Source organism: Solea solea, chromosome 19, assembly GCF_958295425.1.
Source record: "Solea solea chromosome 19, fSolSol10.1, whole genome shotgun sequence".
NCBI classification, from domain to species: domain Eukaryota; kingdom Metazoa; phylum Chordata; class Actinopteri; order Pleuronectiformes; family Soleidae; genus Solea; species Solea solea.
This window is the reverse complement of record NC_081152.1, coordinates 4016170-4138065: the sequence shown is the minus strand read 5'-3', so window position 1 is coordinate 4138065 and position 121896 is coordinate 4016170. Positions and strand designations below refer to the sequence as shown.

Here is a 121896-nt window from a genome sequence, read left to right as displayed (position 1 = left end):
TCTACTGGTTAATTATTCATCGCTGTGTTTAAGAGACTGACAGTGTAGGGATTTTAGCAAACTGACATATCAAAAACTTGAGTATCTACCGTGAGGATATTATTCCAATAGTCATTTTTGACCATTTATGAACTATGAAGCTGTTAACAACACATTGTGCTGAGTCATTTCCAAGATACACTTCTCCAAATGTGTAACAAATATTGTTCTACCAAAAAGAATAAATAAGCAGCCCAAACTTGACTCAGCTAATATATATATAATATAATAATATATATTATAATATTATATATATATATATATACGCATATATATATATATATTATTTTTTACAGTCATAGTAAATATGCATAGTGAAGCATGCGATATATAGGATTTTTGGATTGAATCGAATTTTACATTTTTATCTGTCCAATATCCGACCCAGTGATTTTGAACAGTATCGGACTGATACCGATTCCCATCTCTAAAGGAAATCATAACATATGGACAACTGTAATAAAAAAAAAAAAACTCAAACCATACATACATAAATACCTCAGGTAATATGAATCACACCTTTAAATGTATTTAATGTAAAATTATTAAGTACATATTTAACAATGTGATTCATATTACATTTTTAAATATGTATAGTATATATAATATATACTATATAGTATTATTATTGTAAAAATATAATCATGACAATAGTTAACAACCATATTAACCATATATAGTATTATATTCTGTCTATAATCTACAGGTGGGCCGGTTCTCATTAAAACTTGATATTAACGGGTGGATAGGACAGAATTGATTGGGCGGTCGCACGTGACCTCTGCTTTAGGGGTCGCCACAGCAGATCATCTGCCTCCATCTTGTCCTAACCCAGGCACTGGGGGTCACATCCAGTGTACTCCTATAGTGCTGAACCCAAGTCCGTTTAAATAAGGAGGTTTGGGTCAGGAAGAGCATCCTTTGCCAAATCAAATATGTGGATCAACAAAAGCATTACCAATTTAATTTTTAAAAAAAAATATTCTAAAATATTTGAGTTCTGATTTAATCTGATTTAATGCTGTGAAATATTTTTACTGCATTTTTACGAAGTGTCCCAACTTTTCTGGAAACAGGGTTCGTACATTTGAAACATTTATAAATCTCTGTAACATGAATTTTCCTCAGGTTTCTTTCCCTCAACACTCATCCTCTATTCCATACCAAGAGTTGGACAGACATAAAGAAGCGGTGCACATGTATCAGTGGACCTCATGCTTTTGCCTCAGCTCCTCACTGTTGGACTGCTTGTTGTGTGTGTGTGTGTGTGTGTGGCGCGGTGCCTCTCAGCTGTGTATATGTATATTGGGGGAGCCATTCTCACTCAAGCGGATGACGACTGTAATTCAACTAGAAGGAGAAACCGCTGAGTCGGCAAAGCCTGCCTGTCTTGGGAAGGTCAGAGCATTCCCATGTCACTGACAAATGAGCTGTATTTCAGACTGCCGCTCGCTGCCGTTACGCTCTGTTGTCTTTAAAACAGGGATGGAAGGAGGAGAGGACGGACACATGCTGTAGTGTGCTCTATTTTCACTCACTCTCTGCGCCCACTGTTTCACCCAGACACACCGTGTACTGAATACAGTATGCAGAGGCCTAAAAATACACTTTAAACTCATGATATGCAGAAATGTGCACTGTTCGAAGACTGTACTATCAGTTCCCTTCATTCATTAAAAATTATATAAATATCTGCCGTCATTAGTCAAACTCCTATTACATGAATGATAATAAGTTTTTGTATAATTTTTTCTTTGTTTTTATTTTGCTCCTTTCATAAAAGTGTAGAGTACAATACAGTACAATGTTAGACACATCCGTAATTACTGTTGAGACACATTTCATGGTTGGAAAGGAAAAGTGAGAAGAATATAATTCTTATTTATGTCTAACTCAATCTCAAATAAACTAAAAAAGTGTTCATTTTCAAGAGCAAAACAACTCAAGGTCAAATTTCCAATGCATACTTTATCATTTGTTTATCTTTATACATTTTTTTAAATGAAAAATCTCTGTACAACCCTTCAAATTGATTTTACTCCAACAGAAATACACATTTGTTTTAAGGTGGTCCGAGCAACCTGATGCTAGAAATCCCCTCCTAAGATTTCAGTCTTCTGACGTGAACACAAACAATGTTTGAATGCTCTGAGGCAATACTTTGTTTTTAGCTTTAAATATAATTGTAAATAAATAAAGTGTTTACAATTCTATTATCTCTTTAAGTTTCAATAATCCTGATTTAAAAAAGAAAATATTGGTATGTTCTCTAAATTCAGCTTAACTGATGATTGTAAGTGCTCATTTCTGCACTCATTAAACCGGAAAGTCCCCCAATTCGGGGACCCTGACAGAGTTTATGCAAACAATTTGTGAAGAAGGATTGTGACGAAAGTGAACCCGGAAAAAATAGACTTACGCATCAAATTAAACAGCATAATCTGGGCTACAAGGCTGTGTAAAGCTATTTTAAATGTGACAAACACAGCTCAAATAACAACTAAATGAATAACTACATATCAAACTTCGTAAGGAACCGCTGCGTCAACCCACTCACCGCATTTCGCCGCATTTCGCCGCATTTCTGGATCTAATGATCCAACACCAAAGAATTAAGACAACAAATCTAATGACAACTGTAAAATTGCTGTTACCTTTGATGTTTATCCATGAAAAGTAGATTTTTCCGCGCAAACAAAGCTCTGTCTGGTCAGACGGACTTCCTGTGTTACACTAAAAACATTCCCGGAGTCTCTAGCTGAGTAAGGACCCTAGCATCGCAGCCGGGTGTTCTGTTGCTTCTCATTGGCTAACAAAGCTGTCAATCAAATTGTCGAGACAATAGCGTCTTTCTATTGGCTGTAAGGAAGCTAATGATTCATATAGACCCTGCTGAGATACAGGCCAACAAAGAGCCATCTAGTGTTCGTTTTTGGAATGGAAAATATATATTATATATAATAATATAATATAAGTCTGCAGGAACTTTGATACAAGGCCATAGACTGTTGTATTGAACATTAATAGTGATATAAAAGAGAAAAAAGTAGTTTAATACATGAGAAAATAAAAATGGCACAGATGTTTCTAAAATGTGCCAAATGAGTCCTCGTCTGTACTCTCTGTACTAAAACCTCTCTAATTTTGTTCTGCTTCACTTGATCAAAGTCACCTGAAACCTGAAGTCTTTTCATTTTTTTTGTGTGCCATCTTCAACTAACAAATGATGGTTAAGGCGAAGCCAGCCCACATAAATTACATTACATTACATGTCATTTAGCAGACGCTTTTATCCAAAGCGACTTACAATGGAATACAAAGAGTGATCCTGGACAATTCTGCCTAGATGTTACCATTTTACTATTTTATTATGTTAATATTTTACTGTTTTGAGTGAATGAAAATGTATAATTTATTACACATCGTACAAATGAAAATGTGATTACAAAGTCTTTATAGGGTTGAAACAGGGATATATTGACATAGTAGGAATGTGGCCTGAGCTGCAACTCTAGGTAAATCCCCTCTCGGAGTCCAAATGCTGCTGGTGGTTAATGATTTGGATGATAAAAAAAATAATGGATTTGATAATTCTGTGAAGACGAGGAGGTAGAATGAGTGGACTAAAGCAGGAAGAAGCAAGAAGATGTTTTAAAAAAAAAAGAGTCAGAGGCAAGTCAAGATGATGCCATATGCCCATGGATAGACGAGACCATCTGATGAACAGCTGATCCCTCAACTGACGGCTTCAGGCAACAACAACAATAACTCAAGAGCGTGAACTCATGTGTGAGAGGAGATGAAGAAGATTAAAGATTAATTTAACCTTAAGCTTATTTTAGCATGTAATGTAATACGAAAAATATCTGGAAATAAGATGTTTATATTCATTAAATTGTTGTTTTTGAAATGTACATCAGGAGCTGGGTCAGCTCCATGTTTTTACAGTAGCCCACGATGGACAAACTTAACATCTTTCCAGTTTTAATGTGAAGTGAAGGCCACAGGTTCTCCGACACACTTGGTAGGAAAGAGTGAGGTGAGATATTCTCACTCACTCACTCACTCACTCACTACTGTACCTTTACAATTGTATTAATTATTTGGTTAGATTTGGTAGCTTGCTGGTAGCTTAAAAGTTAAATAAATACATCTGCATCAAACCATGGTGTAGCAGGTGTACAGGGACCTTTGTTGTCATGGTAACAAGAATAAATAGGCTGTTAAGGGCAATGGCTTGTGATAGGCTTCTTGCACAGATGACTGTGGGGTCATTTTGGACAGGAGAACAGTCTCAGTGTTGTATTTCATGTTTTTTTGACTTGAGCTTTGAAATTGAGTCGTGTGAGCTGTGTCAAGACTGGGATACTCCTAGATGTATTAGTCCAGCTGAAAATATATATATTTTTATTTTATCTTTTTTTACTGCTGATGTATAACTCCCTCCTTCACTGCACGACTTAAAGTTACTAAAGCGCATCCTCATCCATTTCCACTACAGTTCACAGATTATGTTGTCTATCCCAGCCATTCAGTGGAAGAGATTGCAAGAATGCTGCAGTCCATTTAAACATACAGTCTATACAGAGGATATAAGAATGTGCAGTACAGAGTGTCTTAGATCCTTTTTTTCTTCACAACCTATAGACAATCTGATGAGAGTTTATCAAAAAGAAAATCATATTGAATTTGTGATCCACTAAAATCCCAAATTACATATTATTTTATTAAACAGGCAAAAATACAACATGAAATCTGAATCAGACTTGTGCTTGTGTGTGATAAATTCATTTTACATTTTCATTTCATTTTACAGTCTTCTGTTTAACATTTAGATTTAAATTTAAAGTTCTCACAATATGATTCCCTGTTTCACTGGTCACTTATTAAGCCCCGCCCCCTCACTCTGTGTAGATGTGATGTTGCGTCACTTTTGTTCACGACATGGGAAATTTTTGAACACACACAACATTCTAAGGGTATTGAACAACACTGTTGCTAGGCAACAGCAACAACACTTCGAGAGAAATGAAGACAGAGCAAAAAAGTAGCTCACGGAAATAAAATAAAAACAAGTCTGATCTCTGCACGACGGAAACTGTGATAAACAAAGTTTACAGCCACTGACAGAATAAAGAAAGCGTGAGAGTCATGGGAAGCAGTGACGATGCTGTTGTTAGCATCTTCCTGAGTCAATGAGATGTTACGTAACAAACCTATTTCAGCAGAAAGAGGGAAAACACCTTTAACCAGTTTTTTTATATTTACAGAGTAATTGTGTGTCGTAAATAAAAAAAAACGATTTATAATTTTTTTTTATTATTATTATTTACTATTTTCTCCTTCCATTTCAAAACAAACACTTTTATTTTGAAATTCTATGAAATATTGTGACAAATATCGTTATTGCGATTTATGGTGATGCAAAAGGTTATATCTCCCCATCTTCCCACCTCAACAGCCCCTCCTGACCAGACTAGACTCCCAATGGCTTCCAGGTCATTTTAGTTTTGAAACCACTGTCCTTACACTTCTTATTTTTCTTCTTTTCCTTTCGGCTGCTCCCTTCAGGGGTCGCCACGGCGAATCAACCTCCTCCATCTCACCCTGTTCTCTGTATCCCCCTCTCTCACACCAACTAACTTCATGTCCTCTTTCACTACATCCATAAACCTTCTCTTTGGTCTTCCTCTAGACCTCCTACCTGGCAGTTCCAACCCCAGCATCCTTCTGCCAATATACTCACTATCCCTCCTCTGTACATGACCAAACCATCTCATTCTGGCCTCTCTGACCTTATCTCCAAAACATCTAACATGTGCTGTTCCTCTGATTGACTCATTCCTGATCCTATCCATCTTCGTCACTCCCAAAGAGAACCTCAACATCTTCATCTCTGCTACCTCCAGCTCTGCTTCCTGTCTTTTCCTCAGTGCCACTGTCTCTAGACCATACAGCATCACTGGTCTCACCACTGTCTTGTATATCTTTCCTTTCATTCTGGCTGATACTCTTTTATCACACATTACCCCTCACACTTTTCTCCACCCATTCCAACCAGCTTGAACACGTTTCTTCACCTCTACTCTGGACTGTTGACCCTAAATACTTAAAATCCTCCACCTTCTTTATCTCCACTCCCTGTAGCCTCGTGGTTCCACTTGGGTTCCTCTCATTCACACACATATATTCTGTCTTGCTGCGACTAACCTTCATTCCTCTCCTTTCTAGAGCATATCTAGATCTATATCATATTCTTCGTCTTTTATTTTGTTCACTTTCTTCTGTTTTTTGTAATATTTAAGTCTTGAAAAAACATGTTCAGTCTCTGGATTGATTATGGGCTTAAGTTCCTCACAGAAACTTCATTTTACATTTCCCACTTTTCTATTACAATGATATCAAAGATGAGTCATGTTAAGATTAATAGTGACGGATACATTTGATTTTCCCAAATAAACTCCTTTTGTGCTTGATGGACTCAAGCAAAGTGTTTGGTGGACTGTGGTGCCCCCTGGTGTCCATGATGTGTGACAATCCAATAATATACTGTGTGAATTACAGGAGGTAAAAGTCCTGAGTTTGCGGCATGATTACATTTTTACACTTTTCCTGTGTTACGTTCAGTTCAGTGGATCATGTTTACAGGTTTTATTCTGTGTAATAGAGTTTTCCAAACCTTTACTGGAGACACATAGGTATTTTTTAATCACATGAATTATTTAATTGAACCGTAAATGTGTAAATTGGTTAAAGACGGTGCAGGGACACAGCAGTTTGTGCGAATTTCATTGTCAGAAACAAATAAAGTTCATAGGACAATTGTATTTTATGCTAGAAACCTGAATGTTTGTCAAACAGCAGTCACATTTGCTATATTTTTGAATATGATGGACAGTTAGACACTGTTGTAATTGTTTTCTAATCTTCCTATATACAGAAAGGCTTCATATAAATGCATACATTCCTCCTGATGATCTCACCTCTCACACAAAGCTGTCAGACAGCAGCTACACCAGGAGAGGGCGCAGCAAGCTTGTGGGACAGGTTGCTGGGCTCAGGCTCCAGTCATCCTCAGGTTTCTTATGCATGACTTCTCCTGAGGCTGAAGCTGCTGCTGGGCAGTCACGTCCACACACAGCTGCCGAAAACAACAGCCCACTGCTAATAAATATCAACAAAAATACTGCAATAATAAAAGATGAACTGCTGTGATCAGAGAAAACTGTTGCAGCCAACTTGAAAAAACAGACTCTCAGTGTTTATTTATGTCAAAAGGAAATTGAGAAATAGTTTTCCTGTCTCTATAACTGTAAAGTAAAATAAAGTAAAATGATCCATCCCGGTGGATCAGCTGCTTCCTTCCCCTTTTGCCAACTTGGAGCTGCTGACCCACGAGGAAGGGATTTAATCACGTAACTGCATGTTCAGCCCCAGCAGACTGACTCATGCTCCTTGACTCCTGGCCTCTAAATGAATCACAGAGTCAGGGAACACTAAGTCAGGGACAATTTCTGTGTCACTGTGATTAAATCAGCTGCTCAAAACCTGTCAAACAACAGGTTATCACAAGGCCCCCCCCAGGGCATTACCACCATGTTGCCAAGTGACTGTCTGTGTTTTCAGGACATTATTGTGTCATGGAAGGATCGGCAGTGCAGCTAATAATAAGAGTTGATTTCACTGGGAAAGTCAGAGAGATACAAGCCTTGTATTGTTTTTCTTTAAACCCACTTTTACATGCTGAAATAAACTTTTTTTTTTTACTACAAAATAATTTTGCATTACAGTACAGCAACATGGTCATATGTATTGTTGTAGTACCATTATTACCTTATTTCTAATGCAGCTTGGTAATAACAATGATAATGGTGTGGTCATTTCCAGGTAATCGTTTGGTAATGAGATAATGTAAATAATAATTACCATATAAAGTTGACATATTCCCTTATATCCAACAAACGCCATTGTTATTACCAAGCTATTACTTGATAATAACTATAGAAATAGAATAGTAATATGTTTCCAAATAAGTGACGTTTCAGGCTCACAGTAGGTCACTTTATGACAAATAATATATGATTTCAGAGATTCACTAAAATGGAATATACAGAAATAAAAGAAATGTATGAAAAACAGGATTGTATTTCTATTCTTGGATTTACATTACGGAATAGTGCAAATATGAATTTGAGTATGTACAAAAATTAGTATGTTTATTTCCCCCCAAAAAACAACAAAACTTAATAATAGTGGGATATAAGTTAATTTAAAGTATGTGCATATGCACATGCATTTAGTATGTAAGTGTGTATATTGAAATGCCTATTATAAATTTGCATGCTTTGTAGAGGCACTTTGTTTCTTCTGTTTGTGTCTTTGCCTACTCAGTCCCTGCTCTATGAATTGGTTTGATTTTGTCAAAGTACAGACCTTATTTTTACTAGGTACAACTTGGTTGAGTGAGTTCACTGTAATCTGGTGGCTACAGCTTTAAAAAAACAACAAAAAAAACTGTTAAATGAGGTGCATTTGAAATCTCAACATCCTTCCACTCTGAGTTTTCCTTCTAATGGAAGAGAATCACTGGATTGTGCAGCTAATAGAAGTCTTGTGGTTTCTCTGTTTCCAGGTCTCATGATTTCAAGGAACTGCATCACACTCATAAAACCCATGACTTGGCCAAAGCTCTCCCCATCTCCCCTCTCCTCTGCTCTGTTTAAGTTTTGTTTGTGTGTGTGTACCTGTTATTCCTCAAGTTGTGGGGATCTACATCTCTGTACACAATCACATTATGGGGACTTGTCTTCCTTATGGGGGACAAAAAATCAAGTCCCCATAATGTAAATTACTACATTTTAGGGTGAAGACACATTTTAAAGGCTGAGTTTAGGGTTAGGTTAAGGTTAGGGTCAGGGTTAGGTCAGTATGGTAAAGGTTAGAGAAAGTCTCCAGGAAATGAATGTAAGTCAATGCAATGTCCTCTGACATCATGGAAACCTGTGTGTGTGTGTGTGTGTGCATTAGAGTTATATATCTCTGTGTATGTGGTAAATTGCAAAAGGGTTATCACATGACTCATGGTTAACATAAGCGCAGGCCTGGTACAGACTAATTTCATTAAGTTAGAGTAAGCTGAACTGAACTAATAATAATAATAATAGTGTACAGCCTGCTGGAAATTATTATTATGAGAAGCATTTCATGGTGTATTTTGTAGTATCCTTCTGCCTGCAATGTAGTACTCTGGTTGTGACTTTAGTCCACCTCTACCACCTGAGAAAATCTTGAGCTCCTGAAGTAACGCCATTATCACCAACATTAAAATACAGTGGTGTAAAAAGGCCAAACAAAGTCAGCTCCGGCCTTTTCACAGGAGGCAGATTTATTCCCAATTAGATCATTTGTTCTGTCATCATCCTCCTCTTCCTCACATACTTCACACACTGGTATAATGAAATTAGATTAAGATGGAGCGAGAGATAAGGTGACTCTAATTACGCTCTCTGGACAAAATTCCTCCACGCTGATCACATACCCTGGTATATACAGTAGAACAGTACCACCAGAAAAAGCTTGTGTACCACTGGTGGTACACATACCACAGTTTGAGAACCAAGACTTTAGTCTATTTGATTGCATCCCTCTCTGCCTATATATTGTAGTATTCCTCATACAAATACTAATTCAATACTAATACTAATAGTGCTAATAATACTTATTTGGTCCATAAAACGTCAGAAAAGGTTGAAAAATGTTGATCAGTGTTTTCCACACCTCGACAGGATGACATACTCGCATGTCTTGTTTTGTCCACAAAACAAAATTCATCAGTTATAAGGAAATATTTGTCATATGGAACAAAGAAACCAGAAAATATCCACATTCAAGAAGCTGAAAAACTAGAAAGCTTGTTTTAAATATTTAAAAAAAAACAACCAAATCGAACAATCGTTGCAGCCCTAATTACTAGTAATTACTCTGTTTTAGTACTCTCTAGTTCATTTTGGTGTATTTATATATTTAGTCTATATATTTATTTATTTATTTGTCTATGTTGTAGCAGTCCTCTCTATTTTATTGAATTTGTAGTATTCTTCAGCCTATGTATATTGATGCATTGTTTATGATTGTTTGTATTTTTCATAAATTATTTTAAAATAAAATCTGTACATATTATGTACTTGTAATAAAACCAAACGGCTTTAAGTGTCAATATAGTTGTATTGTATTGTATTTCCCTTTGTAGTATTACTGTATTATTGTGTTGTAGTACTCACCCTGTTTTTAGCACCCTCTCGGGCTATTTTGAGTGCTATAAAGAGGGGGCGGGGTCTTTTCCGAATTAGGAGTGGATTTGGTGACGTCACTGGAGCCAGCGCCCAGGCTACTCGCTGACACACAAGTTGAAGCACGCGCCTATCCTTCGACAGGAAGCTCCAGAGCGTCAGATGAACATGGCGTTGAGAGGAGGGAGGACTGTCATCACTCCACGGAGGTAAACAACCGCTGCATAGCTGCCGCGGCCACAGCTTTTACCCTGAAAGCCAGTGAAGGATTACATGGGACTGCTGACGCCTCCCTGACAACATTTGTCTGCGTTTCGTCCTTTTATGACACTTTCTGGGACTCCGCGTAAGCCGTAGATAGAAAAAGGGGGCGGTAGAGCAGAGTTGACAGCTAACGTGTACCTGAATGACTTGACCACAGAATGTGTGCCAACCGTTTTAGCTAACCAGCATTAACTTGCGCACTGGGAGCTGTTATCGACCCTGCTCGAGCCTCATGCTGTTTCAGTGAACTCCTCTTGCACTAAGAGCCATTAGTTAGTCGATAACGACAGAACATGGTTCGGTAAACTGTTGCTCTGTATTTGCATACAACACACACACACACAGACACACAGTTTAGCTAGTAGTGTATTTACAGGGAATTCACTCACCTCAGCGTCATATGCCAGGTTTGTTTTTACTCTCAGCTTGTAAAGTGTAAGACGTATAGCGTTGAGGAAATGTCCGATAACCAGAGCTGGAACTCATCCGGTTCCGAGGAGGATTTGGAGCCCAGAGAGGAGCACGGACATCCCGTAGGTGTGGGCGATTTGAGCGGAGTCCTCAGTAAGGTATGTCCGGTTTTATTTTTACTCATCTCGGTCATTGTCACTGTCACAAATCAGGATGAAATGAGGCAGTTTGACAATATTATGACAAACAACGGCATGTCTGTTTAAGGGAGTAGTCAGCCAGGATCCTTTACCTTCTGTCAACATTTCCACACACACCCATAATCCCAAAGCCCCCTAATGTAAAAAGTGTAATGTATGTGTACGCACACTAGCCCAAAAAAGGCATCACAGACAGTTACCGATTAATTTGCTATGTTTATGGCTGTAAATTAATATCTAATTTCAGTTTATCATCTACTGTATCTGTACAATACTGTGTAGCCATTTGGTGATCTCATTTAACTATACATTGTTCTTACCAAAATAATAAATAAGTAGGGTAGGTGTGTGCTTTGCCTGGGGTACACAAGAGAGGTATCGGTGTTTATTATTATCGTTGTTTGGAAGAAGAAAAACATTAAGTCTGACACTATCAAGAGGCTTTAAATGTCACATAAATGCCACATGAAATGCAGGCTATAACAGTTAAACCAACAGCAGCAACAGTGTTTTTACTGAGTTGGCTTGTTTTTTCGCTGGGAGGACAGTATTTGTTAAATAGGTGGAGGAGGTTCTCATGTGTAATCTGTGTGTCAGGTCAATACTGTGTAGCCATCTGGTGATCTTATTTGGCTGCACATTGCTGTTACTAAGATACTAAATAATTAGGACAGCTGCTTGTTTTGTTACTGGACAATTTTCTGGGTTTTTCCTGAAGCCAAATAGAAAATGAAAGTATATCAAATTGTCACTCTGCTGGATGCAAAATTAAGTCTGTTTCAATGGAAATGTATTGATAGAAATTTTTAATGGTCACTCGATAGTTGCAGGTGACGCCTCTGATTAACTGCTTGCAAAATGTGGCACAGGCCAAATTGCGATTCTGGAGGCTTCTAAACTGGATTTCAGATTCTTATGGGTGACGTCACGACCGGTTGCCACTTGGTTTTGCTTGGGGAACATTGGTATTTCGGGGATGAGCCCATATGATAGGTATTGATCCGATAATGGCTAATTATGGCTAAGCGGTAATGCATCAGCCCGAACATGTTGTAGGTTTAGTAGTTTAGGTAATAATAGTATGTGTTAAATGACTTCATTACTATAATTAGATACTCAAGATTGTAATATTGATATGGGACATAAAAAAATGGTATTTGAAGCCTTAGGGTTTTTTTTCAAAAGGGTAATCTTCTGGTTTACTATGATGAAGATGAATTGAAAACATTTAATGGGAATGAGTGAAAACCAGAGAAGGCATTCAAAGAGTGCAAACCTCCATCAATAAGGCTGTTCAGTTAACCAGCTTTCCCACTGTGTCAAATATGCAAAACTGTCCAGATTACCACCAAAATCAAAGTTTTTTTTCCAGTAATACTGTTCACAGTCAGACAGACATAATTCCCTTCTTGGAAGTAAAAAAAACAAGTCAACAACAGACACTTAAGCCTACTGCTAGACAAAGTCTTGGTAACCTATTTTGCCATATCCCTTGTGCAATATTTTATTTTGGGCGAATTGACCACAGTTTTAATTGGTTAAGCTGCTCTGCAAGCTGATGTGCTGTTAATCTCACTGTACACTGTGTAACCAGATTGCACACTGACCTGCTAAACAAGCATAATGTCAGATTAAGGAACTCAGCATCCAGTAAGGCTTACCTGTTCAATCACACTAAGCCCTTTACACGTCACCCGTCTTGCGACAGGGAAATTCCACATGTCCTAAATCAGTTATTTTTGAAAAGCAGGTGGGGAATCTTAAGGTTGTAGTTCAGTTGTTGTTTTGCTGTATTAAGTTAATTGCTGTATAATGTGTTTACATGTGTGTAAATTAAGTAAATTGGACACCTTTCAAAAACAGCACCACCACAAAATGCAGCTTGTAAACATACAATTTTGAACCAACATACCAGGATCCAAAGTAGTAGTACCTGTGACGTAACAGTTCACATAAGGTGGTATTTATTTTCGAAACGTCATGTTCCATAACATTGTAGAGGTGTGTGTATTTTTCATATCCCTCATTTCACTACGATGTTAATAAAGTTCATTCTATTTTTCAGTGGACAAACTACATCCATGGCTGGCAGGACCGTTGGGTGGTGCTGAAAAACAACACGCTGAGCTATTACAAGTCTCAGGATGAAACGGAGTACGGCTGCCGAGGTTCCCTCTGCCTCAGTAAAGCTGTTATTACTGTGAGTAACACTAACACTCTTTCCTGAAAGTGGCAATCTTTTGTTCTTCTTTCATGTTCACAACTTTGCCTCTTTCAAAACACTGTCGTTTTTGTAAGACTTCCACATTTTTGGAAACAACACTATTGCTATGAAAGCCACCAAAGTACTGTCATACACACATTCACTGCAAATAAAGAAAAGGCTGCTCTGTAGAATATGTAATAAAATGCAAAAGTACAGTTACAGACTTTTTTTGTGAGTGTCACTTCACCTACAGCTTGTGGTGTTTTCTTTTTTTTATAATTCAATTTAAAAGTGAAAAAGCCAGGGAGAGTAACGCTCAGCTGTTTTGGCTTCATGTCCATAATAACCACAATAGTTTTATTTCCACTACAACAAACAATGCGCTGTTTGTTGGGAAGCTTGATACCTGTGATAAGATGGATTTCATTAGTTTGTTAATCCCGTCAGAAATTAAATGATTAAAAAGCTTTAATGGTTAACTAACAGTTAACTAACAGCATCAGCTGCATTCACTGATATTTATAGCCAGTGACCGATGTATGTGCCCAAATAAATGATTCAGCATCAGCTGTGATGATGTTATGAGCAGTTATCAGAAAGTAGAAAAGGGCTGGTAGAAGAATTGATTGTAAAGCCATATTTTTATTGATTTGTCTAGAGGTAGACCAATCTGTTCTGGTTGATTAATCTGGCCCATATTTGCTGTTTTTAGCAATCGGCATTGGTCGATTATCATTTATCAAAGCCTCCACATCTTCCGCCGCCAACTAAAATCACATTTCTTCCGACTCTACCTTGACTAAGACGACGGCGACAAAAAAAACAACAAAAAACCCTAACCTTTATTATTTTAGGCTTTGATGAAATTTGCTAAGAGGATCATCTTTGGCCTCCGTTTAGAAAATACATCATAGCTGTGTGTTGTAGTTTGCAGTTGGTTGGTTTTGCCTTTGGAAAGCCAAGTGAACCCCCAGAAAAACTGAGTAGAATCTTCTGTAGGTACAAAAATACTTTAAAAAGTTTCCTTGTTATCAACATGGTTATTTAAAATGCTCATATACTGTTTATTTATTACCTGAGGAATTTGAGAAGAAAACTAAATGGCAGCAATATAGTCCTTTTAATCATTTTATCCCCCTTTTCTACCTGAGGCCCTTGCATAGTTTTGAATTTTTTGGCATGAGATCCATAAGATGTGATTCAGATGTTGAGCGTCCACCATATGTTTCTCCTAAATACATGGAGGAAATACTCCGCTATTTCCTGGATCCATGTGTGTGCCTGAGGCTTGACTCAATCTTGACGACCCTAATCAGAAACTTGACTGTGGATCTTCATCTGCAAATGATAAGCGCTAACAAACTCCTGATCATATCACAAGTTGTGCTTTAGGGTGAACTGTCAGCTGACTTGTTCTAGTGCCAAAGTATCATGCTGCCTTGCGCAACAATCTACTGGAGATGTCATCGTGTGACTAGTAATGCTGTTTCGCTGCACTGGACCGTCCAGCTCTTGACGACTGTGACCTCTGTTAGCATTAGCACACAATTGTAGCAGCAGACACTCATAGCAGAAGCTTATTGGACTTTTGTTAATAGCTTGTCTCTGAGATTCATAGGAGCTGTCACACTTATGTTAGCACGGACAATATAAATCCACACTGACACTGCTGTGTCAACACAACAGTGTGAGGCACCGTTTGCCATTAGATGTATTTGTTCAGCTTTATCCATTCCCAGCATACGTAAATATTTGCTTCCATGTGGTGCTCGGCCGCAGTCATTTCTCATTCCAAGGGAAATATGCCTCAGACATATGAGGCGTAAATAATACAGAGTTATAGCTTGTGATGGTAATCAGCTGTGAGTTACTGCCTTTTTAGAAAAAAAAATTCTCTTTTTCTTTCCTTGATTCTTTCATCTCATAAATTCACATCATAGATCAGACACACTGTACATGGACCATTATGCAGTGAATTATTTGGCTCAAATCTAGTAAGAAATGTGACACTAACATCATGTTTTAATGATGACAACTGATTGGAACTTGTATAAAGGAGTACAAAATAGTAGGGCTAATCATTATTCTCATCAACAATGGACTATATGCATGGAGCACCACTTACAACTTCTGCTAAAATGTAAGCCGCCTCCTTTACTTCCAGGCATTTGTCATAAAGGGGAAACTTTTTAAGGTAATATTAGCGATATTTCAATATAGATTGAAAATGTTGACACTGTCTTTTAGTAGTTGTTCTAGTAGGTATCCCTGAGGGATTCCACATGGCCAAAAGTGAAGCAAAGGCTTTTAAATGCAAGTATCATGGGGAGAACCAAAGTTGAGCACTGCTGCATCTCTCTGTGCACAGCCTCAGCTGACAGCTTACCGGAAATAGTTGCGCTGGCTTATTAAAAACCAGGGTCTGTGCATAAAGTCAATTCAGCTGGTGATAATTTTCTCCATTAATCATTTGGTCCATAAAATTTGGTGAGTCAAATATCGTCAAGTCATAAAACAACAAAACACATTTTAAAAAGTTGTTTTTATTGTTAAAACACACTGTTTTGATCAATTAGTGTCACAATCAACTACCAATTGATTAATTGAGTTGTATTGTGAAACAGGACAAAAGAGCTCCTTGCATCAGTCTAGCCTCCTTGCACTCTGTCCAGACACGTCTGTATATACAGTTTGTGTTTAATTCAAAAGTAGTTATTCTGAGGTCTCAGTTGAGACACTTGTGTGTATGTCTGTAAGATAACTTGTGATTGCTTAATCGCGGGGTCATGTTTCAAAAATGCACTTTTTAATGACAGGAGCAAACATGCCTCCTGCAGCTCATTACTGGTGGCCTCCTCTTCCCTCATGCATTAGATTTTGTGTCTGTTTTGTCTGGTGCAGCGAAGTTTCAACAGATAAGCTTGTCTAAGCTTGTGAAAATTAAAAAAGCTGACATTTAGCTGTGTCTAGCTGTGTTGTTAATGTGAAGGTGCAAAACTGAAATGTTTGGTCTGTATTTGCAGTAACTTTGTATAGTGCTAATCTGACCCCAGGGCCATATATTGCCCATGTGTTATGCACAATATCTTAACAATATGTTTGCAACTGCTGCCTGTTTATGCCTCTCTGGTATATCTGAACGAATGGTTTCAAACACAGAAGATAGCAGTTCAACTTACTGATGGAGGCAGCAGTGGATTACCAACTTTTGTGTGCTGTGATTTAAAATGTCTTATTTTTTTCCATGGACCTTGGTGCAGGGAGAGTCTGCTTACAAACGGAATTTTCCAGTTGGAAAAGGCTGTCCGACACTGAGATAAAGCGGAATATAAACATATTCTTACGATACTGTAGACTTGCACACAGAATTGTCGCCACACTCAGCAAAGTCAGCTTTCATAATGTGTCAATATCTCATATGAGCAATCTTCTAAAGCCTTTAATGCTACAGATAAATAACACTAGCATTAGTACTAACTAAGTACACAAGACCTGATTTCTGTGTGCATTAGCTGCAGACTTATTGGGGATCTGTATCTCTGAAGGCTGTTAAACACTGCTGCCTTTTTTTGATACAGTACATGTTAATATGAGGACACTGACTGACCTACTTGTAATTCCTTTTCTCACTGGAATTGGTGAGTGGTACAGACTGGATTTGTGGTAGTTTGGAGGCTGGGTGTTTTCTACAAAGATGTGACAATTTGGGCTTTTTCTAATTCTTTCAATTGAATCGTCTTGAGGTAATCAAAGAAATTAAGAAAGAGGAGAGGTTAAGTAAACAGGGAGTGATGTCAGGCTTTGTGGAAATTGAAAAATCATCTCTAGAAGGAAATGAGACTCTTCCTCATACAATGTAACTTCCTCCATGTTGAAGGTTACCAGTAGGGTCAATGTGTGTGTTTCCTTGACAGAATGTTGTTCTTCGCTGTCACCCCTGTTGATTTAGCCTTCCCTTTCCCTGGTTCTGACTCTTGACACTTGGTGAGTCACTCTTTCCTCCACTGGAGCAACAGTGATCCAGATTCTCCAGGAAGATGTTCCAGGCTCCAGCATGAGCACGAGACACTGTATTTTGTCTTCTCCCTTGAGAGGATAATTATTATGATTTTTAAATTTGCACATATGTGGGGAAATCTGGGGTTGGATCAGTACAGTCTTTGTAGGGTATCTCAATGTTTACGTTGGTTTCAGTCCTCCAAAATAGTTTTAGGTACTCAAAATAATATTTTTATTTTTGAAAGGGAGCTCCCAGCTATTTATGTTTGGAGTTTGTGACTACAGACACGTACACCAGCCCCGGGGCTGGAGAGGACAGGAGAGAACTAGAAAGTATTTATGAAGCCAAGTAGTTATGTTTCAAGAGAATAGAGATATAGTCAGTTTGCCCAAAAACAACAAAAAAAACTTTCATGAAGATGTTTTTCATAAAAATGTTTTTTTCTTCATTCTCCTCTTGCTCTCTGTCTCTTTCTTTCTCTCTTTCCTGCCATCATATGAGGTTACAAAACAATTTTGACACATAAAGACCTTCAAATTAAATAATAGTTGGGGGGGGGGCTCCAAAAAATTGGGCCGCTATTGACAGATACAAGAAATAGTTTGTGGCAGTGGCTCCTCACTGGCTGGATGACAATACAGCTTTTTGAATTGACAAATGACAAACTGCTCTGTGTTTTGTCTACTCATATCCAGGTAGGAAGTAATTACATTGGCACAATACCTATTTGTTGATGGTAGGGCTGTCACTTTTTCCAAAACTCATGTTCGGACAAATATTACATGTCAGAGAATAGAAGAGGAAGCCTTTATTATCATTGTGGTACAGTTAAATTGCAGATGCTATTCTGATACTTCCCATTCTATGTGAGTCTGCAGAATCTTGTTCTCATCTACGATGAAGAAGCCTTGCAGGAGGTTAAGTTTGCGTGTGTCCCAAAGCCAGCCTTAGGTTGTTCCCAGAGCCAGGGTTAACTTCTTAACCCTGGTTCTGGGAACAAACTAACATCACTGTCCTATTTTTAAGTGCATATAAGGCCAAGATACGCTTCCAAAGCCCTCTGCTGGCCCATGAGTTCAGTATGATGGACTTCTAGGCTGTATATTTTGAACGCAAGAAGGGTTGGAATTAGAACCCTCCCCCAAAGTTTAATATAAAAAGTGACAGCCCTAGTTAATTGTGTAGTGTTATTTTATTACATACAAACACAATGGACTCTGTAGACATCACATTGAACGCAAGTTTCATGGCATGATACAAATTCTTTGTAACTTTTCTGAAAGTTATTTTACCACACGCAGAGATTCTGAAACTTTGCTATGTAGCATTGTAGTCATCAACATACGAACACAAGCACAAGCGCTTGTGCGTTAAACCTCGGCTTTAATTTATCTGCTTGTGTTTTTCACATCACACCCAGGCTGAGAGAGCACAGGACTGCTGAGATGAGCTTTGTGTGATTGATGATTGTTGACTGTAGCCTTGGATCCTCGTGAACTTCACCAGCCTGGCGCAGGCCTTATTCCCCAACCCCATTAAATGCATGACCTCAGAGGTGAACACCAGTAACTGATTTTCTCACTTTCCTTGAAACCACACTGCACTAAAATTGCCATATATCAACACTGATAAGTCACATGCAGTTATGTCCCACCTATCATTTCAGATGTTTTCAGTGTAGCAGAATGGTTTTGTGCTATTTTTGATCTGCCTCTCTTTTTCCATTTCATGTGGCATTTTGCAAATGTTCCCATAAAAGAGGATGCTGACGGTACTTGCTGATCTTTTGTCTGTCTTACAACTCCTACATCACGCTCGTTTCCTTCCTTTCTCGGCTGGGCTTCCTCTTCTTGTCCATCTCTGTCAGAGCACACATGCAGAATACATGCAAGTGCTGCTTGGTAACTTTAACACAAACATCTGATTCGGAAAGCTGACAGGGTTCAGATTCCTGACTCACTAACACCGATCATCTGGTCTTGGCCTCGGTGCCATCCAGGCGTCGGCATCATGGCCAAGTTACTCTCCTGCAATGAAACCTGTTTTAAAGACACCATAGAGGGCGGGGGCGAGGTCTTACCCTGCCAACTCATTAAGTAATAAAATCTTCAGTAATGATTTGAGAGGAGTCTCTTCTTTGGCCACATGTATTCTCTCAGGGGTATTCATTTGCAAGCTAGCAAATGTTAATGACTGTATGTGCTTGTGTACTGGTAGCTTGCCACGGTGAGTAGAAGTAGTGTTAATATTGTATAGATATAGAAAGGAAAGATCAATAAAGTATAATTATGAGACTTAACCTCATAGTGCCTCATTGATTAACTCATTCAAATAATCAATCCCACTCTTAATTAAACAAGCACCATAGTTGTTATATAGTGCAATCAGGAATTCCTTGTCAGCAAAATGAGATGGCTGACCTATATTTTTCTGGGACGCAGAAAAAGCGAATTTGTTAAATAGTGTGTTTGTTGTTTAGAATAAAAATGACATTTCAGATGCAGAAATGTGAAAGATCAATTTCACTGTGACATCATGTGCAGCACCTTTATTTCCTGTGAACTTGACTCGTTGGAGGAGGCTAACAACCACAAGGTGTTAGGCCTTTTTTGCTTTCAGTTAAACTGCGGTCTCTGCAAACGGTTTGAGTCCGTGGTCTCTCTCTCTCTCGCTGTGTCCTCAACTACGCTTGAATAAACCAGACCGTCTCGTGTAGGCTGTTCATTTCTTTCCCTGCAATTTGACCTTGCGAGTCATTTATCATTGGTGCTCACTGTAAATGTGTCCCTACAGAATGGCAAATGGCCTGTGTTTATATAGCACTTTTCTATTACTGATGACCAGTCAAAGCAGCTTTACACTACCCATATTCATCCAGTGCATCTATGTGGAGGGCAGTTTTTATCATACACATTCATGGAGCAACTGGGGACACATCAGCAATTAGACTAGCAGAGTCAGGAATTGAACACAAAAGCCATCTTTTTCAAAGAAATCCCGCTCTGCCACAAGCCCTTAAAGACCTGTGGTCAATGCGGCACAGGTAAATACTGGTCCCTCTGCCTCCTCCATCCGGCAGCACACACACACACACACACAATCACGCACACCAACATAAACACACAGTCCTTGGTTGCAGGCCATGCCAGCGCAGCACTTTCACAGTGCTGACAGTACACTGGAGGGCTATTAGGAATATGCTCTGTCCCACAAGTTGCCTTAAAAGGGCCTGTTATCTATCTGCCATTTCTCCTCCTATGGAATGGTGTCTGAAAGTGGACTCTTGTCTGCTGCTGTGCCTCTGTTTCATCTTTGTCCTCTATCTCTGAGATAGAAGATAGAAGAGATTGTTTCCCTCCATTTAACACACAGGAGGGATATTAGCCCTTTTATAGGATATTGATTAGTTTAGTGTTATTTTAAGTCCCCATGACCTCAAAAAAACTGAGTTCAAAAAATGACTGAGTTCAGTTTTCCATCTCTGAAATGCACCACTGCTATTGACATGCATTTTATATAGGGCTGTGTAATATATCAATATTATATCTACATGTACCGTATATCGTGACATGAAAAAAGATATGGTCTTAGATTGACTCAGCGATGACCTTTCACTGGCTGTTGCATTGATCATCTTCATATTTATTATGAGGGGGGAAAAAAAAGGTTAAATACACTAAATATTCAAACATAAATATTATATAAATTGGTTAAAAAAATCACGTGGAATTGACAATTATATTTTAAAAAGTCACATTAATTTTAAGCCTAATTGTTTGTATTGAAGCAGAATTTGAGCATATTTATAGGCCATTTTAGTGTGTCTTACATTGAAAAGCAGAAGACATAAACTAAGTATTATTTGAAATTATAATAATATAATAATATTATTAATAATATTATATTATTAGCCCAGAGAAACAACAAGCTCCATACACTGATATGCAAGATTGAGATATTATTTATAAGCCATATTGCCCATCCTTACCTTTAAACTTGACAGAAATATTGATTTGATTCATATATATCGATATAAAAATATGGCGATAAGGGTTTTTCCCATATCACGCAGCCCTAGTTTTTGAATTTTCTTTCTTTTGGAGGGAGTCCCCTCTTTTGGGTTGCTTAGCAGCATAGGCAGTCAATGTCAGTTGTGGAGTAACAATCATTCCACCACTGTTTAGAAGAGCCAACAGAAGCACTCTCTCTGTTCTGCCGTATGATTGGTCAAAGTCTCCCATTACACTACAGATTTCATTGTGAGGCAGAGGAGGTGCAGAAGTTTCCTTCTCTCGCTCCCACATAACTTGACTAACATTACAGTGAAACGTTATTATGGAATTATTTATCGATAACGCCAAAAATAAATCCAGTCTGCTGCGTCTTTTATAAAGGACCAGCGATACATTTTCCATGCCTTGATTAACCCTTTATTCTGTATTATCTCCCCTTGTGTTTACATTTTAGCCTCACGAGTTTGACGAGTGCCGACTGGACATCAGCGTGAACGACAGTGTGTGGTACCTAAGAGCACAAGACCCAGAGCACAGACACCAGTGGATTGACTCCATTGAGCTGCACAGGGTAAGTCACACGGTACACGTGCACAAACGCTGCAGACAATGAACTTCTAATAATCAAAAGACCCCAAATCCTTGTCATATAAGCCAACAAACAACGTGTCATGATTGTGTGCATATGTGTGTTTCTGTCAGAGTGTCAGAGAGGGGAGAAGAGAGAGGGGAGGAGTCCAGGGAACAAAAATCATCACTCCACCACTGGTGCGTTTGTTGGCAAGTCTCAAGGACTTTTTTATTTATTTCGTATGTCATGTCCTTCCTCTGTAAATGGGCTCTATCAAGTAATACTATCAGACCTGACTGAACAATTGTGCAGTGTAATTCACTTTTTCAACGGACATTTGTATGTATTTAAAAGTTACGTGCTACAGTTTTAAGCCGCTTTAAGCACAGAATGCTTCAGTGGCAAGTGTGTGTTTATGTGCACTGTGCAGGCAGTAGCAAAATTGAAACTGGTAACTGTTTTTTAATGTTGCTGCTGATCAATAGAGTTGAGTTTGATTGATGTGGATGAGGTTAATGGCAGCCACCACACCTTTTAGTCCGTCTGCCAAAAACACATGCAGCACACTGCTGCTTTTAGTTTGGGAAATCCCCCCCTCCCATCTCTCTCTCTCTCTCTCTCTCTCTCCCCCCCTCGCTCTCTCTCTCTCTCCTGTCCGTCCCACCTCATTACACTTACCCCAGCGCCAGGAATCCACCATGACTCAGTCGTGAACACAAATCTTACCAGCCGTTATCCCACCCACAATGAGTCACTGCTGAAAACTTCTCATCTTAGAGGGATCCACCTCCATCGCTAACACACATTACTCACAGCATTCGGCAGCCCAGCGTCTCCATGGAGACACAACAGCAACACACGGCTAACACTGGTGTTTCTATGATCGGAGAAAGTGAAACATCACAGTGTGACACTCGTCTCCGTCCATCTGTATTTTTCAGCTGCTTATTGCGGAACATTTCTCATATGCTGCAGCAGCTGCCACTTATTGATATTTGTCCCAGTAACATAAGGTATTCCTTTGCAAGTTGAAGTATATTTTCTGGAAACACAGTCACATTAGTGATTTTTAGAGGTCTGCCTCTGTTCAGAACCCCGTTTTTTCACATCAGCACAAAGGTTTATATCCTCTTGTCAAAAGTCAATCGTGTGTGTGTGTGTGTGTGTGTGTGCTCCCATCGAGGCTTTAATCATCAGACACACCTTCATTACACAACAGTAATTGCCGTGCTGCATGTGTGTAGTCATCGGGCTCAGAATGTTACTATTAGTCAGTGTTTTCAGATTTTTATCTTCAAACATCAACAAACCGTCTGCCTGTTTGGATGGGTTTGTGTGTGTGTGTGTGTGTGTGTGTGTTGTCATTAAACAGATAAAGTGACCTGGCGACTGCAATCTGCGCTGATGGAGTCAGTGTGGTAGCAATATGTTAAAGGCCAGTGTCTGAAATCCATGTGCACTCAGGCACCAGAGTTACTTCTGGTTGTTGACCTACAGTTACCCCAAGCTCTTACATCTGCCAGTCACGTGCGTGTACACATCCTGCCCTCTTGTGGTTGAGGTTGGAAGTGTCTCTTAAAGACACACACACACACACACACACACACACACGCACGTGCCTTTTTCTCCAGCTCCTACAGCATCTGTCACCCTGCTGTCTGTGCATCTATTCTGCGGGTGAGGCTGGTGAATCAGAGGAAAGCAGAACCAGTTGGTTTTACAGGAAGTCGGGTTTATGTTTCAGTTATGTTGCCATGGTGACCGAATCTGTGTTATGCTGCTGGTGATGTCACTGTCAGACATGTGCTGTTGCAACAACATTCCCTATGTTTTTCATGAGATTTTGAAATGTAACCCAGTAATGACAGTTGGACATCTGACATCTGTCAATTCACGTGAAGAATTGAGTTTTGTTTTTTTGTTTTGTTTAAAAGGCTGAGTTGCAGTGGTTTGTTTTGATTAAACCTTTGTTATAAATGAATAATTGTAATTGATCTTATTAAGCAAAGCTGCTTTGTGACAAGACGTGTCTGTTTTCTTTTAACAGGCTGATTCAGGATATGGCTCAGAGTCTAGTCTGCGCAGACATGGCTCCATGTTGTCTCTCACATCAGCCACCAGTGGCTTCTCCGCAACGTCCACATCCTCCTTCAAGGTGGGTTTTCTTCTTTGTGTTTACTCTTTGCAGACTTGTGGGCTGTTTGGCTATTCTTATTCACAAGTGGTGAAAGATTTTGTCCTTAAACACACTCAGGAATGTTTGCATAGTGGCCTAATGGAAATGCAAAAGGTCCTAAAAACAGTGTTGCTTTATCGTTTCTTTATCAGAAAGGGCACAGACTGAGGGAGAAGCTGGCCGAGATGGAGACCTTCAGAGATATTTTGTGTCGGCAGGTGGACACACTTCAGAAGTACTTTGACAGCTGTTCAGATGCTTCCAAGGATGAGCTGCAGAGAGACAAAGGTAAACGCCTCTTAAGCCGTGTTTCCATCGTCTGGTACAGTACGGTACATTTTTTTGCGTTTCCATTAGGGCCTATAACTAGCCCAACCCTTGGGGTACCAGAGTAAAATGGTACGGTATGGGTTAGAACAGCTCCACCCATGACAGTCAGCTGAACGGGTGACAGAAAAACTCCCTTGTGACCCGTGTATCCCATGGAAATCAAGGCAATTTTTAAATAGTAGTATACCACTATAAAGGAGAAGAAAAGACAAGGATGCCAGCAAACGGAAGCCTGCCGTTGTTGTCTGTCGTGTTGCTTTCCATGTCGTCATCACGCTATGTATCTCGCTGATGCGGCCATCAGACACAGCCCGCACCTCACCTACCAAATTAAGGTACTAATCTCAGTCCAAATGCAAACCTGACCCAGGGCTTTACCAGTCCAAACTAAACCGTACTTCACCAAGCCGAACTGTGCCATGACGGAAACACAGTATTTCCTGCCTACACTCAGATTACTGCCTCCAGCATCTCACTGTTATCACAATAAACTTCACTATTGTACAACAGTTCAGGAATTCTCATCATGTCTTATTTGTACAGCATTAAAGTGGCAACATTCATTATCTTGAGATTGTACTTGGAGGGAGAGCAAGACCTTCAATTATCACAGGGACAAACCCAGCAAGTGCACAATTAGCAAAGTCGTGATGGGCAGCCGTCTGCCTTGAGGTGTTGGAGTAAAAGGCAATAAATGAGAGAGAGAGCGGGAACATGACTAAGTGCTTTCCACAGAATGAGATAGAAAACGTGTGGTTTCAGCTTTTCCCACAGCTAAAGCTGTAAAACGGGATTTTAGTGGTTCGGTTAGAGCGAGGCTGATGTTAGGTGACGGTGTAGGGAGTTAATGAGTGTCCCTTATATACACAGACAGTTCTGTATTATGTGCTACAGTTTTTGTTACAAAGTTATGTCTTTGAACACTCCGAACAAAGATTATGAAAATATAATACGATATAAAAAAAGCAAATGAACGAATTTGGGGTAGAATTTGCGGTGATTAATCACAATGAATCACCTTCACCATTGCTAATAACTAGCTCTATAGACTCAAAGTTTGTTAATGAAGCAAAAATACAGGTTAATCAACCACTTCAACCACATCTACACACACTCTCCACCTGGAATCTACTACCTCAGTAAGTAAAATAATGATAATGATAATGATAATAATAATAATAATAATAACAAAGCCTAGTGATTAATGCACTCATTTAGACAGCACTTATGGGAGACGTGAAGTGGATGTTGTAAGGAATGTTACTGTGTGTGTGTGTGAGTCTTGACTCAGACAGACGGGGCAGTTATTCTACAAACCCCCTCACCCTCAGTCTTGACTCTCTGTCCTGCCATGGCAGCCTGTGTTGGGCGTCTGTGGATGACCACGTTGAATGAAGCCATGGTTTTGTTCTCCTCACCTCCCTCTCTCCCTGCCCTCTCTCTCTTTCTCTTCCTCTCTCTATTCTCAAAATGAAACCAGACCATTGTCATGTTGTCCAGCACAGCACAGCACAGAGGAGTTCTGCCTCTCTGCTGGTGCACTTTGAGTTGAGAATAAGCCACAAGGCATTTCCTTGTCCCGTAACCCTGGATGACTTCCACTCAAGAAAAGGCTTGTGTGTGTGTGGCAGCTACTGTACCTATTTGGTGCTTTTGTGTTTCTTATCTGAATCTGTACAATTGTTTTCTTTCCAGTCGTGGAAGATGATGAAGATGATTTCCCCAACACCCGCTCAGATGGAGAGTTTCTGCACAACAACAACAATGGCAGCAAAGAAAAATGTGAGTAGAGCAAAAATACTTATAAAAAACCACATTTAAAAAGAATAAAGAATCAGAGTTAGAGATGTGGTCTGTCTGTCTGTCTTTCTGCAGTGTTTCAGTCTTTGATTCCCAAGGGAATCATCGGCATTGACTTTAAGGGTGAAGCCATCACATTCAAGGCTACCACAGCGGGTATCCTAGCCACTCTGTCCCACTGTATCGACCTCATGGTGAAGAGAGAGGACTGCTGGCAGAAGAGACTGGATAAGGTGCGTTAAATATCCAGATGGCCATGCTCCATCCATTTTTTTCAGCTGGTTATCTCTAGCTGTCCTCCTCTAACATATAAAGTCTGTACTGCATACGTGATTTTTTTTTTCCTGGATGAAAGTGGATGTCTTCGATTTTTTTGCTGACCTCAGCGCTGCATTACTCCTGAACTTGCTGAGTCTTCATTTTGGCGGTTCGAGTTTCTGACCATCACTTGAAGTAGAAGCAGAGTGCAGAGAGTGGGCGGAGACGAGTGTCAGGGGTGATGTGTGACGGACGGATTGCAGCAAAAATGAAAGGGAAGGTCTACGAGACAAGTAGTGAGGCCTGACCTCGGAGACCGCGTAACACAGGAGGCGGAGCTGGAGGTGGCAGAGTGGAAAATGCTGAGATTTCCGTTGGGATTGAGCGGGATGGACGGGATTAGAAATGAGCATATTCTAGGGACAGCTCGGATTTAACGGTTTGGAGAAGTAAGGTTGGTGGAGATGCTGAGGTCATGTGCAGAGGAGGGGTTGTTATTCTATTGCAACAGAGGAGGACACAAGGGAGAGGACAAGATTGAGAAGCCAAACGAAGTTTCACATTCACAACTAGGGCTGCAAGTAACAGTTATATTTATAATTGATTCATGGCTCTGTTTTTCTGATTAACTGGTAATCATCATTTGGAAAACTGGAGGAAGCCATCAATAAATCAGGAAGATCGTTTTATTAAACCAATTCATATCTCTCTATACATTTACTTGCATTCTCGTCACATGGGGGTCCATGATAGTCTGGTGTTCACTGAGTATGTGTACCTGAGCTCTTATTGTCTTACCTGGAAGCGTGCACAGTTGACACATACAGCCTGAGTGGTCACTCAAACAGAAACTCAAAGAAGAAACTCTATATTGGACCGTGTTGAAGAAGATTTTTATTTTCATGTAATACATGTTTTATCAGTCGATGGTTTTGTCACGTTGGAGAAAAAAGTTATCTTTGCAGCACACTGTACTGCACATGCTGTATATCACCAACATCCTACAGTTGTACATTCATTTTGTTTGTTTGTTTTTGTTTAGGAGATGGAGAAGCGGCGAAGGATAGAGGAGAGCTACAAATCAGCCCTCAACGAACTGAAGAAAAAGTCTCACTTTGGAGGTCCAGACTATGAAGTGTGTGCTCACTCTAACTCTTCTCCATAATACGTCATGTCTTGTAGATTTTTAAGCACTGGACTAACGTTCACTCTAAACGTTATTTGCAGGAAGGCCCAAACAGCCTCATTAACGAGGATGAATTCTTCGACGCGGTCGAGGCTGCTCTCGACAGACAAGACAAAATCGAAGAACGGGTGAGAGAAAGTATTCATTTAAAATGATAGTTGGTGAAAAGAGTGTGAAAAGTGTTTTCTTGACAAACGGGACACGACTAACTGTTGTGTTTCCAGTGCCAAACTGAGAAGACGAGGATACAGAGGTCCAGTCCTGTTCCGCTCGTGGACGTCCACTCCAACACCGGCTCACATAGATTCTCCAACAAGGTAATTGAATTGTTCACACGCAGTGAACAACACACGCTACCTCCATCACCTGCATTTCTACCAATTTTGTTATTTTCTTTCCTAATTTGTACTCATTTTATTTTGACGCCTCATCACGTTTGTGAAACTCTGTCTCTTCCCTCCTTTTGTTTTGTTTGTCCGTCGTCCCGCGCGGGGGTTCCGATTGTCCCAATAGCCTCGTTATAGTCAGTCCTCCCCCGCACTCGTAGTCAGGTCCCTTCCCCGTGATGACCACAGATTCAGCACAGAGGTAACTTCACTCACACGGTTTAAACTAGTCCCTCCTCCCTCTCTGTGGGAGGAGGGACCTCTCCCCACCATGTTCATGTAATAAGAATTGTGCATGTGCTTGTTCAAGTATATGTTGCATGACCGTCAGGCAGAAAGCATGAGCTCTTTAGCTCGTTAGCGCTAAAATGCAATTGTTGTAATTAAGGCTGTAATTCAGGATATCTATGCAGTAAATCTGACTCAGGATTACAGTTTATATTGAGGTACACATGTTCACCATTAACTAGGTGCTTACTAGCATGCATATAAGTAGCATACTGGCCTTTGTATTAGTAATTATTAAGCACGTAATAACACTTATGCTACATAACTTTTTTCTACCTCTATTACAACATGAATTAAGATTTTTCCTGTAATTAACTGCTAATTATCACTTATTGACTGTAAATGAATGCATTGTTAATTACTAATCAAGAGCTACTACTGCTACTTACATGCATGTTAGTAAGCACCTAGTTAAGGGTGAATATGTGTAACCTAATTTTCTTATACAGTATTATAATGATATTTATATAACACAATTACAGCGTTTGTGTTAATTTTTTTATTCTTTTATGTTCTCATTTATCGCCTTTTACCCCAAAATCCCATGTGGTAATGTGGCGTCACTTTTTAAAACGTGAATATCATGACTTCAAAAAATCAATATATACATACATACACATACATATATAATCTATATATATTATGATATTATCTGAGGACCTTTCCAGTAGAGGTAAGCCTCTCCCTTCTGTCCCTGACCTTATGTAACAGGTGGAGGAGATGGTGCAGAATCACATGACCTACTCCCTGCAGGATGTTGGTGGAGATGCCAACTGGCAGCTGGTTGTGGAAGAGGGGGAAATGAAGGTAGATCCATTATTTGTTTCTCTGGAAAATACAATTGTATATGAAATTGAACTAAAACTTGAGAAAAAAAAGAAAATTAATTTTAAAAAAAACAAAACATGGTTATGCATTGTTTTTGCTTTACCTTTCCGTGTGTGTGTGTGTGCGCGCGCAGGTGTACAGGAGAGAGGTGGAAGAAAATGGGATTGTTCTGGACCCGCTGAAGGCCACCCACTCAGTGAAGGGGGTGACTGGTCATGAGGTCTGTCACTACTTTTGGGACACGGCCTATCGCAACGACTGGGAGAGTAAGTGTTTTTAAAGGACAACTATGGAGGATTTTTTACCCTGATTTAACAGCTTTGGAGTCATTGTGATGGTTAAATGTCTTGTTGTGAGGAGGTTTGGGGGCTGTCTCCACTCCCCCTGCTGTCTGTTAGCGGGAACACCAGGTCTTACGAGAAACAAGAATTGCTAAGGGTCAGCTGTGAGGATAAAGAGGTAGATAATAGATGGATGGATATATTCTCCATAACTGTGGGGGGGAGCTCTGTAGAGGAACTCTAAATCCAGTGCCAGTGTAGCCAAAGAGTCCGTTGTTCAAGCGTCATTAAAACCCTGCGTGTTCTGTTTTTTTTTCAGCCACTATTGAAAACTTCAACGTCGTGGAGGCGTTGTCGGAAAACGCAGCAATCATCTATCAAACGCACAAGGTGAGAGACGCACGGTATCGCGGGTAATCGTACCTCTCGTCTACGAGCTGCGTAATCTGACAGAGAGAGGTGTGTGTGTGTTACAGCGGGTGTGGCCTGCGTCTCAGAGGGACGTGCTGTACCTCTCCTCCATGAGGAAGATCGTCGCCAACAACGAGAACGACCCCGACACCTGGCTGGTCTGCAACTTCTCTGTGGATCATGACGACGCACAGGTGAGCCGCCTCCACAGCTTATTGTACGTCACTGATGAGATGCACATTGTTATTAAACCCCGTCGTCCTGTCACGGTTCACAGCCATCCAACAGGTGTGTCCGTGCCAAAATCAACATCGCCATCATCTGTCAGACCCTGGTCAGTCCACCAGAGGGCGACAAAGAGATCAGCAGAGACAACCTCCTGTGTAAAATCACCTATGTCGCCAACGGTGAGTGAGAATTGTGGAATTTTGTAATAGTTTGAAACCAGTGCTTTTTTTTTTTTTTAAAGTTTCTCAGATAACTGACGTGTGTGTGTGTGTGTGTGTGTGTGTGTGTGTGTGTGTGTGTGTGTGTGTGTGTGTGTGTGTGTGTGTGTGTGTGTGTGTGTGTGTGTGTGTGTGTGTGTGTGTGTGTAGTAAACCCAGGAGGCTGGGCTCCTGCCTCTGTGCTCAGGGCTGTGGCAAAGAGAGAATACCCCAAGTTCCTCAAACGCTTCACCTCCTACGTGCAGGAAAAAACCGCCAGCAAACCCATCTTATTCTGAAGCTCACAGGTAATAAAAACACACACCAGCAGTGTTTCGACATGTAACTTACTCCTTTAAAAGTTCACATATCTGTACAGGGCCAGGGTTGGGAAACACTGATATAGACCAGCAGAGCTAGGAATTGAACCCACAACCTTCCAGCGACCATGGCACTAACGCCTCACTTTTTTTTTTATGCTTTTACTTCTAAAACTTCAGTACATTTTATATCAGAAAATGACTTTTGACACTTAAGTACAGTAAATGAGTTTTAACTGAAGTACTGACTTCAACTTCTACCAAAGTCATCTTCTGGTGAGATTCACTTGACTCAAGAATCCCTTTAAAGACGTTCATTTAACACCTGTGATTATTTGTAAAATGTGAAATGTTTTCCATGTTTCTTTCCAGTGTGGACACACGTAGACGAGTCTCTGTGACGCTCCGACCACCTCCCCGTCTTCTGTCTCCTGTCACTGCTCTGCCGCCATGACGACGAGGCGCATTCACTAATTTGGTTTGGTTTCAGAAAACGACGCCCTCTGGTGGCCGCATTTCAACACGGGTGGAACGGACCTCCGCCACGCGAGACAGCCATTTAAAAAAAAAACAAAATCGTGCAATCGTAATTCATCGCGATCGTTTCAAAAGCAGTTCCTGTCTCGGTCTCACTAAATGACCGTTCCCTTCCTTACCCACAAGTCCTCGGGGCGGCTCCTTAAAGCACAGCTGACGCCATCTTCTATGGTCACGTAGAGAGAAAGTGACCTGCGAGAGTAGCCATCACACCACGTCAAGACTGTTTTCTGGCGGATATATTAATAAATAAATGTACGTATGTTCTATAAGAGGTTTGCTATCGCTAAGAGTTCAAATATATCTTGTGTTGATTTGTCTTTTTATTTTCCTGCATAGTCGATTCTCAGCCTCCTGGAGAAGTTTTTTTTTGCGAGCGACTGTTTTGATTTAAAATCGTATGAAGTCCAGAGAGCCGTCATCGACCCCGGTGACCCCTATGACCTAAGACTTGACCTTTTCTGACCGCGTCGCTCTCATGAAAGCGCCTCACGTCGGCGCCGACGGAGCGGCGAGTCGAAGAGTCCCGTTTCTGCGTGTAAAAACACACGTACGTGTACATTAACGGGGTTTTTTTTTTGGAATGTTCAATGAAATGTAAATTTTCCAGTGAAGGTTCTGAGCTTTTTTCCCGTCGTGCCCGGATGCCTTAGTGTTGCAGGAAGATGTAGCTTCAGGTGAGAGAGTCAGTGCACCTGTGACATCACTAGTGAAGTGCCTCGTGGCTTTGTTCCCTGTTATTACTGCTGAGGTTTTCAGCCATGTTTCTCTCTCTCTGAGTTAACGTAAAGCACATATTTTGATGACATTTTCTTTTGCTTATGACGCCAAGAAAGAATTGATCCACACTTTTTTTTTTGTTGTTAAACTTGGGAAAGTGAGCGGCCTTGGCGGAGGGTCCCAGTGCTTTCTCTGGTTATTTCTTGCGTCCTATGATACATTTGCTGAGGGCTTACGTGACTGTTTTTAGTTCTATCGTTGTGAAAACATCAGGTTTTTTCCCCCCAGTGTTGCCACCTCAACCTCTCAGTCAGTATTTCTGCATGTGCCGTGCAACTAATGGTTGTTACGGAGTAAGCGTGGGACGATATATGAAAGTATTCACACCCAAATAGCTGCAGTTTATAAAATTACAAGCTCTTAAATGCATTAAATTAACATTTTGGTAAGAATATCTTAGTCCATAACTGCTTTAAAATAAAAAATGATTTGGCTTTCGTCGCCTTGGAATGAGCCTTGTATTTTTACTTCAGGAAAGAGGCTGCCGTCTTGTGGATGGAACCAGTCAGTGTGTGTTTGTGTCACTAAGCAAACAAACAAACAAAATAAATCCCGCCCCCTGCAGCATTTTCAGGTTACAAAATAGTGATTTTCATGCTTCTATAGCATCCCGTCCTTACTGCTCACACATGCCGTCACAGGTCTTTGTTCTTTTTTTTCCGACAGGTCACAGGAGGGAAAAGCACAGGTGAAACTGACGATGGCCACGTTCCATTTAGCTTACCCAGGTTCAGGCTGCGTCCTGGCTCCCAATCGCACAGGAAACGAACAGCCGTCGTCACAGTTATCAATAACACCTGTGCTTTCCCTGCTCACATTTGCTTTGAAAAAAAGTACTATAAACAGTTTTGAAGAATGCAATATTAGGTTTAAATTTACATTTCATTTATTTTCCAGGTTTTTTTTTTTGTTTAAACTAAATCATTTGTACTTGTGGTCATGTACTATTTCAGCTTCGGGGCATCGGACTGATTCACCTTTTACATTTCAGAGCTCACAGTGTACAAAGGCGTGTGCGTGAGAGACTCAAACGTGACATCGGATCAAAGCTGTGTCGCCTACGCAGACATTTCTTCCACGAGTTCTTAGCCGGCTGAATGTAAATGAGACATTTTGTTTTGTAAATAATCTGTTCATACTAATGCTGTGGGATCAACTTACAGGTGTACTGTGACAACGTGGCACTCGTGCCGTGTTTAAAAAGTGAAATAAATAAGTTCATCCTCCAGGTTTCCACGTGTGTTGTTGTGTTCAAAAGATTAAAAAAAGAGACTTCATTTCATTCAATTTGAATTTGAAACATTTTGTTTATGTCTTAAATAACACACTGTACAATATTTTGACATGAACATTTTAAAATTGATTATTCTAACTAGCACATGCCAAGGCTGTGAGTAAGGCCACTTCTGAGCTTCCACTGTGGAAGAATCTGCACTTCCTGTTGCGACCTTCTACACTCACACTCAGTCACATCCATCTCAGATGTAAAAGTTCAATAAATTAATTTGTATGGCTTTAGTTTTCCCATAAACCGTAGCGATAAGAAAAAAGAAGCAACCTGCCCCTAAGAGAAGAGTCCTTCAGTTCACAGCTGCAACGTTATTCAAGAAGGATTGTGCAAGAGGTGATTAACAACACTGAGACAGTAACCCATGCATTCACACGGAGGGTCTGCATTTTAAGCAACAGATGTCATCACAGCATTATGGAATTAAAAAAAAAAAAATGTATAGCTCTTTGCTTTTTTGGAAATGAAGATTTCACAACATTTTAAATGGGGGGGAAAAACCTTGTTTTTCCACACGATGGGATAAGCTGACTCTTCAGAGGCCTTTGCCGGGTACTCGTCAAAGACTTAGACCAGTGTTTCCCAGGCCTGGTCCTCAGGGAACACTGAGAACCAACACACCTGATCCAGATGAACAGCTCGTTATCAGGCTTCTGCAGAGCGTGTTGATGAGCTGACCATCTCAATCAGGTGTGTGGTCCTCAGAGTTACCCGAGGACCAAGGTTGGGAAACATCGACTTAGGCTACATCCATACGACTGCATTTGCTTTTTTTTTTTTTTAAACAAGACAACCTGTGTCCAAGCTAAGAAACGTGAAAACAGACATCATGTGACCAGTCAGTGACCACAGCAGTGGAAGAGTCGGATGCTGCGTTTCAGAACGTGCCACTAATGAGGAACGACAATGGGCAGCAAAAAAGTAAGTGTGTTTTTAAGGTCCAGTGTGTGACATTTAGGGCAGCTGAAACTAAATATGCTACCTATAATGATTAATAAAGGTGTATAATGACTTTAAAATTACAATAGTTCAGGTTTCATACTCTTAGAATATGGCTTTTACATGCACTTTACACCAGGGCCTTGCTTTACAGAGGTGTTATCTTTCACCACCATGTTACAACCATGATGGGCATGAATCTTTTATGCAACTATTCATAATCTTTCTGGCTAAAGAAAATGTCTTACTTTGACAGGCTTCAGTGAATGCATCATGAAGCTGCTCCTCTAAGCTCAACACACTGCCATACAAATACTTTCCAGTTAATTTAGCATTTTACAGCTTCATTCTTAGCTTTTACAGGCAAACACAGCCACAGCAAAAGCTTACTACAAAAATAAAGAAGAATATTATTTTGGGCATGTCCAGATGTCCAAACATTGGTACATATGGCACTATAGCAGATGCAGTAATGTGGACGTAGCATAGGTTAACCAAAACTCTCGTCGTGACTCCCCCGGTTTCTGACACATCTGTGTTAAAACACTAAAGGCAATTTTAAAATGTTGCAGACATATGGCACAAGTAGATAAATAACAACAACTCGTCAGGTCTTCTGCAATCAGCAGGGGAGACGCACAACGTCAACACACGGACAGTACGTTTACAGGACAGTTGGATTCCGACTAAAACCTTGCTTCTAAAAATGTAAGTCCCACTGAAGTCCAACCAGCTAATTCCCCTTTAGAGGTTTTGCACAGTTGTCATGTAAACGTACCGAGCGTCTGTTGAAAAAGAAATTGGTCTGGTTAACGGTCTTCCACAAGTAGACCCCGTCAGCGGTCACAGTGACGTCCTGCACCTGTGTCCACGACGTTCACCAACTCACTGCGAGGACGGACGCCACTTCATTGTTTGACGTCTCCGTTTCGAGACGATTCTGACAAGTTTGTTCTAGATCTAGGACAAAAAGGAAAAAAAATAAAAAAGCACTTAGAAAATAGAAAAACACACAAAACATTTACAGCAAATATGAGTGAAATGTCTGACCGGTTGTGGGTCATGTGACTCTTGACTAGGTGTCCGGCAGCTAGAGCCGCCATCAGAGAGAGCTCCCCTGCCAGGACGGTGCCACAGACGATGCGGGCCAGCTGACGGGCATTCTCGCAGGGCTGGTCTGGCCTGCTACCCTGGACACCGAGCATCTAAGGACAGATTAGAATATGATCGTTGGGCTTTTCACGGACGTGGAGTCGGACGGTCAGAAATAGAGTAAAAATATCAACGCTTAAAGTCCACATTTGGTGAATCTTTGTGTGTGAGAGATGTTTTTGCTGTGGTCTAAAACTAGCCGTACCGTGTTATTGTCTGATTTTCAAATGACTAACGTTTCTAAAGTTTAAACTGCAAAAGTGTGACTTTAAAAATAATTTCTTTGTCATGTAAATTTCAGATGACAAACACACAACTTGTGTATGACTTTCAAAAAAAATGGTGAATAAGTGACAGGTTACCTGTAGACAGGCCTGCTGTGGCAGCAGGTTGGTGCCTCCACCCACTGTACCCAGCTCTAAGGAGGGCATGGTGCAGCTGATGTACAGATCTTCTCCATGTGGACCAGCAGGCTCCATCTGAGTGATGCAGTTGGAGCTCCCCACTGTCTGAGCAGGATCCTGGAATAGTCACATTACTCTTTTAAGTGTGAGAATGACAGAGGCCTGGTTATGTTTGCGTCACATGTCGTCCACATGACACGGCATAATATGGATCTATATAAATTCTGACTTTATCAGACCGTGGATCCAGTAGACGTTTTGCCCCGTGTTTGTGTTTGTATTTGCACATTCATGCGTGCAGATTTAAATAATGTGTGAATGTGAAGCGCACCTGTCCACAGGCAATGTAAATGGCTGCTACGATGTTGGCTGCGTGAGCGTTAAAGCCTCCTATACTTCCAGCGATGGCCGAGCCCACCAGGTTTTTATTGATGTTCAGCTCCACCAGAGCAGCTGTACTGCTCTTCAGCACCTGCACAATCAGACACAGTAAAGCAGCTCATTGGTATAAAGTGAGTGTGTGTGTGTGTGATTTTTACAGCAGCAAAATAAACTCCACTGTTACAGTATAAAGTGCAAAAAAAGGACTTTAGATTTTGTGGTGCTTTTACCTCTCTGACCACCTCTGCAGCGATGGTGGCCTCACAGACCGCAGCCTTGCCGCGGCCCAGAATCCAGTTTATGGCAGCGGACTTTTTGTCGGTGCAGAAGTTGCCGCTGACCGACAGCAGCTCCGTGTCTGGAAACTGCTGCTTGAGTCGATGCAACGCCTGTTCAGTTCCCTGATAAAACACAGCACCGTTTACTCTTTCAAAATACAAAAAAACAACAACAACAACCACAAATCCTGCGATCTCAAAATATGCAGTCTAGACATCCATCAGATCGTCTAAAGTAATAAAAGCTGGTCCAGCAGAGGGAGCTATAAGCTTCAGGTCCATTTTTGAAAACTTACAGTTTGCAGTGTTTGGCACCGGTACGTCACACTACGCGGCCATCGGGCACAGCCTGCAAAATGCAAGCCTGACCCAGGGCTTTACCATTCAAAACCCTACTGTACTGTACCAAACTGACCCATAACATGATGGAAACACAGCATAAGTGACCACTGAATAAGAGCGGATCATACCTTCGACAGCATGTTCATGCCCATGGCGTCTCCCGTCTGAGACTGCAAGCGAATGTACAGGTTCCTCCCAGCTATGCTCACCATCAGCTTCTCCAGACGAGCAAACCTAGCACGAGTAAAACATCCGTGTGAGATGTGATCATCCTAATGTGTCCTTTCATATGTGAGTATTCATCCTGTTTTTGTTTTTAAGTCAATCACAGAGTTCCCTCTGACCTGCTGGTCTGATCAAAGACCTCTTTGATTGCACTGAACCCATCCAAGGTCTCGAGCCAGACTTTGACCTCTGCGGCCCGGCACGCCGACGGCAGCCTCACCACAGGACCTCGGGTCATACCGTCAGCGAGGATTCTGCTGTGGCAGCCCCCACTCAGCTGGACAGGAAGGATGATACGAGTCAGCACAACGCACACACGGTCAGCTAACGTGAAATCTCCCCTCACTTACAGAAATTGCTCTGCATCCTCTGTTAGTGCTGGCGACCAGGCAGCCCTCTGTGGTCGCCAGCGGAATGTGGAACTGCTTCTCATCCAACAGAAGAGGACCAGCCACTCCTACTGGCACCGGCATGTACCCGATGACATTCTCACAGCAAGTACCCAACACCTACAGGCCAAGAACATAAATATAAGCAGAATAAAAGTGCAGCATGGACACAGGAACATTGTCTCTGTCCAAAAGTGACTTCACTCGCAGTCAATTTTATTTTAGAAATACAAATCTTTGCCAAAACCTTAGAATAGTCGTAGTCCTTGTAAGGCAGACAAGCCAAAGCAGAGGAAACGGGCAGTTCTGGAGACAACATTTCCCTCCTGATAGCCACGCCCCTCTCTGGAGTCTCTAATAAAACGTCCATTTTATAGCTTGGGATGGTGCGTGAGGTGACCAGGTTTATCACTTCTGCGTTGCTGAGGAAACGAGCACCTCTCTGGAAAGCATCGAGAATCAAAAACAGCAATTAATTCAACCTTCAGCGACAGACAGAGGTCATTAGCTTTGTGTTCGTTTAGGATTTGCAACTGCAATGGCAGCTTGCCTGGGGATCCATGAGGATGGTCATACATTCCCCCACTGTCCGCGGCTCTGAACTGGAGTTGCTTAGAGGAACAGACGGCGTGAAAGCACCAGACTCTCCAAAACACGACGGGCCATTTTCAACTGAGACTGCTGGAGTTACTTCTGCTGTTAACAATAAAAGAGCAAAAGAACGTCAACATCAGTGGGTAGAGACAATATTAATCCATTAAGACTAGGGTTGTAACAATTACTCAGAGAGTGAGGCCTTACTTAGTAAATCACTACTTTGATGACAGATTAACAGGTTTAAATTTGTTTTTGTAAAATAAAAAAGATTTCTGCTTCTTCAGTGATTTCATGAAACAATAAATGACTTAATCGAGACCGCAATCTATAGTTTAATCTAGTATAAAAATAATAATAATTAGTCGCAGACTTCAGCCCGGAGGACAATCACATGACATACATGTAAATATTGTTTAAAAAATGAAATCCTAACTCCAGAGGCTTTTCTAAACAAGTTTGACTTGTTTTTTTCCTCAGGCGCTGAAGCATTACATTACATGTCATTTTTTTGTTTGTTTGTTCTGCTTTTTTGAAGCAGAACAACCATTTACAATAAGAAGCAAAAGTTTTCTTTCTAGCAGTTGAAGAAGATGACAGCCAGGACATCGTGTGACAGTAATCTCACTCAACTGTTCAAAAAATTGTTGTAAGAGAGGAGAACAGGAGAACACAGAGCAAGGCACTGCTCATCTCCTAAAATTGCAAAAGGTATACTTTGATGTAATGTTAATGACAATTCTAATATGTCAATTTAATAAGTAACAGATCATACACTGTCTTATTATTCTTTTAGCATGAGAACTGAAATGAAAACTAAGGTGTATACACAGATGTTGTACACAGATTCATGCTCATAAAGCATGCAGTCCTAATTGGTTAAAGCTAATGGGGGCAATTATAAGTCTCACTCTTGACTCTGATGTCCGCGGCCGCCTCGGGGGAGGGTTGAGACTCTGAGACAGCTGCAGACGTTGGGTTGGTTGCCAAAATAACATTCGTGGTCTTCTGAAGTTTCTGCACTGGGAGGTCCCTCCTGCAGCAGTCCCCTCCTCCCCAGGGCTGCTGGGTTTGAGGGGAGCTGATTATGGGACTCTTGAGGGACAGGGAAGACTCCGCCTCTGTTTGCTCAAAGAAGACGTACTTGACGGCCAGGAGCAGGGCAAGGCTGAGGGTTATGACCTGCTCCAAGTCGATACTGACAAGAGATATAGAGAGAAGTCATATTAGTAATCAATAAGTCGAACGTATACACACAATAACCAATCTTCCTTCAATTAGGTTTTACCTGTTGAGCTTCAGAGGCCATGTAGTACCATCAGACTCCAGTATCTTGGCAATGGACCCCTCCACTGTTCGATTGTGACCTGGATATTCAGCTGCTAGACGGGTATGAGCATGGACCAAGGCTAGACCCAGAGACTGAGGAAGATATGATGAAACGTCATAGTTGGACTCTGTAAGTCGGCTTCACAGTCGACCAATCAACGTAGCAACGCTTTCAAATTAATTGTGAACATACAGTTCTGCTCAAAAGTTACCCTGGCGTGAACCAATCTTTATGGAAAACATGAGTGCTCAGGAAGAACCCATTTCTTAGTAAGGGATAAGGTCATAGAATAGCAAAATCATCGAATAAAACATGGCAATGAAGACATTTTCTTTTGTTCAAAAGTTTGCTTATCCTTAGTTCTGAATACTGCAGCTCAGTAACAGCTGACCCCAATTTTTAGTATGACACAAAGGTATGGAGGAGCCCTATGAGACCCCGTTATTGTCTCAGGAGTAAAGCTCCCTGTTCCTCTTGACAAGTGTCCAGATCCTGTAAATGAATTCCTTGTTTGTTGTCAAGTACTTCACAAGATCTGCTGAGGGTGTGTACATTTACGGGCACAAGTGCAGCTGAATTGTTTCTCACCATGATGATTTTAACCCTTTGAGTAACAGGGTTTGGCTTTTTGTCCTCTTCTTCAGCCAGCACATGGGCAAACTGGCTTAGCTGCCAGACTGGACGACCCTCACGGCTTTCCCTGGAAAGCTGTGCACAAGAACATACAACAGTGTGACCACAAGGAAAGAGAAAGAGAGAGCAGCAGGTGTGAGGTGGGCATTGTCATTTTCTGTTTATGCTACTAAACATGTAAATACTAACATGTACTTGTACATGCAAATTCATAGCAGAACCTTTGTATTGTGTTGATTCAACAGTTAATGACTAGTTAGTGAGTGTCAGTTAGAAGTAAGACAATGTACACATACCTAGTTGGAAGAACTAGGTATTCTTATTATGACATTTACACCGTACAATTTCAATTTTAAGCAAGACATTTGTGATTCTCAAATGACCAAAACTGTGCTGCCCTAATTTAAATTCAAATCAGACTCAACTGAAAGTCAACTACCATTCCTACCTCAAGGACTAATGAGACACATGCCGGGAAGAAAGTCATGAAGACGAAATAATTGGCCAAGACAGATATACAGCCAAAACAGCACATGATCTCCAGTTGTGGCACCCCTGGATAAAAATGGAGAAGAGTAGTGAGTTTAACTTTACTCAGTGTACCATCATCAAGGACTTATTTGATAAACAGAACAAGGCTGTGATTGTGTTGAAGGTAAAGATACTGCAGGCCCTTACCTGACATGGTGCCAATCCCAATGACCAGACACTCGACCAGAGCGTCCAGGGTGAACGTGGGGCCCAGGATGGCCATGCCCTGGGAAATATTGTCCCTTACCTCCTCCTGTATACAAGACACAGAACCACAGCACTAGTCAGTGACACAATCAACAAGAATTTCAACAAGAGTTGATAGATCTTAGCTCCTTTTATAAATCTCATGTTCAGTTAACATGAAACTGCAGGGTGTGTGACATTACCTGAGAGTTTGAGCTGAGGGCAAATTTGGCCAATGCACAGGCTTTGGGTAGGTCAATGAGCAGTAGAAAGAATGGCAGGGCTTCACTGAGGGGAAAATGGTCAAATGAATATGAGAAAATGCAGATTCACTGCAGGTAATGTTTTGATGTTACTAATAGATGAAATGACTCATGATTAATGTGATTTACAGCATTTTATCCAGTCATGTCTCCAGGTCAGTAGAGGTGGTCTGGGATGCATACTTTTATTTTACACCATTTGGGGCCACCGTTTTAACAGTGCTCACCATGATTTCTTTTTTTCAAATTGTTAAAATCCTATTACATTATACAGCTGTATTCTTACTGCATTGATTCACCCTGACTCATCACTCTCTTGCATCAAGAAACCAACACATTTTTTATGGACCGCCAAATAGTCAGACTAGATAAAAGGTGAAGTTTTTGTAAATATCATATCTATCTAGGTCATGTTTCTCTAATCTCAATGGGACTTCTTCCTGATTACTTAAAGGTTCATAAAAAATCTTAAAAGAAACTCACAGAACACTACTTGCCCTTCTTCCAAACAATGTATACAAACTTTGCTAACTATGCATCTATTACAATTTCAGTAGTAGTCCCACATTAAAAACCTCTGAGATTGCATCACAATCTCAGGCAAGATATTCACCTTAAAAAGCACATTACTTGCAAATCTCAACTACTGAAGCCCTAAAACATGCCATGAACAATAACATTAATTTTGAGTATGATTTAAAAAACATGTGAATATGCAAAACTCACTTTAGGCCTGTCAGCTCTTTGCCAAAGAAGTGGATGACAACTGTACTGAAAACAAAGCTGGAGAATACTGTAAATAACCCCGCGATACCTGTAAGAAAGGGGAACAAAAAAAACCAGGACATCACGTTAATTTATATAACAATGCTGAGTGAAACTGCTGCTGAACACGCAGTATCATAATATACAGACCCAGAATGTATTTGGAACCCAGTTGTCTGAGATTCTTGAACTGGAAATAGATGTAAACGATGGCCATGCAGCGAGTGATCGTTAGGATGATTATGTCACTGCTGTGGATGTTCTGCAAAAACACCAGTACAAACAAGTCAGGCTGGTGAACAGATATGTCCCTGTCACTTCTATGTAATATTACCAGCTCCCTCCCACACACACACACACACACACACACCTACCTGTCCTGGCTCAAACCAAAACTCACCTCTTCAACTTTGGGGCACTCATTCCAGGTGCACATCTGGCTGCTCGTTGCCAGGCTGTTCATAGATACGAGGCAGACGGTGAGTGCGAGGGTGCCCACTATTACCTCCCATGGGTGGGAGGCCACCAGCAGGCCATGGAGCCTGAATAGATGTACCAACATGGTCTCACGACACTTTACTGCCACCTAAAAGACCAGCCTCACCTGTGGGAGAGAGGGACACACTTAACGCATCGTCATTCCAAGTCAACGAGATGAAACGTAAGCTATAGCTAAAAAGACAAACCAAAACAATGACAGGCTGCAGCTGAGAGCTGTGACACCACTGTATAGCTTCGTAGTGGTGGCTAACTTCCCTAACAATTACCCGTTCACAGATGACTCAGGAGCTCTTCGTTTCGGCATTTAAAGACCGGTAATGTCAACGCTCGAAGTAATCTGTGAGGCGTGTAGCTCGTGGCTGTGTGTGCTAACGTTGAGCACATAAGCGAAAGAGCGTTAGTTAGCACAGTCACACCCTAATAACCAACTCAGCCAGACTTTCAAGGTCAGTAAGCCCCGCAGCGTCACTTCACTTCTAAAAATATATATATATTTAATTTGCGTACTTCCAGTGATAATTATAGACGTGATCAAAGCGTCTTTCCCATGATATTGGTGTCTTTCTTCCACAATTTCTTAGCCGGGAAGCTAACTCCTCCTGAAGTCACGTAACCAACATGGCGGAATGGAAATCCCGACGTCATGAGTACGTCCTACGTCACGTGGGCGGTGTGACATGTGACGCAGGAGGAAATAATAATGAGTTTCTCCTCGTGTATTTATGTTTTTGTCACATATTTGTCGATGCAGTGACATTACTACACATGTATGTGAGATGACATCAAATCTCTTTCTAACATAAGGTATATTTTTCTTGGATTAAAAACAGTACAAGATAGTGAAATATAATAACACACCAATTGTTTAAGCTAGGCTTTTATTTGTCTGTTTTATTTCCACATGTTTATGCACCGACCTTCATATGTTAATACAGAAGAGTATTAGGGCCAGATGTACAAAGAAACAATAAAACAGCATGAATTCTGAGAATAAAATCCAGAAAAATGTGATTTTTTAATCTCAGAATTCTGACTTTAATCTCAGAATTCTGACTTTAATCTCAGAATTTTGTTTTATTTTTTAACTTTCTTTCAAAACTGTTTTATATGTAGCCCTAATACTCTTCGGTATGTTAAAGCAGTTTTGTCTAAATGCAAGGCTGTAAAAAAAGGATACTTTTGCTTTCACATGCATATCATGTCACTTTAATTATTCATTAGACTTGTGCAAACCATACCTGTTTGTTTCACAGTCAATGTTGTCATCTATTTGCATCCTGGTTTTTGCCAAATGAAACATGACTGACACCTGCTTTAAAGCAGATGACAAATAATGAGCAGGCTCCAGGGTGCAATTAAAGGCATATCATACAGATGAACAGCGTTTTAATGATTTTCAACTAACACAATGATTTGACACATCCTCCTCTGTTAAAGATGCATAATCACATATATACATTTAATGATATTTATTTATATATTTATATATATATATTTATATATTTGTATATTTAATGATATACACATGAAGATCAAAGGTCAAGATCACGTACTTGCTTTTGCTTGCAAGTCTAAATATTGTTCTCCTTCCCAATGGATAGCACATTTGGGGGCCCTGAACATGAATACTCACAAATGTTTGACCCAAATTCAGAAACTTTAAAAGCTTTCCTACATTACAGTAATGTAGTTGAGATATTTAACTTTTCTCAACCTTGAAAATTAATGGAGGACCATGATGGGGGCAAATTCAAGTTTTCCTCCACCATAGCCACGGCAACCCAGATCAAAGTCTGATGAGGTGTTTTCTTGTTGTGAGATTTCTGCCATGTGGTGGTGCTATTGATATGATAATATGTCATCAGATTCGCATTATTCAGCTGCAATTTTGTGTCACAGGTGCTGTGGTCCCCTCTCTCACTTGCTACTGTGTTTTTGTTGGTAGGGTATGAGACTAATATGTGGTATTTCTGGATTGCATTATAAGAGTTTCCTGCATGCCCCCACCAGAATTTCCAGACCAAAATCGCCACTGTCCATTATTGTGTAAAGTAATAAAATTACATTGATTAGTTACTGTGAAACACATTACAAGCAGTGATGACTTCATACATGTGCAGTTGTCTTCTTCTTTCAGTCACTACAACAGATCATTTGCCTCCATCGGGTTAGGGTTAGACTTTGACTTTACTTGTGCTGTATTTTTGTACATTCACACTAAAACACCCCCACCAACCCCCCAATTCTATAAATACTGCTGTAACTATAGTGACTATTTGTTTTTATACCTCTTATAAATATGCACACACTTCCAGTATAGACTTAAACAAATTGTTTCCTTCATGTTTTTGTGTTTTTTTTAACTGTTTTAGATAAATGGTTTTTTTGTATGCACCCTCAATTGGGGGACCGATTCAGGTCTTTGAATAGAATTGCATTAAAAAAAATGGCAAGAAGTACATGTGAGACACATGGTCGGAGCTATTTTCAGTCAGTGGTATGATACATTTGTTTATACTAACACATCCTTTAATGCATTTCTATGTCTATGAATGTAAAATAACAGAACACAAGTTGCATAACAGATTGTCCGCTGTGGTGTCTAAAGGGAAAGACACCTCTGCTGCCTATTAAAAACTTTTCTTGAACTGACCCATTTCCTATTGTACATGTGTCTTTTATTTAAATGGGCTATCTAAGCAATTTAAAAGATCAGTATTTCTGATTCTAATCATGTCATTAAGCACAGGATAAGACCCTGTCTTTGTTGTGTGTTATTGAGATTAGGTTCCGAAAGGGCGAACTCTACATTTTGTGATCTTAATTTCAATCCTATTCTGTGTCGGACTCCATATGCAGCCAGACCAAGCCACACTTTTCAGATCACAGATTGTTTCAAAGACAATGTGAGCAACTATGTGTCTCTTGCTAAACACAAAGTATATTTATTAAACTACAGGCCAACTCTATTTAATATTAGATTGGATTGTATATATACTGTACATAGGATCGTATGCATGTGGACAAAATGATGATATATGCGTACTCAGAAATTATACACTGGTAGATCAGGTTTCTCGGTGTGGTCCGTCCTCATTCCTCAGTCCAGAAGATCTGGTTTGTGGTATTAGGAATGCTCTTGGTTTACTGTCTCTCCTGTCAGAAGCCTGCAGCCATGTGATTTTCATTCAGCCACTTAAATCAGCTGCCTCCAATTATGTCCAGTTCAAGAAAAAGTTTTTTTCTTCTTCTTTTTTTCATAATCACATGTGAAATATTGCAATTTGAATATCAATCCGTTTCTGACACACAATATGAAACCTGTGCAACATTTTTATTGTTGTCAAACTGGTATGACAGATCAGACAGAGAGGAGATTTCATCAGCCCCTCCCTCCTCCTCCTCTTCCCCCTGTTTCCTGTGTTCTTTTTTTTTACATCTTTACCACACAGTCACACAGTCTGCGAACCATGCACTAAACCACAACCTCGGAATAAACAACAACAGAGAGATGACTGTACGTTGATACATTGGCGACGGACGTCAGCAATCGTGCGTAAAAGTGAAATTGCCACAGAAGATGAATGTCCACTTTTAGCAGCATCTCTTCTCACCGGTAAGTTGTTCACTAGTTTATGACTTTGTTGTATAAACCGAGAGGTGTCGTACTCATATGAGTGTGCCCTTTTTTTTAACAGTTGGAGTCAGTGAAACGATTGGAAAACTCTTGACTCTGCGCCGGCACTTGCGCATGAATCAAGGTACGTGTGTTTACAGTGGTCTATTGTGGGTCAATGGACCACTTTTCATGCGCGTAATTTTTCTGGTGCTGTTTCGCGAAACCTAATTAGCAGATTAAGATGGAAACTCCTTTTTTTTTTATCCAAGCCTAGACTTGCTTATACGGAAGCAGTGACAGCCAGGCTGCAACTGTGGAGTCTTTATTTATTGTTTAGTGTTTGTCAGCGTCACTCTGGTTAAATATTTATATTCAAATTGCCAACATAGTTTCCCACAGGAAAAACTAAATACTGTGAGATATTCGCTTGAATCCAAACATTATTTAAAGACTCACAAAAGGCTCTATGATAGCAGATAAATATGAATAAATAAATAAATAAAGTAGGAGAAGGGTATAATGTACCACATGATTAATTAAAAACACTTCATATGTAGATGTATCTCCCCAGTGTTTATTTGGGCCTGGATCATGCTGTCTCAAAGTGCCTCACATGCAGGGAACACCAGTGGACACAAAAAGTTAACTTCCATTTCATTTCACACACAGGTGTTTCTAAGGAGTTTTTGGGGGCCCAAGCAAAAGGCTACAATTACATTAAACCACATTAAATCCCCAAGGCACCATAGTGAAAGCAATATACTATGATGTTTTCAGATGCATTAATAGGTCAGACAGAAGTGCACAACATGGCAACATGGAAATACTAACACTTCCTCCTGTGGCCTATACTTCCTAATTAGTAGCATATCTGTTATGACAAGGTGACAGCAACAGCAAATATTCGATTAGTAGACTGCATGTGTGTTTGCAGATATGATTAATTTGACCAGGGGCACTGAATGCATCTCGTAGCCTTAACTCTAACCTCAGCAGTACTCTCACTTAATCTCATGTGTTGAACTTTGTTCCTGTACTCTCTTGTGGAGAACTGTCCAAAATGATGTCTGATGTAGAAACATAATTTAAAGTCTGTTTCATAGGTTTGCTTGGAGCACTGATGTGTTTCTCCCTCTCTCTTATACAGACCAGGGTGGTTTGAAGCAAGCACACTGCTACTGGGTTGGAAAGATCACAGTCAAGCACCATTGTTTTGGTCAGTGTGTGAAGCGGGAACAAGTAAGTGCCAGTACTCTCTGTACCCATATGTGACATGTATGTCTGTCAGTATTAATAAATCATTAAACACTAAATCCTATTTAGTTCACAAATTAACTAACTTGTATATTAAGATTATCCTTCACAAACTTCAAGCACACAGTCCATTTTATTTGGTGTCCTGTTATTATGCCGTCCTCCAGGACACAAATGCGGCAGTAAATATTTAAACTTTAGTGGAAATGCTTTAAAAGTAAAACCTTAGATCTTCTTCTTCTTCTTCTTCTTCTTTAGGCTTCTCCCCTAAGGAGGTTGCCACAGTGGATTATCTGCCTGATAGATATTGTTCTTGCTTAACAATAAAAATAAAAACCCTACACACTACAAACAAACCCTGGATTATGTTGAGACGAACGTCATGTAGTGCAGCCTGGAGAATTATTATTGTGTGTCATAAAAATTAATTGGACAGATAAGTCGAGTGAGAAATGCGAATGCAAAATCAACAGGTTTTTCTTCTTTATGGGAGCATAGTCAGTTACACAGCTGGTGAAGCGCAGGTACTTATAATAGTAAAATTAGTACCGGCACACTTCACTGCTTTTGGTATTAAGTCATCCGGAGAAAATCATGATCACTGAACATGCATGCAATCGAGTGTCAAAACAATTGCGAGAAAAATAGCATTAACACATTAATATTGTGTTTGAAAGCTATGGGCGTCCATACTGTATATCTGAATTACTGAAGTTTTAATCCTGGCATAATCCAGGATGACCTGCCAATGTTCTATTGTGCTTTTTTGAAACGGCGCCCCGTTGTCTCGTTCCTTCATGTGTCATTTTGCCGTTGCATCACACCATGTTTTCTCTTTTCTCCACAGAATGGTTAACATACTTATAAAACTCAGAAGACAGATGGTCATAACAACACTGTCGCTGCTGATTCTCTGTCTCTTGTTAGTGGTCAGGGTGAAGTACTTGTCCGTCACTGAGCTTCCATCTCCCCCACCAGTTGTGGTAGAGGATGTTTCAGTTCAGACAGTTCACAAGTACAACATCAGCTGCTCAGCCATATATGACATGGACCCGATCGAGGTGTCCAAATCATTGGTCATTCGCAGGCACCACATTGTGGAGGATACAGATGAAAGTCTTCGTAACCTCACCTCAGACTGCCCGTTATTCATCAAGTCCAGAGGCTACGACAAAGTGTGCGTCACAGAGGAGGAGAGAGAATTCCCCCTTGCATATTCTCTGGTTGTGCATAAATCTGCGTGGATGGTAGAGAGACTCATCAGAACCCTGTACACGCCGTATAACATCTTCTGCATTCACTATGACCAGAAGTCTTCATCTCAGTTTATTGCAGCCATGAAGAGTCTGGTGGGCTGTTTTCCCAACGTCTTCATCGCCTCTCAGCTAGAGTCTGTCTACTATGCAAGTTTCAGTCGATTAAAAGCTGACCTCAACTGTCTGTCTGACCTTTTGACATCAGAAGTCAAGTGGAAGTATGTCATCAACCTCTGCGGCCAAGATTTCCCCCTCAGGTCCAACATTGAGCTTGTGGCCGAACTCAAAAAGTTAAATGGTGCCAACATGCTGGAGTCAAGTTGGCCCACTGAGTATAAGTCATGGAGGTTCACCTTTCACCACGAGCTGATGAGTGCCAACTATGAATATGAAAAAATTCCAGTAAGAACAGACGTGAAAAAGGCCCTGCCACCTCACGATATCCAGATGTTCACTGGCAATGCCTATTTTGTCGCGTCCCGGGCCTTAATCGTGTACTTGAACTCCTCAGATGTGGTGAAGGATTTTTTAGCCTGGTCAGAGGACACCTTCTCCCCAGATGAACATTTTTGGGCCACAGTCGTGCGACTGCCAGGTGTTCCCGGGGAGGTGCCAAGATCTGAGCCTGATATCACCGACCTGATGAGTATGACCAGGCTGGTGAAGTGGCAGTACCTGGAGGAAGACCTCTACCCAACCTGCTCGGGGGCACACAATCGTGCCATTTGCATTTTTGGTGCTGCAGAACTGCGGTGGTTGCTCCATTATGGCCACTGGTTTGCCAACAAGTTTGATACCAATGTGGACCCAATTATTATTCAGTGCCTTGAGGAGAAGCTGGAGGAAAAAAGTAAGTTATTCCGGTCACTGGCATCCCCATCTTGCCGTGAGAGTTAACCACACCCTCAGCAGGGATTTCATCTTCAACAATTTTAGTAAACCCTTAAAAATGTTTATTAATTTCAACATGATATTTGGTCATATTCAGGGAATTTCCATTGTTTTCTTATATATAATATAGTATAATTTAATGTAATATAATAATTTGTAGTTTTTGTTTGATGTGTCCAGTCCATAGTCTCAATATAACGATATAAAAATGGATTTAGTCTTCTGTGACTGGTGCTATGTCAGGTTTTGAAGCATCAACTGCAGCCAGGCACCTGTCGGTCAAAATCCCACAGCTTCACCCCGATCACATACCCTGGTGTATACAGTAGAGCAGTATCTCTGATTTTGTACCACCAGGGGAAGCTCAGCGGTACATGTACCGCAGTTTGAGAACCAAGGATTCTAGAGGAATGTTCATTTTTACGTTCTGTGGTCCAGTCCTCCTGACTGTGAGGTGGAATGGAGGGTTTTTATAATAAGAAAAACGTGTCTTATTTATGGGTGAAATGAGAAAATGTGTGTCACAGTGACTGATTTTCTGATTGTAGTTTATACTGACTTGTAAATGATGTAATAAAAAGTTAAATTAAAAGGATACCCACATTTTGTCTCTTCAATGAGCAGTACACATCTAAACTGTTGGATTAGTAAACAACAGAAAACTACTCACAGATACGTTATCATCACTGAAGGACGCACATGTCCCACATTAAGCATACACTTCCGTACTACTGCTTATTCGATGGCAGGAAGTGGTCTGTGTGTAAGGTTTTCGCCACGTCATGTGTGGCAAAATGGAAGCAGTGCTGGTTGATGGAAATAAGGTGAATGTTTAGACTCTTCACTTCAGGTTTAGAAGTTAGACGCAGGACGAAGTTACGGCTGAGTTCTATTATGTGACTTCTCTCAGCCAATCAGTGAATGTTAGGCTGCGTCAGACCAATCAGCAGCGGGTTAGTGTCAAGGTTACCTGGTACCAAACTAATCTAGTATATCGCTTAGAAAATGTTTTACCCAGAACATTTTATATTTTTAAAAATGTCACAATAGTAATAAAAAAAAATAAAAAAAAGTCTTGTAGTGCCCTGCAATGATACTCTGGGGTTTAAATCCAAGTATTTCAATCACTTCCTTATAAAGGGTTCATCATTAAACACTGTAACAAAGGAGAACAATTATTTCATTATCTGGTTTAGAGGATGAGGATGTATTCCTGCCACATGCAGCAAAATACAGACAGCAAGTTAAATATACAGCATTTACAGTTTTGTTACTTCAAAATATGTCAGTGAAAAACCTGTTCAACCCGTAAGCATTAGCTCACACGCTTGGGGTGTTTGTGAACACCACAGTATCACCGTCAGAGCTCTGTCCTTCCTCCTCGCTCCAGTTTAGTTACAGCATGTAGAAATCAACTCAGGTGGAGTTAATGGGGCGCTTATTAGGTTCCAGTAAATTATTAATTTTTCCTGCTTGTATATGTGTCAGAGAGCGACATGAGAACGCTGCACCTGTGTGCAAGTGTCACGTCTGTGTCCATGAGTCGATACATGACACATGATTATTAGATATTTGATGCAAGGACCCTAGTTCAGTTTTGGTGCATTTCATTATGTTGAAATATAAATAAATAACTGACCCCCCACCTTTCACAGTTATTTGTTCATATTCAATTCCACTTAGTTCAGATCCCTTTATATTCATTTAGATTATTTAAATAAAATTGCTGCAATCACATTTTTGGGACAGTGTTGAGAGTAGCACAAAAAAGCAGGATTTTAACAGTAAGAGGCTTGAAATGTGACTTGAAATCATTGTATTCTTATTGTAATCCAGTAGTTCAAGTTCCACAAGCTTACCAGCATACTACTGGTTTATATGCAAAACTACCAGCTTGTTTACCACTTTAAGAGAATGCCCCAGCTTTGCATTTACTTGCATAACTCTCAATATTACGATACAGTTATGGGGAATAACAGTAGCCCATCAGGCATTGGGAAGAATGTCATGATTCCCCCTCACAGTTCTTCTCTCCCTCCTTCTCATCACCTACCAGCCACTCCCTCCTCATCAGCTCAACTCCACTCACCTGTTGACAGCAGCTGCACCTGATCACTAATCAGCCCACTATATATACTCCTCTCCACCATGCAGTCACTGCCAGGTTGTTCTATGTCGTTTGCTCTAGCCTCTCCAGTGGTTTTTCCCTGGTTTCGACCCTGTCTGCCCGTCTGCTCTGTTTCTGTTCCGGTGATCGACTCAGCCTCCCGCCCCTGACTACGGATTCTGCATGCTGTGATGGAACAGCTCAGCCTCAGGTCCAATTCTTGCTTTGTCCTCAGAGTCTGATCTTAGTTTATACAATTGTGCCGTCTTTGAAGTGTCCACTGAAGAGGTGAAGAATAAAAGTCATTACGGACTGTCTGTCTGCCTACGTGTGGTGCATTTGGGTCCTACCCCGACCCGTTACAAAAAATACAAATTCTCCAATAAAACAAAGAACTGTCAAAAGGGCAACTACTTTGATTGAAGCAGAAGATAAGCCAGTGTGTCAAGTATCTGTCTGAGTATACTGTACATTTGAAAGCATATCTTTAAACAGGATATTGTCCATCATTTCTGGACCAGACTGATAGGTTTCTGTTCAGGACAGCTGAACAGACATCAAGACATTTTTGTTGTACAGAAAAATTTCAAGTTTAAAGTCCCATATTGGCACTTTTTAATTTAAAAAAAACTAGAAATTTCTCAAACTGTGCAGTTTAAAAACCCCGCATTTTTAACATGTGGACATCCTCTCTTTGTTCTTATTGCTGTTTACTTTTAGTTAAAGCTGTGGTGTGTAACCGTTGGTGCATTTTGTTATTGTTATTCTGCCTCGAGCTGAATAATAACAATAATAGACGAGCTGCTCATCCTGTCGAACTCCTGAGTGACTCAGAATTTCACTTCTAAAACTGTTTTGGGCATTTCTTTGTGTTTTCAGTCGCAGTCCAACCCGTTTACTTTACTAGCACAATGTTGCGTCTGTCTGTCTTATAACACAAATCACTTCCTGTGTGCAGTGAGGGAATGTCAGCGGGTGACACGAGATCTAAACGGGGAGAGTTGCGTGGAGCTGATATCAGCATTTTGTAAACCGTTTTAAATGAATATTTCTTTGTGCTTTGATTTCGGACAAAAACAAGTAGCTGAGTGTTTTTGTGCAGCTGATTGGTGGATTGGAAAAAATACAGTACGTCTTTGCAGCTTCTTGCCGTCCTTGTTTCTCTGAAGTTTCAGGTTTAGGCTTCTTTATAGGCTGCATTAATCTGCTTTAAGCACAGGATTATAGTTAATTGTCCATTGTGTGCAATGATAGAACATGTGTGACTCAAAGCACTGTCATCTCATTCTGTCTCAAGGATAATATAAATACAGTTGATTGTTTCATTTGGTTGCCATGGTTATTAATACCTTTGTATGAACACAGAGTAAAAGCTTTCACTGCTGTTGTGCCTTTCAAGAACATGACATTGCTGCCTGACACCTACAGAACCCTCAAGATTGAGTCTTTTTGTGTTTAGGTATTCACACTGACTATGATGTGAATAAGCAGTCATAAGAAAGCAGGTTTTTTGTTTGCTTATCTCCACAATGCTTTAGTGTAATTGGATGGTATTATAAAAGGAAGTACTGTAAGTAGGAAGCAAGTTTTAGTATTTGTTGAGAATTTTTCAGAACTTGTTAGACATGTTTTCTAACATCAGTGCCTCGCAGCAATATATTACTGGTTTGAATACTGGTTTGACTGACTGTCTCAAGCTAACTAGGCCTTTAAAGCTGCAGTGCATAACTTTTGCTGTGTTTGGTTATCATGAAAGGAGACAATGTGATATCGTCTTTATGCCTCATCTGAAAACATCGGTCAAGCAAAACTATCAGACCTGATTGAGGGAAGCTTTTCATGGACACTTTGTGTTTTCAGTTCAGTGGTGGTTGCTGGTATTTTAAAACCTGACCCTTAACCGACATTGAAAAGACCCAATGAACGAACAAGGAAATGGCATATTAGTGTTTTTATATACAGTCAGTGTATAATATGTGCAAACAGAAATGGAAATAAGTAAATAACACACAACGGGCTGCTATTTGTTTCTGAGCTTCGCTCACAAAATCACACCAGTGTCCATTTCTACAAGGCTGTCAATCAGAAAAGTGCTTCCCCCTTTCAAACAGTTCCTCCAGTCATCATGCATCAGCCCAGCGTCTGTCCGCCCACTGCTCCATTGACTCGTAGAAGCCGAGCTTCCCCGGAAGTGACCATTTTGACCTGTTTATCCAATCACTGCAGTGAAAAAAACCTACTCTGTGCTGTCATCAAGATCAATTGAAGCTGAACTTGGACTGGTTTTAATGCACCGTACTGCTCCAGGAATGTATGAGAAGAAAATCGTATCAGACGATCTGTGATAAACAGCAGATTTTGAACAAACATAAGCCCCTTTTCCACTAGCACACCTCACCTCGCCTCGGCATGGCAGTTATTTTGCAATTCCATTAGTGATAGCACCTGGTACTGCAATGGCGAGGGCGAGGTTCCAAGTAAGCCGAGGCGATACTGTGCGTGACGTCGTCAGACCACCGGCCACTGATTGGTCAGAGTGCCGTCACAGTAAGAGGCATGAGCAAGACATCCGACACAAGAATCAAGACAAACAATGCCGAACTGTAGATCCCTTAAAAACGTGGGTTAATCTCCAACAATTTCCAGGGAAATGTCTGAAATCTCATCATTTAACAGGAGTCTGGAGTATTTAGCGACAGCACTGCCGATCATGAGCGGCGAGCAGCATCACAAACCCTGCCGCTGTATTTCAGTCCAGTGACTGTGTCAGACGGAGTCTGTGCTCTGGTCATCCGGACAAGTGTAAACACAACAGTAAGTAGTTGATTTTAAAGGAAGTGGCCCTTCCCTTCCTGTCTTAGAACAATTACCTCTATTTCAGTCTCATCTCACTTTACTCGCTCGATGTTGCCACTGACATAAAACAAAAGTGACTTCCCGTGTGCAGTTCAGTGATGAGGTCTAACAGCGCTAAACTGAGAAACACAGAGTGTGCTGACTGCATCTGTGGTGAGAAACACAGTATTTGCACTGTCAAGGTCAAAAACTTTGAAAGTGGGACCTCAGAACAAACAGGTGTTTGACGTAAATAAAGCTGGCGTTTGAACATTAGCCTAAGGATATAGCAGCACCTTGTTTTCCCACATTTATGACATTTACAGTCGCGTCAGGACAGTGGAAAAGTCCCATGGCGTCTATAGGCTGTCTATAGGCTGTCTATAGGCTGTCTCCCACAGAGAATTTGCTTATACAACGCTCCAACTCTAAAATGAGGTCTTTGTTACTTCACAGAGTGACAGTGAAGTATTGTTTTTAGTGGCTCTGTGTGTGTTTGTTTGTTTGTTTGTTTGTTTGTTTGTTTGTGCTTCCACACGTGCACTTGCTAACATGACCAACAGAGGCCGCCAGAGGCTTGTTGCGTGAATGGGGTGAAGTCTGCCATCTCTGATTGATTTCTAACGAATATTAGTCTCTTTTCAAGTTCCTCCATAGGTTTTTAACCCCTCAAAAGTACTTTCACATACGTTTAAGTGTGACTTTGATGTGAGAGGTTCTTTTTTGTGAACTGCACACTCAAACTAATAAACTAAAAGACATTAACAACTTTATTCTTTACCACAGAAATGTTACACGCTATTTGTGATCACAGCAATCTGATCTTACTTCTTGCCAAATCTCACATTCATAAATGCAAATTGTCAAACAAGAGGCTACATTTCTTGGTGCACTTGAGCATTTCAACGATTGCCCCTGTCCAAAACAAAAATGTAATATTTATTGTCTATAAAGTTTATTTTTCATCTTTTTCGTGTTTCCTTTTATTGCGCTCAAAGGATTTGTTCTGATTGTAAGTGATTTTCTGCCTCTTGAGTAGTTTTTATAAGTTGTGCCTTTATACTCTATACTACACACGTCATTTCAAGAGCTTGATGATAAGGGAAGTGTGTGCTTCTTTAAACACAGCCGGATTTTACCAGGAGTGGAAATGTTCCTGCAGTAATTGAGGCACACTGCCTCACAGTGGTCTGAGTATGAACACTTTTTTTTTTTTGCATATATTGTAGATGCCCTTACAGAGACAGTCTTTTTTAAAAATATTACATAAATTCAATAAAGAAACATGTTTCTAATCCCAGTTTGATTCAGTGATGAATAGCCATCTAATTACACACTAGGATACAATTTGGGGGGCAACATTTTAACAGATTTGAATATATTTTGTTCTAAATTCACGTGAAAATAAGAGTGAGCTCTTTTTAAGCTTTAATCTAAAACCTGATGCATACATTCATATGTTCACTAAATAATACACTGAATGTTGTCAAACCCCAGGTTTAGTGTTATGTTTCCTGTCATACATGTCTGTATAATTTGTGTCTGTTTTCGTTATTTCAACCTTGAGTCTGGCAGTGAACTGAACTGAACACGATCTTAAATGGTGAAGTACATTGTCCTCTAAATTGTGGCTTTTGTGATTTGCTAATTGGTTTGTTTTAAAAACGTGATTTTCGATCTGAAAATGATAAATCGCTCTGGCCCATTCAGCGCAGCGAAAAGCCCGACTGCGGTCGGCTGATTGTGTTAAACACAGAGGAAGTCTGTGTAAATACTTTGGAGGTGAGGAGCAAAGGTCAAGGCTGTAATTCAGGACACACCACACCGTTGTACTTTATCATAACACATTTTACACATATCATGTACAATGTCATTACAACTAAAGATCGACTGAAAATGACTTTTCTATTGATGATGCCAATATTTACCAATCAGTGCAGCTGACGGCCAAAATGTGATTTGTATTTGTTTTGGCCAAGATTTTCGGCCTTTGTTTCCCTCCATCTGATAAAAAAATGACTTAACAATTGCTTAACTGCATTTTATGTCTGCACAACAGTGTACTTATGTATCTTGAAAGAAAATAACATGGGAAATATAAGTAGTGAAATAATTAAATGATTAAAAAAATCTGGTTTCTGGGAACAAAATGGATAGACTTGCATAAATAAGTGTCAAAGTAAGTAAGATTTAAATGAAATTGTTTTCATTTGGCGGAAATCGAAGATAAAATAAACAATCAATCACCTGATTGTATGTAATGTTTTTATTTGTATATTATTTTGTTTTTCCATCATTCAGAATGAGCCTTTTACGGTATTTTTGTGTCAGGAGCAGGGTCAGCTAGAGTCCGCCATTGTGGACCACCATGTTTTTGCAATAGTGCACAATGGACAAACAAATACACAGGTTTTACACAATGTATAATCAGCTGATGACACACACACACACACACACTGTGAAATCCTTAATTATACAGTAAAGTACCTCCGTGCCTCAGAATGATTCGACAAATGAATGACACACCTGCTTACAAGGGCAGCTGCCTCCCACTTCTGTCTTGTGTCCTTATTACTTATTTATACTGTTTCCAGCAGGTTTGAGGCTGGGAACAAAGGGAGAGGTCACCCACAGAATTAGGATGCAAAAAGGAATTTCAAGTAAAAAGAAAGAAAAGAAAGTGTGGTAGGTTGGGAAGGATGCCATTATGAAGGAAGAAAGCAAAACCCTGATGATGGAGCCTCCAGAGTGAAAAACCCACAGCAAAGCAGGTAGACGGGGACAGAGTGGGAAGGTTGTTGCAAATGGGAACTCTGAATTAGTTTCAAATCTTGATTTGTCCTATCGTACTGCGCACACAACTAACCAAGCATTTTATCTTCATCAGTGACTCCAAAAATGTGGGCTGAGGCCCCCTGGTGTGCCGCGATGCTTTTGCAAGTGGACCCTGAAAAGTGATTAAAAATAATAACAAAAAGGTTTTACATTTTCTATTTCTAATAACTTTCAGTTAATCTTTGTTGACACCTCACATTCACACTAGAACATCTCTTGTGTGAGATCATATTGAGTGATGATGGAGCAGTGGCTTCACTCAAAGCATTGAGTTGAGATTAACCCTTAGAATACAGAGCATTTGGCTGCTTTTTTCCATTACTATGTTTAAACATACAGTTTATACAGAGGGAATAAGAATGTGCAATATAGAATGTCTTATATCCCTTTTTTTGGCATAGCCTAGACAATCTGATACATTATTTTGACTATATATACACTATGAGTACAAAAAGTCCTCAAAATGTTTAAAATCTGATATATGTCACAGTTCAAAGTTCACTTAGCTCGTTTTTATGAATAAAAAGAAAAGAAAACACTATTTTGTGACTTCTGCACAATTATTGCTACTTCATATCACTACTAAAAATGTGATTTCAAAAAAAATCCTAACTTTGAATCAACAACACATAGTAGTTAAAATCGAAGATGAAAAAAAGCAAAATGTTTTAAAGCCTGAATATGTGACCTATAAGCTGAAGGCCTAAAAAAGATTCATGAATAATAATAATAATAATAAAAAAAAACTGTTAAAGGTTTAAACAACTTACAGTGAGTATCTTTTAAATGTGAACAAATGGCTCTTACATACAAATCATGATCAAATGAGTTGACGCAGTGGCATTCCCTCGCTGCACACAGGAAGTTGGTTATGTTGAGTCAGGTCAAGTCAGTTTCATGTACTGTATATCGCCCAACATCACAGACACAATTCGCCTCGAATTGGCTTTACAGTCTGTACAGCAAGTGACAGCCTCTGTCCTTAGATCCTCACATAAAGTAAGGGAATACCTCAGGGAAACCCACAGAGGAGGGAACAAAACATCACTTTTACAAAGAGAGGAAAGAGAAGAAGATCAAGATCAAAAATGAATTACATTAATGTCAATTATCTTCATCATCTCATCCAGGCTGCGACATGCCGCTTGTCCCACCGCTATCCGGGGTTGGTTTCAGCTCCTCATGTGGCCCTCAGAGAAGGACAAGCTGTATAATATACATATAATAGTTGTAGTATTTGAGCTGTGGTGTTGAAGCTGTTGGAGGAAAAGCACAGCAACATTGTCCTAGTGAAGTTAGACGGCTACAGGAAAACAGGTTGAAAACACAAAGAAAGTGTTCATAAAAAAGTTTCAGAGGTTAAAAAACAAACAAAAACTTGCTCAGAAGTTTGACGGGATAAATGCTTCTTGTCCCCGCCTGCTCTGCTCTGCAGCTGTACACACACAAATGCTCCCTCAGTCAGGTCTGATTGTCTTACAAGTCACAGATGACACAGTTTATCTGGTTCTAGTTATGAGTAAACCCTCCGGTCATGGAGTCTTTATGCTGTGCTTAAGTGACCGTGCCCTCTGGCCTGTCTTAGAACAAAATAAAAGGGTCTCAATGTTCAACGTGTAAAAGCACAGACACTCAACACAGCTCTGGAAAACAAGCTACGGTGTTTTGGCGAACAGAATGAGACGTGGGCCATCTGCTCTGGTGTTTCTTGATGTAACAAAGCACAGTCAGACACTAGATCTGAATCTGGGATGTGAAGCAAGTGTTTGAGCAGTGGACAGAAGGCCTGTGCTGTTATTTATAATCTGGAACCGAATGGACACCATTGTCATCCGCTTCCTTGCTTTTTTTAGACTGTACACGAGAGAAAGGTTTCATCTTTAATGGCTTCACATTAATCGCTGAAACATTTATATGCACAAATGGAACTATCATTTGATTTTCAGTTTTCACCACAAATACAAAAAAACTAAATGTAAAAATGAAAAATGTTATTTCCATTTGAATACAATAAACAGATTAATGGCTGATTAAAGCCGCGGGGGGTGCACGCGTGGTCATTATCAAAATTGGTTATGAACACTTTGTTTCTATTAGATAATTCAAACCCGTTCTTCCTTTCACTCTGACTCACAAATGCAAGAAAGAGCATTTTAGTATTAGCGGCTGATGAAAGGTTTTCACAGGAAAACAGGAGCTAACACAAAAGACTCACATAGTGTTCTTAACACAGTGAAACAGGGATCACAAGTTAATATATAAGCATGTATAAAGTACCTAAAAGGGATAGTTAAAGTCACCTTTTACAATATTAGTCTTAAAGTATTTACTGTACTTAAGTAATTTTCTGATACAAAATGTGATTTAGAAGTAAAAGTGTAAGAAATTGAGTGATGGTAGCTCAGTGGTAGAGTTTTGTTACATTACAACACTGCGTATATTAATTACAGCTGTCTGATGCACCTTGAGGGACACTATACAGTTATGTGAGAATCCTTTTTGTGAACGTCATCTCTGCGTTTAGCACAGTTAACCCCCACAAACTGCTCAGTTCACTTAAAATCTTGGTGATGGTCTTCCTCACAAAGAACTACACCTTCGCCACTTTCATCCTAAACCAGGGAGTCATCAATTTTCATGATATCGACAACCATTTCCTATAGACTAAGTCAATTTAAAGAAAACATACACAATTTGACCACCAAAATAAAACAGGAACTACTACTGAAGAGGTGCAGAAAGAAACAGCCTTAACCTATGCTGCTAACTTCACCCTGGCTTATTCTGTTGCACGAACGTCAAACCAGGATGAGAAGGCGCTGTTAATCCAGACCAGACCAGACCAGGCCAACTGTACAGAATAAATCATAATGGTAACTCATGGGCTCCTGCTTTCGCGGAACCGACTTGAGGCTTTGTTCAGCCAGCATAACGGAAATATCCCGCCTTAATCCAGTATCATACAGTAGTTCTGTGCAACAGGTCCCAGAAGATCCATAATTGATGAAAATACAAAGTCATAAAGTAAACAAAGTAAAAAAAGAAGAAAAAAAAGACAACCCAGGAGTCTTTAAATGAAAAAACAATTCAGACACAGTGGTTAGGACCAAAAAAATCTGATATTTTTCCTCATGGCATCAACATCTATTTTTTTCTGTTTAGCTTAAAAACATGTGTTGTAGGGTTAAACACAGTGGAATCACATTTTCATAATCAATTTAAAGATCAAAACTTGATCTTTGGTCTAGATTTGACCTTAAAGTGTGGTCTGCTGTACCCTCCACATCCTGATTTCTGCTTAGAGAAAACTTGAGATACTCATTGTCACTTAAAATACAATTTGAAATCACATTTTGTAATATTCAAACAATGAAGTAGTTTATTTCCTGTATGCAATGTACAAATGCAGCATAGTTAGTGGTTTGCAAAAAAGGGAAAATAGCAGCAACGTTATTCTCTGACGAGGCCGAACAGTAACAGCAACAACCAAAAGGCACCAGATTCTCTCCCTCTTCATTCAATCATTCTGTGACACTTTCTTTAAAAAAGACTCACTCATTTTATATATATATATACATATATATATATATAAATATACATATATATATATATATATATAAATATACATATATATATATCGGCATGAACTGGAGACATAAACCAATTCATCTTCCATTTTCATTCTTTTATTTGCCATCTCCTGACCTTGAAATGAGTGTATTCTTTTCAAATTACACAACTAAGGGAATATTTAAAAAGAAAAGAGCTGCAACTTGAACATCTCTTCAAAGTTGCTAAATAAAAGTGCCCTTTGTCTGTTCAAAATCTTCGCTCTATAGATCCCTAACATGAGTGTCAGCGCAGTGACAGCGTGCATCCACTTGGTGGTGCTGTGGCTGTGTGTGTGTGTGTGTGTCAGAGAGAGTGGAGAGAACTCTTCTCTTTTGTCTCATTTCAGACAAAAACTGTCACAATCGCTGGCTCCTGATGTCACAGGTGCCACTCAGGAGACGAGCGACAGAGGTGAATGATGAAAAGGAAGTGGAGTTACAGCTGGAGAGTTTGATAGCTACATTAAAAACTATTAGGCTGGGATATTTTCTGCCTTTGACATCTCTATGTCTGATTCTAAAGCCTAGGCTTTTAAACTGAAAGTTATCCAGAAAGTGATCTCCCATAACTATACTTATGCTACTACTACTTTTATATTTAATATGTACCCTAGTACTCATGTTTTTTTCAATTATATTATATATTATTTGCTCCCATTTAGAATAACAATAATTGTTTATGGTCCAAATTATATAATACAAATCAGACAAATAAGGGAAATAAAGGAATATTGTTGATTGTCTGACATCCAATTAATCATATTCCGTGTACAAATCACTTCTTGTTTACTTATCCTGTTGATCAACGTATCGGTTCATGTGTGCATGTACACGCCTGTACATGTGCATATATTCTATAGGAATACACACATGAGTGTAATTCTGCATATTCTGCCTTATTTTTAGTTTTCAGGGTGCCTTTTTACTTATTTATAGTGTTGAAAAAGGACAAATAAAGCACCTTGATCTTCTACAGTTCATATTTGGTGCTTTGCTGCTTGTACAACTTAACGGTCCAGTGTGTGAAACTTGACAATACTTTCATTTGGCAGAAATTGAAAATAAAATAATTCTTTTTTGATAACTGTGAATTATTTTTTGAATCACCCCAGAATAAGCCCTTCATGTGAATTTAAGGAGAATTGACCCGAATGGACAAACTAAACATCTTTTGAGTTGTGATGCCAAGTGAAGGCTACACAGCTTCTCCAACACAGAGACACATGACTATATTTTACACCCTGTACCTTTAAGGAACATAGATAAGGCTAGTTGTGATTAGCATGCAAATGGTGAGATCATTGCTCTAATCTGATTTCTCTTTTATTTACTCATTATTCTATACCCTTCAGATTTACATATACAATCAATGATGCAGTGCCAATACTGTTTAGGCTCATCAGTATACACGCGTGTCCTCTCGCTGAAGTGAGGTCACCTGCTCTATTTTTAACCCGGACAGCCATGACTTAATGTGTCCTAAAGGTGCCCACCTGGGTGCATAAACACTCCCCCTGACAGCCTGGCTATGCATGGCTTACTCCTCCTCTGTTCATTTTTATAGTGTGCATGTATCACTTTATGGCATCCATCTATCTGGTAAACCTTGAAAAGGCTGCTGAGGCTGTGGATAAATCTGAGGGTGACACTCTGACAGTCCCTGATCTGCCTGTCCGTGTTTGCCTGAAATCTCTCTCGGTGATCGTAACTTTTACTCTCGCACACAATCTGACATATTCCTGTGTTGTGTGTGTGTGTGTGTGTGTGTGTGTGTGTGTGTGAGAGAGGGAGACAGATATACACCAGCTCAAGTCTAGAGTCACCCATCACGGTGCATCTGACAGGTGAAATGTACAAAATATTTCAGCATGATACAGCTTATTTTTGGAGTTTTGTGTCAGTGTGACTCTAGCTGTGATCTAAGTGAGTGTGTGTGTGTGTGTGTGTGTGTGTGTTGAAATTGAACCTGGCGTATAGACTTGTTTGTGTGTGTGTGTGTAAAGGAGTATGTGAGTGTAATTAATGATGTGTTCCTCCTCTTCATAGGGTAATAGGATTTCCCCACCCCAGGCGGTAAAGAGAGTGGGAGGGGGAGAAAATGGCATCACATGCGTGTGTGTGCGCGCGCACGTGTGCATGTGTGTGTGTGTGTGTGTGTGGGAGAGAGAGAGTGCATGTTGGAGTGTTAGTGAATGGGAGCCTCGTGTAGTGATGCCAATAGTAGGCCTGTATGTGTATGTGTGTGTGTGTGTGTGTGTGTGTGTGTCTGTGTGTGTGTGTGTGCTTGTGTGTATGTGTGTGATGGGGGGAGGGGGAACAAGCGAGTGATTTATAGCAGCTACTCCAGGTCTCTCCTCTCTCCCACAGCAGCACTGCAAACACATCCATTACAAAAGTACTGATGTTAATGGGATTGGTGTGTGTGTGTGTGTTTGTGTGCGTGTGTGCGTGCGTGCATACCCATATATATATATATGTGTGTGTGTGTGTGTGTGTGTGTGTGTGTGTGTGTGTGTGCGTGCATACCCATATATATATATATATGTGTGTGTGCGTGTGTGTGTGTGTGTGCGTGCATACCCATATATATATATATATATATATATATATATATATGGGTGTGTGTGTGTGTGTGTGCGTGCGTGCATACCCATATATATATATATATATATATGTGTGTGTGTGCATGCATACCCATATATATATATATATATGTATATATATATATATATATATATATACATATATATATAGATGTGTGTGTGCGCGTGCGTGCAAGGCTGCACAAGTGTGAGTGTGCACCTCTGTGTGTGTGTGTGTGTGTGTGTGTGTGTTTGAGAGTGATAACCAGATGCTACTGGGTGAAACGAAGGTGAAGGTTACTGAGGGTGCCTGGTGGAGGTTTACTGGGGCTCAAGTCCCCGTGCTAATGTGTATGTGTGTGTGTGTGTGTGTGTGTGTGTGTGTGTGTATGCATGCACATGCATTTTTTTTGCTACCTCTTTGGGATCAGTAGTCCTCTTGGGGAGCAAATCCTGGTCCTGAGGCAGGACCTAATTTCTAAAGCTACAGTTAAATACCGTAAACTAAGGGTTAGGTGTTAACAGGGTTTGGTTAATGTAAGGTGTGAGGTTTTGGTCAATGCAGAGAGTGTGTGTGTATGTGTGTGTGTGTGTATCCTATACTCCTTTTTTTCATGTCTTTAGGATCTATTTTGGTACAAACATTGATCTTGTCACGACTGGTAGGCCTTAATTGGGATCAGAACCTGGTCCAAATGAGAGCAGAGCCTCTCAGACTAGGTAGGTAACGGCTGGTTAAAGTTGAGCTTGTGGGTAAGGTTTTGTTTATATGATGTCCAAAAGAAAAAGGAGTGAGTGTGTGTGTGTGTGTGTGTGTGTGTGTGTGTTTGTCTGTGTGGAAGCATGGGTGGGGGAGGATGTGAGGGTTACATGTCTGTAGCTAAGTGCAGGTGCATGTCTACATGGGTAAACAGCCGATTTGTTTTGGACCCTCACAGAAGAGTATAGGCTCACTTCAGAGCACCCAAGCTCTCTCTCTCTCTCTCACTCTGTGTGTGTGTGTGCGTGTGTGTGTGTGTGTGTGGGTGTTCGTGCATGTGTGTGTGTTTGTTGCGCTGCTGGAGCTGAGATAGAGTGATAAAAAGCAGAATTGAGGAAAAATACTCTAGAGAGTAAACAGAGGAAGCAAATACGAGGATACAGAGGTTCTTAGTAATGGACTGGATGATGATGAGAACGACATCCACTTCTATGTGACACACACACACACACACACACACACACACAGTGTCTCCCTGTCTCTGCTCACATTACCCTTTACATTAAAACCAGTCAGGGGGAAAATTACTGCAGACCTGGGCCACCTTCTGCCCACCTGGCCCCACAGCAAGAGGAGGGGGATGTGGAGCCAGAGGAGGGGATAAAGAGGAGGATAAGGGGATATGGGAAGTGTGTGTGTGTGTATGTGTGTGTGTGTGTGTGTGTGTGTGTGTGTGTGTGTGTGTGTGTGTTGGGGGCTTTGAGGGACCTGGAGAGGGACAGAGCTGCCAAAAGGCACTGGTCTGTGTTCAGTTTAATACAGGATGGGATTTTGGGCTCCTGGTTTTGTGAAGGCCTCAGGAAAAAAAAGTCATATTAGTAAAGTAATTATACATATAATGAGAGGGAATAGTGGTAGTGATGTGGCGTGCAGGCACCAATGGTCCTGCTCTGTCCTGTAAGACATTTTACCATCTTTGAACTTATTTATATTTGGATTCTCAAGTGTAGTTTCTTTTGTATTGACAAAAATGAAATATTGTTTTTCTTTAACTACTGCTGATGAACACAGCATAGAACATGGAGTTGTTTCAAGCGTGGTCGTCTATTAACAGAGATGAAATCAAATACTTAAAATAAGCTTTATTGTCATTGTAGACACAGCATACAACGAAAATGGGAAAGGTGTGAGTGGAATGTCAGTTGTTTATTTGTAATGTATGACATGTTTAACAGATGTAGAGGTTTTCTCGATCATTTGCAACATCTAACATAACTGCGAGAGCAGTTACAGACATTGCTCGTGCAGCCAGCACGTCCTGGCTGTAAGCAATGCGGCTCAGGAGTCTGCTCACCAAGGGCACCAATCATTGTTTTCCCTTTTTAAATGTAAAATTGAATGGTTGACAGTCTTTCCTTTCAATAAATGCCACAATGAGGCAAATACACGGCTTCATATTTATACGCATGCTTGTCTCAGAGATGAAGCCACCTTTGTTAAGCTTTTGCTCCTCGCTGCAACTCCATCTTCAATTAGGTGAAGGCGGTATCGCTTGGTGGTATCCATGACAACACACTGTCCCCTGGATGGAATTAGATCAATATATATATATGTATGTATACATATATATATATATATATATATAAACTGTATAAACATATATAAACTGACTATTTGTGGACTGTAATCTAAAGCATTTTCAAGATACGCCCAACCATAAATGTAATATATGTACACATACTGAATTTCCATTTAAGATATATTTGTACATATGAGTTAAAAACATATATAATGACCTGATGACGTATGTATAAAACATATGAAAACATGTATTTCTAATACACAGGTTGTACATATCCACATTTTACGATGCAGGTGCCCTCAGATATGCAGAGGCTACATATATAATATGTGATAATGTGACAATATATGACACCCAGCTATTAAATTAGGGCTGAGAGCAATCCAATTCTATCAAGTTGGATATTTTACTTTGTAGGATTGTATCTGTGTTTAGAAAATTGTCTTCTTTAAATTAACGACAGCTGTCAAAGAGTTCATAACTTATTGAGCGTCAAACAAAAGATATGTCTTTGAGTAATCTCAAAAGGAAGCTGCAGACTTTAGGATGAATCTTGTCTTTTATGATGCTGATAACACGATGACATTTAGAATGATTCTGATTTTCACCTTTAACTTCCTGGTTGCGCTGCCTGCTCAAACAAACAAACAAACAAACAAACAAACAAACAAAACCACAAAGGTCTTCAACATTTACAGACAAACACACTCGATGCTTGCGCTTTAATATAATCTATAACAGTCAGGTTGTCAGTCTGTGTAATTCATATTGGTTTTGGTTGATTTAAAGTGGAATTCCGTGTGTGAAGAGCAACAGTTACCTCTAAAATGTAGTGAAGTGCCATTGTAATGTAGAAGAGGATGAACATTTAACTGAAAATGTAAAAAAAAACCAACAAAAGCCACACTGAGTGAGGACAGTTCTTTAAGTTGTAAGAGAAGGTTTTTATTACCAGTGCTATTTACATAGAAATAATACAGCCTTGCCCTAATCCCCCACCCCTGCAGTGTGCACAAATGCACACACACACACACACAAGTGCAAACATACACACATCCTCAGTCGTTCAGGTACTCACACACACACACACACACACACACGTACAGTCCCACACACACACACACACTCTGTATCCAAGGATGTCTCGATACATTAGAAATGAGACACATTCTTTCTGGATCTTGTACAGTGTCCAAAGGAAATGCAAATGAATTCAAAACAATATTCAAATAGCGCTAACTCAGCATTACCAGGGTTTTCTTGTACATGCGTTTTTGTGTAAGACGTGTCGCGTGGGCCATGAAGACACGCAGCTGAAAGATGCACCTATGTCTTTGGAGAAAGGGATTGTGGGAGGTTTTGTGTTGAGTAATATCAGATAGCTTGGGTTGTGTGTGTGTGTGTGTGTGTGTGTGTGTGTGCGTCACCTTTCAGTAGCGGCATTGTAACAGACAATGAAAATATTGTGTTTGCTTTTCAAAATCCGAGCTCTAATGAGACTTGGCCCTGAAACTGCAGAATTATCAGTTGGCAAAAGACACACGCGCACACACACACATTTGGATGAGTGTTTTCCAACATGGCCACTAGATGGCGATGAGAGCTTCAGAGCAGACTGGTAATGTCACAGATGTAGTCTGCCCCCTCTTTTGTTTTCTTTCTTTAGAGGAAGGAGACCTCAGCTGTTGAAGGAGATTCTCCATTATGGGTTCAATGTTCTTTTGAAAATCATTTCCATTAAAACATGTTTTTTAAAAGGGAGCGCAACAAAAGGAAGGTCAGGTGAAGCAGTGCGCGGAGCAGAACTATCAGGGCCGCCTGGATGGGTGTGAGATGGGTGTGTACGTGTGTGTGTGTGTGTCTGAGTGTGTGTGCATAATTGTGTCCGTGTTTTGAATAATGTTGTAGACATCCTTCTTTGAAGCTATGATCAAGAATACGTTAGGAGCATTAAAAGACTTATAGCTGGGTTCTCTACTATAGATTAGATTGTTACTGTGTGTGTGTGTGTGTGTGTGTGTGCAATTTTTGGTTTGACACTGTCTTACAGAAAAGAACATGTAAAATGAGCGTTGATGTTTTTTTGTTTTTTTGTCCTGTATTGATTGCCACGTGTGAGAAATAGAGCCTGTATATTAAACCCGGGTCCTTTGTCTTTCTAGTATTGAGGGTATGGTGGTAGTCAAGCAGTACAGACAGGAATAGAGCAAAAAAGAATCAAATAAGAACAAAAAAAACCAACAACAAAAACCTATATTGCTTTGAAGCAATGTTCAAACGTGTGGTGAGAAATGAAGATGTCCCCTTTGGCATTTGTCTCTAATGTGTTCCTGCCTAGAGCATTAGAAGAAACCTTTGTTAACATTGAGGGGAAGGCGAGAAGCATTTTGCTGGGTAGAATCACGACAGTTTCTTTTTTTTTACTTAAATAGTTCAAGTCCAGTAATCCAGTGAAGGATATGCTTTGGAACGTTTACTGGGCCGCAAATATTATTCTTTATTTTATTTTCCAATAAGCTATCCCATTCTGGATTCCATGTCTGTGTCCATCAATTCATCAGCTGACCGTCTTCCATAGATATTTCCACTCCACAATGTCTTTTTTTCCTCCACTCGTCTCCTGAATTAACTAGACTGAAATGACATTCAGCCCAAGAATAGTCCCTGTGGTGCCTCCTTTACCAGGCTGTAGTTTCTCCCATCTCCTGGCCTTGGTGAGACATAGGGGCGCTGTAGCTGGAGTTACTAGCCAAGGAGAAAGGAGGACTGGGTCCACCACCGTATGCCTCCCCCGGGACAGGCTGCAGGGAGCTGGGTAAGCCGGGCTCTGGACTCGGTGTTTCCGCATGGGAGATCATGTCCGTGAACCTTTGGTCGTCTGAAGGGTGGTGTCCCGATCCCTCCATGGCTCCGGGCCCAGAGCCCAGCATGTAGGGAGACTCAGCCGGAGACTGAGCCTGTGAAGACGGAGGACCGTGAGGGAAGAAGTCGTAGTTATTCCCCGGTCCATAATAGTCACCTTGGTATTCTGTGGAGGCAACGGGAGAAAACAGGAGGTTAGACTATCAAAGACTGGGAATATTCTGAACATAATAAACATTCACATTTCCCCAGAGCGGTGTGCAGTTCTACACACACCTCTACACACCTCCACACACACACACACACACCTACGTAAGTGGTGAAATTGATCATGTCCAATTTCCAACCAACCCCGGCTCCAACAGCCTCATTTGAGTGTATAAACAACTCCACACCTCTCCACCTCAGTTCACTCGCCTTTTACACACTGCATTCATCTCCCTCACTCATTCAGCTCGCAGCCATGCGTGCACCTCCACAGATTCCCCCTGCCCAAACTTCTGGATTTGGATGAGGAACTCCAAAATGAGATTCCAGCCTCCCTGCAGCCCCCCCCCCCCCCCCCCCCCCCAGGTCTTATCGACTACACCTCTTTTGTCATGTCTGACGTAGCTTCGAGCAACATCACCTGCCTCTGCCTCACCAGGTGTCCTCATTATCTACTATAATGTATTTATCATTAAGAATATAAGAAGAAGAAAAACGGGCAATAGACCCAGCAAATACTCCCATTTGAAAAGCTGGAACCTGATTGTTGTTGATTTATTTTCTGTCACTCTACAGTATCTAATCAATGAGCTGTTTTCTTTTTCTTTTTTTTCTTTCACCATCCAATAATTTTCCCCCCTATTAATTACACTTCATTCCACTGCTTTATCTACTTCACGCTGCTACCGGCATCTGCACCTCCTTAATTTATGCTCTCAGTTTGCAGACTGTGCTACTGCTGTGTTTTATTTACAATGACGGAGCTGGATCATCTATAGCTTTTTGAATGAGTCATATTTAATGACGGATCCTGTGTGCATGAGGCAGAAGTCAAACAAAAACAATGACTTCTAGTTTGTCAGTTATTCAAAATATGCTATTATTAGGACTTTAAAGTCAGGGGATCAGAATGACACGCGTTGGAGCCGTGAATGTTGGCACAAAACGTAACTAATCCAATAGTCGTTCCAATAGCATTCCAGTCAGAACTAAAGTGGCGGTATAGTGTAGACTGTCTTGAAGACTATTATCAGTCAAGTGGCTGAAAAAACACATGTGCAAAAAATCCTCTTCTCACTTCAACCACAATGTCGTAACAAAGCTCGATTCACATTCTGTAGTCTGCCGTGTCTTAAATGTCTCAGCTTTTATTCATATTCAAAGAGCAAGACAATTTCACCTGGATTTTTACACATTTTCTTACTCAACCTGACTGATATATTTGTGTCTCTGAGAGGTGCCGCGCCAATTTGTGTCCCCAATGAGGAAACCTCACAGTCACTCTATACCAGGGACAAGGTGACATTTTCAAATTCATTCAAAATCCATGATGAACAGTGAAAGAGGCAGAAATACACTTTTAGATAAATAATACAGCTGTCAATCACACAGTGCCCATGCCCCAGCATGTGCCTTACCATATATTTGACTTTAAATGGGACTATAATTTAAAAAATGGACGTCACGCTGTGTTGAAAAAGACCTGAAACTATAGTTATTATGACCATAAATACAGAGTCAGAGTCGCCCCCTGATGGACAGTCATGAGAATAGAAGTTTCAGACAATTATGCACTGGCTTCACTTTAGGGGCCTGGTGACAATGTGGTTATTTTTTAAGTTGTGTTTTTCTGTTGAGTATTGAATATGAAGCTAGGTCTCACTTGTTAAACTAAAGAACACAACAATTACTTTGGAAAACATTTCACATGGACAATTTTATTAGTAGCTTCATTGGGGAAAAAAAGCTCATGTAATGCACTTTATCTCCTACAGTAACAATGAGGCTGAGGCTCCAGAAATAAAACCAAACCACTTCGATCTTAAGACCTTTTTTTTTGATAGTTTTTCTGTTATTGGGATGAACTAACTCCATTAAGCAACCAGTCGACTGGACAGATGGCTGGGTCAAAGGTGTTACAATCGGCACCTTTAAAGTTCATCAACACTAATGAATTACCCTGGTACATCTCATTTGTTTACGCCGAGCAGAGCAAACTGTTGCCATCAACGTGAAGTTGCCAGGCAACCAGCTCACGCTGCACAGTCGCAGCATCCGACTGAGAGAAACAGTCCAGCACATAATTCCCTGTGAATTCCCTCACACACTTCAGTTTCTGCACTGACTGAACAAAACAAGATGTGACTTTTCCATCTGTGAGCTGTAATGTGGCAGCGGAGAGAAGTGCGTTACCTTTGGACTGAGCCCATTTCCTGTCTGTGTGCTGAGTGATGCAAATTGAATGCTCTCAATAGCCTCACATATAGTCTGGAGAAATAAAATATTGATCTTGTCAGGGGCCGATAGCACTAGTTGCAGATAGAAATCAACTTGAATGGAAGTCTATGGGAAAATGAGCTTCTAATTCTAACTTGATTTAAAACATCAGTAAACATTTTCCTGACGAGTTCATGGTCTCAATCACTAGCTTCAGATCTTCTTCAACAGAACATGATGTCAATTATGTTCCAATTTAATGGAATATAGATAACAAAGCGTGGCACTAATGTGATTGAACTGTCTGAATTTCCAGTATTAAAAAAACGTGCTGCTGCTCAAGTCACAAATCTTGAGGTTTCCAAACGGGAGTTGGTTTTGCTAGAGGAAGACGACGTCCACTTTTAATGTTATGTGACGACCACAACCGCCATGCTATAACGTAGCCGCGGTCTCCAATGACAATCAGACGTAGGATGAGCTGCTGAGGTTCAAGGTTCAAGGTTCACTCTATTGTTGTTCATCACGCTAAAAACATGGATGACAACAATTGTCAGCCAGGACCAGCAAAAGTAAATCAAATAAATCTAATCTAATCGTGTTTAAGAAGAGAAAGGAAGTGAATTTTGTAATTCCAATTAAACAAAAACAAGCGCTTCTATATACTGTAATATGACATATTACAGTATATAGAGTTCATCTTCGCCTCACACTGTTTGCATCAGGGCTTCAGCTTCCCTCACTCACACTGAATCCATTCAGTTCCAAAACAACCTTGAGCTGAGAGATCGATGGCTGACTTTTTTCCGCCTGCCCCAGATGTTGCACTTGCGTTTCTCCACCCCCGCCATCTGCTCCTCTCACTCTTTCACTATTTCAGTCTTAGCGGGCGAATTTGGGACCTAACAGGTTAGAATGTGAGAATCGCTGTACGTTGCCTGGCTTATAACAACTGTATTTATTTATGTTGCACTTTGCTATTAGAAAGTACCGCGAGGAACAATGGGAGGTGACATGACTCTCGCAAAACAAGCTCATTATTTGATCTCACAAACAGAGCCCTGCTAGTTTTTGACGACCTTGAGAAAAAAAACAATACAACAAGCCCGTGTTGTGGACTGCATGGTGTGTGTGTGTGTGTGTGTGTGTGCGACTCTGCAAGCTATAATTACACTCACACATGCAGATGCACTATCCCACACAGAGGCATCCCTCCCTTTCATCATCACCGTCAGCAGCAGCAGCAGCAGCAGCAGCAGCAGCAGCAGAGGAGCATAAGGAAGCAGCAAGCTCAGATAAAGGCGCAGACTGGCCTGTGCCGCTGCGGCACAAAAGGGTGTGAAAAGCGATGTGCGAAGAAAGCAAGATAGATGAGAATGAGGGATGAAGGTTTTTGTCCTCTGTTTGCCCCTCCCACTACCACTCCCCCCACCCCACACACACACACACATACACACCCCTTGTTCAAGGCTTGACAGCCGCTGTTTATTGTGTCCTGAATGCAGAGGCCCTTCAGGTGGATGGATGGATGTACAGGAGCGGCTCAAGAACAGAAACAAGCTGCTCATACCCATGACACGTGCATCTGGTTTTTACCTCCAGTTCAATTCCAGGCCACTGTTGACTTAGTGCTGTGTTGTTCTATCTGCCACCCACCTGCTATTGTCTGGGATTTCTTTTTTTTCTATTTTAGTCCAGACCAACAGATGCTTAAATACATCTTTTTTTTCAAGAGGCCTTTACAAGCATTTTTCTTTTTTGTTTTTTTCTAAGAATATTGATTTGAAGGTGTCATTCCACCCACTGGAGATCACAGACACACACACACACACATACAAAGTGATGAACATTCAATTTTGAAAACGGTGTTCAGTGTAGAGGCCACTTTACAATTTAATCACTACAAATATTTGCCCAAAATCAAAGATGATTTTGTGTGTGTGTGAACATTCCATCAGTTTTTAAAGACGTGAGTGTGCAAGGCCAAGGCTGTAAATTGCCTGTAATTTGCAGTGATACAGTCAATGAAAGACAGCAACATCACAGATGCCTCCTCTGTGTGTTTTCAGCAGATCTAAGCCGGACAAAGGTGAATATAATCATTTCTTTACTACCTATATAGTAACACATTTAATAACCGTACTTGCAAAAGTTCTTTTTCTTCCACTCATTCAAAAAGAATCCTTCACCTGATTCTATTCTAATGTCTTACTTGCATTTGTTAAATTGTCTTCTAGCCTCTAAGTATTTTTATATGGAGGAAGTTTTTTGAAAACAGGGAAGAAAAGAAACCAAAGTTTCCCTCAAATACTATGATTTGTAAAAGGCTATAAGTTAAACTTAGTGAGACACAGAAACAGTCATAGTTCTAGTTATATGCTGGATTTTTGACCAGGTCTTAAAAAAGAAAAAAATCCTAAAAAGATTTTCCTGGTTAAATAAAGGACATTTTGAAAGATAAGCAGGTAAGCATTTTACTTTGAGAGTTAAATTAAACTAGGGTTTTCTTTTTTGTCAAAGCCTCTTAAAGCTTGTTTTTCAAACGAGAAGCGAAATTATCTTGGAACATTACTGACTGTCTGAACAATGCATGGTCAGGGTGAGAGTCACATTAAGCACTGACTGCATGAATGAGTGAGATGAAAAGATTACAGAGAAATTATGTGACCGTCAGTGTCCACAGAAATCCCGCTGAGGTTACATCTGCAGTGTACAGTAGACACAATAGTGAATAACTTATATGTTATCGCTTCGCAGCCTATAATAACCCACATAGCCTTCTGCTGAAGGCTGCTCTTCAGTTTGCAGTAACACTATTTTGGACTCAGGGTAAAACCAGGATATATATATATTTTTTTTTTTATTCCTTTTACATTGCCTTAACATAATTTCACACATTGCACATTAAAGGGGCTTTATGAAGGACGTGTATTATATTAAGTCATAAAATGATCATGGTGTGTCGTCACAGATAAAAGAAACGTGTTTAAATGAAATACTTTACTGATAACTGTGGTACAGTCTGTGTATTCTCAATTTAAAATGCTTTTTTATGTTTTGGTCTGGAGCTCCATCCATCCAATAAGCCAGACAGCTCGTGATGCTTGGACCAAAGTCCGTCAAACACAGTGAAAACGTTACGAAATCTAAAAAATTCTCACTACCCCTCTCAAAAATGTCTCAACCAGAGGAAAAGGAAAAACAAGGGTCTGCACTGGAGACGGTGTGGAAGCAGAACAGGAAGCTACAGCCAATACTGAAATGAGCCGATACTAAAATCTGACATTAACAGACTGCCGACCACGGGCTGGAAGAGTTGTGAGCACGACAAACTGAAATATGCCGAACTGTAGATTCGATCAAAAAGGCTTAAAAATCCTGAAAACATCAAATTTATCAAGGCAATTTTGAAAACCTCAACATTTTACAGAGGAGTCTGGTGTATTTAGCCCAATCACAACCCATTCAGCCGTATTACAGTTCAGTGACTGTGTCACACAGAGTCTGCGCTCCGGTCATGTGGGAAGTACTGAACGACTGGGTGAACAGATCTTTGTAATTAGCTGATTCTAACGATTCAGTTACACCAAGTGTCGTGCAGCCGTGCTATGGCGACCCCGCCCACGTTGAGGAGGGACTATGGTAATGGCAAACAATATCAACATTTTACATGTATATGTTGAATTGGGATAGTAGCAGCCCTTTAAAATGCTAAACGACTCCATTGAACATATTTAACATATAATCCCTATCGTTTTGCTATAGATAAAGAGCCTACCATCATATAGGACATTAGCTGAAGGCTGCATTTCTTACCTCCGTAGTAACCGTAAGCCCCAGGTCCCAAAATGTCTGCATCCTCCAGCCGGCCTCCCAGAGACCTCATCCTCCTTGGGCCTCTGAAAAAGGTGTGCCGCCGGGCGCTCAGAGCACTCAGCTGCTTCATTCGTCGCTCTTTGGATCTTCTGTTCTGGAACCAAACCTGCAGCAGACGGACAAATAAACACAGAGTTAGAGGTTTGAGCTCGAAGTGCGGCCTTCACGGATCGGTTTCCTCTTCCTGTCTCTGTCCTGTTTCCCTTCCAAGTCAAACCGAGACAACCTCACAACAAGAGTGCAAATAGTCTGACACAGATGTGATGAGATGCAAGTCTTTTCCACCTTGTAACAAACAAATCCACCTGATCATTTTACCTAATTTCATTAATATTAATTAATATATTCACACTCAATGTGAAAATGTGAGTATGTGTGGAATTCAAATCCAGCGGATAATTCCTTAACGTTTTTGGGTAAAAATATCGAATCAAAAGATCATTTAAAAAAACAATTGTTTTATTAAGTAATTGATTCATTTCAGGTTTTAATTGGCATAACAATTGAATGATTAAATTGGAGTCTTTGTCAATTACCGTTACGTTTAAAATTGTTATTTCAATTTTGAAAATGAGTCAGAAATATTAATATTGTTCATATACTAAAAAAAAGGTACCTGTTTTAGTTGAAATATGATTATTTTTAGCTCCACTTGCTGTGGCTTCTCTTTCACTGTGTGATTCTCTCGACTCCATTGTTAAAAAAGACAGATCCATATGCAGTTACACCCTGAACAGAAAAGGTCCATCAAATCCAAATGTAAAATGAAAAATTGCCAATGCATTGTCAGAATTTCACAGAAAAGATCAGTTCAGCTTTAGCAGACGATGAATGGTGACACCAGCGGCTTTCTGTGCCTGAAACTCGCTCAAGTGGAAAGAGCTTTTTGTGTATTCAAATAGCAACTGTTTGCAAAGACAGATCCGATGAACAGAGACCGAGTTCAATATCAGCAAAATCACAAAAAAGGCCCCATTTTAATTTGAACCTTTTCTACCTGTGACACAACACGACACGCCATGTGACTCCAGCAACACTTTCTCAGTCATGAAAGTAAAAATAGTACAAATACACCACAACCCGGTGCACCTCAGTGCAAGTTAAAATAAACAGCGGCGGCCATAAATCAGAGCATAAAAAGCTTATCAGTCGCGTTAAATAAGCTGTCTTTGAAGAGGAACAAAGGGGGGGATGATTTTGAAAGTGCAGAACTACATGCCATATGGAAGAATGTCTGCATTATAAGCACATAACACATCTTGTTTCGCCTCTTTGCATCACTGCTGCATAATGATGCATGTTTCACACTGACGAGGGTACACCAGAGGCAGGATCCCACTGTGCTGCAGATTACCAAAAACACACAGATGCTCTCTCTCTCTCCCTCTTTCTCTTTCTTTCTCCCTCTCTCTCTCTCTCTCTCTCTCACACACACACACACACAAAACAAAACAAGAAAAACACACACACACACACACCTAAAACCACTTAGGCTGTGCTCTATGTGCTCCAGCAGCAAAGGCGACACCTGCTTATTGAGAACAATCGTCTAACTGTAGGGTACATTTTTATGGAAATGCTCTCGCTCCCCTCGAGAGAGCGTTGCTTAGGGATTACATCCACATGCTGGAGAAGCAGCGTGGCTCACGGGGCTCCCCGCGTTGAGAGCAATGGTATTTAACACACAGTGAGCGACAAAGAGGAGGAGGATGACGAAACGCAGCCTCCATTTTGGCTCCGAGGCAACACACCAAGCAGTCAGGGGTGGAGATCATGGACACAGAGATGGATGGATGACTGACTGAGTGACTGCCTGGTTTCCTGATCAGTTAATTGACTGACTTATAGATTTATTGATGGATTGAGCTCTACTAATGCACACACACACACACACATATACAGCAGCAGCAGGCTGCAGTATGATGATGCCACAGATGAGGCAGTGTGGAGAGGCCTCGTGTCTGCTCTAATAAGCAGTGGGAGCAGGCTGTAAGTGAGTAAGAGCAGAGAGGTGGGAAAAGGGGAGGGTGGTATGTAAATCTGTGAAATCAGCGATAATTACAGTGAGTGCACAAAAAGCCACATCACAGTTGGCAGAGATGGTGCTAATCATCCTGACACAGTCTGCACCCAGACACCAAACCAGTGACTCTGTGTGTGTGTGTGTGTGTGTGTGTGTGTGTGTGTGTGCGGGAGGATGAAAAGACACACAGATAGAGAGAGAGAGAGCGAGAAAAGGTCCAAAACAGTGTACACTTGTGTTATACTGCCAAACATGTTTGTTGCCATTGGCAAAAACAAAACCAACCTTTCACTAATTTCATGGCTGCGGAAACACAAAATAAACTGCTGCCTGCGTGGAATAAAGGATAGTCCTCACAAAGAGGGGGGGGAAACATGGTGTTTATTATATCCATGTATCAGTAAATTGGATTACTGGAACTTAATTTCAGGGAATAAATTAACGCCTGCAGGTATTGATACAGCAAACGTGGGAATTGGAAGCAAATGAGTGAGTTTTTCAATTTCAGGAATGGGGATATAGTGGAGTTTTTTTTCTTTTTCTTTTTTTTAAAGCACATAATTCAATAAAAATATGGAAATTAGTACAGAACCCTCAAAAAATACATTTTGGATTATTATTATTATATTACATTATATTATATGGAGATTTAAGGTTTACACATTCATCTATTAAACCCGTGTTTGTTTATTTTTATAAATGGAGAATATGAAATGTTTTTTTAAAGAAAAATGGGTAAAAGTTCCTGTTATGTGTGTATACACCTAATTATTTAAGAAGTCAAGATCATTGCACATCTCTCCCACACACACACACACACACACACACATTTCAATATGATGCTCTCGCGCCACATCATGTTGTGACATTCCTCCAGCAGATAATGGAGCCTTCAATTAACTGTTCAAGTAGAATTAATGAGTAATTCCACTGATTTATAATCCGCCGTTCCTCACTCGTTTGTCTTTGTCTGCGCATTCTCTGCCTCTCTTCATCTCCACTGAGAGTGAGTCTATATTACAAATGTGGAAAATAACAACAACAACAACAACAACAACAAACGGGTCTCACCTGGATCACCCGCATGTTCAGACCCGTCTCCTGCGCCAGCTGCTCCCGGATATGTCGGGTCGGCTTCGGCGTGGCGACAAACGCGGCCTTTAACGTTTCCAGCTGCTTGGCCTTGATGGTGGTCCGGGGCCCCCGCCGCTTCGTCCCCGAGTTCTGCTCCTCGTTCTCAATATTGTTCGTTTCCTTATCTGAGGACGTGGAATTGTCCGTCTCTTTTATGTCCTCCTGTGCTGGATCCTGCAGATCCGGCGATAAACTCCTGTCCGTACACGATGACACTGACGGAGGAGGAGGGAGGAGGAGGAGGAGGAGGGAGGCACACAAACAAGAGGAAGGTCACGATCCGAAAATGTCAGGATGGGTGAATGGGTTTGCTTTAATTAAGCTTTTACGCCGAGGAAATGTGGCAAATATCCAAAATATGCTTTATTTCATTCCAGGTGGAATTTGTGCAACACCCACAAAAAAGCTAAACCACATTTTTGCATGCATTTTTTTCCCATGCAAACTTGTTTCAAAATTATTTTCCTCTTTCATATTTATGTATTAATTAATTTATTTCAATGGTTGGATGTCCCCAACTCCTGTGTAGTTATTGCATAAATGAAATACTTTCAATTAAGAAATGATGGGTCACGCAAAAGTAACTTAAAAGTAAGAAAAAAAAATGTATTTTTCAAAATTTTTCAAAAGGGGCCCCAACTCCAGCACCACCCGTGTTCCATGTGTGCACGCCCATGGTTATTAATGGACGTGGCACTCGGTGTAAACAGCTAAAACAGCACACACTCAGATTATTCCTCACAAAAACAGATACATCACACATATCTGTGTGTGATGTATCAGCAGTATGTGTGTGTGTGTGTGTGTGTGTGTGTGTGTGTGTGGAGTGGGTCTGCGTGTCCTCATGAGCTCTCAGAGGGAAAAGGGGAGCCGCGCGCACGGTCGCGGAGCAGCGTGTTCATCCCCAGCGGAGCCTGACATACAATAACAGAGACCCATTGTCCTGTGGAGGTAAATATTGAGACCATTCATCTGACAAGGTTGTTGTGACATGGTCTCTGCGGGTCCAGTGAAAACGTTCAACAAAAACAACATCTCGCTGAAAAGCCTCCAAAACTCGCCTCTCTTGTTTTCCCCCCGCAAGGCCGATTTGACCCACCAAGATAGGCGCGCGCGTGCGTAATGTCTATCCAAAATCACGCACATACACACGCGTATTGACCGACGCGCCACAAAGATGACATTTTAGATGAGAGATACGAACATGAACAAACACACACATTATTTACCTGAATTCAAGTTGACTTCCTTAATGGCCACGGTGCTCAAGTAGTCTTCTTTGCACACGAACTTGTTCTCGTCTATCACGTAGAGCTCCTCTCCCGTGGACAGCTGCTTGTTACACACCATGCAGGTGAAGCAGTTCAGGTGGAACACCTTGCTGCGGGCTTTGCGCACCAAGTCGTTGGGCAGGATTCCCTGCAGACAGCCCGCACACTTCGTGCCAAACCGCCTGCACGAGAAGGCAGAAATTAATACAAAATGTAAGACAAATAAAATAATGATAGATGCCATTGTCCCCCCTTTGTAGGCCCTCACACACACACACACAAAGTGGAAACAGAAGCACTTACTTTCTCTTTTCTTTTTTTTTAGCCAACACATTATGTAATACAAAATATCCGAAATATAAACTGACTCTTAATTCCTAAATAAAAGCAAATTAGTCACATAATTATCTTATGAATATTATACGAGGAATTATTTATAGAATCATTTGAATAATGTCTGTAATATGGAAAACGGCTAAGAAATATAAGCAATTGAGACCATTTTAGTAACGACAAAAATACATAATAATAAATAATAATAATAATATACACTATATTAGGGAACATAGTTATAATAAACACATGAGTAAACAGGTCATTGTTTACTTGTTTCTGCTAAATGAACTGACAGAATAAATAGTGACTGCGCTTTCATCAAAGATAATAACGTCTGACTTTCCTTTAAAAAAAAATAAATGGGATTAAAAATAAATCATAATTTTGATGGAGTTGCTGTGACAATAACCCCCAACGCGAAACGCATTAGTGACAATCAACACATTGTAGCCGGGGAATATATTATGGGATTAAGCAGAGTTATAGGGTGGAAATCTTCCCTTAATCCACATTCACCCGCGTTTAAATACCGCGGGGTGGGAGGGACGGACTCATCACTGCGACGCACAAATCCACACACACACACACACACACACACACTGTATGTACATACGGTGTGAGTGAGTGAGTGAGATTAGACTGACGTTTGCTGGTATTTTGTCTCCTGCACTGATGCTGTGATTTGTTTTAGCAGATATTCCAGGTATTCGAAAAAGGTTAAAAAAATGCAAATAACTTTATAAAGTCTGACATAGCAAATAATAATAATGAATAAAGCAATAAAATAATCCATATGGACCTACTTTTGTTGTTACTGATATGGGGAACTAATAGAAATAACTGTGGTTACACTCACACTGCTATATAACAAACACTGCAGAGCCCCCCCCTATATTTATTTATTTTATCTTTTTAATTTTGTTGCTGTTTCTGTCTAGTCTGTGTAATGTTTATTTGTGGAGAATATGAATGTTAAGCGTGGGAGAAAATTTCAATTTCAAATAAATATAAAATAATGCAGTTTAATGTGGTGGTTTGTGTATCTTGTTTTTTCCTAAGCCAGTATAGGATCTAAAGCAGCTCTATACCTGAATGCTGGTTACATTTATTTATTCTATTTTATCTATTTATTTGTTCTGTGTTTCAAAGGGCGCAGTGTACAGTTATTGTTGTGCTGTGTACAATTCCGCATCTGCAGTCCCTTCAGGTCAGAGCAACACAAAGACAAGCACATGAAGTGCAGCAACAATAACACGAGCACATCAGAGATGGATAAAGCATCTCTCTCTCTCTCTCTCTCTCTCTGTGTGTGTGTATGTGTGAGATTCTGTTTTCAGCACATCCTGGGCCTGTTCCTGGGTTTTCACTGGGATTGGGATGATGAGGAGGCGGTGGGGGGTGGAAGTGATGGTGGAGGTGATTCTTAAACCTTTTGGGGGTGAAAGCCAGCCCTCCTTTTTTTGTTTTTTTGTTTTAACACTAATGTTGCCTTGTTTTCCCATTTGCAATGGTATCGTTTCACTGCCCCCCTTCTCCCCTCCCCTCCCACCCTCCTCTTTCACATGCATGTCCAAGCCTCCCCTCGGCGAAAGGCCACAACTCTACTTACACAACAAATGGACACATTAGGGTGATTACTGTTTCGCCTGGCTAATGGCTGGCCATTTAAAAAAAAAAGAAAAAAAAAAGCCAACCCTTTGCACTGTAATATGACGGTCAAGGCCGCGCGAGACCAATAATGGGGCCTCGTCCCAACAAAGGCTCGCGCGTCTTACATGTCATTAGACAATTTGGGGGGGGTGGTTATGGGCACGAACAGATGAAAATGATGCTATAAGAGCAAACAAGGGCCTCACTTATCACTCAATTACCTGAAAACACTTTTGGAAGAACTGTGAAAGCGGTTAAGAGCCTAATTAATAAAGCAAAAAGTGTTGTCTGCAGCTGGAAAGAAGATAGATATTTGTGTGTGTGTATATATATATATATACACACACATATATATATATATATATATATAAAATCCCAAACGCTGAGAATACAATTGGATTATAGACGGGTGATTTAAATTTGAGGCGTTATTTATTTCTCTTTCCATTGCAGGGAATTCAATCAAAAGGCCACGTGATAACTAAGTGGATATCATATTTCGTTATGGGATGAAATGAGCAGTAAATGTTTTTTTTGTTTTTTTATTGCTAGCTGTGTGTTATAGGAGTTAGTATGAATGTTATGTCTCCTTGAAAAGTCGTTTTATAATAATAGTAATATGATATAATAACAGAGACTGTATAATAGATGTTTTCTTATTTTATATGATCTGATGTTTAAGTGAATAATTTTAGGTGTTAGGTTTATTATATAATAAACCTAGTTAATTCGACATATTAATAAACCTGCTGACATTTTTTATGTAGTTTTTAAATCTAGTTTGCAGTCACCCACTTTACCCAATATTAAACGTTGCTTTCTGTCTTTCTTTCTTTCTTTCTTTCTTTCTTTCTTTCTTTCCTGGGACAAAGTGGATCCACACTCTTCACGCGCGTTACCTGAAAAAGTCCGTTTTGCAATAGAGCTTCCCGTCTCTGGAGAAGCACTTCTCGGTGAGGTTGCAGTTGCAGTCGCAGCACTGCACGCACTTGGCGTGCCACGCTCTGTCCAGCACGTTGAGCAGGAAGCGGTCCAAGATGGGCCGCTCGCACCCGGCACATTGGACCATCATGTTTCCGGCCTGCAGGAAGCCGAGTGCCGACCTTCCCACTGCACGGACTGCGCTGCTCGGAACCGGGTCTCCGCGGAACAACGTCTTGGCTCCGGGAGTGTGCGCTGTCTGTCAAGCGAACACTGGAGGAAGCTCCAGTTTCTCACAGGTGGAGGCGTGACAGTTCCACGGCAACCGCTGTAAGTCCCGGTCCTGGTTTTGGTGTAGTTGTCCCTCCTGGCACTTGTCACAATCCACAATCCAAAAAAAAGGAGAGGAGGATTTCAGCCGCGCCAGCTGATGAGCTGCGTAATAATGGTCAGAGCGCGCATGTTTTCTCGCGGACACACACTTTAAACGCCATTAATAATCACTGCTGTGTTATTTGTAGCACAACATCCCTTTTGTTTTTGTGGGCTCCAGTCATTTCCTTCGCTCTCTCCTCACGTCGCCACTTTCGCATCACTGTGCCATGGATTATCACGAGGTTTTTTTCCCCCTGCCTGCCGCTGCATGCGCGCAGCCTGCGCTCACATTGGATAACGCCCTCGTTAATTCTCCGTGCAGCGGAGCCAATCACAGCGCAGTTGTCATGGTTACACGCTCATAGCTGTAGCCTCGGACACGGAGAGAACCTGGAACCACACGCCGTGCACAAAATACCATGGCCGTGGTGGAAGTTGGCTGGCTGGTTTCTATAAGGCCAGCGCGCGCGGGGATGGTTTCATGCGGGCGCGTGGAGACATCACAGGCTGGACGCGAGGGGAATACATTAGTAAACTAAGCACTTATTTAATTTTTGGGGGGACTTGGGAAAAAAAATGGAAAGGTGCAAAAGGCGACTTTGCATGTCAGTGAAATGAATGTGATGAGCTTGCAGTGGGAGTGGGAGTGGGAGTAGCCGAACAAGGGGCTAATACTACACAACCTTTATTATGGGCCCCTGTGACAAAACGCTCCTGCATCACAGTGAGTCTGTGACGGGCTACAGATCGAGGAGGGGCCGCGGGCCTTTTCTCATGCAGAAAGCCATTTACAGGGAAATGCGATGGATTAGCTGCAGCTCATCAATAGGGAGAAGCCTTGGTCACCCGGTGCTTTAACAGAGTGACCACCGATCGAAGGGAATCGCACTATTTACCCACTGCCTCATTTTGTTAGTTGCACTTAAGCAAACACGCAACACGCTAATTCACGTGACAGTGGACGGCCCAGGACTTGTTTAAGCATTTTCTTTGCACCTTAATGGGGGATTGAATTTGAATGACTGTGGCCAGAATTCTGACTCATTTTGCATGATTACAAGAAAACATTTAGAGAGGAACTGATAAACATCATCAACACTGTCAGGCTAACAGAGGAGGAGGACGAGAGACATCAGGATAAACAGGTTTTTAGTCAGATATTAGGCACAAATATGAGGTCAAATCAACCAATTATTGGCTATATATCTAATAACTAAAACAATATACTGTTTTCTTTGTGTGATTATGACACTCACTTTATATAATTAGTTATCAGTTTGGATAAAACTAAAGTTGGGTGGTTCTTATTCCCACACATGCACAAATTACATTCATCAATATATCTACTGTTTTCTTTACATGATTCTTTACAAGACTCAGTTTAAAGATTTAGAGTGGAACTGATAAACATCATCAGTTTTAAACAAAGGAACGCACAAAATATCAGGGTAAACAGGTTTGGTGGTTTTAAGTCAAATATGAGGTCAAATCAACAAATTATTGACCATATATTTATTTAATAAAACAATATACTGTTTTCTTAATGTGATTATGACACTCATTTTATATCATTATGACTGAAGGTTTAGAGAGGAACTGATAAAATCACTTTGGAGGTTCTTAATCCTACATATGCACAACTATGAGGTGACATTTATCAATTACTGTCTATAGACCATCATTGATAAATATCCCCTGTTTTCTTTATACGACTCACTTTAAAGATTTAGAGGGGAACTGGTAAACATCATCAACACTGTCAGTTTTGACAAAGGAAGGCCAGAGATATCAGGATAAATTATTGTCAATTTATCAAACATACAGTATTTTAACATGGTTGTAAGAAAACATTTAGAGAGGAACTGATAAACATCCTCAACACTGTCAGTTTAACAGAGGAGGACGAGGAACATCAGGATAAACACCTTTGGTGGTTCTTATTCCTGCACATGACGTCGTGCACAAGTGTGAAGTGAAATTAAGCAATTATTGTCAATTTATCCAATTAATAGAATAACAGACTTTTTAAAAAAAACAACATTTAGAAGGGAACTGATGAACTGATAATTTTAATAGAGGAAAGCAAAAGGCATCAGGATAGACCAGTTTGGTGGGTTCTTACTCCTATGCACAACTATGAGGTGACATTAAGCAATTATTGTGTCAGTTTTAACAAAAGAGGGCAAAAAACATCAGGATAAACAAGTACGCATGCACAATTATTAGGTTAAATCAATCTCAATTTATCTTATTAATACAGCAATATGCAGTCTTTTCCCTACATGATTATATAAAAAAAAACTTTCTACAGTATTTTATTGTTTTATTGTGTTTCATTGTTTGTTCTTAGGTCTATTAGGTCGTATGTTTGTATATTTTTCTTGTTTTATTTATCTCTAATGTACAGCACTTTGTTTCAGCTGTTGTTGTTGTTGTTTTTAAAGCTTTTTATATAAAGTTGGATTGGATTGGAAAACATGTTAGAGAGGCTGTGATGAGCATTTAACAGAGGACAGCAGGCTGCATTAGGATAAAGTGTTTTTTATTATTATTATGAACAATATGAGGTGAAATGAATCAATTACTGTCCATATATCTATTTAGTAAAATCATATACTGTTTTCTTTATGTGATTAAAAGACTTGTTTAATGTAATTAGAAGAAAAAAAGATTCAGAGAGGAACTGATAAACATCATCACCAGGACTGTCAGTTTTAACAAAGGAAGAAACACGTACACGTGCACAAGAATTCAATCTATTATTCTCTATATGTCTAATTAATAAGACTTTTACATGATTATAAGAAACCATTCAGAGATGAACTGATGAACATCATCAGGACTGTCAGGATGAACACATGATGTATAGGTGAAAATAATCACTTATTATCTCATTAAATAATGCATACTATTTCCTTCCTATGATTGAAGATGAAAAAAACCAGGGTAAACATGTTATATATGTGCATTTAATGAAACTATTTTGTTACTATTTTAAGACTTATTGTACATGATTGTAGGGAGGAACCGACGAGCATCACCACGACTGTCAGTTTCAACCGAGGAGAACGACGTAAACAAGTTTGACCCAAGTACAGGTGAAAGTCATCACGCTATTGTCGATATATCAACAACATACTGTATTTTAAACTGAGGAACTGAGGAAAACATCCTGATAATCTATCTATCTAATCTATTAATCTATCAAAATTATCTATTCATTATATATATTTGTATATATATGTACATCATTTTCATTAATAAATTATTAATATAATTTTGCTTGTGATAATGAAGTTACATTGTGATCAAGTTTCTTTCTTTCTTTCTTTCTTTATCTCTCTCTCTCTCTCTCTTTCTTTCTCCCATCAAACTTACACCCCCGATGCCAAGTGTAGATTTGTGCTCCAGGTAGCAGGTTAAACCTGAGCATTTCAGGCCTTTTGTAGAGACAAGGCTGAATGAGTGCCCCCCCCCCCCACCAACCCCCAATTATCCAAGCTCCTAACACTACACTCTTTTAGCCTATAAAAAGAGAGGTGGGGGGAGGGGGGGGGGGGGGTGGTGGTGGATCAAGGAGGGGCAAACCAACAAATAAAAGCACACGGTGGGAAAAAGAGCATGTGGGACAAATGCGTCCAGTCACCACTTGATTGAATGTAGCCACATCACATTGTGCAGATGAATAAAAAGCTGTGTTTGCTTTTGCTTTGCTCTGCTCTCCTGTGCGTGCGCGCGCACACACACACACACACACACACACACACACACACACTTTACTCCACCCAGAGACACTGAGACACTCACCTGCAGAGGAACAGGAGGGAGCTGTCCATGGTACCACAGGCAGGCAGGAAGCACCAGGGACAGCAACAGGCGTACAGAGCTTCCACACTGTCCTGTACAGTTTAAATAGATCTTGACACCTGAGGAATTGGGGGAGTGACTAAAACCAAATCATAATAATCATAATAGAAATGTCCTGCTGCAGAGGCTTGAAAACACAAAGCGAGAGAGTTTCTCAGGTTAAGCAGTAGTGAATTAACTGTATCAGCTGGTCTAGTGCCAATATTTTCAAAGCAATTCAATACCGGGCCAAAACATCATATCTTCATCAGGCAAAACCTCTTTTCTTCTAATCAAAACTATTCAATATTGTAGAAAAATGGGTTATAATTTAAGAGAAGTTAAAGTTGAATTTGCCACAGAATTATATTTTCCTTTGACTCAGTTCATACTTTTTCTGAATGAAGACTCTTCATGACTTTGTTGTTAAAGTGAAGGAAAGCAAACTGATTTTTAGTTCTTAAACATTTTTTTTGTCTTATTATTTCAAGGGAAATACAAGAGGGGGCCTTTTCTTGTTTTGGGGGTGGAGGCGGTTGCTGATTTCACTTATGGCTAAAGATAAGAGTTGTTCCATCGAAATGAAAAAATGACATGTTTATATTTTACATATATATATATACAGTATATACATATATCAATAAATAAATATATGTATATATAAACCTTAGTTACCAAAATCATTGGATTAACTTTGGTTTTCGCTGCATTCAGTAAATTAGAGAAGCTTCCGTGTGCGCTGAGCTCTGTGAGATGAGCTATTGAGATTCACCACAGACAAGGATTCATGGATGAGTTCCAACTTGTGTACGAAGAATTGTATTAAACCATTCAATTAATTATTTAAGCCTCTATTTATAGAAGGATGAGAGCTTTTTCCTAGACAATACAACTGTTTACGCAAATTTTAAGAGGTTCATTCCCTCTCACTGTCTCTGTCGAGAGGCGTTTATGAATCATCATCATCATCATAATCATCGTCGTCATCGCTCTCCTTTTTTTTTTGTCTGTACAGCTGGAATAAGGAATCATTAATTGTGTCTCTTCAGTTTGAGCTCCTACAGAACATGCAGGGTGTGTGAGGGGGAGAGAGAACATTTCTGATAATGTTATTATTTATAAAAAAATAATAACGGTGCACCAAGAACTAAAAAGATACCAAGAAAAGGGAAACTATATATAGATAATATACAGCACATACAGCATAAGCTGCATACATAAATGAGACATAAAGGGAGGAAGTATTTCTCTACACAAGACATTCACCCCCATCCTCACTCTTCCACTCTGCACTAGCTGTGACAGCCTGGACACCTGAGCAGCCCTGGTTCCTCCCGACTCCTCCTCCCTCCCCCTGCAGCTGCCATTCCACGCATGTGGTGTCACCCCAGCCCCAAAGACGCGCACACGCGCATATGCACTCACACACATGTAGGCTCAAGACCACCTCCAGGGCCCCTCTTTGGCAGGCCAGTCCCAGGGGAGAGGTTAGTATGATGGATGTCTGATTGGTAGCCCTCCCTTAGGGCCTCCCTCTCCGTCACCTCTCTGCGCTCTGAATTAAAAGGCCGTTTGTCTCCTCTGAGTCCTCAGCTGTAGAGCGCCGGCCTGCAATTTCACAGCACTCAGAGAGAGAGGGAGACCATTACAGAGGAGGTTGTCAGGGGAGCCATCAGAGCCCGGACACGCCTGAGGGACTCTCTCTTTCCCCTCTATCTTCCCCCTGCTCCCGTTTCCTTCTGCTGAGCACCAACAACACCTCTATCCCACTGGAGGCAGCCCAGCCGTAGCTCACAAATATATAAATATTCAAGGCCTCGGTTGCGTTCCGGCTCGTATGCACCCATGTGCATATGAGCAGGCACACACAGGCATGAAAAGACATTTAAATTGAGGTTACATCTGATCCTTCAATAAATTTACATTTTTAATTATATGAAGTTAAATCAAGAGAGAATGATGATGTTGTTTTTTTTATTCCTGGAAATAAAACATTTAAACTGAAACTTTTAACATTCAAACAGTTTTGAAATGTGTTCAATCAGCGCCACGTGAACTCATGTGGCAATGCCAACATTCAAAGGGGTCAAACTGGCGGCCCGTGGGCCACATGCGGCCCATCACTTAATATCATGTTGTAATGGAAATGCACACAGTGGTGCCTGTGGCCAGCACTGGTGCCTCACAGCAAGAAGGTTGTTGGTTCACTTTCTGTGTGGAGTGTACACGTTCTCCTTGTGTGTATGTGGGTTTTCTCCGAGGTCAAATGAACGAGTGAATGGTTGTTCGTCCCTGTATGTTGTCCCTGTGATGGGATTGGCACCAGCAGCCCCACGACCCTCATGTGAAGGGTCGATGAATAGGATTCATCGTCTATTCATTCATAGACGATGAATGAATGAATGACCCGCAATCTTTAAACACAGTGTGTGTGTGTGGCTGAGGTGACGGAATACAGACAGAATATAATACCAAACTTATTTGTTAGCAATATTATTGTAATAGAAATAACAAGACAATTGGTTGTAATTTTTAAATCTAAATGACCTACTTTTTGTTTGGTGTTCTAGTTACAGTTGCCCATGTAATTATTTACATTTATTTCTCTGTTTTTGATATTAATAGATTTATTTTGCGTCATAAATGTGCTTTTATTGTAAAGTATACAACATTCCATATCAAAATAAGCACTTTTATGTACTTATACTTTGAAATTCAGTGAACTATCATCATAATATCTTTTGTTGTGATATCATGATGGAATATCGTGTTGTAATTTTCAAAAAGTAAAGCTCTATTGGGAGTAGTAGCCACCAGGGGGAAACTACTATAAATAAGTAAGTACATATTTAGGGCTGTGCTATGTTTATGTATGTTTGTTTGTAGCCTTTAATCCAATTAATGTGTAATTATCTTTTAAACAGCACTTCCTTGTTCCTTTTCTATGGTTCAATCCTAGTATCCTCAGTAATTTTATCTTAGGTCTTAAGTATGACCAGCTTTATAACTAACATCTCAGAGACAGTATGATGCTAATTCTTAACTTGTGCTATTGTAAAACTGTAGTGTATACTCTGAACTGCAGGTATAGCAGGAACTTTAAACCTCTGTGAAGCTGCTAAAAAGGTAATTAACACCATTCCTTTAACCAGTGGTTGTTCTGTACTGTAAATGTTTTCACCCCCGTGTCAAACCCCACCCCCCCAAAAAACACCACTATCACGCTCAGTGGTAATGCTATGGTGCTAACTATTTAGCATATTTTCCCTAGGGTTTCAATCAATTAGTCGATGATCCAATTGATGAAATAAGTTATATTAAGCACATGCTTTTTAAAGCAAGGATCACAACTAACATGAATGCTAATGGATAAGCTAAGGATGGGAAGATGAATGCAGGTCGTAGTGTTGCACCAAAAATAACGCACCTCTGGAAGAAATTTGAAACTTTACCACTAATTCCCATGAAGTACGTTCACACTGATGCTGATCGGAGCCAAAGTTAGTGAAAACCACTGTATTTGACCCAAGAGTGAATGTAGATTAAACTGAAAAACCCATTTAAACCCAGAATTAAACCGAAATTCGGTATAAAGTCTTCTCCAGTAGTAAGCTGTAGTTGCTGAATTTGATCAAGCGAGTCCAGTCGCCTACAGCTAACTAGTAAAAATGCAGTAATGTAACTTAGTGATTTTTGTTATCATTCTGTCTCCGTCTGGTCTTTGAAGACCAGACAGATGCTGGTGGAGGTGGCAGATGACAGATGGCATCCTTCATTTGAAAGGATGCCAAGCAATACTATCAGACCTGACTGACAGAGCGTTATTTCACTTTGCAAATATGTTGATACGTAACAATGTCTCTAAACTATATTTGGGCAAAACATTTGGTTTATGTGAGAAAATAATTGCATGGTAAAAGTATCCAAAATCAAATTATGTTCAAAAACTCAGCTTTTTCTGAAGGTTGTGTAGCAGTATGAGCGTTTTTGTTTTACTTTCCCCCCTCGCTCATTTGTTTATTGGTTGCCATGGTTGCAGTTCCGGTAATCATTGAGGGAGCCGGTACAAAATCTGAAGTCCGCTCGCCAGCTCTTCTTCTGCCCCCATTTTCGCCTGCGTCACTTCCGGTTAAGAGTTCACATTCCTGACAGGTATGTTCGCACGGTTCACTTTGCTTCTCGTTTAGTTATCATTCTCCAGGCCTTGGCGTTGTGTTGTAGGGCGACTGGTTGGGTGCTGCTCCGTGCTCCCTGTGCCCGCTGCTGTAGGCCGGTGGTGGTAACTGTCATCTCTCTCTGGTCGTTGGTTGGCTTGGCGCTGCTAGGTGGCTAATGCTAGTGTGGTGACAGGTACATGCTCGCGGCTGCCTGGAGCCCTTGTTCTCTTCCTCCTCTCGCGAGTGTCTGTTGCTGCTAAAAACATTTTATGTACGTAAAATGCAACCGCATTAATTGTAACGTACGTAGCAGTTTCTAATGTTCTTGAGTAGGTGTTATTGTTAACCGCTGCTTTGTATTCACTGTGTTTGGTGTTCGTGTTTGCTGCTGCGTGCGTGTGCGTGTGCGACGTTAACCGGTGGTCGTCGGATGCTTCACAGCTGACTTCCAGCCCAAATACACGCTGCACAAAGACGGTTGTTCGGCCGCAGGCCCGCACGACTGCTTTTATTGGGGATTGCACTGTACCTTTTATACAGAGTGAATTAGTCTGTGAAACATTATTTTTCAGTTTATTTTGTTTATGTAATTTTATTTTGTAGCTGGGTTTTGATTTTCTTTCATTTTCTCTTATTTGTTTGGTTTGATATGGTTTATTTAGGCCTGTGACCTGCCCAGCTATGGAGTTGACTTTCTTTCTTTCTTCTGTTTTGAATGTAACTCCACTAATTTGTTGTTCTCCCCTTTTCAGTTGCTGTAGGCCAGTGGTCTGGTGGCATCTTCCCGTCTTGTCTTGCGGTGTCCCTGGGATTGTGGTGTTTTTGTGTGGTGGATCCCTCCCTAGCCTTCGTCCATTCACTTTGGACCTCAGCCCTGATTAGGTTTTCCTCCCATTTTTTGTGCATGTACATGTAATTTTTATTAAATAAAAATTACATGTTAACTTGGAACCACGTCTGCTGCCCTGTGAGTAACCTTTGTGCCTTTTTGTATCCAACAGTAATTCCCTGGGTGAAATTCCCAGGGTGGCGTTGTCAAGCTTTTCATATTCGTTTCTTACCTTATCTCCTATGCTCGCCACAGTTGGAAAAGAGAGTTTTACACAGAAAGGTAATTTCAGATTCAAATAAAAACATGGTATTTTCTTCCAAAACATGTTTGTTGCTGAAACCTCTGCTGCATTATTGAATGCAGAGCTTCACTTATTCAAAATCTTTGCCACGGTGCAGTCAGGGATTACGTTTCCTACAACGCATATTTGCTGTTGCAGTTTGTTTATATTGAAATGTAAATTCCAGGAGTAGAGGCTGGATGATTGTTGGTTTTTGTCTTTGGTGGGATATGTCATCGATAAATCCCAATTCACACTGGTCAAATAACCAGTTTAAACCCATGTTTGAAGAAGGTTTTTTTTACCAGTGGTAAGGATTGCATTGCATGTTTTTTATTGGCTTCATCTCTGATCAGCAACAGTGGGAATTAACACAAAAGACCTGGGTGAATGTGTTCATTTCTTAATGTCAGGCAGCACCGCAGATTCCTCCGTCATTTCCAGCGCCTTGCCATGACACACATTCATTTTCTGTCTTCCGGTTCAGCCATCAGCCTTGACTGTTTGTAATGAATCCTACTTCATACAACTTTGAGTTGCATTCAGTATTTTTTGTTTTCAATCATATCATCTGAACAATGTATTGAAAGAGGGGCCGAAATAAAAGATACAAAATAGCATGTGTAGTTTTGTTTATGGTGCATTGACACATCGGCAAAAAAAAAAAAAAGCCACAGGGCAGAGCAACCACTGGCAGCGGGGCTGGTGGTAATCAGCTTTTTTAGCATGTTCACACAGGATCAAACATCCCGGTTATACGCACTGTTTGTGCGGAAGAGGCTTAAGAATTCTCCGGTTTCCTTCCACAGTCCAAAAAGGTGAAATATGGTTGTTTGTCTCTGTATGTGATGGACTGGATGAAGTGGCAGAAGATGAGTGAGTGAATGAGGCTTAAGAAAATTAAATACCACCTGTTTTCCTTTTAAACAAGTGCCTGGTAAGTAGTTTGTGTCATTTCTTTTTAGTTAACTAACGGTTTTGCCACAGACATCTAACTTGTCTTCGCCCTGCCACATTCTCAGCCTTGTTTTCTTACTCGTCTTCAATCAATTACTTCCATTGAAAGATGGAGATTTTGTCGCGAAAGCTCAAAATGGAATATGCACTGGTATGAATAATGGATGGCTTCTTATGAGGACAGGCAGAATGGGGATGCTATGATCGGGGAAAACACACATTTCCCTCACAAATGCGACCTTCTCAGGATCACGTGTGAGTCCGTGCACAGTCAGACACACACAGGCTTGATGCTGTATCTAGTGTAGCACTTGTGAATAGATAATTGAGCATTGCGAGTCACAGGTCAGTGTGAGTAACTGTTGATCAGGTTGAATGTTCCTCCCCGCAGTCAGCTGCTGCGTAAAGTGGTGTTACTTTATGTGGAACGGTGGACAAAGACAGGTGGAAGGGATGTGGGTAAGAGCCTGGCTGTGCGGCTCACACTGTGCCCAGTTTCCGCCCTTGTCATTGAGATATAATGAGAGAGATCACCTTTCAGTGTTGGCCATCCTAATGAGGTAATGAATGGGGGCGGTGCAGTGCACCTTTGCCCTCACCTACTCTATTAATCAGAGTAGGGTCACACACAGCGTCAGCGCCCAACCTCCCCCATCTGGCAGCACTAATGGACCGAGCAGAGGATTGAAGGTGCTTTTAGTTAAAGAGCTCGGAGAGGAGAGGAGAGGATGTGTTTCTTTTGGAGAAAAAAAAAAACCCCAAGGAAATTAAAGTCAGGGAGCACAGAACTATGAGAATGTGTGACACCTATAGTAGGAGTGAGAACTGTGTGTGACACCAACCTTTGACTTCATCTCAGGCACAGTGAGGAAAGATCAGGAGGGAAAGCTGGCTCATTGGACCTGGCAGACATTTGCAGTATGAACCATATTGAAGTCAAGATGTTATTTGTTGCTGCCATCAAAATAAATCTGTTGTTCTTGGGGGGGCTTTAAGCTTTGGGCCCCTGCATAGATGGTACATAAATATTGGACGTAGTTTTCTGGTTGCAAAATGAACTCCTGATCCTGGTTTGACTGGTGCCATGTGGCAACTTCATAAACTGACTGTTAGAAATGTACTGTGTACTTTATTTTCCACTGAATGGGAACACATTTTTAAAAAATGTGTGTTTACAAAGTGGTTCTGAAGAGGAGCTGGAATTAATGATTGAGGTCATTAACTGCTCAGGTTCACAAATGTTATTTAACATTTAAACGGGTTTTTTTTTATTTTACAAGCAGCATAGACGCCCCTCAGTGGCAACATGCTACCCCCCCCCCCCCCATTGTGAGTCTGGCTGGACACGGACATCAGTCAGAGAATCTCAAAGCTGACTAGTTTTCATGTTATTGTAGGAGGTGACGTTTTATTTTTTGCCAGTTTTTGAAAATTGTCAACTCAAGGGAGTGAATGATGCGAAAATGCAAAAATGTGCCACGCTACAACATCTGCACTACTCACGTCTGTGCATTGACTTTGTAAATATAAAAAAACGACTGCATGCTTCAATCAATGGGCCCGAAGCAATTGCCTAACTCGTCGCAAAGCCCGCAAATTCGTATACACGCGGTTGGTGTAGTGGTTAGCGCTCTTGCCTTTGCAGCAAGAAGACCTGGGTTTGAGCCCCGGTTGGAACAAAGGCCTTTCTACATGGAGTTTGTGTGTGTGTGTGGGTTTTCTTTGGGTTCTCCACTTTCCTCCAAGGAGACAAGCTGGAAAAGCAGATTTGGGTGAACTGGACACTCTAAATTGACCATGAGAGTGAATGGTTGTGTGTATGTGGCCCAGTGATGGACTGATGAGTGAGTGTTTGTATGCTAACATTAACTCTGAATAGAATGCCTCTACAAGAGATCCTTTTTGACCCTGTGCTGGCAATATCACATTCTCGTCCAAGGCCCAAACTGTTCCCGAGCATATGTATTGTAAGAATATTGATACTGATGCACTGTTTGTAATCCAGCTTTCTTTTCCGTTGACTGCTCTATATGAGACAGTTACTCCCGTCTCTGCTTTGGGCAGTAATCACAAAAATGGCCCAGCTAAGCCACAGTACCTTTAAATTAAGTAATTCATTAATAATGAACAATTGACTTCCTTAATTGAGTTGACTGTAAATGTCAATAGTAGACTGACACAGAGGCACAAACATGGGAGAATAACTTAAAACACTGAATCATCTAAATATAGTTCATCAAATGAACAAGAATGACTGATTTCTAACTGGGTTTGCTTTAAAACTGGTCACGACATTACTGTTATGATAATTTCCTGCTCCATGCACGTACAAACGTGACAAAGTCTTTTAGGATCCTAATCAATTCATGATAGACACACAGTCTTTATCACTGTATTCTTCCTTAATTTGTTTTGTTTTAAATATGCATTCTAATAAATAATACACTAATCTTGCTGATATACACAAGATTACATAGGGTCAGCTGGTGGAGAGCTGGTCTGTCTGTGAATTGAGCAGGACTCAGCAAAGCATAGTAAAGTGGCGAATGCTGGGCACTGAAAGAACCTTAAAAAAACGTGGAGGCAGAAGGCATGGAGGGTGGGCGGTGGTGGGGGGGGGTTGGGGGTTGAATAATCTCGGCTGTGTATGTGCTCTCAGCATCCTGTCCTCCCCTGGCTAACCGCACCGGCGGCCACTTGAATTAGCAGCAGAGGATTATGGGCAGAGAGCCTCATTAATCTGAGCAACAAACAGTGGCCAGTGTGAATATTTGCACCCAGAAATTGAAAAGATTAAGTCCTATTTGACAATGACTTGCAGTCTCTGTGCTGCAAGAGGCTACTGTTAAATATTCATACCCTGGACTCCTTCTCTTTCTCCTGCGTGTGTGTGTGTATGCGCGCGTTGGTGTGTGTAAGTGTGTGTGTGTGTGTGTGTGTGTGTATTTGTTGCCTCTTTAGGTTCCTTTTCTGGCGTAGATACTGACCTTGTCAGGACCAAAACCTGGTCCGAATGAGGCAGGATCTTATTTCTGAGGAGTTGGTTAAGTTTAGGGCTAAGATTTGTATTGTATGTGTGTGTGTGAATGAATTGAGTGATGGGATTTTTATTATTTTTTTGTCGTTATTTGGAAAGGAAAAGGAAAAAAATAACCAAAAGTGGAATGCACAGGTGCAAACGCACACACACACACACACACACACGCCGTCTTACACACACTTTAATGACAAGAAAAGGGGGTGGTGGGTCTGAAGAGACATCCCATCTCCTGCCCGCCATGTCAGCCTGGCAGGAGATTCCCTCCTGCAAATGCTCAGCAAATACACCTGCTATTCATTTCCTACAAGGCAGAGACGGCTCACCAGACCTGACAAAGCTATTTACCCACCTCCAGCCCAGCCTGTGCAGGCGCTATCGCTAATGTTTTCCCTTCTGCAGGAGATCAATATGTTTGGAAGCAGACAAACAACCCTGCCCTGCCAGACAGGCTCTTCCCGTTTAGCGGGCCACCACTGGGGGCCCTGACAGCAGATGTACACAACCGAATCAACAAGCAGCACTTCTCCAGAGTCAACACAGGACACAATCAACACCGCATGGATCTACAGTGCTAAGAATTAACACCACGGCCCACATGCGCCGCACCAAGGATCAACACTTCATCCCCACTCGCGTGCCAAGTTATGTCAGCTTCCAAGAAAACAAGCCGCATATTGATTTAGGCACGAGCAAAGAGAATTATCACTCGAATTTAAAGCTGCTGGAATAAACATAAACTTGTGCGGCGGATAAGTTGAAGAGCTGCACAGTGTTGCATCCTTGAAATGCTTAAGCTGGGCGAAGCAGGAGAAATGAAACAGATTCAGAGCGGCAGACATCTTTTCAGCAGATAACAGATAACGGGACATCAACTTCAGTAAACAACAGCCATCAAACCAGACAATACAAACACTGAGAGTCAGACTGAGTAAACATCCAGGTCCCCTGATCTCCTCCTCTGGATAAGCCCTCATGCTCACTAGGGCCTCTCCTCCGTTCCTTTCCTTCTTTCCTCTCATTCCCACTTCTCCTGACTCTTCTCCTGCTTTGCCTCTTCTCGTCCCGCACCACGTGCACTTGTTCACACTCTCGTGTCCCCTGCCTCATTCCACTCCTGCTGTTTCCTCGCCCCGTTTTTCACTCACTCCTCAAAAATTGAAAATCCCCAAATTATCCCCAAAAGAAAGAAAAAGATTTTGATTGTTATTCAACCAAACTATCCAATCTTAGAACATGGACCACGGTCCAAAAACAACATGTCTGCAGATGTGTGCAGAAACAGCATGTCTGAGTGAGAATAGATGAGGAGGAGATGTGTGTGTGTGTGTGTGTGTGTGTGTGTGTGTGTGCACGTGTCTGTGCTGCAGCTTTACTCTGATTTAGACAAAAATCATGGAGTGGACCAAATGTGTGTGGATTTGAATATTCGTTCCGAAATGAGGCAGCTGTGTGCAAATGTGTGTGTGTGTGTGTGTGTGTGTGTGTGTGTGTGTGTGCACTGAAAGTGGTCATGGGGTGGAGGTTTGGCTTTACGTGACTCTGTGTGTGTGTGTGTGTGTGTGCAGGAGCAGCAGGGTGAGAGTGCTAAATTGCTCTGTGTTGAGGAGATAACACCGAATCCCTATCAGCTGCATCAGGGGGCTTAAGACCCCGATGGGCGTGTGAGGGAAGAATGAATTTTCCTCACTACTCTGCATATTACAGGATTACACTGCACCTTTAGATATGCTTGGGCTGAGCCTATCTCTGCCTTACGGCAATACGCATGTAGATTATTGAAATAGACTGTCACACTGTGGATGAATTGAGGCAACACGGAGGGGACTGCACCGGGTCCTGAAATGAAATACACTGCACAAGATAACAGTGATAGGATTTTAGTATTTTACAATGTTTGGACAGAATAGTGCTCTATAATACAGGCATGCAACTTTAAATAAAGATAGAGAGAAAGAAGTAGGTTTATTTCTACATTTTTCTTTTATAAAAGAGAGAAAACAATATTGCTCCAATAATAAAAAAAAAATATTATGAACATTACCCTGAACTGAAGCCAGGGCAACAACCACAAAAAATAGCTCAACTGGGCCCCAGAAACTGTCAATGTCAATAATCTGTAGCCTCAGTCATAACCATCCAAAACCAATTTAATCCCAAATAAAAACAAACAGATTTTTGACCTGTGAGAATGTGTTTAATCAACATTCACGCACAGGTCAAATGATGCAGTGAACGCTCAGAACGGCATTAGTGGGTGGGAACACGTGATCCAGGTGAACATGCTTGTTCCTTTTTTTCTTCATTTTAGGCAACGATGCAAAATGTCAGCATTATTTTCATTAGCTATGATTTTTTTTTAAGCAAAACTTCATTTTTACAATAGTAACAACTCTATCGTTTTCACTGAATTCCATTGTGAAGCAGCATGGAATCATAAGAATTGTTTTCCGGGGTGAACTTTGGTGGCAGGACCCACAAAGTGACAGTCAGTAGTTGTGTGTTTGTGTTGAAAAAATACAAACAATAAAATGCAAAAACAAAAGACACATTTTATTTTGAAGTTATGCAACTAGCGTTACATAATACAGCGGAGAGTCCAGTGTGCATTTTGTTGTCTGCTCTGTTGTTGTGTAAAGCCTCCATGGTCATTTCAATGTCATGTCATTGGCAGAGATGGTAACATGGATAAACAAACAACAAAATGAAACCTTGTAACCTTGGATAGAAATACAGATTGCTATGGATGTGAAGAATATTGGAAACATTTTGTAAGTACACGACTCTAAAATATACTGTATGAGTTTTGTCATTTGAAAATGTTTGAATGCAGAAATGTTACGTATTATATTCGGTTTATCTTCCACTGCAAAGTCACCCACTTGTGCCACAAGCAGAGGGCGTGTAGGTCCAGGATGTGTAGGCAGAGAGATGGAGGCGACCCGGCCTCTAGGATGAGGGTGGGTGGTGCGTGAGGGGGCAGAGAGCAAGAGAGAGGGAAGGCATCTTCTTCTTTTTCCTTCAGTGCCTCTGTCGCTCTTTCTCCTCCTCCTCCTCCTCTTCCTCCTGGCCTCTGGCTAATTACTCCTTTTTTAAATGCAAATCATTGGCGGAAAGTGAGATGATTTCTCGGCGGCCGCTTCGGGGAAGAAGTGAGGAGGGAGAGGGAGAGAGAGAGAAAGAGAAAGCCACAGCGAGAAAAGAGGAGCAAGGAGAGACGAGCGAGGCTGAATGGAAGAAAGAGGTGACTTTCTTTCCTCGGCTGGCAGGGACCTTTGAAGTTGGGCAAGATGGTGGGAGGAGGGGGGGGGAAAGGCTGGTGGTGGCGGTGGGGTTTCGTTGAGGGGATGGAGGCAAGAAAAAAGCGAGGGAAGATCGTGTTAACGAGATGGCCTCTAAAGACGAATTAAATGGTGGAGAAAAGGAACATGATCAGGCCTGGCCCTACTTATAGACTCCTCACAGACTCGCTCCTTTCAGTGCCGCCGAGGTGTTCCAAAGCCTGAATTCCTTAGCTGGGCTCTTTGAAAGGCTTGGAGTGTGGGGTGCATGAGTGAGGGGCTACATTGGGGGCAATAGTGTGTGTGCATGAGTGCAAATGTGTGTGTGTGGGAGGGTCACCCGTCCTTTAGTCACACATCCCAGCCCCTCAATGGGGAGGTCAGGGACTTACACACCGATGGAGGGTCAGAAGTGGCAGGGATTACACGTCTGCTCTAAGCCCCCTAGATCCTAGTGTTTTCACTCCCGCTCGCTGTTTGTTGTTTTGTGGCGGAGCAGACGAAGGAAAGAAAAGGAGACGGTCGGGGGAATTAGTGTAAAGCTCGGGAGATGAATGGGCATCTTATTCGCACCTCTTGTTGGCTGTTTTTCAGTCCCCCCCCCCCCCACCGCCACCTCACCCCTCCAAACAGCCCTCCCATTCCTTGTCGCAGTGAAAGCGCGTTAGGGTCGCTTTTGTGCTGACAAAAGGAGACTCCCCTCCTGGCTTTCATGCTCCTGGTGGAGCAACAAGAGGATTTGGCCCGCCATGCAGCGCCCAGAGCTGCTCCAGCTTTGATTGGACATCGGCAGGAGAGAGCTCGGCCTCTCTTTCTTGATTAATCAAGTGATTCCAGCGCTCTCAATAACACCTTCTTCTTTTTTTTAACACTCAATAATCCCGTCCACCCCCGAACACCAAACCCTGACAACCCACGTCTGTCTTTTCTCCCCTGACTGAAGAACATTTTGTCATCTGATTTTTTCACATTAGACTTTGTGCTAATCTGATGTGTGGGTGTTTTTTTTATTTTAATTTAATTTTTTTATTTCAGTGCGCTTATCACAACGACACATGAAAACATTAGAAGCAGTAATTCAGAGATTTTCTTTTCTTCCTTTTGTTTTTTTTTTACATACAACTGCCATATTTTTACATTAAATCATAAATTGCCTTGTTTTTATCCCGTAAACTAAATACGAGATAGATATTCGAGTGTTTTGAATACAAACTTAAACTCATAATTTTGCTGTTGTTTATGTTTTGACACACTGAAATGCAGTTACACTCCAATGACTATACTTTTATTATTTACACAAGGAGGAGCGAGCATTTCAAGGTGGAAAATATTTGTATTAATGCTAAGTGGTTGAGTAGTGGTTGCATTTAATCCACTTGAGCTCCAGCTCTGGAAAGAAAAGTAGAAAGTGGAGGATCATTTATAGTGTCTCTCTCTCTCTCTCTATATATATATATATATATATGTAGTTTCTATACAAAATGCATTAGGTATAAACTGTTTTATCTTATAAGCTAAGAGTTTTGCAAAAGTATAAAGGGTTTTGATTGATATGCAAAGTGTAGAAATGTAAGCATATTTTTCTTAAAGGAAGCCATCTTCCCTTCTATATATTCATGTTATTTGCTGCTATTCTAACATTTCTTTTTTGTTAATATTTCCAACCAAAAACATGTTGCAAAAACCTGTGCCTGCACACACAGCGAGTCACATTATATTAAGACTTGTACACGAGCTGTTCCCATGCATGCGACACAGTGCCAGTGAGCTGCTGCGATCAAGCTTCCGGACGCCCGTGTGCTTTTTTTAGGGGAAATAAAATTAGATATTGAAAGTCTTGGTCCATCCACTTTCCACAACAGAAATACACAAATGCTGCTGACTGGTCTGTGGACTGCTGAGTCATGGTGACACACACATACACACACACACACACACACCTCTAAACCAAGCAACTGTTTCTAAAAATGGATTAAATAAATGTAATTTAATCTGGTCCATATGAAACCTTGGAAAAATACCGAACCTAAATAAGTCTTAAGACCTTTAATTACATTTCAGAATTAACTTTTTCAAAACGGGCATCTTGTATATAAACACTTCAGTCATTAAACATTAAAAACAGTACATTTTTTGATTAGTGGCTGATTAGCGCCCAAGGAAAACTTGTTTTTCAGCGGTTGACATTAACAACTGCAATCTCAACATGAATTACATCACACAATTAAAAGATATCGTTCAAAGAAAACAAAATAAATAGAGGCATCATTCTGTTCAGGTTAAAAAAAAAGAAGAAGAAGAATCTATTGGAATGAAAACAAAGAAGTGCTGACAGGTGAGTGCAATTATAGGTGTGAAACAGTTATGTCAAAATGTAACATTGAAACTTTAGTTCTGTACAGAAAGAACAAACATAGCAGTTCCGGTGCTTGAAGATCAGCAAAAATAGCCGTTTATTTGACCTAGCTGCATAACAAGGGCCTTCAAGTTCCAGTGTAGAACTTGTATCGGGTTAGGGTTCCGAATAATTACCCAAAATCTTGACATTGCATAATATGCAATAAGTCTTCAAATGTAATGTCACTTGCCCTGACTTCATCCAAGAAACTTGGAGCTGTGTGGTGCAGGAACAGCAGCAAGTGAGACTGACATACAGAATGAAGGCACATAAGCCTGCGTTTCCATTAGCGATAGTACCTGCTTTTTTTAGTACCTGCTTTTTTTAGTACCTGCCTTTTTTAGTACCTGCTCTATCAAGGTTCCAAACGAGACGATACTATGCGCAGAGTCGCCAGACTGCCGTCCGCTGATTGGTCATAGTGCCATCACAGGAAGAGGCGTGAGCAAGACGTCCGACACAAGAATCAAAGCAAACAATGCCGAACTGTAGATCAGTCAAAAAAGTACTTTACAATCCTAAAAACATGGTTAATCAACAACAATTACCACCGCAATGGTCAGGCAGCTGTTCAGGGAGCGCTTGATTTGCTTTACTTTCCACTGGCAATGGCACACATTTTTCAATACCAGTCATTTTATATCACCTTAATTTAACTGTGAGAAGCCGACATCATTATTGTGATTAAAGAATGATTGTGCAGCTCTACTTAACGCCAGCTCAGGCTTATTGTTTAGCATTAGTAAATAAGATTTTTGTGGGTAATTCTGGGTTAGGGTCAGGGTCTGATCGTCTCGCTTTACTCGCGCAATGTAGCTGTTGTGTTTCCACCTTGCATCACTTCCTTTGTGCAGCATGGCGACACAAGGGTGAAACACTAGAGATTCATATGGAGCTGATGGACATCGTTTGAATGTAGCGGGCATTACATTTACATTTTAAAGTCACGCTTTAAGGTGGATCGGCTTTATTAACTGCGCTTACAATATATGAGGCATAAAATAATGTGCATTCATTCACTCAAATCTGTACATACACACAGTAAGAGGCACAAAGCATTGAAAATAACTCTATAAAATCGATTCATCAAATTGAATTTGCATAGCTTATTTTCACAAATTAACATACAAGAGGCTAAAAATATCCAGTTTATACAACCAGTATATCACATGATAAAAAAACAACATCAGAAACAGGTCTTTTTCAGCCTTTACACAAGCTTGTTGTAGAGTAGATGAAAATGTAATCAGCGTTAAGACGTTAAACATTGGTGATGCACGATCCTTCCTAGTGGCACGATAAAAAAAGAGACTCAGCCGCCTCCCTGCATGAACTTAGCTGCTTTTTTTTCTGCACTCAATCCTTGTACAGTGAATAAACCGAACACCTGCTCTGCCTGATATCACTTTCCTCGCAACTCAACGTTGCCGGGGTCCAAATTTCTTGGCCTTATCAGCTCGGCGGCTTTGTATCGAACTTGAATGTGTGTATTTTCCGACGAGTAGGTGGGTGGCTGTTATGGAAGCCATAAAGACAAGAGAAAAACACAGGGAGCGAGAGAGGGGAGGGGATGGGGAGTGTGGGGCACGAGGGCTGGTGATAAACAGAGTTGGGTTGGGGGGGGGGGGGGCGCCTTTGCGATGATAAATCAAGTTCCAGACTAATCTATTTAGCATGCTCTCACCATTATCCTGTCAGTGAAACAGCTAATTAATTAACTGATTCCACAATGAAGAGGTTTTGAATGAGCCCATTTAGATAATTACTACAAGGAGCCGATCGTGCCAGTCATTTACAACTGTCACACAGGTTCCAGCATTGGCAGCTGCCCTTCACTCTGGCCCTGGCCTTCACTATCACTAATACTCTCAGCACATACAGCTTCACAATGTCGTTGACGGCTCTGAGGTTTATAGGTCTGAGTGAAGCAGGAGGAACCATGAACACATTTATTGTTGTTGTTGTTGTTGTTGTTTTTATCCCATCAGAAAAAAAATATGTTCCCACACAATTGAACTGCATCCTCAGCTGTGTTTTGTAAGGTACATTACAGTATTTTATGAAACCAAATGATGTTATTATGTACAGAGAAGCACATTAAAGTGACCTCATGTGGCACTTTGAGCATAAATGAGGGACTAGGTTATGAATAGGCACCTGGTGAGGGCTTTAAAAAGATCATGTTTTGTCCTCATAGCATCAATATTCATATAAAACAACCGTTTAAAACACAGTTTTGCATTATTAAAGTAGGATTTTTGAACTCTGACTTTGCGAGTCGCAAAAGCAAGCTGCCATTTACCATGAACCAGTGTGGGATGTGGACAGTCACGCTAACAAAAACACGGCCGCGAGGGACAGAATAAAAAACCCACTTTCAGCCGTTTATGTTTTCTTAAGACTATTTTCACCATTAGAAAACTGCAGTTTGTGAACCACTCACTCTCCCCACACCATAGAGAACATCAATGGTTTTTACATCGCAGCACACAGGAGTCGTTGATCCGCCGCTGCCTCCATCAATAAGTTCAAATGAATGATCTTTTGAATTTGATGTTTCACGTCTTCCATGTTTGGCTTGATTGAGGACCAGCAGCTCCTGTGCCCCGTCGAGCTAAAAGGAGAGTGAACAGTTTACAAACTTCAATTTTCAGTCAGAAAAAGCCGAATAACGCTGACTTATGACACTTTTCCATTAGCACTACTCGACTCTACTTTCCCATCAGTGATAGTACCCGGTACCAGGGGCTTTTTTTGGTAGACCTGGTCTGACGAGGTTCCAAGTGAGCTGAGCCGATACCAAAATGTGACGTCAACAGACTGCCGGCGACTTCTCGGTCAGAGAGAGTCATGAGCGCGACGTCCAACACAAAGCGAACAATGACGAACTGTATGAACAGTAAAAAAAGATTTAAAATCCCAAAACAAGCGTTAATCTGCAACATTTAGGAAGGACATTTCTAAAATCTCAACATTTCTCAACATACGAATTTCACTTCAAATGCTATAGTATAGTAATACTATACTATGACTTATTGTAATATGTCAAAAAATAAAGGTTATCTAGGAAAAAACATGTTCTTCATCATTCGAGCAATACAGTTTTTTTTAATTCATTTCATTTTTTTCATCAAATCTCCAAAGCATCTTTTTTTGGATTATTTTTGTAGGAGAGGCATGAACACAACAAAAGCCGTCAGTCAGTCTAATGAACGCTGCCTTTAGGGGGCATGAATGAGATCAGTGTAAACATGTGTTCACTCTGTTCACTCTTTGAGCAAATTTCCCAAAAAATGTAGCACTCAAATAAATAAACCGCCAATTGTACGCTGAGTTTGCGGCAAACAAGTGCACACTTTGGTGGGGATTAGTGATGAGCAGAGATAATATTACAAAAACAAACAAACAAACAAACAAACAAAAAGAAATCTCATTATGAGATTTGTCCCTCTGCAAATGACGGCTGTGACGGTTATCAGCATCGTTGGCAGTGAAGTCAGTGAACGCCATATAAATCTTGCTGTAGGTACATTTCATTTCATTAGTGTTTGTCTTTTGAGACACATGCTGTTTTTTTTTAGAGATTTGGAAACGGAACAAACTGAAATAATTTCTTGTTCAAATATATATAAAAAACTGTGATAGCATCTGATTGATGCTGCGTGCTCCTGTAAAAGAAATGGCTGTGTAGTCATTTGTACAAAGAGCTTATTATGACTTATTGTTGTTCATTGTTTTATTGTAAGGTGACCACAGTAGGAGTCAACAAAACAAAGGACTGAGATTGTTTCTCATGTGGAACTGATCATTGCATTTTACATGGTTACACTTGTTAATCAGGATAGTTTTTACTGGAAAGTAAGGTACTTAAGAAGGTAAGTAAGCATGGTACACACATACATATATATATATATACATATATATATATATATATATATATATATATATATATTATAGCAGACTGTAAAAATGTGCAGCCTATGACTATATTGTATAGGAGCCATAACATTCGCAGTAGCAAAGAGGTGTCCATGGTTCTCCACAAGGCAACAAGGGTGTTCAGAGCTAGTGGGGGTCTAACCTTACTGATACACCCTATGTCAGCTGGGATTGGCTCCAGCTCCCCCCACGACACTCATGTGGAGGAGAAAATGGTAGAACATGGATAGATGGATGAAGGTTTTCCATTTAAAGAGAATGACACCATGTGTGACTCACAGCTAACAGTGTCCGATAGATGCCTGGTTGCAAGTGGCACCCCAGTACACAGAGACACACATCCTGGTATGCAGTCAATGAAGTCTTGTAGTCCACCTGAATCACCTACAGTGTGATTTCCTTCAAAAATCCAACGGACAAAACAAATCCTATATTTTTGACATGTTTTTTCAGGAGTGAGTGACTGGCCTGGTCCATGTGTCAGAAGGGAGTGACTTCATATTTCCTGCCCGTAGCTATTTAATGAGCTGCTTAGTGGCTAAAATCTCTAGTGTCATGGAAGACGACGGCCTGTAGGGCTGTGGAGCTGACATGTTGTTAAATGCACCAGTGAGAAGATAAAATACTGTCCAGGAACGACAGGTCTGAGTAAAGCATCGTGAGTGTGAAGGCGTATCTGACACTAAAACACTGAGCAGCACTTTATGATACAGTATGATGAGGGATGAGGATTTTACAACAGATCATAGAAACCTGTGTTCAGCACATTAGATCTTCATTTTTGACTTTTCAGCTTGATGTGTTTGTTTGCACTCACTTTAATCACAGCTCTTTGCATGTTTCCGTCACGGAAGCGCAGGCGTGTTGAATTTAATACCTGCAACGCTATCATCAGTCACAACAGACCCTGAACTCCTGTAGCTTTAATTGGTCTACGCTGTGGCACTGTAAAATAATGTCGCACCTGTTCAGGATTTGGAAGGAATAGATAAAAAAAAACACCTACAGTACTGTCTTAAGTAGAAAATGAAGTATTGGGCCCTGCCTTTGTAGCCACTCTTGCATTTTGCATTTTCATTTCTGTGTAGACAGCGAATACAATACTTTAGGAAGATGAAAGATGGTGTTTGGAGATTGTTTGACAGCTTCAGCAACTACTGTCAATGAAAAGTGACTAACGTCAGTCTGAAAAGACACTGTCGCTAGAACACGTCCTGTCGTTAGAGATTTCACAGAAAAGAAGTGAAAAAAGTGTTGAATCGTGAAATAAAGAGAGGAGAAAACAAAAGCTATTTTTACTTGAATCAACAGAACAGATCAGTGTATGATGTGCCACTGTGTCTCTGTCTGTTTTCATTTTTTTTTTACCCTTATATCTAAAAGAAAAACTCAACTGAAAGTTCAAACGCTGGCCCAGCCTGACGAAGCTAACCTAACTGACCTCACAGAGGAGCACAGAGGAAAATGCCAGTGTATGCTGGTCAAGGCCTTTCTAGCAAAAGTATGCTTCATCACAATGTTAGTTTGAACAAAGCCGACAGTGTTTTGTGTATTTTTGTGTTTGTGAAAAATGCAACTGCAATGTGAATGGAGCTTTTAGTTCAGTCATTATGTTTACATGACTTTAGTAAAAAACACAATCATTGTCTTGGTCCGACTAAAAACTGAGTGCAGTTTCATTTTGGAGCTATAAAAGAAAGCTCCAAAATAAAATTGCACTAAATTGCATTTCTCAACTGCATGTATAGCATCAGTTGGACCAGAGACGGAACCAAAGAGTAGAAACCGGTCCACAAATGTTTATGTCAGTTTGTTCTCTTGCCAATTTATGGCGATGCATATTCTTCTCGGATCTCAGTTGTCAGTTCTTGAAACAGATGTTTTGTTGTGAATAAGTACGCATACATCATAAATAGTCTTGCAATGAATATCATCATATCTCATATCATCATACCATCGTTATAGTGGACCGAGACCAGCCAATCAGCAACACACTCAACTGTATACACATCTTCACACTGACACAAATCAATTATAATAAAAATAAACATGCAGAGCAAGAGGAGAGTACTTGATGTTAAAGGATCCATTTACAAAAAAAAAAAAAAAAAAAAAGATGAAGACAACCACCCCTCTAATCCAAGAGGGTCAAGTCTGAAGTGCTGGGAAGGATTTAAAGAAAAATTAAATAAACAGCTATCGTAGGAGGAGGTTAATTAGCTACCAATACTTGAGTTATTCTCTTTTCAAATAAACAGTTAGTTGATCAGTTCAGTTTCAGTTTCAAACACACGCGGCAGCTCATTACGTCTGTGGATTATATTTAGTCTTCTCACAGCGAGTTGGTTTGGCTGTGGGCGGCTTCATATTTGACCTCTTCGCAGCCTGCTTTTTTGTAAAGGGCAAGTGTCTTTAAGTCATTAAGTGTGAGTGAATAATTATGACTTCATATACCTGAGAAAAATTGGTGACGGAAAACATAGCAGGATCCTTTTTAATCGACAATTTTTTAATTGATCATGAGAAGAATGAAAGTGTGGTCTACCGTCAGTTGTTTCACACATGACTGGATGTAGTCAAATCGCTCTCAATCTGAATGCGCTGCACACAGGAAGTGATTTTTAGTCATTTCCCTGGTAATTGTTGGAGATTAACCCACATTTTTAGGATTGTTAAGTCTTTTTAACTAATCTACAGTTTGGCATTGTTGGGCTTGATTCTTACTTATGCCTCTTCCTGTGACGGCACTCTGGTTTGAATCAGTTTTGGAAAACTCGGATCTCGTGCCTTAATTTAAGCTGTTCAGAAAAATGCTAAAAAAATTAAGCAAGATACGATCTGGATACTGTATGTTTAAAAATCCGATTTGGGCTGCAGTCTAAACAAGGCCAGGGACGTTTCAGAGGTGAAGTCTACTGCTGAAAAAACCCTGGTTCAGCAGTTTGATGAGATAAATGCCTGTTTTCAGATGAAGGATCCAGCATACACATAATGTCACATGATTTCTGTTCATGTGACATGAAAAACAACATGAAAAACAACCTAAATCTCAGAATGTTACACAGTGCAGCTTTAAACACAGTATAGTGTTGAATGTCAGCGACTGAATGAACCATCAAACTTCCATCATCACATACGCTAATGACATGCCCCACCGCTCTACACCCATGGGTCACTGTGGTCACACCACCCCTACATCCATCCATCCAGACACACACACACACACACACACACTATCCTGTTCAAAGTGTGGGAAAGCCTTAAATCCAGGCCACTACTCTGAGCACAATAACCTAAAGGTGGTTATCTTATTGCCCGAGTCACTGATCAGGGTTTTGTCTTGTCACTGCAGAAGACAGCTCAATCCACTCCATCAGATCAGAGTGCTTCTCTCCATATCTCCTCTTTTTCACTCCTTTTCTTTCCCCTTCCTTCAATAATGGTCAATCCCACATCAATACGCAAGGCTCCTTTCACTGTGTCTATTCCCAAAGGTGGCCTCATTACCCCAGGGTGTTTTGTTTGTTTGTTCCTCCCTTAAAGAAGCTGAATTGAGCAGCCAGCAGGGGTGGACTGCAGGGTAAGAAGGACCACAGAGGGGATGAAGAGGGGGGAATGAAGATCTGATTTTGGGGGGGTGGGGGGGCTGAAGGACACGGGGATCCCCAAGGCTCTGAAGAGTGATGAAAACAGGATTGATTACGATGAAGATGAAGGCAATAATGAAATATGATGAATGTTAATGCACATTATTTACAATTTTCATAAAGAATTACAGTGGCAAAATTAAGCAGATTTAAAGCTCCTATTTCGGAAGAATTAGTGACATCTATTGGTGGAAAAGCACAATAAAAAAATGGGACTCCTTAGCTCACCGCTACCTTTCACCCCACACAGGATATAAACCCTTTCATAACTCTCTTCACTCTCCCACTCTACTGGTTCTTCCTTCTTTGTTGGTTTATGAGGTTTTTGGATGAGCAGATCGCGTCATCAACGCGCAGGCTGCACGTGCAGCCCAGATTGTGTCCACATGTTGGGTGCGCGTGGACAGCGCCTGCGTGAACTGAATTTACGCCTCACCAGTAGGTGGAGCATTAAGCCCCGCTCACCAAGCCGAAAAAGCATTTTGACAACATAAGAATCCGACATGTACGAGGGAGTTGTAGCATCTGTAGGAACGTGTCCGATTCCCGGCGTCCTGACTTGTACCGCCACCCGATGGTGAAGTCAGATACTACAGGACCCTGGCACGCAGATGTATACCGGAGGCCTTAAGGCTTTCATTTGGGCATACATGTTAACTGATTAGCATGTCCACGTTGCATGTATTTCACAGCAAAACCGAGCATTTCAGTTCTGACTTTTATTGTAAAAACATTTGCAGGGACCAATGGATGCTCGGCTTCATACTGAAGATTCCTGGCATTCTCTTGAGTACAGAGGTTTTTTTTTTATGATTTTCCACAACTAAGTACAAAAGGTTTATTCTAAGGCCATGAAAACCAAACGGTGATTACACACTTATAAAAACATACTTAAAGGTTGTGTCACAATGTGACACAGTGGACCTTTAATGTACATGTACACAAATGAAATAAATCAAATTTCACTCACTGTTTCCAAAGATGGCCGATCACAGCTGTCTGCATCAGTCACACTGTGATTAAATGTCTCTGCAATTTTTCCTAATGGCTGTTTTGGTAGGAGGAGAGATCGTTACCGCACTGCAGGCAGCCTGCAAATATAACGTTGTATAATTAGGTTCACTATATGTACAGTATGTGTATATTATCTGTTGAGATGCATGGGGACATCAGTGTTAAAGGAATCGTCCAGTATTTTGGGGGAAAATAAATTCCACTGTCATGTCTGTGAAATCTTGGGTTAGCTTAGACATGAACATGCACCAACACTTACACTGAATGTATTTGCATTATTTACTTTATTTAATTTTTGCACCTTTTATTCTTTCATTCATTGGCCCATGATTGTGTTATTATTGTGATTTTCAGGACCAAGTGAACTTAAATGCAGGCAGTTCTTGGAGGTACATTTGCAATGCTACACGAACATGTGGAGTATAAAGCCGTAGAAGATGAATTCTGAGAAAACAGATTTAAAGCTCTACTGCAAAACCTCTATCGCCCTCTGTGAACGTGTAGTTACTACACTCTTAACGTAGTGTTACAGGAACCTTGGAGCTGCATGGTGATGGAAACACCACTGTTATTGGCACATGCAGGTACACAGTCGGGCAGTCGCTCGGGGAGCGCTTCATTCACCTGGGATTCTGATAGCGGACGACGCAATTTCAATTTCAGACGATCGCGTTCGTGAGAAGCCGAGAAGTCGTAATTGTGATGAAAAATATGATTGTCTTAGTATAGTAAAATCCACTTGTGAAACACTCTATGGGTGTTTCTTGGTGTTTCCGTCATAGTCCAACCAGCTATTTTTGCTTTATAGCAACGTGTTGCTAGTGTTGCTAGTGTTGAGAGTGGCTCTGTGGAGCTCTGTGATAGACACGCTCATCATTTGTTTGAATATAGCAGACATTTGTTTCATTTACATTTTTACAGTTGAGCAGTGTAAAAATGATGGAGCATTTTTACTGAATTGATTCCGAAGTATTAAGTGAAATTGCTCATTTCCTAATGAATGACAAACTGTTAACACTCATGATTGTCTATATTTGATTATATATCCCTAGTTGATAGAACCATTGACTAATCACTGCTATGCTGCAGATAATGACTGCCTAATTGATTAACTGTTGATTAGATTACCACATAACCACATAAAGTATCACTCTTATTTATTTTATTTTTTTAATAGCTCCAATTAAAAATGGGTTATTATCTAATAGTGATTGCAGCTGTGTGTTATGTCCAGTATTCGTATTAACCAAGTAACTTTTGATGCATATTAACTTTTTTGATTGTGGGACTGTTATTGAACATTTTCTCCACGAACATGTTTACATTTATAAAATGTGGCCCTCATTTCACGGTGATTATTTCCTCTCATTTTTGTGATTCTGAGCAGAGAACGACACATTCACACACTCCTCTACACACACACACACACACACTTTGCACCTTGTGAAGGACATGCGGGCCGATTAATTACTTGGAGCAGGTCGTTTTAAATCTGGTGGAAGGACAGCCTGTTGTTCCTGCAGAATGGGTTGTAATTAAAGGAAGCAGAGCTGCGGTGGCGGAAAAGGCCACACATCAGCCTCTCATGGGCCTGGGCGCCACTGATGGGAATTTATGGCGCCCACCCCCCCCTTCCGTCGCAAGTGTACGTGCTCACAGTGCAGCTTTAAGCCAGACACATTAACTTCAAAACCACCTGGAGGAGCAACTGGCACCGTGGAGTTAACCGTTACCTGCACAGATGCCAAGAAAAACCCAAGGGGGGTTCAATGAGCACACTTTATGAAAGATTTCATTCCAAATAATACATTTTAGCAAAGGACAGGGCTACTGAGAAATAATAAGCAGCAACACTCAGTGTGATATAGTCAGTGGTGAAGAGAAACGTACAAATCAAAGCTCACATGCTACAAAATGTGAGCATGCTCTCCTCCCAAATATAAGGAGATTGATTTTATATGACTCCACTTCAGCTGAGGGATTTGTTTGAACAAGCCAAAAGTGTCTACTTCACCTGGAAAAAAAACACACACACACACACATATTTGTGCAGCTGCTGTTCTCAGGACAATTCAAATCGTAGCCTTGAATTGAACCTTTTCCCCAGAAATGAGGTTCTGCCTCGTTAGGACCAGTTCTTGGCCCCTTGATGACGAGCGGTCCTGACAAGGTCAGTGTTTAAGGCAGAGAAAGTCCTAAACAGGTGACAAATACAAGTGCACAGACACACTGTCCCCCTGAAATGATTTCCTTTTCATGTTTGGTATTTTCCTCATTTCTCCTCACTACTTTTCTTTCATCATCACACTCGGTGTCAAACACACATCTCGGGCTCCGTTCCCTCTTCCCTTCCGCGCCATATCTCACAGCCTGTCTACATGTCTGCCTGTTTATACCTCTGTGTGCATTTTTACACCTCTATCCCACTCTTTTGCCGCTCCGTCCCTCCTATCGCTCCATAAAACACTCTTTCTACCCACTGCTTTCTGACGTCTCTCCTTCCACCTCCATCCATCTCCTCCTCACTCGCTCCCTCCCTCCCTCCCTTCCCCTCCCTGCACCGCCTGCCACCACCGCCGCCACCTCACTCACTCGCTCTCACAGCCGCTCACTCCATTTCTCTGCACATGAGATTTGCCTAACAATAAGTGGCTCTGCCCAAGGTCAGATAAGAGAAGCACAGCCCAGGAAGCCACAGCCAGTGTTTCTTTCATCCCTCTTTTTTTTCTCCTCTCTTTCCTCACAGCTTTCAAATTATCTCTGCAGCACATAATAATAATTACTGGGGACGGCAACAGAGAGATAAGAATGCAGGAGCTGAAATGGCGAGAGAGAGGGAGAGAAAGGGAGTGAGAGAGAGAAGGGGGGCAGGTTAGACAAACTATAGAGGGAAGGAGAATAGTATCAGAGAGGGACTATGAGGCATGAGAGAATACAGGTGGAAGAGAGAGGTTTGATGACAATGTAGAGAGGAGGCAAGGGAAGAAATATGTGGGGGAGAAGAAGATGTTCAACTATCACAGGGTAAAGTTATATTTTTACATTTTTATTCAAGAAATTGTCCAAAAAAAATCTTTTTCTCTACAGCCTCTAACAGCAAACATTGGTTTTATTTCTTAAAAAGGTTCAAAGGTCCAGTTTATAACATTTAGGAGCCGACATTGAAGTTGATGTACCTTTGTGTAAAATAAATGTTTAGGTTTTTGTAGTCTTAGAATAATCTTTTATATGTGTTTTTTTCTGCCATCTTGCACCATCATGATTCGAATAGAAAAAAAACAGCCATAATGAAGAAGGACAACATTCTTTCTGCTATGTCGAGGCCACCATGGTCCCTGACCCGCTTGGGAAAGGGACGGACTAGTGGAGCAATGTTTCGTCTCACCATTAGATTCAGAATTCCATTCAGAATGAAGGCTAATACCAAAACAAACAGGCAAAATCTGATTTCTGAATTCATCTACCAGGCCAGATATTGATGCTGGTGGAACAGTTTTGGCCGTAAGATGCTGACCACTGCTCTATGGCAAATATTAACCTTAGTAAACCTTTTCCTGGGGAGTTAATGGTCTCAATCGCTCATTTCAGGTTTTCTCCAGCAGAACATGACGTTGATTTTTTCTATGCTCCCATTTAGAGGGAGATGTTACGATAAAGTGTGGCACGTGTGTGGCTGGTCACGGATCACGTCTGTGAGTTTCCACATTCAAAAGCTGACAGGGTGCCAAACTCATCGTGAATCTGGAGGCTTCACAGAAACAACAGAAATTGTTTATTTTTAGCAATTTTTAGTTTTAATCCTAAAGGCACAAAACACGACACACCTGTGAAATCATGTCTAAGAAATGACCGTCCTTGTTAAGTCGAAGCAAAGTCAGATACAAGACACAAAGTCACGGATTACAGTCTTTTATTTTTGTGTCGCATTTATCAGTTGACCTTTACCCTCAAAATGAATCACTTTTTATTGACATATTAGTGAAGTTATGGCGCCGTGCGTGATTTCTCAGAACTACTCCCGGGAACAGTTCTTTAGGGTATTTTAATTTCCCAAGTCATTTATCTTATATGTTGTAGTTTATGTGATGCCAGCAGTGTCTCATCCTTTGGCACTGGTGACTGAAGTTCAGCAAGCCTGTCATCCGTTCACAACAACCACATCAATTTCCTTTTACAGCTTAAAGGGTCTCAATGTGGCAGAATTATAGCCCGTGTGTAATAAGAGGCAGCAATGTGGGGAGGAGAAAGACCCAAGGACACCATGGGCTTCAACTTGGGCCTTTAATACAATGCTGGGGCATCGTTGTGCCCTTCTTCTCCTTCTTCTTCTTCTTCTTCTTCTTCTTCAATGTGATGGACCTCACGGACCATCTTCCAAATGGAGTTAATTGCACCTCCACCTGTCTTGTGGTCCGAGGGAATGCCGGTGGACAACACAAGATCTTAAACATCGTATGGAGCGATAGACTTGACCCTTTGAGCCTCAAAATATCTATATTTATATATTTATTTATGCTTATTTTAACCAGAAAAAGGCCAGGAAAATGTGCTGTAAGTGCTTTTGCCCATTTTTCAAGAAAAACTTTAAATATCTGGCAGTTTAAAATTCTAACGTGTTACGAAAATCAAAGGTCCCAAACCGGGAATCAAAACCAGCATCTTCTTGCTGTGAGGCAACAATGATAACCACTACACACCACTGTGCCGCCCATGTTTTAATCGTCCGCTGCAGCGACTCTGCTGTTGCTTCGAGCAGACACACGTTCACTCTCAAGCTGCACCTGTTGCTGACGTGTGAAAATGATCTTAAAATGTATATGAGTCTGTGCAAAAGTGCGGCCCATGAATTAATGGCCGTAGTTCGGCATATTTTACATAAAGCCCATTTAAAAAAAAACTATCGCTTTTTAAATAAATCGCGCACAAACAGTCCAGTGAATAATAACAGTCATATCTCTTTTTTTTCTAATAGTTATCGACTGTGTTGTTCACTAACTCCAAACCTCCACATCCAAGTGTCTCTCACTCCTCACAACACTACAGGCAATGTCTGTCATCGCTCAACTCAAGGCTGTGGGTTCGATTCCCGACTCTGCTGATCTGTCCTTGGGCAAGACACTTAACCCCACGTGAGTGATAGGAAATGTGTTGTACATAGATGTGCTGTATGAAAGTGTGAGTGAATGGGTGAATGGCAAAACTGTAGTGTAAAGCCGCTTTGAGTGGTCATCAAGAGCGCTATATAAATACAGACCATTTACATAGGAATACTTGTCCCCAGTCAGCAGTTCAGGGTACAGCCACATTCATTATATTTTAAATTAAATATTTATGTATATATCTATAATATCTATTTAAAAATAAAAACATTCTGTTTTCAAATCAAATACCTGGGACATAAATGTATTTCATTAGCGAGCAGTGACATTCTGGAAACATTCTGGAAAGTATTGAACTATTTCATAAAAGAGTCTCGGCAACAAAAGTCCTTGAATATACTTAGAGAATGCAGATTAATCTCGTCGAGTGTTCTCAGTGCAATTTTAGATGGAAAATGGATAATGTTCCGTTTTCAACCCCTACATTTACCACTTAATGTACGTACAATACGCGCAGTACGTCACGCGCACAACAGTTTACAGACTGCACAAGGCTAATGTCATAACATACTGTATATCTTCCATTTTAAATTACACACCGATGACATTTAATGAAAAAAAGTTTAATAACATAATGTAAACCATTCATCGCCGACCGCTTTATCCTCCGCATGAGGGTCACAGGGGTGAAAAGGTGAGCTGCACCCTGGACAGGTCACCAGCCCATCGCAGAGAACACCCACAACACACACAGGCCCAAACTGGGACCTAAACCAGCAACCCTCTTGTTGTGAGGCAACAGCAGTATATGATATAACGTGAATATAATAATATAAAATAAGCGTGGGTGTATCAAACCGGTTTGGTGTGTGACCAAAAATATGGGATTGTGTCGGACGTCTTGCTCATGCCTCTTCCTGTGACGACACTCTGACCAATCAGTGGACGGCAGTCTGACGACGTCACACATAGCGTCTCCTCAGAGCAGGAACTATCGCTAATGGAAAAGCAAAATAACTGTCGTGCCGAGGCGAGGCGAGGCGAGGCGTGCCACGCTAGTGGAAAAGGGGCTTAAGTGAAAAACACCCCTGCTGCACAAATTTTTCAGTGGCAGTGCTTGAAGTGGGCTGCTATATTTATATCCTGGAAGCATAATAACAGTGCACCACATAAAATGGACTGTGTGCTTGAAGTTTAAATCAGTGTGGGAAATGTTACACTAGTTTTTTTACACAAAAAGTGTAACAAAAGTCCAGTTTTTGAACATTAACCATCACTGACGTCTTTTATTTACTGATATACTGATATATTTACTTTTATGCCTCATATGGATGATTTTTTCCCACTTCACACAGTGTGCAACAGTGATTATGGCACAACAGCAGCTCTGAGGAAAAGTAGCATGTGTTGTCAACTGCTGCATCTTCATGTGAGCGACTTAAATATTAAAATAATACCAGCCACTATACGTAAAAATGACCTCTTGCCTCTTTAACTATCGACCCCCCAAAACCATGACGTCTCCCTAACCAAGTAAATAAGCTTCTGCACTTCAAACATTAGTGAATGTGGTGTACGATCAAAAAAACTCTGCAGCTGTGAACTGTAATGGTTTTTGGAAAACACTGATAAAGACGCCGTCTGCCAATTGGGGCGTCAACACCTGCGAGTGTAAAAAAAAATGTCTTTAAGTGTGGCTGTTAGTGTGTTTAGTTGTTTAATTCGGAAACAGCTGCAATTATAGCAACAAATAAGATATTAGAGAGTAATTGTAGTTTTAGAGCTTCTTACACCACAGACGGGGGAAAAAAAAATTCACAAGACAGATCTTCATTAATTTTTGGCAAACTTCAGCCCAGTGTCATCAAATCCCAGCGAGAGGAAAAAGCGAGTGGACACCAAACAAAGGAAATTGCTTTCCGTCTTTTTAATGCCGGCATGTGGTTTGCTCGCGTTTCTGCACCTGTGACAATACACCACTCACTGTCACATCAGACCTGCTCTCTGCAGGGGTCAAATTGCCATTTTGCGACGAGATGAAGAGTCCCCCGAATTGATTATATTTCTACAATCACTCTGGCAAAGAAGAAAAGAGGACAATTTCTCTTTATGAGTTGTTACACCTGCGCACACACTCGTCTGCAGAGCCGACCGCTGTGCGACGCCTAAAACTGTAACCACACGACCTGCCGAGTCTCAATCATAAGATACATATTAAGATTTGGTTTAGAAGTTAGGAAGCGTGTACTTGATTCCCTCCAGTCAAAAAACACAGCTTAAACCTGGGTTTAAACAGGTCTTCGATCAGTGGGATTTAGTTTGATCTACATTCAGTCTTTGGTCTCAAATGACTCCGCAATGCCTGCAGGTTTTTAACATGTTTGATCAGTGGGAACACAAGACCTTCTTCTTCTTTGTCTGCTCCATGTGCAGCGCCACGCTTTGACATCCATTCGTTTTCCAGCCGTTAGCATAGCCGTTAGCGATGGACCGTCCTTTTTTACAGCCTGAGACAGCACTCGATATATTTATTTTATCAGTTAGATAAATTCAACAATCAATTGTAACAGGGACCGAAGTAAGAGACACAGTATAGTAACAAATGTAGTAACCAATTGCCACGAGTCAAAAAATCAGTTTAATCCTTAGAACACAGAGCATTTCAGCTGCTTTTTTCCATTACTATGTTTACACATACAGTGTATACAGAGGCTAGCACAACCTCGGCAATCTGATGACACATTAGTTTCATTTTCACCAACTATATAAACACACCTGAGCAAAAAGTACTCAAAATGTTTAAAATCTGATTGAATTTGTGAAATGTGGACGTTTTTATGAAGAAAAAGATCTATTTTGTGACTGCTGCACAATTATCGCTACTAAAAATGTGGTATGAATCATAACTTTGACTCAACAACACATAAGCATAAGGTATTTTTTTAAAGCCTGAATATGTGAGCTATAAACACCCCCCAGGATGTCCTTATAAGGAGGTGTGTATGTGTGTGTGGGAGCTCTGAAACATTGTTCCTTATGTGTGTCACACGTTACAGACTCATTACATGGCAAATGCAAAGGGGTGGAAAATCCTGGTAAATTTCCAGAGACTGTCCATGGGAATTTTAGTTTGGGGATTTTGGAAATATTCCAAACTGGAAACGTTCCGTGGAAATTATGGGATTTAATGAGAATTAACTGGATCATTTAAATAAACTGTATCTGATGCAAAGTGATACATAATAACAAATTGATTTGTGGAGTTTGTTTTATTTGACTCTATCAATGATTAATTGTACATGTTTTGAACTCTGGGGACATTTTTGGGCACTTTGTAATATGCTGCTGCATATTTGTGGCATTCCTCGCGCATGTCTTTCCACACACATAAGCAAAGACTTTTCACATTTTCCTGTTGAATAAAGTGACAAAAAAACAAGTAAAAAGCACTAATGCAATGCACAGATATATTGACAGTTTGCTTAACAAATGGACAAATGGTCTTCAAAATATTCTACAGCTGATGTTGAATACATTCTCATCTGATGTCATGTGATGGAGGAATGCACAATGTATGAAGGGGGTGTGGCCTCAGTAGCGTAACCCGTGGTCGAAGAATAGCATTGATATTCAACTGTATTTTGCATCAAATGTGATTGATTCAGCCAATATTATGCTACAGTATATTATTTACCAGCTATATTTCAGATCCCAACCTTTCATTTTGAAAATGTCCAGTTTATTCCCATATATTCTTGTTAATACCCAGTGTGTGCCACAGCTATGTCATGCATTCATCCTCTGGCTGTTAGCATCAGCATTAGCCTAGATAGAACTTACCCTTAGTGCTCACGTGGCACGGATTTGTGCCGCAGATGCACCCATTGGTAAATTGCAGTAGGAATAATACACAAATCCTTATATGGACATCCTGGGGTGTATGTTCATAGGTCACATATTAGCAATAATTGTGCAGCTTTGAACTGTGACGTATTTCCAAATTGCACAAATTCAATCCGATTTTAGTACTTTTTGCTCAGGTGTGTTTATATAGTTGGTGAAAATTAAAGACATTTTGCATCCGATTGCCTAGGTTGGGGATATACGACGCTCTATATTGCACATTCTGTATATACTGTATGTTTAAACAATAACAACAATAAAACATCTATTGAAAGAGGGATTCAAATATAAGACACAAATTGAAATAGATGCTACTGTAAAAATGATCACTGCGCTCCACTGTGTTGTTTTTGTTGTTTTCAGACACATCTTTTTCCACCATATTCTTGACAACACAATTCAAGCACGGGTGTTGCCGTGGTGAAAAAACCCCCCCACCACCACCAGACTGCAGACCAACCACTGTCAAAAGGGAAGGTGTTAATCGCCTTGTCTCTTGAAGCAGAGTCAAAAATCCCAGGTATACCAGCTAATTTCTGGGCAAAAGAGGCTTTGGTGCACTGTGCAGGACACAACAGGACAGAAATACACGCAAACACACACACACACACACACACACCAGTCATATTCCTGTGCAGCACGCTGGCTGTTCTGCCCGACACTAACCCCTGACCTCCATATCTGAGGAGCAGAATAAGCCACCTAGTCCCTGAGTTGCAGCTCTCAAACCCCTTCACACATACACACACACACTCACTGCCATTGCCGCCACCCCCACCCACCCTTGTCTCACCCCTCTGTACTCCACCCCCAACCCCCAGAGGACCTGCTATCAGCTGGGCTGAGCCCTTCTGCACCAGGCTGATATCCACACAGGACTGGAGGGAGGGGCAGCAGCGGGGCTGGGTGAAAGTACAGAGAGCTGTGATTTACAGTGAGAGACGGAGAGAGAATAAGAATCAGGCTCTTTCTGCATTTCCCGCTTGTTGTCTCTGTCTGTCGAGCCACGGCGTCCACATTGTGCATGCGTGTGTCCTTCTTCTCTCGCCGCATGCAGCGATGACTATCGCGGAATGTTTTATTTCTTCAAACGATGGCAGATTAACCCCCACCGTCGCCGCTCACTCGTCTCTCACCCATCTCTCCATCCAGCCGCTGCCCCGGCGTCACCTCTCAGAGTGCCATGTGTAGTAATACCATTCTGGCCTCTTCTTATCTCCCAACTCAGGCCCTGTCGCCAGGGTGACCCATGAACTAACCATCAAGAGGAGGAGGCAGTTGAGGGAGGTTGAATGGAGCACATGCAGGCGAGGAGGGGAGAGCAGAGAGAGAGAGTGAGGGGCAGATGTGGTGGTTTGGTGGAAGGAAGGGCTCCCAGGCCTGGGATCTGTTCAAATCCTTCCGAATGAACCAGATCTAGTCAAAAACTGAAAGGCTCATTTAAAAATCTAATGTGTGTATGGAAATACAGCAGTTTTGATCAGCTGACAGGAAGACGAAACAAACACACAAAGAAATGATTAAAGCTGCGTTACGTAACTTTGGGGGGAAACGTATTGATGATGTTATTATTCTGCCTCTGTTCAGTGAATATAAACTGGGGTTTATTCCATTAAACTGTGGAATGACTGGATTTCTTTGAGCAGTAGAACTAAATTCCGGACTTTTTAACGGTATTTCCAATCATAATTCGACCTGTTTGCAGTCTGTAATTCCTGACATTAATACAAAAAATGAGCTAAATACCACTACACTTAGGGACTGTACACACAAAATAAGTTTAGGTGAATCCGCTAAGATAATCTCAAAATATCACCCTTGTGTTTTTGTGTTTAAAGCTAATGCGCTACTTTATGATAACTGCTAGCTTTCCTGATCCCCCCCCCCCCCCCCCCCCCTCCCCAGTTTGGTTCATTCTGTCTCTGTTTTTTGTGATTTTATACTTTGTAAAGTATATTTGTTTGAAGAAGCTTTATTTTTAAAATAAAGTTCACAACATGCACGGGGCAGGGCACATAAAATCAACATCAGGACCTGACACCTGCTCAGTGTTATGTCTGAAGAAAGAAGAAAAGAACTCAAACTAGAATGAACTGTGTCTTCTTTACCTGAGGTTAAAAAAGACACCGAAGCACAGCACCAAGCTCAGCTTCTCGTACGTGATTTGAACAAAGTAATCTACAAAGTCACAAAGACATGTCCCTACTTTGAAATCACAGATGAACCCAAGCAACGGCACAACTTATTTTAGAGTCCACCCACACAATTATTGCACCTGTGAAGTAGGCAGCACTAACCTAACCTCATGTCATCCGAAATCTCAATAATCCTTTTTTTTAGATAAAAAAAACACAGTGTGTACTTCTTTTTTTTTTTTTTTAAGTGAAATCTAATTTCAATTTCACCAACACACAAAAATACAAGTAAGATATGATAAATGTATTTATTATAAACAGACAGTGAAAACAGAGTTGTCTGCCGCTAAGATCTGCACAAAAATATCATCGTAAACGCAGAAAAACAACGAGATGTGACGCAGGATGCTGACAGACGTTTAACGTGTCGAGAAAATGCTGAGACAGAGACAATGCCTCGGAGGATCCGCGGCAGGAATATGTCTGCACATTTCCGTGCGTTTCATTTGCATACTTGTCTGTGCAGAATCCGGCACCCTCTCGCATCTGATTCGCCGCCTGACCTTATCTTTGTGTGTTTTTGCTCCAAACCTGCCAATGACTGACTGTTAACCCCTCAGAAATTCATCATTTGGTCGCATTGATTAAAAGATGAGTGAACTTATTATGCATTAAAGCGTCATGTCAAAGCCCTGGCACGGCGAGATAGTGGCCCTTATCTCTCCTGGAGCTGATAAGAGACAACATGGGAGAGAGACAGCAGCAGCAGCAGCAGCAGCAGGAGGAGGAGGAGGAGGAGGAGGAAGAGACGGAGGAGGGGGTGGAGGAGCCTGAGTGTGGTGATGGAGAGGTAGTGGAAGAGCAGAGGAGGGGAGATACAAGATGGGAGGAAGGGGGTACAGGGTGGTGGGAGGTGGAGAGGTGGTGGCTGTGGACTTGTAATAAGAAGGGAGGGAGAGGAAAGGGAGCATACAGTACTTTTAGAGCAGGAGGGGAGGGAGAGAAGAAATTGAGAGGAATGGCAGAA

At 40.8% G+C, this 121896-nt stretch overlaps 4 protein-coding genes across 11 annotated transcripts; 2 read left to right on the top strand and 2 right to left on the bottom strand.

The window, feature by feature from the left end:
• The first annotated feature begins 10470 nt into the window (after positions 1 to 10470).
• On the top strand, positions 10471 to 33225 carry LOC131445894 (ceramide transfer protein-like). Of its 4 annotated transcripts, none has more exons than XM_058616632.1 (19): positions 10472 to 11161; positions 13269 to 13403; positions 21877 to 21993; positions 22125 to 22190; positions 24041 to 24148; positions 24322 to 24457; positions 26195 to 26281; positions 26375 to 26532; positions 27600 to 27692; positions 27785 to 27871; positions 27968 to 28060; positions 28257 to 28331; positions 29129 to 29224; positions 29379 to 29511; positions 29846 to 29916; positions 30003 to 30131; positions 30215 to 30344; positions 30534 to 30670; positions 31055 to 33225. In XM_058616632.1, the coding sequence occupies exons 1-18, from the start codon at positions 11051 to 11053 to the stop codon at positions 30659 to 30661; spliced, it is 1953 nt and encodes a 650-aa protein (XP_058472615.1). In that variant the 5' UTR covers positions 10472 to 11050; the 3' UTR covers positions 30662 to 30670; positions 31055 to 33225. The 4 variants fall into 4 exon arrangements, with proteins under 4 accessions (XP_058472616.1, XP_058472615.1, XP_058472614.1 ...); XM_058616631.1 differs by having other exon boundaries at positions 22125 to 22202; XM_058616633.1 differs by lacking the exon at positions 28257 to 28331 and having other exon boundaries at positions 10471 to 11161; positions 22125 to 22202.
• An 825-nt stretch (positions 33226 to 34050) lies between these two features.
• On the bottom strand, positions 34051 to 42838 carry LOC131445892 (3-hydroxy-3-methylglutaryl-coenzyme A reductase-like). 4 transcript variants are annotated; one of them, XM_058616627.1, is made up of 20 exons: positions 42708 to 42838; positions 42100 to 42303; positions 41850 to 41961; positions 41661 to 41748; positions 40875 to 40959; positions 40633 to 40738; positions 40403 to 40509; positions 39910 to 40029; positions 39280 to 39413; positions 38903 to 39189; positions 37948 to 38093; positions 37645 to 37839; positions 37359 to 37517; positions 37128 to 37285; positions 36912 to 37017; positions 36394 to 36564; positions 36114 to 36254; positions 35741 to 35899; positions 35277 to 35431; positions 34051 to 35186 (listed from the first exon to the last, which is right to left on the bottom strand). In XM_058616627.1, the coding sequence occupies exons 2-20, from the start codon at positions 42259 to 42261 to the stop codon at positions 35135 to 35137; spliced, it is 2643 nt and encodes an 880-aa protein (XP_058472610.1). In that variant the 5' UTR covers positions 42262 to 42303; positions 42708 to 42838; the 3' UTR covers positions 34051 to 35134. The 4 variants fall into 4 exon arrangements, with proteins under 4 accessions (XP_058472610.1, XP_058472613.1, XP_058472611.1 ...); XM_058616630.1 differs by having other exon boundaries at positions 37948 to 38090; XM_058616628.1 differs by lacking the exon at positions 42708 to 42838 and adding an exon at positions 42467 to 42676.
• Positions 42839 to 45639: 2801 nt separating this feature from the next.
• LOC131445814 (beta-1,3-galactosyl-O-glycosyl-glycoprotein beta-1,6-N-acetylglucosaminyltransferase 4-like) lies at positions 45640 to 49823 on the top strand. 2 transcript variants are annotated; one of them, XM_058616499.1, is made up of 4 exons: positions 45640 to 45816; positions 45899 to 45961; positions 46967 to 47058; positions 47921 to 49823. In XM_058616499.1, exon 4 carries the CDS (start codon positions 47922 to 47924, stop codon positions 49224 to 49226), a length of 1305 nt encoding a protein of 434 aa, XP_058472482.1. In that variant the 5' UTR covers positions 45640 to 45816; positions 45899 to 45961; positions 46967 to 47058; position 47921; the 3' UTR covers positions 49227 to 49823. The 2 variants fall into 2 exon arrangements, with proteins under 2 accessions (XP_058472482.1, XP_058472483.1); XM_058616500.1 differs by having other exon boundaries at positions 46923 to 47058.
• A 16075-nt stretch (positions 49824 to 65898) lies between these two features.
• On the bottom strand, positions 65899 to 82805 carry lhx5 (LIM homeobox 5). The gene is made up of 5 exons (XM_058618135.1): positions 81948 to 82805; positions 79021 to 79244; positions 77729 to 78006; positions 74575 to 74740; positions 65899 to 68500 (listed from the first exon to the last, which is right to left on the bottom strand). Exons 1-5 carry the CDS (start codon positions 82118 to 82120, stop codon positions 68151 to 68153), a joined length of 1191 nt encoding a protein of 396 aa, XP_058474118.1. The 5' UTR covers positions 82121 to 82805; the 3' UTR covers positions 65899 to 68150.
• Positions 82806 to 121896: the final 39091 nt, after the last annotated feature.

Bases quoted from the DNA above. Each gene is read 5' to 3' on its own strand.
- LOC131445894 (XM_058616631.1), top strand. From the start codon at position 11,051: ATGTCCGATAACCAGAGCTGGAACTCATCCGGTTCCGAGGAGGATTTG. The intron at 27,693-27,784 runs GTGTGTGCTCAC...CGTTATTTGCAG, and splicing joins TTGGAGGTCCAGACTATGAA to GAAGGCCCAAACAGCCTCAT. The intron at 29,917-30,002 runs GTGAGAGACGCA...TGTGTGTTACAG, and splicing joins TCATCTATCAAACGCACAAG to CGGGTGTGGCCTGCGTCTCA.
- lhx5 (XM_058618135.1), bottom strand. From the start codon at position 82,120: ATGATGGTCCAATGTGCCGGGTGCGAGCGGCCCATCTTGGACCGCTTC. The intron at 74,741-77,728 runs GTGAGACCCGTT...CGTCTGCTGCAG, and splicing joins TGAACATGCGGGTGATCCAG to GTTTGGTTCCAGAACAGAAG. The intron at 68,501-74,574 runs GTAAGAAATGCA...TTGCCTCCACAG, and splicing joins GGCTTACGGTTACTACGGAG to AATACCAAGGTGACTATTAT.
- LOC131445892 (XM_058616627.1), bottom strand. From the start codon at position 42,261: ATGTTGGTACATCTATTCAGGCTCCATGGCCTGCTGGTGGCCTCCCAC. The intron at 40,510-40,632 runs GTAAGGGCCTGC...ATTTTTATCCAG, and splicing joins TGGGATTGGCACCATGTCAG to GGGTGCCACAACTGGAGATC. The intron at 37,286-37,358 runs GTAAGTGAGGGG...CTTCCTGTCCAG, and splicing joins GAGGATGCAGAGCAATTTCT to CTGAGTGGGGGCTGCCACAG.
- LOC131445814 (XM_058616499.1), top strand. From the start codon at position 47,922: ATGGTTAACATACTTATAAAACTCAGAAGACAGATGGTCATAACAACA.